At 42.5% G+C, this 128,006-nt stretch overlaps 3 protein-coding genes across 4 annotated transcripts in view; 1 reads left to right on the top strand and 2 right to left on the bottom strand.

Annotated features, from left to right (window-relative positions):
- The first annotated feature begins 10,989 nt into the window (after positions 1–10,989).
- On the top strand, positions 10,990–68,432 carry LOC132780585 (pleckstrin homology-like domain family B member 3). The gene is made up of 16 exons (XM_067462097.1): positions 10,990–11,196; positions 31,417–31,683; positions 36,543–36,683; positions 37,052–37,189; positions 40,454–40,582; positions 42,382–42,537; positions 46,169–46,279; positions 49,144–49,230; positions 49,850–49,948; positions 54,177–54,270; positions 54,371–54,527; positions 55,568–55,655; positions 59,580–59,636; positions 62,107–62,326; positions 64,144–64,229; positions 67,228–68,432. The coding sequence occupies exons 2-16, from the start codon at positions 31,444–31,446 to the stop codon at positions 67,360–67,362; spliced, it is 1,938 nt and encodes a 645-aa protein (XP_067318198.1). The 5' UTR covers positions 10,990–11,196; positions 31,417–31,443; the 3' UTR covers positions 67,363–68,432.
- Positions 68,433–76,355: 7,923 nt separating this feature from the next.
- On the bottom strand, positions 76,356–92,388 carry LOC132780165 (chemerin-like receptor 1). Of its 2 annotated transcripts, none has more exons than XM_060783725.2 (3): positions 92,244–92,388; positions 86,613–86,848; positions 76,356–78,917 (listed from the first exon to the last, which is right to left on the bottom strand). In XM_060783725.2, the coding sequence occupies exon 3, from the start codon at positions 78,907–78,909 to the stop codon at positions 77,869–77,871; it is 1,041 nt and encodes a 346-aa protein (XP_060639708.2). In that variant the 5' UTR covers positions 78,910–78,917; positions 86,613–86,848; positions 92,244–92,388; the 3' UTR covers positions 76,356–77,868. The 2 variants fall into 2 exon arrangements, with proteins under 2 accessions (XP_060639708.2, XP_060639709.2); XM_060783726.2 differs by having other exon boundaries at positions 86,613–86,792.
- A 14,263-nt stretch (positions 92,389–106,651) lies between these two features.
- The window catches only part of LOC137095481 (ly6/PLAUR domain-containing protein 3-like), a 22,929-nt gene continuing 1,574 nt past the window's right edge, over positions 106,652–128,006 (bottom strand). The window contains exons 2-5 of the mRNA XM_067462205.1: positions 115,256–115,387; positions 113,788–113,958; positions 110,640–110,780; positions 106,652–109,378 (exon numbers count right to left, since the gene is read on the bottom strand). Coding sequence (XP_067318306.1) covers positions 108,855–109,378; positions 110,640–110,780; positions 113,788–113,958; positions 115,256–115,387 — 968 coding nt within the window. The 3' untranslated portion in view covers positions 106,652–108,854. The remainder of the gene's footprint in view (positions 109,379–110,639; positions 110,781–113,787; positions 113,959–115,255; positions 115,388–128,006) is intronic.

The following is a 128,006-nucleotide window of genomic DNA, read 5'->3' as shown; positions in this document are numbered from 1 at the left end:
CTCTCCAAACACTAGAATTAGAGGTCATCCAAGAAATTGGTTAGCGTACGTTCCAGACAGACAAAAGGAACTTCTTGGATGAACACATTGAACCACCTTGTTTTGAGTCCGCTTTTGTTACATTAAGCCCATTCTTCCTAAACCAGTTATCTGAGATCTTTTCATAACTGAAGATGTTTTACAGCAGTGGTGCTTAACCTTCCTAATGCCGCGACCCCTTAATACAGTTCCTCATGTTGTGGTGACCCCCAACCATACAAATTATTTTCATTGCTACTTCAAAACTATAATTTTGCTACTGTTATGAATTGTCATGTAAATATCTGCTGTGCAGGATGTATTTTCATTCATTGGACCACAACTGACACAAATACCCAATAAGCCCAAATTTGAGTACTGGAGGGGTGGGGACTCATTTTGTCATTTGGGAGTTGTAGTTGCTGGGATTTATAGTTAACCTACAATCAAAGAGCATTCTGAACTCCACCAACGATGCAATTGAACCAAACTTGGCACACAGAATTTCCATGACCAATAGAAAATACTGGAAGGGTTTGGTGGGCATTGACCTTGAGTTTTGGAGTTGTAGTTCACCAACGCTGTGGACTCAAACAATGATGGATCTGGACCAAATACTTGGAACAAATACTCAATATGCTCAAATGTGAACACTGGTGGAGTTTTGAGAAAATAGACCTTGATATTTGGGAGTTATAGTTGATAGGATTTATAATTCACCTGGAATAAAAAAGCACTCTGAACCCAGCCCACAATGGATCTGCATAAAACATTGAATAGTGGTGCTGTTGGGATGGGGGATGTTTTTGAATTCTGGGAGTTGTAGTTCACCAACACCAGAAAAGAAGAGAAGGACAGGCGGAGAGATCTTCAGCGTTCTCTGTCAAAAGGGTTCCTAAGACCATCAGAAATATGTGTTTTCTGATGGTCTTTGGTGACCCCTCTGACACCCCCCTCGTGACCTCCTCAGGGGTCCCAATCCCCAGGTTGAGAAACACTGTTTTACAGTCAAGAATGAAACCATGAGAACTCACAAATGTATCATTAAGCTGCACCCTTTCTTCTTCTTGTAGCAAGGAACTCTAATAATAATAATAATAATAATAAGAAGAAGAAGAAGAAGAAGAAGAGGAAGAAAGTCTGGATTATTGATGTCGCCATACCAGGTGGCAGTCGCATTAGGGAAAAACAACAGGAAAAACTCAGCTGCTATCAAGACCTCAAAATCGAACTGCAACGCCTCTGGCATAAACCAGTACAGGTGGTCCCAGTGGTCATTGGCGCACTGGGTGCTGTGCCAAAAGATCTCAGCCAGCATTTGGAAACAATAAACATTGACAAAATCACGATCTGTCAACTGAAAAAGGCCACCTTACTTGGATCTGCGCGCATCATTCGAAAATACATCACACAGTCCTAGATGCTTGGGAAGTGTTTGACTTGTGATTTTGTGATACGAAATCCAGCATAGAGATCTCGTTTGCTGTGACATACTGTGCTTTTGTGTCAATAATATAGCCAGAATTTTCTATCTTGCAACTTCATGCAACTTAACATATAACTAGCTGCATAACAGAGAGCCAAAGGGCCCTTCCACACAGCCATATAACCCAGAATACCAAGGGAGATAATCCACAATAACTGAACTGGATTATCTGAGTCCACGCTACCACATAATCTGGTTCAATGTGGATTTTATTACAGCTGTGTGGACGGGGCCTAAGAAACCCTGTTAGTGAATTGCAAAGATGCACATTGGTCTATCTCCATGCCCATTGGTGCCCTGATGCACACCAGGATGCGCTCCCACATCTCACAGATGAAAATCAGAACGCATGTGGACAAGCAATGTCAGATTGTGATCAATATGGCAAAAAATTATTCACATGGAAGAACATAGAAGCCAGAGAAGCTTGAATAGTTTGCTTTTGTCTGAGTCTACTGAGGAAGGAAAGATTTGACTCTCTCCTTCCCCTTCTGCTGAGCTGAATGCAAATGGTTTGCAGCAATTGAGGAAAGCAACGGGCAAAAGTGGGAGAAGAGAGAAATTGGGACATTTTAAAAACAGTTGAAAAGTGGGATGACAGAGGATTAATCTGATCTGTTCCTTTCAAATGGGATAGTTGGAGGGTTTGCTCAATTACACAACTTCCTTGCCAATGTCTGTGTTGTTTGGGAATGGAACCTCCAGCTTCGGTAGCAGGATATCCCTGAATGTCTCATGATGATGACAGATAACAGAAGATGGCTTAGTAGTCAGTTTTATGCCCTTGGTGAACTTCCCTGGCTGAAGATATTTGCGTGCAAGCAAGTATCGAGTGTGGTATTGATAACAGGTTTATCCACCTGCACGAACAGCTCTAGGCTCGACAAGCTTTGGGCCAACCATGTTGCCATAGGCATAAATGGAATGAACCTTGACATGGTGTTCCTGATTGATGTGTTTTTACTCATTGACCTCAAGGCAGAGACATTGTTTGGAATTTAATGTGGGGCTTATATTTACATAAGTGGACTTAAGTCTGCAGGAAACAGAATTGAGCAGTTTTACAATATCCACATTCAGCAATTGCTGTGACCTGACTATGTTGGGGAGCCCACAGAGTGACTGTTGTGCACTGGGGAACAATGCAACAATGTGCAAATCAATCACAAGTCTGAGGAATGCATGCACATGAAGACATAAACAATTGGATTAAAAGGGTGGAACAATTTTTTTGCTTGGCTTTGGGCAAATGCTGACCACTGACTCTGTTGGGATGGCAGTTTCAAAGTCCTGAAAATATTGCAATGAGACAGGAAACGGTGGCATGGAGATAATTTTTAAAAAGCCACTGGCTCTGGCATGGAAATGAGAAGGAAGCCACTTCCTGTATGTATCTGCCAAACGTTCCAGATATCTTATGCTTTGGATGTGATATGGCAAAAAGTTAAAAATATAACAGGACACGCATTGGTGCTTAATGTCATACCAACTATCCTTTTATTTATTTTTATTGAAAACAAAATAACATATTTGAACAGATGATAAATGTCTATTGTAGGTTTACATTATGATAACATATTTCTATATTATCCATTCACATTCTTTACAGATTCGTTCATATAACATTTTTCTCTCCCCCCTCCACCCACCACCCTTCCCTACCCCTCCCACCACTTTTCTCTCAATATCTTTATTTTTAACCATGAACACAACCTTTTAAATCTTTGTACAATATCAGTGTTGGCTTCCCCTTCGTCTACCCATTTCATATAAGTTGCCCATTTCTCTTTAATTTCTTCTGTTCCTCTTGTGAACCTTCTTGGGTTTGTTGTTCATTCGTTCAGTCGTTTCCGACTCTTTGTGACTTCATAGACCAGCCCACGCCAGAGCTCCCTCTTGGTCATCACCACCCCCAGCTCCTTCAAGGTCAATCCAGTCACTTCAAGGATGTCATCCATCCATCTTGCCCTTGGTCGGCCCCTCTTCCTTTTTCCTTCCATTTTCCCCAGCATAATTGTCTTCTCTAAGCTTTCCTTTCTTCTCATGATGTGGCCAAAGTACTTCATCTTGGCCTCTACTATTCTTCCCTCCTATGAGCAGTCAGGCTTTATTTCTTGAAGTATGGACTGGTTGGATCTTCTCGCTGTCCAGGGCACTCTCAGAACTTTCCTCCAGCACCACAGTTCAAAAGCATCTCTCTTCCTTTGCTCAGCCTTCCCTAAGGTCCAGCTCTCTCATCCATAGGTGACTATGGGGAATACCATTGCTTTAACTATGTGGATCTTTGTTGCCAGTGTGATGTCTCTACTCTTCACTGTTTTATCAAGATTGGTCATTGCTCTCCTCCCAAGAAGTAAGCGTCTCCTGATTTCCTGGCTGCAGTCTGCGTCTACAGTCATCTTTGCACCTAGAAATACAAAGTCTGTCAGTGCCTCCACGTTTTCTCCCTCTATTTCCCAGTTATCAATCATTCTTGTTGCCACAATCTTGGTTTTTTTGATGTTTAACTGCAACCCAGATTTTGTGCTTTCTTCTTTTACCTTGATTAGAAGGCTCCTCAGCTCCTCCTTGCTTTTGGGCCATCAAAGTGGTGTCATCTGCATATCTAAGGTTATTAATGTTTCTTCCAGCAATTTTCACCCCAGCCTTCCATTCCTCAAGCCCCGCACATCGCATGATGTGTTCTGCATGCAAGTTGAATAGGTTGGGGGAGAGTATACAACCCTGCCGTATGCCTTTCCCAATCTTGAACCAGTCTGTTGTTCCGTGGTCAGTTCTTACTGTTGCTACTTGGTCCTTATACAGATTCCTCAGGAGGGAGACAAGGTGATTTGGTTTGCACATACCACCAAGAACTTGCCACAATTTATTCTGATCCACACAGTCAAAGGCTTTAGAATAGTCAATAAAACAGAAGTAGATGTTTTTCTGAAACTCCCTGCCTTTCTCCATTATCCAGCGGATATTGGCAATTTTGTCTCTTGTTCCTCTGCCTTTTCAAATAAATAGTTATTCCAATTTTCCATATTCCATTTTTTTCATCACTTGGGAAGTGTCCGACGTGTGATCCAATACAACGGCCAGCAGAGTGTCGGCTGTGGACTCATATTGTTGTGTTTCAAATAATAATAATGACAATGATAACTTTATTCTTATAACCCAGAGCCCAGGTGGTGCAATGGGTTAAACCCTTGTGCTGGCAGGATTGAAGACAGACAAGTCGGCGGTTTGAATCCAGGGAGAGTGGTTTGAGCTCCCTTTGTCAGCTCCAGCTCCCCATGCAGAGACATGAGAGAAGCCTCTCACAAGGATGGTAAAACATCAAAACATCTGGGCATCCCCTGGGCAATGTCTTTGTAGATGACTAATTCTCTCACACCAGAAGCAACTTGCAGTATCTCAAGTCGTTCCTGACATGAAAACAGAAAATTCTTATAACCCACCATCATCCGAAGGGACTTAGGGCTGCTTACATATGAGTCAAAATGGCCACAAGACGTAAGTTCAAGGCAACTGTGACAGTTCCAATCTTCTTGCTTCATGGGTGTGCCACCTGACATTCCACCTGTGTAGCTCACTGGTCTCTGTCTGCAAACTCAGCCAACTTGTTTTGTCAGCAGTGCAATGAGTGTGTTGTGACAGCAGGGAGTGGCTGTTGTTCCGTTGTTGTTTTTGGGGTGGTGGCAGACAAGGCAGGGTGTCCTGTTCTCTTGCTCCCTTCCTTTTGTTACCTCTAACCCACAGAACATCTGTCTGCAACATCAGGGCAACACACACTTTCCCGTGTCCAGCTACGCAATAAAAGGAGCAAGAAGGGCCGGGCCTGCTCAGGCTGAACCTCTGGATCTGCTTTCGCTTTTATGATTTTGCTCCCGGCCCTATAGAGAGACGTAAGTTAATTAAACATGAAAGTGCCAGAGATTAACACACTGATCCCAACAAGTTTGCATATATAAGAAGAAGCCAAACTGTTTATGATGATCTTCCAGCAAACAACTTTCTTGTTGCCTGCTACATGTCCTCAACATTTCACAGATCCTCTTGAGTGGATAAAGAAGGCCAAACTTATTAATGGGGAAACTAGTAAAGGCTGCAGCATTTTGCCTTTGCCAGAGCCTGCTGGGAAGGGCAAGGTTCTGTGACAAAATGAAAATCATCAAATCCCAGAATCCTCTCTTGCAGTAGGCTTTATTTTAAAAAAATGTTATGGTTAAAACATAAAATCATTCTAAAAAATCAGTAGATTGGTGAATTGTTTTGAAACTTGGCAGGCCTGTGGTTATAAATTTGAGGGATTTGAGATCGTCGGAGGAGGCCCTGCTCTCGATCCCACCTGCTTCATAAGCACGTCTGGCGGGGATGAGAGACAGGGCCTTCTCTGTGGTGGCCCCTCAGCTGTGGAACTCCCTGCCCAGGGATATCAGATCAGTACCCTCCCTCCTAAGCTTTTTTAAAAAACTGAAAACTTGGCTCTTTGAGCAAGCTTTTGGAGCCTCAGCTTAATCAGATAAACCTGAATTGGAAAACGACCTAGGAACAGCTAAGACGACGGAACAGATGAGGACTGAATATGATGACATAGTTTAAAACTTTTTATTGTTCACTGGTTTGATGTTTTTAGATATAGTGTAATGTGATGTTTTGTTTTTATTGATGGCATCGAATTGTGCCGATTGTTCGCTGCCCTGAGTTGCCTTTGGGCTGATATGGGCGGGGTAAAAATGATATAAATAAATAAATAGGGGCTGCAACTGAGATAGGTTTCATACAGATAGGTCTTAAAATAACTGAGGATTGAGCCTTTAAAGTTTCCCATTGTAGCCAATGGGCCGAATCTCTGCTGAATGAAACGGCATCATCCCCTCCCCTTTCGGATAACTTTCCGGTAAACAAAATTGTGACATAATGAAAATCACGCAAAGTTCATGTTTGGTCAGCCCACACACTGCCCTGCCAGAGAAAGAAAATATGCCATTCAGATGATCAATAAAGAACAAGTAGTTTACTCTTCGTAATACGGAACAACATATATACAATCATATAATCAGTTACACCGACTCACATAATGTCCTTTTAGAGAGATTCAAAGAGACACTCGCTGGAACACCTCAGCAAGCGAGAGTCCAAAAGTGGCAGGCACAAACCCAGAACCTCAATCAATGGCTGATACCAAATGAGAGATTCCCCCCTGGGCACACACAAAACTGGGCGACTTGGAAGGCGCTGAACAGACTGTGCTCTGGCACCACGAGATGCAGAGCCAACCTCAAGAAATGGGGCTACAAAGTGGAGTCCACGACATACGAGTGTGGAGAAGAGCAAACTACAGACCACCTGCTGCAATGCAATCTTAGTCCTGCCACATGCACAATGGAGGACCTTCTTGCAGCTACACCAGAGGCACTCCAAGTGGCCAGATACTGGTCAAAGGACATTTAATCAACTACCAAGCTTGCAAACTTTGTGTTTTGTCTGTTTGTTTTGTTAAAAATGTAATACAAATGTCTGGTTGCGCCTGACACAATAAATAAATAAAAAGCAAGTACCTGAAAAATGTGACGGTGTCCAAAAGGCCCAGGCTAAGCTAGCTCCCCAGGCATAGCCCAAACAATCAGTTTCATGCATCTTATTTTACAGTTGACACACACACACTGATTTCTTACATGCTCCAGCAGGTTCAACTCCTTTCTTTTTGTCCCTATAGAGTTGGGTTCAAATTACTTCTGTACATTGAACTTCATTTGCAGCAGTTAAAGTCAACAGAGAGCAAAAGGATGAAAATGGAAGGAGAAAACAAAAACTGGGATATCCTAAAAGCAGCTGAAAAAATTTGGAAGCACCTTGGGCAGTGGCAACAGCAGGGGTGTGCAAATTGTACTGAGGCCCCTTCTATGCTGCCATATAATCCAGATTAAGGTAAAGGTAAAGGTTGTCCCCTGACATTAAGTCCAGTCATATCTGACTCTGGGGTGGGGTGCTCATCTCCATTTCTAAACTGAAGAGCCGGCGTTGCCCATAGACACCTCCAAGGTCATGTGGCTGGCATGACTGCATGGAGCGCCGTTACCTTCCTGACGGAGTGGTACCTATTGATCTATTCACATTTGCATGTTTTCGAACTGCTAGGTTGGCAGAAGCTAGTGCTGACAGCGGAAGCTCACGCTGCTCCCCGAAATCGAACTTGCGACCTTTCGGTCAACAAGCTCAGAAGCTCAGCAGTTTAACCCACTGTGCCACCAGGGGCACCTCCATAATCCAGATTATCAAAGCAAATAATCTACATTATCTGCTTAGAACTAGATTATATGAATCTACATTGCCATACAATCCAGTTCAAAGCAGAAAATCTGAATTTTATATGGCGGTGTAGAAGGCGCCTGGGTGACACTATCAGTCAGAGAAGATGACACCAAAACAACTATCTATTAAACCATTGTATTTCAGCAGAAATTCATTCCTTTACTTAGCTATACTTACCTATAACCAAAAAAAAAAACATTTTTTTTCATTAGCTCTACAAGAGCATTTCAGTGCTATATCAGCATGCAAGACTAAAATTACACGCTACTTTACTTTCTGAACTTTCTAATGTGCAGACACACTGATCATTATTATCCAGTTGCAATGACGTTTGGCATCACATGTGTTTGTCTGCACACGCTACAAGCATGAGCTGTTGTGTTTGATGTGGCTGGCTTTTTATAGTCTGATTTTGTTAAATTTTCTAGTATTTTAGCTCCAATAACTTGGTCTGCTCTGGGGAGAAGATCCACGGGGTGACGCCATGAGTTAGTGCGCTGGGTAGTGCCAACCCAAGTGATGGCACAGAGGCAAAACTCTCTCAACTAGAGCTGTGTTGTCGATCTCAATTCTCCCTTTCGTCGTCCTTGCTGCATGCTGATTTGTGTCTCTTTTAAGTTGGAGAGCTCAAGCTGACAGCCTTGCTTCCTGCATTCTCCCATCTCCAGGCTGTTGTAACCAGTATAACCCATTTCCCACTCCTGTAGCTGGCTGGTATAACTCCAGGAATGAACGTCTTCACCCTCCTAAGATCTCAGCCCACACGTGTCCCTTCCCCAGTGCCAGATCTATGAGGAACAAATATTATTTCAGGCTTTTTTGCTCCTGGCAAAAGTGAGTTATATAATGAAAAAGAGGCTGTGTGCATGCATAAAGGAGTGGTAGACATGTATGGCTCTGCGCTTTAATAGATAGGAATCCGACAGATATCAACAACAAAAGGAAAAGGGCCATCTTTCCTGACAGACAGACAATATCAGGATTGTTGAAGGCTTTCATGGCCAGAATGACTGGGTTGCTGTGAGTTTTCCCGACTGTATGGCTATGTTCCTGAAGCGTTCTCTCCTGACGTTTTGTCCACATCTCTGGCAGGCATCCTCAGAGGTTACGAGGGTTGAATGAAAAGTAATGCCTCCACCTTCGTAACTCCTCAACAGATGGCAGTACTGGTGTACAGCAGGTACTGGCTTGTTCAGTAGAATCTCCTCTACTGTTACGTTTTGGTGGGAAGCCTTAGCATTTAATGGTTGCGTTGTTAAAGTGCAAAGTATGGAACCCTGCGCAGACGGTCAGTCAATGTGATTTAAGCAACATATGCGGCAGGTACTGGCTTGTTCAGTAGACTCTCCTCTACAGTTCCGTTTGGGTGGGAAGCCTTAGCATTGAATGGTTGTGTTGTTAAAGTGCAAAGTATGGAACCCTGTGCAGACAATCGGTAAATGCGACTTAAGCAATGTGCAGTTGTTGAAGGTGTCACCCCAAAGGAGATTTATCAGAGAATGCAAGCTGTTTATGGTGATTGTGTTGATGTGAGTACTGTGCGTCGTTGGGTGAGTAAGTTTAAAGATGTTGAGGTGGGAACATCTGACTTGCATGACAAACAAAGAGTTGGACATCCTGTGACAGCAACCACCGAGTTTCACAAGCAAAAGGTTGATACGTTGATTCAGGACAATCGTCGTATCACTCAGAGAGAAATTTCAAGCATAATTGGCATTTCACAAGAACGTGTGGGTCACATTATTGCTCTGCTTGGCTATCAGAAGATCTGTGCACAATGGGTACCCAGGATGAGAGAACTGTGAGACGCTGGTTGCGGAAACAGTGTCGACTTCTTCTGTGATGGCTTCAGAAAACTTGTTCATTGTTGGCAGAGATGTATCCAATTGTCTGGTAATTATGTGGAAAAGTGAATAGTGGTAGTTAAAGAGCACATTCTAAGGATTATTTATGCATTTGATTTATTAAAATATTGCCATTCAAACCTAAATAACGAAGGTGGAGGCATTACTTTTCATTCAACCCTCATATATAGCTGACAATAATGCTAATTGTTCTAATCAATGTTTTATCTATTGTTTTGAATTGTTGTTATATTGTTGTATTTGTTTATGTTATTTATTTATTTACCTTACTTATATACCGCTGTTCTCAGCCCGAAGGCGACTCACAGCAGTTCACAACAAATATGAACAGCAAAAATTCAGTGCTACAGTATAGAAACAGTTAACAACCTAATACATTACACAATTAATAAACAGTTACTACAATACCCATTCACTGTCGTCTCGTCATCAAAAACATGTTCCAGATTCGTCATCCATTGTTCCATTTCAGTGTTCATTAACCAATCATTGCACTAATTATTCGAACGCCTGCTCAAACAGCCAGGTCTTCACTTTTTTGCGGAATACCATTACAGATGGTGCTAGTCTAATGTCTGTAGGAAGGGCGTTCCACAGCCGAGGAGCCACCACCGAGAAGGCCCTATCTCTCGTCCCCGCCAGCCAAGCTTGAGAAGCAGGTGGGATCGAGAGCAGGGTCTCCCCGGAAGATCTCAAAGTCCTGGTGGGTTCATAGGCAGAGATGCGGTCGGATAGGTAGCTTGGGCCGGAACCGTTTAGGGATTTAAAGGCCAACGCCAGCACTTTGAATTCAGCCCGGTAGCAGATCGGTAGCCAGTGGTGTTGGCGCAACAGGGGGGTTGTATGCTCCCTGCGCTCCGCTCCTGTTAAAATCATGGCTGCCGAGCGTTGGATGAGTTGGAGCTTCCGAGCTGTCTTCAAAGGCAACCCCATGTAGAGAGCGTTGCAGTAGTCTAAACGGGATGTAACCAGAGTGTGGACTACCATGACCAAGTAAGACTTCCCAAGGTATCAAACTGTTGCCAAGACATAAGCCCTTGAGTCCTCCTATGGGGGTTGCTAGAAATAAATAAATAAAAAATAAATAAATCAGAGGTTGTGAGGTCTGTTGGAAATTAGTCAAGTGAGGTCTATATATTTGTGGAAGGTCCAAGGCGGGAGAAAATGCCTCTGGAACATGGTCACAGCAACCCAGAAATAGAGAACTTCCCAGTTTTTTTCCTGCTCCAACGCTAGAAAACTGCAGTAGAGAGATTATAGTCAGGATTCCCATTTGGTTTCACTCTTCCACTCCTTGTTGACTATTGGTGCAGTTAGTTCCTTTGCAGGAGGCTGGCTTGGTTTCACTCTCTCTCTCCCTCCATCCATCCCTTGCTGTTTTTTTCCAAGCTCTGATGTCACAAGTTTTGTTTGGTTTCTTTCTTTTTTTCCCCTTCAAGCAAAGGGTTGTAAAACTTGTTTGAACACCAGGAGGGCAGGAGCGGAACCTTTGGAAGCTGACATTGCAAGCGAAGGCAGCGGGAGAAGGTAGGAACAGGGCAACAACAACAACCCAATCCAAATGTGTGTCTTTGACTGGTTTTTGGTGGTGGTGGGGGATACTGGTCCCTTCTTACGACCTTCGGGAGGGATATTTCACCATGTGATTGGCAGCTGTCGATCCCAAAGGATCAGACTCCCAAAGTGTTCCTGCCTAAGTTGCTGTGAGTTTTCTAAGCTTTATGTCCATGTTCCGGAAGCATTCTCTCCTGACGTTTCGACTGCATCTGTGGCAGGCATTCTCAGAAGTTGTGAGGACTGTTGGGAGCTAGGAAAATGGGGTTTATATATCCAGGGTGGGAGAAAGAACTCTTGTCTGTTTGAGGCAGTTGTGAATGTTGCAATTGGCCACTTTGAATAGCATTGAATGGTCTTGAAGCTTCAAAGCCTGGCTGGTTGCTGCCTGGGGGAGTCCTTTGTTGAGAGGTGTTACGGTGTCCAGGGTGGTAGAAAGAACTCTTGTCTGTTTGAGGCAGTTGTGAATGTTGCAATTGGCCACTTTGAATAGCATTGAATGGTCTTGAAGCTTCAAAGCCTGGCTAGTTGCTGCCCGGGGGAGTCCTTTGTTGAGAGGTCTTAGGGTGTCCAGGATGGGAGAAAGAACTCTTGCCTGTTGGAGGCAAGTGTGAGTGTTGCAATTGGCCACCTTGATTAGCATTAAATGGCATTGCAGCTTCAAAGCCTGTCTGCTTCCTGCCTCCCAACAAAGCATTTCCCCCAGGCAGGAATCATTCAGGCTTTGAAGCTCCAAAGACATTTAATGCTAATTAAAGTGACATTATTAGATATATAAATCCTTAGAGGTAGCGAAAAACTTACAGCAAACCAGTGATTCAGGCCATGAAAGCCTTCGAAGATACATTGTTCCAGGCTAGCTTGAGAAAATGCTCTTTTTTGGGGGGGGGGGGGGGGAGGCTACAGTGCCTATCATCCAGAGATACCCAGGGATTCTGAGAGTCAAAGTCCAGAGGCACCTTCCAAACCAACCTATTTAATTCAGCAGCATACATTTCAGAGAGAAGTAACTGCTTGAGTTTATTTTCCGTGTCAAAATAAGAAACTTCTAAGCCAGGCATGTGCCAATTTGAGCCCTTCAGGTGTCTTGGACTCCAACTCCCACCATTCCTAACAGCCTCAGGCCCCTTGGACTCCAACTCCCACCATTCCTAACAGCCTCAGGCCCCTTGGACTCCAACTCCCACCATTCCTAACAGCCTCAGACCCCTTGGACTACAACTCCCACTATTCCTAACAGCCTCAGATCCCTTGGACTCTAACTCCCACCATTCTTAACAGCCTCAGGCCCCTTGGACTCCAACTCCCACCATTCTTAACAGCCTCAGGCCCTTTGGACTCCAACTCCCACCATTCTTAACAGCCTCAGATCCCTTGGACTCTAACTCCCGCCATTCCTAACAGCCTCAGGCCCCTTGGACTCCAACTCCCACCATTCTTAACAGCCTCAGGCCCTTTGGACTCCAACTCCCACCATTCCTAACAGCCTCAGGCCCCTTGGATTCCAACTCCCACCATTCCTAACAGCCTCAGGCTCCTTGGACTCCAACTCCCACCATTCCTAACAGCCTCAGGCCCCTTGGACTCCAACTCCCACCATTCCTAACAACCTCAGCTTAAGCGGCTGAGGGGGAAAAGGAAGGGACCTGAGGCTGTTAGGAATGGTGGGAGTTGGAGTCCAAAACACCTGGCAGGCCCAAGTTGGGCCATAACTGCTCTAAGTTCTTCCTCTTCCTCAATTATTGATCATCCCACCTTTTTATTAGAGTCCAGATTTAGAGAGAAGTTTTTGCTTAATTCCAACAACTTGGGCTACTTCAGAGAACATTGGGATTTGCAGTCCACAAAGAAAGACCTTCATGGTTAGGGATTCTGGGAGCTGTAGTCCAACATCAAAGGAAATTCTGGCTGGGGAGGAAGTGTGGGGGATGATGCAAAAGAGGGAGGAGAGGAGGAGGGACACCTTGGAAAACCAGGAAGGGCAAGGATAGAAAAACTGGGAAAGGTGTTATTGGCACCATCATCCACCAACTGAGGTCCTAAGGAAGAGGCTGGGAGACAGGAAAGGATTGCTATTCCCGTCTTGGTGTGAAGTCAGGATTGATTGAAGCCTTGGCTTCGGAGACTCACACACGCCCCTTTCTAACCTTATCTAAGGACTAAAGGAATTGTTTCAGAAGGTAAGTGTGTGTCAAAAAAGGATGACCTTGGAAAGATAAGGGGCTCCCAATGAGCATCTGTCTTCCTTAATAGTAAATAATAAGAGTTTGAGTCAGTTTTTTCCAGCTTGTCTGTTTTCTTTGCTGATTTAGAGATTGAGTTAGAAGTCATTGTGATTTTTGGGGAGTGAGGAGATTTTTGGGGATCCACACTGCCCTATATCCCAGGATCTGATCCCAGATTATCTGCTTTGAACTGGATTATATGAGTCTACACTGCCAGATACTACACTGGAATACTGTGTACAATTCTGGGCATCACAATAGAAGGGAGATGTTGACAAGCTGGAATGTGTCCAGAGGAGGGCGACTAAAAGAATCAAGGGTTTGGAGAACAAGCGCTATGAGGAGCGGCTTAAAGACCTTGGCATGTTTAGCCTGAAGAAGAAAAGGCTGAGAGGAGACATGATGAAAGCCATGTATAAATATGTAAGGGGGAACTCATTAAATGCACTTTCCCCCATCCTAAATTGAAGACCTAACCATATTGTTCGTCTTCTCAAATACAGTTTTTCTACTCCTACCTCATCCAGGGTTTTATCATTTTATTTTGTCCATTTGGCCTGCCCATTTTGTTCGATTTTCTATTATGCTATTTTGCTTTGTTTATTTTATTTTGCCACTGTATGTACGTACTTTATTGTGATGTAATTTTTGTTGTTGTATTTTGCACTTTATTTTGCTGTATTGTATCTTTGGGCTTGGCCTCATGTTAGCAGCCCCGAGTCCCCTTTGGGGAGATTGTGGCGGGGTATAAATAAAGTTTATTATTATATATTGTTGAGGGCTTTCATGGCCGGAATCACTGGGTTGTTGAAGGTTTTTCGGGCTGTATGGCCACATTCTAGAGGCATTCTCTCCTGACGTTTTGCCTGCATCTATGGCAAGCATCCTCAGAGGTAGTGAGGTCTGTTGGAACTAGGAAAATTGGATTTATATATCTGTGGAAAGACCAGGGTGGGACAAAGCACTCTTGTCTGTTGGAGGTAGGTGTGAGAGTTTATTTTTATAAACTAGCTGTCCCCTGCCACACGTTGCTGTGGCCCAGTCTGGTGATCTGGAAAATAAAGTAATGGTATCTAATATATGTAATCCCTTTATGCTTGTGGGTAAGCAGTATTCTTTGTTGTTTCTAAGTCAATGTTGATGTGGAGATTGTCTGGTTTGCCTACTCTGGAACATGCAACATATAATTGTCCTTCTTTAGGGGTCCCTTTCAAATTGATGATACTATATCTCTGTGTGTGAATCATATCTATCTATCTATATCTATGGCTGGATGGCTCTTTGTCAGGAGGGCTTTGATTACATTTTCTTGCCCTGGTGAAGGGAGTTGGATTGTATTGCCTTAAGTATTTTTTCTTGGTCATGAGGGTTCTGTGTGGGAAGATTACTCCAATTCTGTCATTCAGAATGCTCCTTGATTTTAGGTGAACTATAAATCCCAGTAACTACAACTCTCAAATGTAAAGGTCTATTTCCACCTAACTCCATCTGTGTGCCTAGTTGGGCGTATTGAATATTCGTGCCAAGTTTGGTCCGGATCCATCATTGTTAGAGTCCACAGTGCTCTCTGGATGTAGGTGAACTACAGCTCCAAAACTCAAGGTCAATGCCCACCAAACCCTTGTAGTATTTTCTGTTGGTCATGGGAGTTCAGTGTCCCAAGATTGGTTCAATTCCATTATTGGCGGAGTTCAGAGTGCTCTTTGATTGTAGGTGTACTATAAATCCCAGCAACTACAACTCCCAAATGACAAAATCAATTTTTTGAGTGAAGGACATACATTGGGTTGTTAGGTGCATCGTGTCCAAATTTGGTGTCAATTCTCCCAGGGGTTTTTGAGTTCTGTTAATCCCACAAATCAACATTACATTTTTATTTATATAGATAAAGTTTATTATAGGGAAGATGGAGAAAGCTTGTTTTCTGCTGCCCTGGACACGTAACAATGGCTTCAAACTACAGGAAAGGAGATTCCACCTGAACATTAGGAAGAACTTCCTAACAGTGAGAGCTGTTCAGCAGTGGAACTCTCTGTTCTTTGAGTGTGTTGGAGGCTTTTAAACAGAGGCTGGACAAACAGTTGTCATGGGTTCTTTGAATGCAATTTTCCTGCTTCTTGACCAAATGGGGTTGGACTGGATGGCCTATGAAGTCTCTTCCAACTCTATGATTATATGAAATGATTAAATCAGCAACTTCGGAAAACTTAACACTTTCCAACCACAGTTCTTAGCTGGTTGGGGATTATGAGAGCCTAAGTTGGCAAAAATAATTTCCCCCAGCTCTGGGAAAAAAAGAAATGATGAACATTTGATTCTCTTCTTAAGAACCCATTTTTCCCCTGACCAAAAAGAGGAATTAAATGCTAGGTTTCAGATTGCGGTGCGGTCTGGAAAGCCCAGAAAAGAGGGCTGGATTTGTGGTGCTTCAGAAAGTCAGGTCCTGGGAGAATAGAAAGGGGTTGTTTTAAGGAAAGTAAGGGACTTTTTTCTTTTAATCCTGAGAGTTCCTGGAAATGCTAACTTCTGTGTCTATATATGTGTGTGTGTAGGGGGAAGGGTAGTTTGCAAAGGTGAAAGAACAAGGAGTGTTGGCTGGTGCAGGGAGAGAAAGAGGTCAATGGTGTTTCGCCATAAGGAAGTGAAGCTGGAATGGAGCCAGGCTCAGGTCTTTCCAAGTTGTTTTTGTACCAGGTCACTGCAGCCACACTTTTGTACCTCGCTCTCTCTCTTTCTTGTTTGACTGGTTTTGGAAAACAGCCGAGCAAAGTCGTTTCTTCCACTGCAGCTTTGCGGATAAGCCGTAATTATCCAACTTGGACATTACGCATAGCGGCCGAGAAGTATTTCTTTATCTGACAGTTCCTGTCTTTCTCTCGGCAGCAAGGACACGAAGCTACTCATGCTAGGATTCAAAAGAACAACCCAAATTTGTACACACACACACACACTAGCTGTCCCCTGCCACGCTTTGCTGTGGCCCAGTATGTGTATATGTGTTTTGTGTGTGTATGCATGTGTCTATGTGTATATATGTGGTTTTGTGCATGTGCTGTAATGTAATTTTTATTTTTTTGGCTTTTTAAATCTCTTCCACTGTGTTTTCATGAGTGACGGTCACTCGTTGGCCCGATAGGTGTCTTGTGTCCAAATTTGGTGTCAATTCGTCCAGTGGTTTTTGAGTTATGTTAATCCCACAAACAAACATTACATTTTTATTTATGTAGATACTAGCCGTCCCCTGCCACGCGTTGCTGTGGCCCACATGGGGGTTCTGTGTGGGAGGTTTGGCCCAATTCTATTGTTGGTGGGGTTCAGAATGCTTGTAGGTGAACTGTAAATCCCAGCAACTATAACTCCCAAATGACAAAATCAATTTTTTTGAGTGAAGGACATACATTGGGTTGTTAGGTGTCTTGTGTCCAAATTTGGTGTCAATTTGTCCAGTGGTTTTTGAGTTATGTTAATCCATCAAACACAGCAACAGCAACACGTGGCACAGCAACACGTGGCAGGGGATGGCATGCCATATATATATATATATATATATATATATATATATATATATATATATATATATGCCATCCCCTGCCACGTGTTGCTGTGGCCCAGTCTGGTGATCTGGAAAATAAAGTAAAGAGAACGTGTTGGTTTCTAATATATGTAATTTATTTATGCCTGTAGGTAATCAGTGTTTCTTGTTTCTTTGTCAGTGTTGATGTGGAGATTGTTTGGTTTGCCTACTCTGGAACATGCAACATATAACTGTCCATCTTCAGGGGTCCCTTTCAAATCTATGATACTGTATCTCTCTGTGTGTGAATCATATATATTTATCTATATCTATGGCTGGATGGCTCTTTTCAGAAGGGCTTTGATTACGTTTTCTTACCCTGATGATAGGAGTTGGATTGGATGGCCTTGAGTATTTTCTGTTGGTTGTGGGTGTTCTGTGTGGGAAGTTTGCCCCAATTCCGTTGTTCATGGGTTTCAGAATGCTCTTTGATTGTTGGTGAACTATAAATCCCAGTAACTAAAACTCTCAAATGTCAAGATCTGTTTCCCCCAAACTCTGTCTGTGTTTATATTTGGGCATATGGAATATTCATGCCAAGTTTGGGCCAGATCCATCATTGTTTGAGTCCACAGTGCTCTCTGAATGTAGGTGTACTACAACTCCCAAACTCAAGGTCAATGCCCACCAAACCCTTCTAGTATTTTTTGTTGGTCACGAGGGTCTTGTGTGCCACGTTTGGTTCAATTCCATTGTTGGTGGAGTTCAGAATGCTCTTTGATTGTAGGTGAACTATAAATCCCAACAACTACAACTCCCAAATGACAAAATCATTTTTTAAGTGATGGTCACTCCTTGGGTTAGTTGATATCTTGCGTCCCAATTTGGTGTCAATTCGTCCAGTGGTTTTTGAGTTATGTTAATCCCACAATTGAACATTACATTTTTATTTATATAGATTTGGGCTTAAAATGGTGGGCTTAAAAGCAGTTTGAACAAATCTCATTGAACATTGCTTCGACATCAGTCCGTCAATAAGCTGCATACACACACACCTACATGTACACACAATTAATTTCCAATTCATTTAAAAATATTGTGTACTTTCACGACTTAGATGTAGGTTTTTTTATTTTTGGAAAAACAGTTAATTATATATTCTGATAAAAATAAATAAATAAGATGCACCCCCAGTATCTTGATCCAACACCCAAGCCACTGTGTCACACTGGCCCTCCTTACCTTCCATTGTACTGGGCATTATTGTGTGTTCCAATTGAAAGGGTTGCATTCTGTCTTGAGTATGACAACATGTATTTTGCCCAGGAAAGGGCAGCCCAAGAAATCTGCTGGGGTCGGGGACTATATCAATATTCAGGGGGCCACATGCAGCCGCGGAGTAGGATGTGTCCATCCCTAAAGTTTTCATATTTCTTTTTAGCCCATCTTAAAATATCGGAGCCTCCAATGGCGCAGTGGGTTAAACCACTGAGGTGTTGGACTTGTTAACTGAAAGGTTGCAGGTTCGAATCTGGGGAGCTGAGTGAGCTCCCGCTGTCAGCCCCAGCTTCTGCCAACCTAGCAGTTCGAAAACATGCAAAATGTGAGTAGATCAATAGGTGGAAACGGTAATGGTGCTTCATGCAATCATGCTGGCCACATGACCTTGGAGGTGTCTACGAACAATGCTGGCTCTTTGGCTTAGAAAGGGAGATGCTTCTTGGCAGGGGGTTGGACTGGATGGCCCATGAGGTCTCTTCCAACTCTTTGATTCTATGATTCTATGAGCACCAACCCCCAGAGTCGGACACGACTGGACTTAATGCCAGGGGAAAACCTTAAATACTTGTGTGTTATTGTCTATATGTGAGTTATATTAATTGTATTGTTTATTTGGCTTATTGCTTGTTGTTTTTATTGATGTGTTGTTGGGCTGGGCCTCATGTGAGCCGCTCCGAGTCTCTTGGGGAGATGGTGGCGGGGTATAAATAAAATTTTATTAGTTTTATTATTATTTACCTTTAATTTTTTGTTGAATTAAAGCATACTCATAGCACAGTCTCTTGACAGATTCTATGAGGTTAGAGGCAACGGCTTGTAGAAGGATGTCTATTCGGGTGTTTCTGAATATAAGAACTTGAACTTGCATCTCCCTTGGCCAAAATGGAGGAGTTCATCGTTGACCCCATTCTTGATGGGTAGAAACAGTGCCGTACCTTTCTGTTTAGGTGTGCTTAAGAACAGGGCCCTGTTGGCCAGGGGGGCACATCTTCCTGGCAAGAAAATTAAAATTACGACGGATTTTGCTTATGTGGTGCAATTCTAAATTGGAAGGTGATCTGTTTCGAAGTGAATCCAGACATAATGATAGAGTTGATAGCCCATAGGAGTGTGTCACAAAGCAGGTCAACCTTCTTCTGTGCCCAAGGAAGGGACATCACAACTAGCTCAGGGCCTCATTGGTCATAAATCCAGCACTGGGAAGAAAGATGGGATTGCAATACTGAGATGGATAGTCAGTTACATCCAATGCTCTGAAATGCATTCGTGATTTAATTGGGCAGAGCCCAAGCTGTTAATTATCGTTAATATATATGTGACAAGCATTGAGCCACAGTCACTTCCAGGAAAGGCACAGGATTTGAAAGATGGACAAGTTTGGCTGGTCAAATGTGTCCCTTTGAGGTGGTTTTGGATTTATTGTCTCATCAGTGGTCATTGTTGACTCTGTTAACTACGCCTGGTGCAAATGATAGGTCAAAATTATAGGTTGCTTATATTAGGAACAATTTAGATGGAGTTGTAGAGGAGTCATTTTTTTTAGCGTAACACATTGAAGTTGATTTTAAAAGAAAGCGGTCAAGAATGTAATATTGACTGTGTGTGTTAGAATTTTGTCTAATTAGGGCAGTTGTATTAGAATTAGAAAAAGTTAATACCGTATTTATTTGAGTCTATTGTGCAATTGAATCTAATGTTCACCTCCATTTTCAAAAACCTGAAACCCAAAATAAGAAAGGAGATTCCATCTGAACATGAGGAAGAACTTCCTGACTGTGAGAGCCATTCAGCAATGGAACTCTCTGCCCCGGAGTGTGATGAAGGCTCCTTCTTTGGAAGCCTTTAAACAGAGGCTGGATGGCCATCTGTCAGGGGTGCTTTGAATGCAATATTTCTGCTTCTTGGCAGGGGGTTGGACTGGATGGCCCATGAAGTCTCTTCCAACTCTATGATTCTATGATTCTAAGTATTTACCATATTGCGCAAATCTAATGCACACCCTCATTTCTTTGGTGTGTGTCAGGAGCACCTTGATTTTTAACTCCAGCCTTATTTTCCATTTTGGCTTTCCAATAATTTTTCTTGCAGGTTTCATTTGTTATATCCCAAGTTCTTGTGTTACAATAACTGCTGTGTTGTATGCAAGCTGGTTGGTTTCTTCCATTGTTGTTATCTCATCAGTTGCAAGTACAGCATTCACATCATTCATTAGACTCTGGCACAAACCAGTCAAGGTGGTCTCAGTAGTGATCGGCACACTGGGTGCAGTGCCTAAAGACCTTGGCCTGCACTTAAACACAGGCGGCACTGACAAAATTACCATCTTCCAGCTGCAGAAGCCCACCTTACTGGGATCTGCACGCATTATTCGCTGATACATCGCACAGTCCTAGACACTTGGGAAATGTCCGACGTGTGATCCAATTCAACAGCCAGCAGAGTGTCTCCTGTGGACTCATCTAGTTGTGTTTCAAATAATAATAATAATAATAATAATAATAATAATAATAATAACTTTATGTTTATACCCTGCCTCCATCTCCCCAAAGGGACTCAGGGTGCCTTATAAAGGGACATGCCCAACAAAACAGGTTAAAATAAGCATCGAAAAACAAGCAATATCAAACATAAAATCAGACAACATTATAAAACAATTAAAAGCAACATAATGACTAAGCAAATAAAGGGCTGGGTTCGGTTCATAATTACTAAATGTAATTAATCCTAGTTAGTAATATTGAAGAATATTTTAATATTTTATTGTTGCAGCAAAATTATTATATACTTAGTGTGACAGCTGGTAGTTTTCACTTTTAATTGAGTACGTACCTTTTCAAAATGTTTCTGTCAAACTAATGCTGGGGTGTTGTGTGGTTTCCGGACTGTATGGCTGTGTTCTAGCAGTATTTTCTCCTGATGTTTCTCTTGCATCTGTGGCTGGCATCTTCAGAGGATCCTCGTCTGAATGCTGCTAGAACATGGCCAGACAACCCAGAAACCACACAATACACCAGTGATTCCGGCCGTGAAAGCCTTCAATAAACTGATGTTGTTTTGGTTGTCATAAGCTGCATTGGTGAAACTTTGGAAATGTTACAAAAATAATAACTGTGCTATTAGTACATATGAAATACTAATTCAGACACATCACCTCTTTTTATTTCTTTCAACCAAGATGTCTAAGGGCCGGACTTAACACAGCAGGCTAAGCTGCTGTACTGCAGACAAATCCTGCCGATCGGAAGGTCAGCAGTTCGAGGCCAGGATGGGGTGAGCACTCACAGTTAGCCCCAGCTTACTTGTTCACCTAGCAGGACGAAAGCAGAAATGCGAGTAGATATAATAGGCACCACTTTTAGCAGGAAAGTACTTACTTACTTACTTACTTACTTACTTAGGCGATCCCTCGTAGTCCGAGGATGATGGTTCTCTAAGTGTAGTATCCTGGCAGTGGGTCCGTAGGTGTCTGTGGACCCCTGTTCTTGATCTGCATCTTCTCCCACACATCGGTTTCCAGGTGGAAAGCGATCCCGGTTGGGGTTGGCTTGATGCGCCTTCCTCTTGGCACGTTTCTGGAGCACTCAAGGGCCAGGGCTTCCCAGTTCTCAGTGTCTATGCCAGAGTTTTAAGTGTTGGCTTTAAGCCCATCATTAAATCTCTTTTCCTGTCCTCCAACATTTCATTTTCTGTTCTTGAGTTCGGAGTAGAGCAACTGCTTTGGGAGACGGTGGTCGGGCATCCGGACAATATGGCCAGTCCAGCGGAGGACCATTGCTTCAATGCTGGTGGTCTTTGCTTCTTCCAGCATGCTGACATTTGTCCACTTGTCTTCCCAAGAGATTTGCAGGATTTTCCGGAGGCAACGCTGATGGAACTGTTCCAGGGGTTGCATATGACGGCTGTAGATAGTCCACGTCTATCGGCGTATAGCAGGGTTGGGAGGACAATAGCTTTATAAACAAGCACCTTGGTATCCCTACGGATGTCCCGGTCCTCAAACACTCTGTGCTTCAGTCGGAAAAATGCAGCACTCGCAGAGCTCAGGCGGTGTTGAATTTCAGTGTCAATGTTGACTTTTATGGAGAGGTGGCTGCCAAGGTAGCGGAAATGGTCAACATTTTCTAATTTTACACCATTAAGCTTTATTTCTGGCATTGGAGAGGGATTGGCCGGTGACTGCTGGAAGACTTTGGTTTTCTCGATGAGGGGCTTGTAGGTCTTCTTCTGAATGTGCACAGACGACGTTGTCATCAGCACCAGTGGGAAGTTTCCCATTAACAAGATGAAGTATCATAGCGATGAAGATGGAAAATAAGGTTGGGGCAATAACCCATCCCTGTTTGACACCTGATTCCACCTTAAATGGGTCACTTTGGGCAACATTGTGTACTTTCAAGCTGCACAATGGCCATTTTGAATACATCCCTCCCATTTAATCCTGATCAGTCGCTATACATCTGGACCTCTCTCTGCTTACCAACTTCAGTTTAGGTACCTGCTACATCATAGAGACAGGGCTGTAGGTTTTTGTCTATAAGGAGAAAGTAGTTCATGATAACTACTTCTGCTTAATGTTTCTAGTTAATTATGATGGCAACCAAAAAAGTTCATGGATGGCTCAAGGGAAAAGGGCCGGCTACTAAAACAGCCAAGCGTCCTGCGCCAAAGGAGACAATCCAGTCCAGTTCAGATTCGGACTTGGACAGCAAAGAGAAGCCGAATGGGCCTTCATCTTAGTAACGGGCCCGCCTACGCATCACAATGCCCAATGCAAGCCCTTAAGGCGCCTTGGCTAGCCCTGGTTTCATTGTGGAGAGCAAGGAGGGGTTGGAGAGGCATGGGAGTGAGTTATAGAGAAAGACTATTTATTTATTTTTATTTCCTATATTTTTACCCCGCCCTTCTCACCCCCGAGGGGGGACTCAGGGTGGCCTAGAATTAGAGTTGTAGTTAGGTGTTGTTGTAGTTGTTATTATTATTGTTATTACTTAGTAGAGAGGAGTTGCTGTTAGTTATTATTATTGTTACTATTATTATTACTTAGTACAGAGCACTTGCAATTAGTAATTATTATTGTTGTTATTATTACTTAGTAGAGAGGAGTTGCAGTTAGTAATTATTATTGTTATTACTTAGTAGAGAGGACTTGATGTTAGTTATTATTATATATTATTACTTAGTACAGAGCACTTGCAATTAGTAATTATTATTGTTATTATTACTTAGTAGAGAGGAGTTGCTGTTAGTTATTATTATTACATATTATTATTACTTAGTACAGAGCACTTGCAATTAGTAATTATTATTTTTGTTGTTATTATTACTTAGTAGACAGGAATTGCTGTTAGTTATTATTATTACATATTATAATTACTTAGAGAGCAGTTGCAATTAGTAATTACTATTATTGTTATTACTTAGTAGAGAGGAGTTGCTGTTAGTTATTATTATTACATATTATTACTTAGTACAGAGCAGTTGCAATTAGTAATTATTATTATTGTTATTATTTAGTAGAGAGGAGTTGCTATTAGTTATTATTATTACTTAGAGAGGAGTTGTAGTTAGTTATTGTTGTTGTTGTTTTAATCTTTTTAGGGTTTTAATTTTAAACAGTCCCAAAAATATTACAAAAGCGGTGGTTTCCCCTCCTATCTTCTCAAATTTGAATGAATCCATTGAGATTAGTCTCGATATGCCGTGTCCTTCAAGATGTGACCAGTTGTCACAGTGCATTTCAAAGAACTTGAGTCAAGATTATGTTTTCCAGAATAAAGGATTCTGAGTCAGTCGTCTTTGGAAATTCTCGTACTATTTCAGGACTACGTTTGCAGGAATGAAAGCTTCAGATGGGTTGGGTACCATTTGGGCTTGAGTGACAGTAAAGGATGAAGCGAAGTTATAAAGATTGTCTAGCATCTTTTGAGTAGACTCTGTGAATGAATTGACCGATGATACAGCGGCACTTGCTACAGGAGTTTGCTGAGCTAACAGTTCCAGCAGCTCCAGGGAAATCCCAATCTGGGCATTTGGGGGATGTTCATGTCTCCGAAAGTATGTTGGCTGCCCTTCCCGGTTTTCAGGCCGGAAATTTTGGAAGGAGCAAGTGTGGCAAAACCTCAGCCCTTCTCTGACTGAGTTGGGCCCTCTTTAGTTATTTATTCTGTTAGTTATTGTTGTTATTAGTTAAAAGATAAGATTTGGGCTTTGTTGTTATTTTTACATAGAGAACAGTTGCAGTAAGTTATTATCATTATTAATTAGAGGAGGGGTTGTAGTTAGATAGTTATTGTTATTAGTTAAAAGATAAGATTTGGGCTTTGTTGTTATTTTTACATAGAGAACAGAGAATCAACTCAGCAGAGCAGATATCCAGCTGCTTGAGACCACTTTAGCAGTAGAAGAGCTGAAGACCGATGTCCTCTCCAAGTTTCCTCATTTAAAGGCTTTTAAAACAAGAATGAGCAACATTCCTAACATTAAGAAATTTCTTCAGCCTGGTAGTCCAAGAAAACCACCTGTGGATGAGAAAATGGTTGCAGAAGCAATCAAAGTTTTCTACTGAGTTGTTCTGCTGAAGACGGCGGCCAGTCTATTATTGTAACTTTTAGAAAGTGCAGAAATTCCAATTTCAAATTATTCTGAAGGGGTGCAATCATAAGATCTTGTAAATCCACATAACTGAGAAACTGTTATAATACTGTGTGCTATTACGCCAAATTGAGACGGGCCACTGTTTTCAAATCATTCAAAGGGGCTGCAGTCATACATAGGTCTGGGTAAATTCTCATAATTGCATTAGGAAACTAAATTAATAGTAAAACTGCAAAACCAACTAAGGAGAAACTACCATCATAGTGTATATCTGTTGAGGCGCTAATGATTGTTATATTGATGTTTAATTGTTTATGTTACAATTGTTTTTAACTGCTATATACTTGTCTTGTGATGTTTTGCACTGATGTTGTTAACCGCTTTGAGTCGCCTGAGGGCTGAGAAAAGTGGTATATAAATAAAGTAAATAAATAAATAAATAACAGTTGCAGTAAGTTATTATCATTATTAATTGGAGGAGGAGTTGTAGTTAGTTAGTTATTGTTATTAGTTAAAAGATACGATTTGGGCTTTGTTGTTATTTTTTCATATAGAACAGTTGCAGTAAGTTATTATCATTATTAATTAGAGTAGAAAGCAGTTGGATATAGGTAGTGAAAATAAGTTGGCATTTGTGCAGGGAGGAATGAGAAAGCATACCAAAAAAGGAAAAAAAAATGTCTGGGTCTTGACTGAAGACCTGCTGAAGGTGTCCTCGATCCTGGGTGAAGACCTAGCTGCTGAGGCTGCACCCCCCCCCCCCCCAATGCTGACCAGGAAGACTATGTTGGAAGTACTGCCTCCAATACCAAGGAAGAGGAAATGACGTCCTCTGTGGGATTCTGGGGCCCCAAAAAGCTGAAGAGGCCCGATAACTCAGAGCCAATATTGAAGCCCACCACGCAGAACAGCAAGCCAAGAAGGAGATGCAGACCTTGGAAAAGCAATGGTGGGACCTGCATCTATTGGATTACTGGCAGCAGCGGGAGTGGCGGGAGCAGGGGGCCCGGGAGCAGCACCAAGAACAGAAGAGGGACCTTTCCTGGGAGATAGAGTTGGTGGCAGTGGCTCTCTTTAAGTGGAAAGGGATCTGTCTGCTTTACACAGGATCCACCTGGATTGAGGAGCCCTGTATAAGCAGCGACCTCTTCCTAGCTGCATCCAGCCCAGCTCCGAGCAAGGTCGACAGCCCTTCTCCCTCCAGGCTCTGGAGAACCAGCTGAACAAAACCTGTGCTGGCATGGCAGTGCCAGGAGATTTGAACCTCTTTTTCTTGCACTGCTAGTTTGTATGAGTTTATTTAAGCCATGCTTTTTGCAATCAGGTAGCTTACCCAGGTTGCAGCCATAGGGCCAGCAACCTGGCAATCATCGTTAGAGTCTTTAGACTAGCCCCTTTTCCCAGGGTTTTGGAGGCAAAGGAGGACCTTTGTTCAGTCTCACTGTTTGAAGCCTAACAGCAGGACGTGTGGGATTCTCTTTCCCACCTGCACAAAAGCTTCACTTCTCACAGCTCTGCTGGGGGGGAAAGGAAAGGTTCCACAGCTTTTGCTGGGGCTTAAAGAAATAGATCCACAGCTCTGCTGGGGAGTAAAGCAATAGTTCCTACAGCCTTCGTGGAGAAACTAAAGGAACCTTTCAGCTTGGGAGATCTACAGGAACCTTGCCTGGTAAGGGACCACTCGGGCTATCAATAAAGCAGCTTGGAGCCGGGAGCAGGGGCCTCACACCAGCAAGGTAAAGAGAGATTGCCCAGGGAGGGGTCAAAGGATTTCCCTAAGGAAGAAAGGAACAGTTTACCACCAGTTGCCTGCCCCTTGTTGGCAGATTGAGGAAACTACCGGTTTTCCAAGGTTGTAAAGTGTTTAATTCATTTGTTTGAAGATTTAAGCCCAAATAAAGAACTTTGTTGAACTTATCCTGAGCCTCAATAGAACTTGTGTTGGGAAATCTAAAGGGCCCTTCAGCTGAGGCACCCTGGCTTCCCGTTGGGCATACAGAGAGCATGTCCTGTAAACACAGACATTATTTCAGGCGCAGCGTTTGACAGCACAGCGAGTGTGGGACTTCTAGATTAGTTTTTATTGTTCTTTGTGTGGGATGTGTTTAGTAGGGTTGTGCGGGGTGATAGTGGTTAGAATAATTGTTTTAGATCGAGTTTCTTAGTTACCTTAGAGTTGTGTTTATGTATCTTAAGAATATTTAAGAAAATTGCAAGTACCAGTCCAAACTACGAATGTTAAGATATTCATTATGCTGTGAAAATCCCCTCATTTCCCTTTTCTGGTTTGCCTTTGATGGCTGCAGATTTCCCAGCTTCAGGCTTGGCCATTTCCCTCTTAGATCTACAAAGCACGTAAACCGCAACACCTCTCCTTGTTTTGTGTATAGTATCCAAAACACATAAGCATGCATATTACTGTCTCAGCAAATCTCCTGGGTTTTTTTTTTCTTCCTCGGTTACTTTGCTGGCATTTTCCCCAGTTCTGTGGAAAACTTCGACCTTGGCGTTATTTTTGTCCGGCGTGAAAGCATCTCAAGTGGAGAGAAAAGGGAGGCATGCAGAGATAAAGAGTCACAACTATGTGGGTTGCCAAAGTGGAGGATTGTCGATCCTTATCAGAGAGTTGAAGGGACTTTGCTGCCATTATTAGGTTAGCAATTGTGTAAGAACCTCGGCATTTCACATCACAAGATTGTCTTAGCTGTTTCATATTCTTTCACACTGCACAGTTATAGCACTATGATTTCACTTTAACTGCTATGATTTTGTCCTGTGGAGGCCTGGAATTTGTAGTTTGGAAGGGCATCCTGGCCAAAAATCCTAAATGTCCCTCCCTTAACTACAAATGTGTGCCAAATGTAAACTTAGATTAGAGAAAGAAGGAGTAAAAAGTGGATGACGGAATATTTACATTTTAAGATACACACGTGACACTATTCTACTAGGAAGAAATATCAAGGGCTTGGAAGGATTAATGATTAAAGTATAAAGGTGAGGCTCACATTGTTAAGAAAACAAGAATAATGACCACAACCAATATATGTAACTTTAAAATAGATGATTAAGACATTGATGTATTTTATTTATTTGTAGGCAACAAACAAATAAAATACTTATTTATTTATATCCCGCTTTTCTCTGCCCCATGGGGAACCCAAGGCAAACATACCCTATTTACTCAAGTATATAGACTGAAAAAGCCCACCTTGGCTTATACTCGAGTCATTTATTATTTTACTCTGTTATTATTATTATTTCTATTACATTTATTATTTTACTCTATTTATTATTATTATTACGTGTACATTATTTTACTCTATTATTATTATTCTCAATTTATTATTTTTATTGTTACATTTATTATTTTACTCTATTATTGTTATTTTTTTATTTTTCTCTATTTATTATTTTTATTATACATTTATTATTTTACTCTTCTAGCCATCCCCTGCCGTTCGTTGCCGTGGCCCAGTCTGTGTATATGTGTTTTTTTGTGTGTGTATGAGTGTGTGTATGTTTGTGTATATGTGTGTTTGTGTATATATGTGGTTTGCGCATGCGTTGTAATGTAATTTTTGTTTTTTGGCTTCTTAAGTCCCTTCTGCTGTGTTTTTCAGTGTTTTTATGAGTGATGGTCACTCATTGGCATGATAGGTGTATTGTGTCCAAATTTGGTGTCAATTCGTCCAGTGGTTTTTGAGTTATGTTAATCCCACAAACAAACATTACATTTTTATTTATATAGATTGTTATTTTTATTATTTTCTCTATTTATTATTTTTATTTTTACATTTATTATTTTACTCTATTATTATTTTACTCTTTATTGTTATTATTATTACATTTGTTGCTTTACTCTATTATTATTATTAAATTTATTTTTTTCTATTGTTATTATTACATTTATTATTTTACTCTATTTATTATTGTCATCACTACATTTATTATTTTACTCTCCTTGTAACTATTGGAAGGATACGTAAGCACATTTACATTGAAGAAGGTTAGAATAATGGTTTAATCAGAGTTGGACAGTCTTTATCTTAATTACAGTTTTATGTAAATATACAAAACATTTAACCTACTGATGCCTCAATTAATGTAATTTTATTGGTATCTATTTTATTTTGAAATTTACAAGTAGCTGCTGCATTTCCCACCCTTGGCTTATACTCGAGTCAATACGTTTTCCCAGTTTTTTGTGGTAAAATTAGGTGCCTCGGCTTATATTTGGGTTGGCTTATACTTGAGCATATATGGTAGTTAAAGGCTTTCCTTTTCTCATTCATTCATCAGAATGGGGATTGCATCCAAGAAATCAGAAGAAGACTTGGGTTGCATCTATGCTATACAATTAATGCAGTTTGATATCCTTTTAATTGCTATGCTATGGAATCGTTGGAGTTGTAGTTTGGTGGCACAAGCATTATTTGGCAGAGAAGCCTAAAAATCTTATAAAAATGGGTTTTCAATCATGCAGACCTAAACTTATCACGAAGTTGGACAATTCTATCGGCCTTCTGCCCAGCCCCATCTCTGTCTCTAAAGATACAGACAGATTTCTCAAAAACACCTAAGAAATCCTGCTTTTGCAGGCATCTTACCTGATGGGAGAAGTGTATCTGCCAACCCTTGTAGCCTCCAGCTTCAGATCACACCCTACAACTGGGAGGATGTGTTCTCAGTTTAGTAGTGCAATTTGTGTGTCTGGTTCCTGCCCCCCACCCCAAGGTGTTCCCATGTTCAAAGGGTGTTTCCACTCAGGAGGCTTGACTCCAAAGAGTGATGGAACCGGTTCTGGGTCTTAAACTACACAGAGAACTTGGGGTCCCACATTGTGTGGATCTGTGGCATTCAACACACAAGCGTAGGATGAGGATTCCAGCATAGAAACTATGCGTTGTTGGGCTTGGCCTCATGTAAGCCGCTCCGAGTCCCTTAGGAAGATGGTGGCGGGGTATAAATAAATTATATTATTATTATTATTATTATTATTATTATTATTATGGAAAAAATTGAAAACCTGGTTATTTGAACAGGCGTTCGAATAGACAGTGCAATTAGTGTAATGAACATAGGAATGGAACAATGGATGACGAATCTGGACCATGTTTTTAGTTATGAGACGCCAGTGAATGGTTATTGTTGTTAACTGTTTAATGTGTTTATGATGTTAATTGTTTTTATATACCGTGTTGTTGTAGCATTGATTTTTTTGCTGTTCTTGTTGTTAACCGCTGTGAGTCGCCTAAGGGCTGAGAACAGCGGTATACAAATAAATAAATAAATAAATTATTATTGTGGAAGGCTAGACCTTTGTTTGATAGTGAGTTGCCATGAATAGGGCTGCTCCCCTAACTAGGTATAATATAAAGTAAATAAAACATCTCTCTTACATACTTTCTGTGTACATATATGTCAAAGGATGTATTTATGTTTGTCTGCCTGTTGGTATCACAATGGCCGTTGCAAGGTGAAGTGGCTTTCTGAGACACTACTGGATTGGTTGTTGGTAGGTGAAGTAGCCCTCTGTAATGCCTCTGGGAACGAAAGATGACATGAATATGAAGGGAAGGGAGAAAGTAGACAGGCAGCCAGGTATATACTTACTTATTTACTTACTTACTTAGCTGATCCCTCTAGCTTGAGGATGATGGTCCTCTTGGTGGTGGGTCTGTAGGTGGCTGTGGATCCCTATTCTTGATCCACATGTTCTCCCGCAGTGAGGACATCATTTTCCAGGTGGATGGTGGTCCCAGACAGGGTTGGTTTGATTCACCTTCCTCTTGGCACGTTTCTCCCTTTCACCCTCCATTCGTGCCTCTTTGAATTCTGCAGCACTGCTGGTCACAGCTGACTCACCCCAGTTAATAATCTGGTTGCCGCTCTTTCCACTAGCTGCATTTTCCGAGTCGTCTTCAAAGGCAGCATTACAACAGTCCATTCTGGATGTAACTAAGGCGTGGACCCTCGTGACCAAGAACAATACAATATTTAAAATGAAGAAACAATTTTACCCAACAGTATTTCAATGGAAGATTCCATGGGCCATCCAGTCCACCCCCCTCCCCCATGCAGGAAAAAGACAATCAAAGCTTTTGAAGGCAAGGGAGGATCAGGAAAGAGGAGGGAAAGCTTAGAGGGAGAGGACGGGAGGGAGAGGAAAGCACAGAGCCCCTCAATATGCTTTGCGGAGCCCCAAGTCCTCCATGGAGCACACTTTGAGAACCGCTGCCTTTAGATATTCACCCTTTTGTCTTCTCATAATTAAACTGAACTGTAGTTTGTTCATAGTTTGCATGACTTTATGATTAGGGTTTAATGAGATGTTTTGGGTCTTGGAGACTGGAAGGTGCCAAAAAGGGTGTCACATGCAAATTGTATGCAGATTGATTTCCTCTTATCTGATGATGGATTTCCTCCTTTTGGCTGTTAAATATCTGGCTTCCCTGCTTCTTAGCATCTTAACAAGCTCGTGAAAAAAAATTGCAGGCCAACAACTTTTGTGGCGTTGTTTGCAAGGCTGGAGCCAGAAGGACAGCGCAAGAAATTAAACTTTCTCATTCACACCTGCAGAACACAGGGATCATGTCCTGCTGAGCAATGGTGCTTCGGAACACAGAAGCCATGGGAGTCCTGAGCCAGTCGGAGCTGTGCCCTTCGCCAGCCGCCTTGGAAAAGGATCATCTCGAGGAGGCCCAGATCCTAGAAAAGGAGACATCTCCAACCCAGAGCAGTACAGAAGGCGACTCCCTTTCTTCAGAAAATGGATCCAGTCCCAGAGGCAGCTCTGGCAACTGTACAGATGATGAAGCCAGTAGCACTGAGAGTGCCAAGAATGGGGTGAGTGGCCTTTGGGAAATCCCTCTTATTTTATTTCTTACTAGCTTGGGGACCCAGCGCTGCCCGGGTTATTAGAGAAAGGCATTGTGTGACAAAGATCTTCTTTATCAGTTATCAGATAGTGAAGGTACTGCGAATCCCATCGTGCATGGTTCATCCTCCTCCAAACTGCACCAGGATGGAGAGTGGGTCATGGGAGCTCTGTGTGCCGAGTTTGGACTTGATCAGTCATTGGATGAGGGTCACAGTGGTCTCAGAAAGTGAGTTAAGGTACTGCAAGTCCCATCATCCATAGTCTGTTCTCCTCCAAACCTCACCAGAATGTTGAGTTGGCCATGGGGGCTCCCTGTGCCAAGTTGGGTCTTTATTGGTATTTGGATGAGGGTCGCTGTGGTTTCAGGAAGTGAGTGAAGGTACTGCAAGTCCCATCATCCATCCTCCTCCAAACACCACCGGGATGTAGAGTGGCTCATGGGGGCTCTGTGTACCAAGTTTGATCTTGATTGGTCATTAGATGAGGTTTGTAGCAGGCTTGGGAAGTGAATGGAGGTACTTAAAGTCCCATCATCCATGGTCTGTCCTCCTTGAAAGTGCACCAGGATGTAGAGTGGGTCATGGGGGCTCTGTGTGCCAAGTTTGGTCTTGATCAGTCATTGGCGAGGGTCTCAGTGGTCTCAGGAAGCGAGTGAAGTTACTGCAAGTCCCATAATCTCATTTCTTATTGTATGTATTTCTTACATACCTTAGCATGCATACACGATTTCCATCAATCTCCATATCTTATTATTTATTTATTTATTATTTACCATACTTGTATCCTACCTTTCTCAACCCTGAAGGGTACTCAAGGTGGCCTCACAAAGGCAACAATTCAATGCTGCATGTACACTAATGAATAAACATTAATGAATAAACACAAACATTAAAACCAACCAATTGAAACATAACATTGAAACAGCCACATAATCCAGGTCATATCCAGGTCTTTTATTATTGTTGTTGTTGTTGCTGTAATGTTGTTATTGCTGTTGTTGTTGTTGTTGTTGTTGTTATTATTATTATTATTATTATTATTATTATTATTATTATTATTTGAAACACAAGATGTGTCCATAGCAGACACACTGCTGGTTGTTGTATTGGATCACACATCGGACATTTCCCAAATTCTAGGACTGTGTGATGTATCGGCGAATAATGTGTGCAGTTCCCAGTAGGGTGGCTTTTTGCCGCTGGCAGATGGTATTTTTGTCAACGCCGAATGTGTTTAAGTGCAGGCCAAGGTCTTTAGGCACTGCACCCAGTGTGCCAATCACCACTTGGACCACCTTTATTGGTTTGTGCCAGAGTCTTTGCAGCTTGATTTTTAAATCTTCATATCGTGCCAGCTGTTTCTCTGCAATCCTGCTGTCACCTGGGATTGCGACATCGACGAACCATACTTTGTTTTTAACACAATTGTGAGGTCAGGAGTATTATGCTCCAAAACTCTGTCTGAATCCAGAAGTCCCAGAAGAGTTTGGCGTGTTCATTCTCAGTAACTTTTTCCGGCTTGTGATCCCACCAGTTAGTTGTCGCAGGCAGGTATTATTATTGTTATTATTATTATTATTATTATTATTATTATTATTATTTGATAAATAACAAGAGTAGTACACAGCAAACAAGATCACTATGCTGGCTTTTGTATTCGATCACATGTTCGACACTTCCCAAGAGTCTAGGAATTTGTGATGTATTGTCAACTAAGGCGTGCAGATCCGAGTAGGATAGTCTTTTGCAGCTGACAGGTGGTAATTTTGTCAGCGCCAATTCTTTTTAAGTGCAGGCCAAGGTTTTTAGGCACTGCACCCAGTGTGCCAATCACCACTGGAACCACCTTTACTCTATCTAATATCTTCCTTCCTTCCTTCCTTCCTTCCTTCCTTCCTTCCTTCCTTCCTTCCCTACCTACTCTTCCTCCTCTGCCATCTTCTTAGCAATACTACAGTAAATCCTCCTGAAATGAATGAAGTAGAAACATATCATGGAATCACAATGGAAATCTTAGAAAATGCTGAGAGACAACATCTCTCTAGCCTTTCTAGGCATGACTTATAGATCATGCTGGAGAGCCTACAAAATGCCTTGAGATAATTTTTTGGGGGTGGTATAAATACAGAGGCCATATTATAATACCATCACCATCCTACCTTTTCCCAAAGATTTATTCAAGACAGCTTACAAAAGTTGAAACAGATACAGCTAGAAAACTACATCACACAAAAATTGAAAATGAGATGAAAGCATGTTCAAACCAATAAACATTGCAACATATTTTGAAAAGCCCTTTCTTACCTGAGCAGTCAGTCTTCAGTGGCTTGCTAAAGGCACAAAAAGCTTATTCTCTAGGAATCTACAGGTCAGTATCTACCATTAGTTGGACTTAGAATCACACTGGAGGACCTAGTGATTCATCAGGAAAACAGAAAAATCAGATTCCCGAATAATCAAATCCACCAAAGTTAAACCCACAAATGTGGAGGGTTGCCTGTTGTTACTTTTAGTCCTGTCCAGCATTATTTAGGGGTCTGAGTGCTGAACAAAAACCAGGGTTGACATTCCTATTTAAGCAATTGAAAGAAAACCACTGGATTTATCTATTTATTCATTTACTATACTTGTATACTGCCGAGGCACCTAATTTGACCACAAAAAACTGGGGAAAAGTATTCACTTTAGTATAAGCTAAGGGTGAGAAATGGAAGTCGCTACAGGTCAATTTAAAAAAATCGATACCAATAAAATTACATTAATTGTAGTTTAAGTGTTTTTTTGAATATTTACATAAAACTGTAATTTAAGATAAGACTGCCCAACTCTGATTAAACCATTATTCTAAGCTTCTTCAATGTAAATGTGCTTACTTATCCTTCCAATAATAATAGAGTAAAATAATACATGTAATAATAATAATAATAATAAAGCAAAATAATGGAAATGTAATAACAACATTAATAATAGAATAAAATAATAAATGCAATAATAGCAAAAATAATAAAGTAAAATAATAAATGTAATAATAGAGCAAAATAATGGAAATGTAATAGTAACAGTAATAATAATAAATGTAATAATTACTATAATAAATAGAGTAAAATAGTAATAATAACAACAATAATAAAGTAAAATAATAAATGTAATAATAATATTTATTTATTTATTTATTTATCGTGTCAGGAGCAACCAGACAGTTGTATTACATTTTTAACAAAACAAACAAACAAAGAAACAAAACAAAACACAAAGTTTGCAAGCTTGGCAGTTGATTAAATGTCCTTTGACCAGTATCTGGCCACTTGGAGTGGCTCTGGTGTTGTCGCAAGAAGGTCCTCCATTGTGCATGTGGCAGGGCTCAGGTTGCATTGCAGCAGGTGGTCAGTGGTTTGCTCTTCTCTACACTCGCATGTTGTGGATTCCACTTTGTGACCCCATTTCTTAAGGTTGGCTCTGCATCTTGTGGTGCCAGAGCGCAGTCTGTTCAGCGCCTTCCAAGTTGCCCAGTTTTCTGTGTGCCCAGGGGGGAGTCTCATTTGGTATCAGCCATTGATTGAGGTTCTGGGTTTGAGCCTGCTACTTTTGGACTCTCGCTTGCTGGGGTGTTCCAGCGAGTGTCTCTGTAGATCTTAGAAAACTATTTCTTGATTTAAGTTGTTGACGTGCTGGCTGATACCCAAACAAGGGGTGAGCTGGAGATGTCACTGCCTTGGTCCTTTCACTATTGGCTGCTACTTCCCGGCAGATGTCAGGTGGTGCAATACCGGTTAGACAGTGTAATTTATCCAGTGGTGTAGACACCCCATGATAATGCGGCATGTCTCATTAAGAGCCACATCCACTGTTTTAGCGTGGTGAGATGTGTTCCACACTGGACATGCATACTCAGCAGCAGAGTAGCATAGCGCAAGGGCAGATGTCTTCACTGTGTCAGGTTGTGATCCCCTGGTTGTGCCAGTCAGCTTTCGTATGATATTGTTTCTAGCACCCACTTTTTGCTTGATATTCAGGCAGTGCTTCTTGTAGGTCAGGGCACGGTCCAGAGTGTCTCCCAGGTATTTGGGTGCGCTGCAATGCTCCAGTGGGATTCCTTCCCAGGTGATCTTCAGAGCTCGGGGTGCTTGTCTGTTCTTAAGGTGAAACGCACATGTCTGTGTTTTAGATGGGTTTTATTAGATGTGTTTATTTATTAGATGGGTTTTATTTTAGATGTGTTTAATAATAATAATAATAATAATAATAATAATATCAGAGTAAAATAATAAATAACCTTGACTCGAGTATAAGTTGAGGGAGACTTTTTCAGCCTAAAAATAGGGCTGAAAAACTAGGCTTATACTCGAGTATATATAGTAAACATTAAAAACAATATAAAAACCACAACAGAAACAATTAAACCAACATCATTAGCATTTCCTAAAGAACATTGTCCAATTCCATTGTCAAATGATTCTAATCCCTATGTCAGTTACTCTGCATTTGTAAACACTTGCTCTAACAACCATGTCTTAACATGTCTTCAAAACGTTAAGAGTGAGGGAGCCGATCTAATCTCCTTAGGGAGGGATGACCTTGAAAATAAACACAACTTCAGTAGGGTTTAAATCTGGACTTCAAAGGATCTACCCAAGGTTTTAGACCCTGTTACCCAAAAGACCTTGAACTTCTTGAAGCAAAATGCAAACCAAGGTTGCTGCCACTGAAGAGTTTGCAACATGATTCTTAAGATGGAATGACCACCAATGGTGGACACCCGATTTCATTTTGAGAATGCACCCCGTGTCTAGTTGTAGCTCCTAATCATGCCATCTTTCTCTTCCCAGAATGGGAGTCCATGTGCAGCAAGGAATGGGGGCCACTTGAAAGGGGAAGCTGCAACTGAGCAGTGTGGTCAGAACAAGATTGTGGCTCTGGAAAATCGGATCAAGGACCTGCATCACCGAAACAAGGAGCTCAATACTGAGGTAGACTTTCTTTGGCCTCCTTCGTATCTCTCCTTGAGTCACAGGGAAGAGGCTGCCTGTTGGAGAACAGTCGGCACCTGTCAAACCGGTATTGTGGAAGCACCACTCCCAGGCAGGCAGGGAAGGGTGACACCAAACAGGGAACACAGGGTGCTCTTTCCAGCATGGGGAGTTTTCAGGAATGATCTGATTGGGCATCTCTGGAAGCCACACCAGATTCTTGGGATCTTCTGTTTTCCCCTTTCTATTTACTTGTGTTTACCCCTCTGCCCCCTGGTGGTTGATTTGGGAGCTGTCAGTCATCACAACCATGTTCTTCCTGGGATGTTCTGGTTGAGTTCATCTCACATGGCTTTCCTCCATGGTAGATGGACCTGGAAGATGCTTTGGTGGAAGGAGAACTGAATGATGAGAAGCAAGAGCTGAGATGGGAAGAGGAACGGCTACTGGAGTTGCAGAGGCGACTTGCTGAGACTGAACGCAGGTGCCACACCGAGCGGGAAAAGGTGAGTGGCTCTGCTGCACTGCTATGTATGTATATATGTATGTTAACTTTCCCAGGATGAGGTTCATGCTTGGAGTTTGTGCTCAGATTTCTCTGGATGCCATTGCAATTGCAATGCATGCACTGTGCCCTTGTTTTTATATTTATTTATTTATACTTGTACCCTGCCCTTCTCACCCCCGAGGGGGGACTCAGGGCGGCCTCACAGCAAACAGTGTTTGGTGCCATCATATTGATAAGAACAATCAACAAATTCATTAAAACAAAACATTAAATAAACAGTAGTTAAAACACGGCAATTAAAAAATCTGTCTCCGGGTCAATTCATTGAAATTGCTTATGTCTTATTCATACAACCCGCTGTTCAATGGTCAAATGCAAGGTCCCACAGCCAAGTCTTGAGTTTCCTTCTAAAGGACAGGAAGGAGGTTGCCAGTCTGATGTCTTTGGGGAGGGAATTCCACAGATGGGGAGCCACTGTTTAGAAGGCCCTTTCTCTCGTCTCCACCAATTGCGTTTGCGATGGCGGTGGGATCAAAAGGAGGGCCTCTCCAGATGATCTTAAACTTTGTGATGATTCATAGTAGGAGATATGTTTGGACATGTAGTCTGGGCCAGAACCATTTAGAGCTTAAAAAGTTAAAACCAGCACTTTGAATTGTGCTCGAAAGCAGATCGGCAACAAGTGGAGCTGGCTTAACAGAGAAGTTGTATGCTCCCTGTACGTTGCTCTGGTGAGCAACCTGGCTGCTGACTGTCGGACTAATTGAAGCTTCCGGGCAGTCTTCAAAGGCAGCCCCACATAGAGCGCATTGCAGTAGTCTAATTGGGATGAAACAAGAACGTGGATCACTGTGGTCAAGTCAGACTTCCCAAGGGACAGGTGCACATATTGACTTCTCCCAGCTAGTTTCAGATGCCATGTTTTGCCTTCTCCTGTACCTCCAAATGCATGTATTTAAATCTGTTTAACCAAGTGCAACCCTTTTATCTTTTTCCAGACATTGCTGTACTATGTTTGATCCTCTGAGCATGTTTTATATAATTTAGTTAGCATACATTTTTTACTAAATGGAGAATTCAAAGAGTGAGGAGAGAGTTAGACCAAAACATGAACTCACCAGCAAAAAAAAGAAAAGAAATTTTCCTCTTGAATGCTTATAATGCCATCATATTGTTTAGTCACTAGGTGGAACTAGAGTTCTTTGCATCTAACCAAACTTTCTCCGTGTGAGTTTAAAATACATTTAATATTTATTTATTAAAATATTTTCATCCTGTCTTTCCTTTCTGAGATCTCAGGACAGCTAACATAAAACAATGTGAACAATTTAGAGAATTAAAATTAGTAAATAATGTTTAAGTAAACATGACAAAAACATAATTAAATAATCCAAAGAAGTTAAAACAGGTTTAAAAGACTAGAAAAGTATCTATCTATCTATCTATCTATCTACCTATCTACCTACCCATATCCACAAGGGGGATACATTCCCAGCCAGACTGCAATTACCTAAAAATATGGATATGACTGAATGCCATTAGATTATCCAACTTTGTATGGGATTGCTCTGGAGCTGTATTTCTGACCAGGGACCATGTTGACCAGGGACCACTCTCCAACATTAGTATCAAAAGGGTTACAAATAAGTTTTTGGTCAACTTTAGATTTGGTTTGGTTATTTGGGGCACTGATTCAGAAAACTGCCTTGGATAGACCACATCAGTTCTAGTTTCTGATACAGAACATATGCCATTCAGTAGTCACCATCTTCTCACCCACAGAAAAACATATTTAATAAGTCTTGGAACTATAAGAGGATTTTGTGAGACCAGTTGCTCTTGTTGCAACAATGTAGTAACAGTGAGGCTGCGGACCATATTTTAGTTCTTGCGGACCACTGGTGGTCCACAGACCATCGGTTGGAAACCACTGCTCTGGTTTCCCACTCTAAAGTTATGCTAGATCCTCCACTGTCATTCTATGGTCACCACGGAATGTGCTGGAGGACCTAATACATTCCTAGACCAGGCATCCTCAAACTCAAGTCCTCCAGCTGTTTGGACCTCCAACTTCCAGAATTCCTGACTATGGAACAAGCTAGCCAGGGCTTCTGGGAGTTGGAGACCTGAGCAACTGGAGGGCTGGAGTTTGAGGATCCCTGTTCCAGAGAGACTACTTTCCTCAGTTGTGGATAAATGAAACTGGCTATAGTCTCTGCAGTTACAGGGATCTTAAAGTAAAGGGATGGAGCAGCAGATTAAACTGCTTAGCTGCCTAACTGAAAGGTTGGTGGTTCGAATCTGGGTAGCGGGGTGAGCTCTTGCTGTTATGCCCGACTTTTGCCAACCTAGGAGTTTGAAAACATGCAAATGTGAGTCGATCAATAGGTACTGCTCCGGCAGGATGGTAACGGCACTCCAAGCAGTCATGCTGGCCACATGACCTTGGAGATGTTTATGGACAATGCCAGCTTGTCGTCTTAGAAATCGAGCTGAGCACCACACCCCAGAGTTGGACACAACTAGACTTAATGTCAGGGGAAGTAAATTACACCTAGAAGTAAATTAGATCCAGAAGCTTAATTACCAAACTGCACCCTGCGTAGCCTGAATGGTAAATTGTCTCTTCTAGCCCTTGTGTTGGTTTGGACATTTTTTTTAAAGACTACCATGTGAACATCATTGACTTTGTAAAGAAGGATGATCAAGACTTGTAAAGGTTCATCCAGTCCAGTAAATAAGCCACACAACTTACTAGGGTGTAATGTATTTTTATTCACTGAGCTCCCTTTCAGCATGAAAATGCAGACTGCTGGCCTCCTTGTAGGCCAATTAAATCTAATTAAAACCCAACCAACCAGTGGAGGAGAAGGGGGCGTGCGTTCATTCACTTTGCTAACTCACCTGAGTGAATATTCTGGTCATGTGTCACCAGGCTGTAGAAAAAGTTACTTTTTGGGCCACTGCTCTCAGAATGCCCTAGCCAGAATTGGCCAGCGCTGGCTTGGGAGAGTCTGGGAGCTCTTGTCCCCACATTCACGGTCTCACTTCTGCCTAAGGCCGCCAACTAATTTGTTAAATCCAAGGTGGGAATTACCACATTAGTGAAAACTAAACCGCACAGGTTGTGTTATCGCCTGCGCTGATCAAAGGTGTGCCCTTATCCAAGAACTTGGGAGGTGAGAATGGAATGAGTGGTTGGATATATTTATTGCCGATGGGAATGTAGTGACGCTACCCTGCCCTCTTTATTTTTTGCCAGGAGAAGACGCGGCTGCAACAGGAGCGTCGCAAGGTAGAAGAGTTGCAACGGCAACACGCCGAATCGCAGATTCACCTTGACAGCCAACCCGAATCAATGCGGGAGCGGATGCAGAGCCAGCTGCAGGAGGTGAGCGAGGAGCAGGGACTTACGCAAGTTACTCTGGGGGGATCTTGGAGCATCTGGTGAAAAACTTGGAAGAAAATGGTGGACCTCTTGGGAGACTGGGAAATATGGTGGATCTTGAGAGGAATTGGAGTATTTGGTGAAACATTTAAGAGGTTGGAGCATTTGACAGAAATATTTTGAGATGTGAATATGTTGGGAAACTTGAGAGAATGGAGCATTAGGAGAAATGCTTGATGATTGTAGCATTTGATTTAGGATGTTGGAGTACTTGGGGAAACTCTTGGGAGACTGGAGCATTTGATGAAATACTTGGGAGATTGGAGCATTTGGGGAAACTCTTGGGAGACAAGAGCATTTTGTGAAGCTATTGGAGATTGGAGCATGTGGTAGAAGTCTTGGGAGATTGGTGCATACAGTTTGATTCATGGGAGCATGGAGAGCATGCTAAAACCTCAAAGGATCCTCCAGTTTTATTTTGCCGGTCTGTGAGAGAAGCTTTCCTTTTTGGAAAGGTGCACATAATGTGGCAGAGTACGTTGAATGTTGGGCTACAATTCAGGGGACCAGGGTTCAAATTTCCACTCTGACGTTGGGTGACTCTCATCAAATCACACATTGTTAGCCCCAGAAAGCCTATTAATCTGTTTGCCCTAGAGCAGTGGTTCTAAGTCTTCCTAATGCCACGACCCCTTAATATAGTTCCTCATGTTGTGATGACCCCCGACCATAAAATTATTTCCATTGCTACTTCATAACTGTAATTTTGGTACTGTAATGAATCATAATGTAAATATCTGATATGTAGGATGTATTCTCATTCACTGGATCAAATTTGGCACAAATACCAAATATGCCCAAATTTGAATACTGGTGGGGTTGAGGGGGGTTGATTTTGTCATTTGAGAGCTGTAATGGCTGGGATTTATAGTTCACCTACAATCAAAGAGTATTCTGAACTTTACCAACAATGCAATTGAACCAAACTTAGCACACGGAACTCCCATGATGAAGAGAAAATGCTGGAAGGTTTTGGTGGGCATTGACCTTGAGTTTTGGAGTTGTAGTTCACCTATATCCAGATAGAACTGTGGAATCAAACAATGCTGGATCTGCACCAAACTTGGCATAAATGCTCAGTATGTTCAAATGTGAACACTAATGGGTTTTGGAGAAAATAGACCTTGACATTTGGGAGTTGTAGTTGTTGGGCTTTATAGCTCACCTACAATCAAAGAGCATTCTGAACCCCATCAATGATAGAATTGGGCCGAAATTCCCACACAGAACTCCCATGACCAACAGAAAGTACTGTGTTTTCTGATGGTCTTGGGCGATCCCTCTTGCGACCCCCCCCCCCCAGGGGTCCTGACCCCCAGGTTGAGAAATGCTTCCCTAGAGTTACCATGAGTTAGTAAAATGACTCAAAAGCACTCAATAAGAACAACACATGGAAAGAGATGCATTTGGAGAAGAAATAGAACCACAGAGAAGGGTTCTAGTCCTTCCTATTTTTCCAAGCCCTAGATTTTTATTATGAAGCTCTGGGTTTGTTTTTTTTTACAAGAGCAGCAGTAGTGGAAATAAGTTATTTTGTGTCTACCAATCCTCTGAAATGGTACTTTCGCAAACCGGTTCTAACCCATAATTGGCTGTACAGAAGGTCTCTGCAAAGAGGCTTCTACGTTTTTGCAAGTTGTGGAGACGCAAGCAGAGCTATCTATCCTCCAGATCCCTTGGAGTCACAGCCCTAAGTCACAGACTCTAGAAACTCAGTGTTGATATTGATTCTCTCTTCTCAGACATCTGAAATGCTGGAAGGAGCCCTGAGATGCTACGAAGACCTAGAATTCCAGCAGCTCGAGAGAGAGAGCCGGTTGGAAGAGGAGAAGGAGGCCGCCTGCCAGGCACTGGCTGAAGAAATCACTCAGTTACAGAACAGCATCAATAAGAGGAAGGCAAGAGATCCAGTTGTAGTAGATGTTTGGCTTTGTTCTCACTCCAGTGGTTTTCCATTCCTATGCCTTTTTAATCTATGCAGCAGCCTATGCATGTAAAACTTTTTTTCCAAAAATAACATTGATGTTGTTTGTGAATACATGTCATGACCTGCTGTGCAAAAAGGCATGAGATACAGGTCTAGTTACTTTTCTTTTGAATGCAAACATACATTTAGGGAGATTCACCAACTGAAAGTTTCATTGGCTGGTTGGCAGGGGAGGCAGTTTTAAATTAACTCAGCCAGCTTTTCATAGGTGGGATCAAGCATTAATGTCACACCAGCTCATTTTGGATGACTTTATACTATTGACTCCTTAGGGTAAGGAGCCAATGAGTTGTAGTGGTTTGAGGATTCATTCTACATTATAGAATTAATTCAAGTTGACACCGCTTTAATTTCCATGGCCCAGTGCCATGGAAATCTGGGAGCTATAGTTTTACAAGACCCTTTAACTTTTCTGCCAAATGTGTTGGTGCCAAACTACAAATCCCTGTCACTGAGCCATGGCAGGTAAAGTGGTATGAATTTGCATTACCGTAAATACTTGAGTATCAGCTGAGTTTTTCAACCCTTTTTTTAGGCTGAAAAGGCCCTCCTCGGCTTATCCTCAAATCAAGGTTTTTTATTGGGTTGTTGTAGGTTTTTTCGGGCTATATGGCCATGTTCTAGAGGCATTCTCTCCTGACGTTTCGCCTGCATCCATGGCAAGCATCCTCAAAGGTAGTGAAGATGCTTGCCATAGATGCAGGCGAAACGTCAGGAGAAAATGCCTCTAGAACATGGCCATATAGCCCGAAAAAACCTACAACAATCCAGTGATTCCGGCCATGAAAGCCTTCGACAATACAAGGTTTTTTAAAATTATTTTAATCTGTTATTATTTTAATCTGTTTTTATTATTATTTATTATTATTATCATTATTATTATTAGATTTATTATTTTACTCTATTTATTATTGTTATTATTACATTTATTATTTTACTCTATTATTATTATTATTATTATTACATTTATTATTTTACGCTATTATTATTATTATTATTATTATTACATGTATTATTTTACTCTATTATTATTGAAAGGATACGTAAGCACATTTACATTGCAGAAGGTTGGAATAATGCTTTAATCAGAGTTGGACTGTCTTATCTTAAATTACAGTTTTATGTAATTATTCAAAAACATTTCACCTACTCATAGAATCATAGAGTTGGAAGAGACCTCATGGGCCATCCAGTCCAACCCCCTGCCAAGAAGCAGGAATATTGCATTCAAAGCACCTCTGGCCATCCAGTCTCTGTTTAAAAGCCTCCAAAGAAAGAGCCTCCACCACACTCCGAGGCAGAGAGTTCCACTGCTGAATGGCTCTCACAGTCAGGAAGTTCTTCCTAATGTTCAGATGGAATCTCCTTTCTTGTAGTTGATGCCTCAATTAATGTAATTTTATTGGTATCTATTTTTATTTTGAAATTTACAAGTAGCTGCTGCATTTCCCACCCTTGGCTTATACTTGAATCAATACGTTTTCCCAGTTTTTTTGTGGTAAAATTAGGAGCCTTGGCTTCTTTTTGGGTCAGCTCATACTCGAGTATATATGGTAATTCTACAGAATCGACTCAGCCTCTGGCTCTGGATACTAGAGTCTCTGCTCAATCATAAGACACACTTGGTGATCTTGGGCAAATTGCATTTTTTCAGCCTCTGAGGAAAGCAATGGTAAACCACTTTTTGAACAAACCCTTCCAGGAAAATTCTGTGATAGGTTTGCTTTAGGGTTGCCATTGGTCAGAAACAACTTAAAGGTGCACATCAAGAAGAAGTTACATTTTAAATGTGCCCATATCTTTTAGGAAAGGAGTATCAAACTGCAGGTCAATTCCCTTTTGGTTCATCATCTTTTGCTTTTCAAAATTTGCATTTTGCTATATGGCAATATTCACATCTAGAAGTTGAATCTACATAATGGGAGGTGATTCAGCAATTAATGATTCTTTAGTTAGTTCCCAAGACTAGGGTTGTTTTTCTCGGTTTGATTTCCAACTGATCTGTGCTGAAACAGTAACAACTGAGGGTTCTCATGCCAGTGGGGTGGTGAATCCGGCTCACATTTTAGTTTTAACTTTTGAAGAATTCTCCAAGGTGTTGAACCCATGCCTGAAATAGATTCAGTGCCTTGGAAAGTTCCTATAACTCTGGACAGAAACCTGCAGCAAAGGCATTGCTCCACTGACATGGGAGATACCACCTTCCATATATATAAGAGGGACAAAATAATTATTTTTCAAAATAATTTATCACTGTTATTTGTAATGATCTTTCCAAATGTAGTTTTTTTTTTTGTGCTAATTATTGCATTGCTGGGATAAATAACATCCCCAGTTGCATTGCTTGCCAAGGTGCCCATAGTCTGAGTCAATACTGTAGAATTACCCTATATACTTGAGTATGAGCTGACCCAAATATAAGCCAAGGCACCTAATTTTACCACAAAAAACTGGGAAAACGTGTTGATTCAAGTATAAGCCAAGGGTGGGAAATGCAGCAGCTACTAGTAAATTTCAAAATAAAAATAGATACCAATAAAATTACATTAATTGAGGCATCAACTACGAGAAAGGAGATGCCATCTGAACATTAGGAAGAACTTCCTGACAGTGAGAGCTGTTCAGCAGTTACATTTATATAGGAGTCATGGTGGTGCAATAGGTTAAACCCTTGTGCCGACTGAACGAATCTGCAAGATGAGATGAGCTCCCACCTGTCAGCTCCAGCTTCTCATGCAGGGCATGAGCGAAGCGTCTCACAGGATGGAAACACACCCGGGCCTACCCTGGGCAACGTCCTTGCAGATGGCCTATTCCCTCACACCAGAAGCGACTTGCAGTTTCTCAAGTTGCCTCTGACGCAAAATATATACATTTATTTTGGGTTTTTTTTAAATAAAGATTATTATTAAAGATTCCTTACAAAATAAGTAGAAAAGTTCCTGTTGACAATGCATCTCACACAAACCTAAAACGTCCTTCATAAGACATTCTAACAACTAACTAGAAATATATAACTCATCCCACCAGTTAAGTAGCTTTGTTCCCATTTGTGATGCTAAGTTTGGAATGCAACTTATTATGTTTTTTTGGCTTCCTTATTGTGGCATCCTCCCAAAGACAGTTAATTCCAGGTTCCAATCTCAACCAGTAAAGTCCTTGCAAACATTCATCTGGTCTTGTAAATGAGCTGCAAACGTGATTAGCCTGCAACATGTTTTTATTAGTGGTATGGAGATCTTTCTTTCCTCCTGAATATGCAGATGAATGGCCTTTTTGGTAAGCTAATTAAACCTAATTAAAACCAAGGCGGAGGACAGAGTGATCTATCTGGCCTTCACGTTGTTAACTACCCTGAATGCATTACTGATCACAGATGGTCAACATCTGGAAAAGTTACGTTTTTGGACTACAATTCCCAAAGCCAACTTTGGCCAACTGAACCACATTACTTGTGACATATTGTTTGAGAATGAGGGAACTCTTGTCTTGCTGTGAAATCATTGGGTTTTGACACACCTGCTTTCTCTCCGCCCTTCCAGAGAATGGTGCAGAGGCTGGAGGGCCAGGCCCGCTTGACGCAGGAGCAGATGGTGGATGAGTGCCAACGATTTGCACAGGAGACGGGAGAGGCTGTAAGGAATCTCAATGCGGTAAGGAATACTCTTTCTCCTGAAAGTAGCCAGGAAAGTTCCCACAATCCTGACTTTTCTCTCTTTGCATTCCAACCTGATATTTCTCTATAGTAGGGCCAGTTGTAGGCGATTTTCTAGCAATAGCAGTCATACCAGCTTCTAGTCTGTTTCCTGGCTTAAGCTAAGCTTACTGAGGTCTATAAGGCCTTAAGTCAGTGGTTCTCAACCTGTGGGTCTCTAGATGTTTTGGCCTTCAACTCTCAGAAATCCTAACAGCTGGTAAACTGGCTGAGATTTCTGGGAGTTGTAGGCCCAAAACACCTGGGAACCCAAAGGATGAGAACCACTGCCTTAAGTGGTTGAAGATCAGCTTATCTAAAGGCTAAAGATTTATCATATGAACTTGTCTAAGCATTGAGAGCTTCTAGAGCAGTGAAGGCTGGTGTCTCCAACAGCAGCAGAGCAGTGAATCCTCTCTGGGTTTAAGTCTAAAGTTAATGCTGAACCTATTTCAGGAACACACACTTTAAAAGAAATCTTTGGAGGGAGAACCTTATATGAGGGTTGAATAAAAAGTAATGCCTCCACCTTTGTAACTCAACAGATGACAATACTGGTATGCGGCAGGTACTGGCTTGTTCAGTAGACTTTCCTCTACAGTTCCATTTTGGCAGGAAGCCTTAGCATTGAACGGTTGTGTTGTTAAAGTGCAAAGCATGGATCCCTGTGCTGATGGTCGGTCAATGCGACTTAAGCAACGTGCAGTCAATGAATTCTTGACAGAAGAAGGTGTCGCTTCAACATCTTTAAACTTACTCACCCAACGACGCATAGCACTCACATCAACACAATCACCATAAACAGCTTGCATTCTCTGATGAATCTCCTTTGGGGTGACACCTTCTGCTGTCAAGAATTCAATTACTGCATGTTGCTTAAGTAATAATAACACTTTATTTATATTCTGCTCTATCTCCCCGTGGGATCAAAGAGCGGATTACAACATACACAGATCAGCAAACATTAAATGCCTTTAATACAGTGGAATAACAATGACATACAAATACACAGAACAAAGTTAAAGGCTTTCCCTTTCATCTCCAGCATCTGGAGGCAGTACTCAACTCTGGCCATGGGGAGGTGTTGTGTTCCATGTCCAAGCCAAGGAGCCTGTTTTCCATAGACTCCTCTTGGTTATCTTGACATTATGACTGCCTTTATTACTTTCCCGTGGAAGTAGTACCTATTTATCTACTCACATTTGCATGTTTTTGAACTACTAGGTTGGCAGGAGCTAGAGCTAACAGTGGGAGCTCCTCCCATCTGTGGCTTCGAACTGCCAACCTTTAGGTCAGCAAATTCAACAGTACAACGGTTTAACTCATTGCACCACCACAGAAAAAACTGAGGATTTTTTATGTATTTATTTATTTTTGCTCTCTCTGTAAGAACTAGGACTTCATCCTACGGGATAAGTAAAGCATTTTGTTTTTTCCTTAAGCTTCAGAATGCCCCATTTTGAAATTAAATGGATGATTTTCCTCCCTCCGTCACACAGCTTCCCTCTTTCTTTTCTATTCATTTGCCTTCATATCACACAAGAGACATATTTCTCCTTCCACTGACTCCTCCTCTTTCTTTGGATTTTACAATTTGAAACCACAGATAGCCCTCAATTCAAAAAGTTAAGTCTATATATTTGTAAAAAGAGATATAAATTACCGTTCCTTCCTCCTCGGTCCCAAAATGTTAATGGTGGAAGAAAGGAATCAATACTGCCCATCTCGGCTTATCCCTCTATGATGACGTCATCATTATGTTTACAAGTGGGCAAGGGGGGATAGCCATCACATTTAAATTTTTACATGCCTCTATATGGGAAATAATAATAATAATAATAATAATAATAATAATAATAATAATCTTTATTTTTACCCTGCCACCATCTTCCCAAAGGGGACTGGGAGCAGCTTACATGAGGCCAAACCCAGTGATACATTCCAGCAACATAAAATATAAACAACAAAATAACATCACAATAAACAGTATAAAATAACAGAATGGAAAATAAACACAGTGGGTGGGCCAAATGCACGACATAAATTGATAAAACACTGGATGAGAAAGCAATGAAAAGGTATGAAAAGAAGTTGATTTCAAATCGACTTTGGAAGTGTAGGGAAAAAACACACTTTAGAAATATCTGGAACCCACTGTACAAAATTGTGTCATGTGATGGGCTTCGTTGGTAGCTGTTTCTTAAATTGTAGAAACACTGATTTTATTGCATGTGATTTTTTTTCATGTCGAGAGCGATTTGAGAAACTGCCAGTCGCTTTTGATGTGAGAGAGTTGGCCGCCTGCAAGGATGTTGCCCAGGGGATGCCCAGATGTTTTACCATTCTGTGGGAGGCTTCTCTCATGTCTCCGCATAGGAAGCTAGTGCTGATAGACAGGAGCTCATCCCGCTTCCTGGATTCAAACCACCGGCTGACCTTTCAGTTAGTAAACACTACCCAGGGGATGACTGGATGTGTTATCATCCCGTAGGAGGCTTCTCTCATGTCCCCACATGAGAAGCTGGAGCTGACAGATGGGAGCTCACCCTACTCCCCAGATTCGAACCACCGATCTTTCGCTCAGCAGTCCTGCAGGCACAAGGGTTTAACCCATTGTGCCAGTGGGGACTCCATTGCATGTGATGAAGTCCTTAGAATCGATGAAAATGTCATTGTGTGGAAGGTCATCATATTCTTCATCTCAGTTTTCTGGGTGGGTGGAAACAGGCAAAGGAGGTGAGCTGGATCAAGATATGCATGAGTCAAAATGTAAGAAAGATGTTATGTGTCTAAAAAGCTGACTTGTGGTCTGTCGGTGTCTAGGAAAAAAACCGCCTAATGAACATGGGCCAAGGGCATTTGAAGGAGCGTGATGAAGACTCCCCAGAAGAGAGGCAGGGTGTTACTCAGGTATGTTCAATGGCTTTCTTCTCCATCTCCCCCACAGACCTATCTGCCAAAATGGTTGGTCCTTTCACATCATACAGTTATAGTACTATGGTCCTACTTGCACTACATTTGCTCATCCTGTGGAATCTTGGGATTTGCAACTTGTTCAGTTGTTCGCTTCTGGTGTGAGAGAATTGGCCGTCTGCAAGGACGTTGCCCAGGGGACGCCCGGATGTTTTACCATCCTGTGGGAGGGTTGTCTCATGTCCCCGCAGGAGAAGCTGGAGCTGACAGATGGGAGCTCAACCCAAGCAGTTTCTCAAGTAGCTCCTGACACAAAAAAAGTTGTTCCTCTTAGACAACGCCTCTAGATTGTTGTGAGGATAACATAGTGTATTACTGGGGGAAAGGGAGAGGGAGAGACTTATGTATGTTGTCATCTATATTTTCCCAAATCCACAAGTGCCAAAACCTTCAGTAATTGCTCTTAACCTCATTTCTGTCTTTCCCCTTGATTGATTTCAGTGATTGACACAATGGAGGATGGCTTTAGTGTTTAAGAAATGGAGAAAAAGCCTCTCCTCTGCTTTCATGCTTTCTGCTATGCTCCCATGTTGATGTGCCTGTGTCTCTCCTGCAGCTCACTTTCACCCAAAAGACGGATCGGAAACTCATTGTCTTGGGCTCGGACCAATCTGATTCATCTTCCTGTGTCTTCTCCGTCCACAGTTCTGTCAAGGTCTGTCTTGTCCTGTTGGTCTGTCTTGATTGTCAGTGTCTCTGTCTCTTCCTTGTACATGTGTGGATGTTATCCTCCTGCTCTACAGCCGTATTGTTCATCAAGAGGAGACAAATCCGCAAGATGATCTGCTCCTTTTCAAGAAGGCACAGGTTGAAGGCCAGTGACAAATCCGGCAATACCGGAGCACCTACCTTGAAGGCGGGGTCCTTCTTATCCCCTAAGGGCCTAATTCACTTCCAGATAATTTTTCAGACCGGATTCCAGTGCTAGGTGGTGCTCCAAGCAACAGGGTGGAACCCAAAATACCAAACACAAGGGAGGCTGGCAAACCATAAATGTTAAAAGAGGGCCTCCCAAGGTGACAGAACTGCAAAATGTAAAAGAAGATAATCCAAATTGAGCACGTAAAAAATTATGAGAGATTGTATTTATTTATGTATTTATTTATTTACCATATTTATATCCCACCCTTCCTAACCCTGAAGGTAGCTTTACACATAGGCAACGATTCGATGCCTTAAAATAATGTACAACTGAAATAAACATTGTAAGATAGAATTAAAACACATTTAAACATATAAAAACATTACATTCACTCTTAACCACGCTGTCCACAATGGTAATCTGGGCCATTCCAGTGGTCAATGCACATAATTCCATATCCATCTATTTCACTACAATTGTTCTCTAAAGGCTTAATCCCAAAGCCACGTTTTCACTCTCTTTCAGAAGGTCAGGAGAAGGGGGTTGAACTAATATCCCTAGAGAGGGAATTCCACAGCCAAGGGGCCACCAATGAAAGGGCCCTGTTTGTCGTCCCCACCAACAGCACGTGTGAAGGAGGCGAGATCGAGAGCAGGGCCTCCCCAGATTGTCTTAAATTCCAAGAGAGTTCATAGGGAGATATATATTTAGACAGGTATGCTGGGCCAGAACCATTTGGGCTTTATAGGCTAAAGCCAGCACTTTCAATTGTGCTCAGTAGCAGACTGGCAGCCAGTGGAACTGACATAACAGGGGAGTTGTATGCTCGCTGTACACCGATCCAGTGAGTAATCTGGCTACTGCCCGTTGGACCATTTGAAGCTTCCAAACAGTCTTCAAAGGAAACCTCACATAGAGTGCTTTGCACTAGTCTATTTGGGATGTAACCAGAATGTGGACTACACTGGCCAAGTCTGACTTCCCAAAGTATGGGCACAGCTGGCGGACAAGTTTTAATTGTAGGTGTTGTCATCAAATTACATAGGTACAAACATACAACTCTTAATAACCTAGATCCTACTTTGGGTTTCTGAAGCTGGACACTCTTCATGTTTAGTTTAGTGTCTCGCACAAGCATTTCAAACTCTTGCTGTTTATCGGCGGGGATGGAATGCAGTACAGGAATTGGAGAGGCAGCTGATCTCAGTCTGGATAAGAAAAGAAGTGAGTGTGTGCTCCATCTCTTTTTCCTTCCTCTCAAAAGCTAGATCAGCTATATCTTTCTTATCTGGGTTGCCTCCCTCTTCCATCCCCTATCCACTGTTAAGCATCAGCAGTGACCCTATCCAGGAGCTTAACAGCTCTTGGGGAATGGAAGGGATTTTGGATAACTCCCTGTATCATATCCCAAATTAAAAAGTACAGAGAAGCAAACTGGATCTTCATTTGGCTACTGTAATATGTGATGATGATGATGATAAATTATTATTATTATTATTATTATTATTATTATTATTATTATTGCAAAGACTCTGGCACAAGCCAGTCAAGGTGGTCCCAGTGGTGATTGGCACACTGGGTGCAGTGCCTAAAGACCTTGGCCTGCACTTAAACACAATCAGCACTGACAAAATTACCATCTGCCAGCTGCAGAAGGCCACCTTACTGGGACCTGCACACATTATTCGCCGATATATCACATAGCCCTAGACACTTGGGAAATGTTCGACGTGTGATCCACTACAACAGTCAGCAGAGTGTCTGCTGTGGACTCATCTTGTTGTGTTTCAAAGAATAATAATCAAGACCTCAAAATCGAACTGCAAAAGCTCTGACATAAACCAGTACAGGTGGTCCCAGTGGTACTCGGCACATTGGGTGCCGTGCCAACAGATCTTAGCTGGCATTTGGAAACAATAAACATTGCCAAAATCACAATCTGTCAACTGCAAAAGGCCACCTTACTTGATCTGCACGCATCATTAGAAAATATATCACACAGTCCCAAACACTTGAGAAGTATTCGACTTGTGATTTGGTGATACGAAATCCAGTATCTATGTCTTGTTTGCTGTATCATACTTTGTTTTTGTGTCAATAATAATGATGATGATGATAATAATAATAATAATAATAAACCTTTATTTCTAGACAACCGTCTCTCCCCAGAAGGACTCAGAATGGTTTACACATAAAAAGGCAAACATTCAATGCCTCAAAGTAGATAAGAGACAAAATAATGTAGAGTAACAGCAGAAAACTTACAACAAAAGAATTAAGTATCAAAATAAAATAAAAACAAGAACAATCCATTAAGACATAAAAACTAATACATAAATAAACATTACAATGCACACCCTAAAAACAAATTATGAGATAGTATGTTTAAATGGCTGACATCGTTGTTTCATTTATGATGTATCATAACTGTAGATTAGCCAGCAGACCTAATCCTCCTCCTCTCCATATGCTAAAGTGCATAGGTGCATTTTTACCAGTTTCTTAAAGGAGAAGAGGGTGTATTTCTTTAGGGAAGGAGTTCCAGAGACATAGAGCGATCACAGAGAAGGCCCCCACTCTCGATTCCACCAACTGAGCTTCTGGCATGTGTGGGACTGAGAGGAGGGTCTCCTCTGTAGACCGCAGTGCACCTGATAGTTTATATAGGGAGATGCTATTAGAGAAACAGCCTATAGTTATTCAGAAAAGCTTGTCATGTTGTGCCATTCATTTTACTGGGGATGTGTGATAGGTTTCAGAAAGACCTTGAGGTCCTGTAATCACAAGTATGAACCGGTGGCAACCTTATGTAAGATCCTGCAGTACAACACAAGCAGTGTTCTAACTTCACTTGTGATCCTTCATATGCTTGTGGGAAGAACTGGCCATGGTAGTTTGGAGATATGGAGAGCTGTGGTTAAAAAAAAGAACTCTTAGAATCATAGAATCAAAGAGTTGGAAGAGACCTCATGGGCCATCCAGTCCAACCCCCTGCCAAGAAGCAGGAATATTGCATTCAAATCACCCCTGACAAATGGCCATCCAGCCTCTGCTTAAAAGCTTCCAAAGAAGGAGCCTCCACCACACTCCGGGGCAGAGAGTTCCACTGCTGAACGGCTCTCACAGTCAGGAAGTTCTTCCTCATGTTCAGATGGAATCTCCTCTCTTGTAGTTGAAGCCATTGTTCCGCGTCCTAGTCTCCAAGGAAGCAGAAAACAAGCTTGCTCCCTCCTCCCTGTGGCTTCCTCTCATAAAGTCTGATTAGAGCGGACATTGTAAAGCTAAGTGGGCCGATAATGTAATCTAGAGTAAGGGAAATTGCCTATACACTGAAAACAACATTGTCTATGGAACTCATCCCAGAAGTTTTGGGGGGGGGGGGGGAATAATCTTCTGAGGCATTCAATGGCCTTCCATTTTCAAAGGAAATGAAAAATTCAACAATAGTCCTCATCCCACTTTAAAATCCAACAGTTCCATCCCACCTTAAATAACTATTCAGCCATTTCGATGTGCAGAGAGAACAGTGGAGTTGATTCCTCCCCAGCTTCACAAGTCTCATTTCTATTCACTTGAAAGACAGAATCCATTGGAAGCAGTCCGGTGTCATTTGATGGGCTTCATAGGAAGCCCATCAAATTTAAAGTGAATAGAAATGATAAAGTGTATACAAATGATCAAAAGATGACTCCCATTGCTTTCCTCACCTTGTGGGATGAAGTTGTGAGTCTCTGTACTGTATTTGTATTAGCAATGCTAATTTGTGGCTTCTAAGTCAGTGGGGCAATGGGTCTTCCTTGGATTTTAACTCAAACTTTAAAAGAGATATCTAGGGTTCTGAAACCTATCAGCAAATAAATTCAGCACCTTAGACACCTCTCTTAAAGTTTGAGTGAAAAACCAGAAGAGGCTTCATCAACTGCCACTGTGTATTAGATATAATTTCCTTTAAAGTAGGAATGATCTTTATAAAGGACGAGGTGTGGGTTCTGATCCTCACCCTATTGCTTCCTCTATCCAGGGTTCCTTTGGACTACAGCGAACAGCGAGTCTCCCTCGTAGACGTGGGGATCGCCTCCCACCTAGGAGTGCCCAGCGCCCCCTCTCGCTGCATGGTATGGAGTGGTGCCAGATGGCTTGTTGCTTGTAGCATTTGCACAGAAGGTAATGACCCATCACCATCATCCCCATTCAACATTGTCCCATCTCTTCTAGGTGCTTTGGACCCCAGCATACTTGCAGCACAGCTCTCTGGCAGAAACCTGGGCAGTCCAAACCTACAATTCTCACGCCTCAACAACCCCCTTTATCAGCTGCTTGGCGCCCAAGGGGCTGTAGGGCAGCTGGGAGGAACCACCCAAGAAACCTACAGGTGAGCTCACATTGTTTACTGTCATGCTTTTCCCATTTTCATCTCAACTTCTCCCACCAAAATGCATTAGTCTGTCCCATCAATTGCTTCTATACCTATCCTTTCCAGCCAGGTAACTATGTATTCCTTCTCTCTGCAAATAGTGTAAAGGCACCAGATCCTGTCTGACTTTGGAAGTTAAACAGGACCAGCCCTGGTTGTACTTAGATGGGAAATGGCAAAGGAATGCCTTTGAGTTTTCCTTTGCTAAGAAAGCCCTTTGAAATTCATGGGTTGCATTAAGGCACGTACACATACACTATCCCCAAATATCACCACCATCATCATCATCACCATCATCATCATCATCATCATCAATAATACCTTGCCCCATCTCTCAAAAAGGGACTCGAATACCGTTCCACGAATGTTTTACAAAGTTGTTATTGTTGTGTGTCGTCATGTCATTTCTGACTCACAGTGACCCTAAGGTAACCCTTGGATTGCATGGCAAAACTGGTTCAGAGAAGGTTTCCCATTGTCTTTCTCTGAAGCTGAGTGTGACTTCTACTGGTTTCCATGAGTCCCAGTCCAGCATTCAAACTCTATACCATGCTGGCTGTGTTTATTAGTAACTTTGCCTATTATTTTTGAGTGTTGCACAGCCTTGAAGCAAAATGCCCATTCTTGAATTGCCACCAGAACTTCAGAATTATTCCTGGGAAGGAAATACTTCATCCTGAAAATTGTTATCTGTGTAGGAACTGTTATTCCCAGTCCCAAACTCCCAGCTTTAAAAGGAATACAATGACAAATCTCATTTCAATAAATCCCACCAAAAAAGCCATTTGAAAAGGGTTGTTGTAATTTGGAGACAACTGAAGGAACACAGCAGCAACAAAAGCAAAGTTTCCTTTTAACCCCCCCCCCCCCCCCCCCAATTGTGGTCTTATGGATAGCAGTTCTCTTACACAGGGGTACTTTCATCTCATGTTGCACCACTGTCTGTCCATAAGGCATCTCCATCAGCACTGACACTAACCAGATATGTTTCCTGACAGCCTTGGGACCTGCGTCAGCAAGTTGGCTGAGATGGAGCGAAGGGTGCGGGAAGCCATGGCTGAGAGAGAGCGGCTGCTGCAGGAAAGGGTGAGTAGCTAACACATTGGACTCCTAGACTTGGGCAAAGCTCCCTATCAATCTCCCATAGACCCTGCATTAAAAAAAAACAATGCCACTTTCAAACATTTGTGGCCATAAACCATTTAGAACTCCTACTCCTCTAACAGGTGAAACTATGCAAAAGTAATTCAGAATTGCATATTCTCCTTTCTCGTTCAAAACGGGGACTGGAAGTGACACAACCACACTTCTGATCACTATTTTGAGAAGGACTGTAGAAGAAAATGAAGGCTTATTGTATAGATATGTATGGGGAGAGAGCAAAACACAAAGAGTGGTAGGGGGCAATTCTCTGAGCTACACTGTCCATACAGCATCCATTCCAGTTTTGGATGGTAAGATTTTCATTGTTTTCAGAATAATCCAAAGTAAGTTCTGTACTCAGGGCTGGGTATATATGTATAATCTGTGTTTGCTTTCTAAAGTGTAAAACAACAACAACAACAACCACAACAACAACTGCACTTAAACACAATCGGCGCTGACAAAATTACCATCTGCCAGCTGCAGAAGGCCACCTTACTGGGATCTGCATGCATTATTCTTGTCTGCTGTGGACTCATCTTGTTGTGTTTCAAATAATAACAATAATAATAATAATAATAATAAGAAGAAGAAGACAGGAAAACTGATGACAATCCACTACTCATTACACCCACGTAGTGATGTCAACAGACTTTACCTGCCCAGAAAATCAGGAGGCAGAGGGCTTCTGCAAGTGAAACAAAACAGTAGAAGAGAAACATGCACTGCAGATTATGTGAAAGGCAGTCAAGAACCAACATTGATGGAAGTCAATAGTAGAAAGCTGCTTAAAGTGCAAAACAAAGAGCAAAAGAGAAAACTGGCCAAAGAAGGCTCTCCATAGACAATTCCTGAGAGTAGACAAGGAAAAACATAGATGTGGCTCACAAGTGGAACTTCCAAAAAGGAGATGGGGCGCCTGATTCTTGCAGCCCAAGAACAAGCCATTAGAACAAATGCCATCAAAGCCAGAATTGAAAAGTCAACGAAAGATCCCAAGTGTAGACTCTGCAAGGAAGCAGATGAAACGATGGATCACATACTCAACTGCTGCAAAAAGATCGCGCAGACAGACTACAAGCAGAGTCATAACACCGTTGCTCAGATGATTCATTGGAACTTGTGCCACAAATACCATCTGCCCGCAACAAAGAACTGGTAGGATCACAAGCCTGAAAATGCTATACAAAATGAATCCGTCAAACTACTCTGGGACTTCCGAATCCAGACTGACAGAGTTTTGGAGCACAATACTCCTGATCTCACGATCATGGGAAAAAAGTATGGTCAATGTTGCAATCCCAGGCGATAGCAGAATTGACGAGAAGCAACTGTCAAAGCTGACACGATACGAGGATTTAAAGATTGGACTGCAAAGACTTGGCACAAGCCAGTAAAGCTGGTATCAGTGGAGATTGGCACACTGGGTGCAATGCCTAAAGACTTTGGCCTGCAATTAAAAACAATCAACACTGACAAAATTACCAATTACCAATTACCTACTCGGATCTGCACGCATTATTTGCGGATACATCACACAGTCCTAGACACTTGGGAAGTGTCTGACGTGTGATCGAATACAAAAGCCAGCACAGGGATCTTGTTTGCTGTGTACTACTCTAGTTGTGTATCTAATAATAATAATAACAATAATAATTTTATTTATACCCTACCCCATCTCCCCAAAAGGCTTATAACATAAATAAATACAATTAATAATATATGCAAGTAAAAATAAACCAGATGATAACAGATAATAAATATTTTCCCATTGTCAACCCTACTCCTGGAGTTGCTATTTGCTCTTTGGGTATGGTCTAGTGCTGCAATGAAATTGTGATCAAGCCAAATGTCATATGTTTTAGGCCCAGAAATGAAAACAATGTAAGGGGTCACTCTGCTGTCCTCCCTCACTTCCTGTTGTCCCTTGAAACAATTCTGTATCTGCTAATAGTAAGAAAACCCAGACATCTCTTAGACAGCTTTTTGCATGCAGCCCCACTTCCTCCCCCGAGAGAGAACATTGTGACTTCCTGAACCAATGTGTTTGGTCAGTGAAAAAAGAAGCATATTTGATCAGACCAAATGACTATCTAGTGAAGCATTATTTTTACATTGTGATCAGACCAAAGGCTGATCAAATCTAGTATTTTTTCCATATAGTGAAAAGAAACCCCTATGTCAACCAGTTGGCTATGGGAAGCACACAAATAGGATGCAAATGAAGTAACACTTTCCCATTTGGGTCAATGAAGTAATACGAGGGTTGAATGAAAAGTAATGCCTCCACCTTCCTAACTCCTCAACAGATGGCAGTACTGGTATGTGACAGGTACTGGCTTGATCAGTAGACTCTCCTCTACAGTTCCATTTTGGCGGGAAGACTTAGCATTGAATGGTTGTGTTGTTAAAGTGTGATGTATGGAACCCTGCGAAGACGGTTGGTCAATTCAACTTAAGCAATGTGCAGTCATTGAATTTTTAACAGCAGAAGGTGTCACCTCAAAGGAGATTCATCAGAGAACGCAAGCTATTTATGGTGATTGTGTTGATGTGAATATTGTGCATTGCTGGGCGAGAAAGTTCAAAGATGTTGAGGTGGGAACATCTGACTTGCATGACAAACAAAGAGTTGGACGTCCTGTGACAGCAACCACCGAGTTTCATAAGCAAAAGGTTGACAGATTGATTCAGGATGATCGTCGTATCACTCAGAGAGAAATTTCAAGCATAATTGGCATTTCACAAGAACATGTGGGTCACATTATTGCTTTGCTTGGCTACCAGAAGATCTGTGCACAATGGGTACCCAGGATGAGAGAACTGTGCGAAGCTGGTTGCAGAAACAGAATGTCGACTTATTCCGTGATGGCTTCAGAAAACTTGTTCATCATTGGCAGAAATGTATGCAATTGTCTGGTGATTATGTGGAAAAATGAATAGTGGTAGTTAAAGAGCACATTCTAAGGATTATTTCTGCATTTGATTTATTGAAATATTCCCATACAAACTCAAGTAATGAAGGTGGAGGCATTACTTTTCATTCAAGCCTTGTACTTTCCTGCTGGTATTTAGTGACTTATTCCCTGCCCACTGATAGCTTCATGTCAGTAGGGTGGTGAATCTGCTCCGTGTTTTAATCTGGAGCTATCCAAAGTCCTGAATCCAAGTTCAGCATCTTGAATAATTCATTCAGAATCTGGGCTAAGATATGGAATAGACAGACAGAGAAGGTAGCAAAAGCTCATGATTTATTTTTTTTGTGTGAGAAACTGCAAGTTGCTTCTGGTGTGAGAGAATTGGCCGTTTGCAAGGACGTTGCTCAGGAGATGCCCGGATGTTTCTGATGTTTTACCATCCTTATGGGAGACTTCTCTCCTGTCCCCTCATGGGGAGCTGGAGCTGACAGAGGGAGCTCATCCACACTCGTCCCAGATTCGAACCTCCAACCTGTTAGTCTTCAATTCTGCCACCAAAAGGGTTTAACCTATTGCGCCACCGGCACTCATGATGCTGCTACTAGTTCTGCGCAAAATACGCATCCATTCTAATTAGCAGCTTTTAATCACTTTACCCCTTGCAAAAAAACCGACTCCCAGCTCTGGGCTGTGCTGTCAGCCGGAGTAAGCCTCTTTTGCAACCACTTGTCACGAGTTTCCTTGAACAAGGAAGTTGCTAGTTTCACTTTGTCAGCTGCCTGCATTCATGCAGAATGCATGAAGGAGAGATTTGGAGACATAGGTGGAAGTTGTGAATCTCGCTTGTGTCTCTCTGTGTGCTCAGGTATGTCTGGGACTGTAGGGAGCTTGCTTTTTTTACATTCCATGCTTTCCAAACCTGATTGCTTTCAAACTCGTTCTTTTGCAGGAGGTTAAGAAAGCAGCCAAGGGGGCAAAACCCATGGAGCGGCCCCCATCAACTAAGGTAAGAGAACTTCCTAAATGTGTCAGCAAACAAAAGACAGCCCAAGCAACCAGAGGCGAAGGATGAGACAAGGATACGTTTTTTAATTTCTAGGGAAACTCAGGTTCCTTAATCCTGATGTGAAGCTTGTTTAGATGATCTTTTCATTCTTTTCAGCAGCCTTCTAATATTAGGACTGGAATTTGATTAGCTCTCTGTATCCACAGAATCTGCATCCATGCAATCAACCATCCATGGGTTGAAAAATATTTTGGAAATGTCCAAAAAGAAAATCTTTATTTTGTCTGTTAATAGTTTTTGCCCGTTTTTACCAAATTCTGCTTTTGTTTGACCATTTTATTTAAGGGATGCCATTTTAAACACTACGTTTAATGGGGCCTCTGGTGGCGCAGCGGGTTAAACCACTGAGCTGCTGAGCTTGCTGACTGTGAGATCGGCGGTTCAAATCCTGGGAGCGAGGTGAGCTCCCGCTGTTAACCCCAGCTTCTGCCAACCAAATAATAATAATTATAATATAATAAATAAATAATAATAATAATAATAATAATAATGAGCTGTTGAGCTTGTTGACCGAAAGGTCGCAGGCTCGAAACATGCAAATGTGAGTAGATCAATAGGTACCTCTCCGGCAGGAAGGTAATGGTGTTCCATGCAGTCATGCTGGCCACATGAACTTGGAGGTGTCTCTGGACAACGCCGGCTCTTCGGCTTAGAAATGGAGTATCAACCCCCAGAGTCGGACATGACTGGACTTAATGTCAGGGGAAAACCTTTACCTTTACCTAAAAGCAACATAAAACCAAAAGCATTCAGAAATCCACATTTTGCTTTGAGCAACAAATAGCTTTTTATGTTAAATGGGAGAGAAAGGCTTACTAAACTATTTTACAAGTGAAGTGCTGCTTCTTAAAGTTCCCAGTACAGGAAATTCACTTTTATTTGCAACCAGAAAAGGGTGTGTCTGGGATGCATTGAAGGTTATTACAAATTCTGCAATTGTAAAACTATCTCTTCAATGCCTCTATTGGAGGGGAAACTTTCCCTTCCCAAGTGGATCAATTTTGGGATCCCATTGCAGGAAAATCATGTAATCTATATATAAAAAGGTAAAGGTTTTTCCTTGACATTAAGTCTAGTTGTGTCCGACTCTGGGGGGTGGTGCTTATCTCCATTTCTAAGCCAAAGAGCCAGCGTTGTCCATAAACATCCCCAAGGACATGTGGCCAGCATGGAGCACCGTTACCTTCCCGAAGAAGCGGTACCTATTGATCTACTCACATTTGCATGTTTTCAAACTGCTAGGTTGGCAGAAGCTGGGCCTAACAGTGGGAGCTCACCCTGCTCCGTGGATTAAAACTTCCAACCTTTCAGTCAGCAAGTTCAGCAGCTCAATGGTTTAATCCACTGTGCCACCAGGGGGCCCTGTCCATCCATCCATCCATCCATCCATCCATCTATCTATATATTAGGACAACATTGTTCAAAATCCTGTAAGAAGTATGGTCTATGGCTATATTGGTCAGGAACATTTTGAGAACTTTCACAAAAAAGTAACTTTTTTGGCATCTGGACTAGGACTGTAAGAGTTCATAGACTATGCTTGTCTTCAGATGTCCACACCAACTGTTGCATGATTCCAGCATGCCCAGTGGCTTCTAGTGCCTGGAAATACAGACATACATACATACACACACACACACACACACACACACACACACACATATATACATATACATGCATACATACATACACACACATATACACATACACACACACTAGCTGTACCCGCCACGCGTTGCTGTGGCCAACCTTCCTTCCCTCTTTCTCTCCTTCTTTCTTTCTTTCTTTCTTTCTTTCTCTCCTTCCGTCCCTCCCCCTTTCCTTCCTTCCCTCTTTTTCTTTCCCTTCTTCTTTCTTCCTTTTCTACCTGTTTCTTTTCTCACTTCCTTTGCTCTTTGGTTCCATTCTTCCTTGTCTCTTTCTTTCCTTCTTCCCCTCCCTCTTTCGAGCCTTCTCTCCTTCCTTCTCTACCTTTCTTTCTTTCTCTCCTTCCCTCCTTCTTTTCCTCTTTCTCTCCTTCCTTCCTTCCTTCCTTCTTTCCCCCTTTCTGTGTATGTGTTTTGTGTGTATATATAGATATATGTGTGTATATATATGTGTTTGTGTATATATATGTGGTTTTGCGCATGCGTTGTAATGTATTTTTTGGGGTTTTTTTGGCTTTTTAAGTCCCTTCTGTTGTGTTTTTCAGTATTTTTATGAGTGATGGTCACTTGTTGGCCTGATAGGTGTTTTATGTCCAAATTTGGTGTAAATTCGTCCAGTAGTGTTTGAGTTATGGTAATCCTACAAATGAACATTACATTTTTATTTATATAGATTAAAAGTGGTAACTCCCAGAACAGCAATTCTTCTCTCTATCCACAAACCCAGTTCCAATTCTGTTCTTACCCAATGGCTTCTCCTACAGATTCCCCGTCCGGTGGAGATCCGAGAGCCCAAACAAATTGCACTTGACTTGCGAAAACACCTGGAGGCATCAGGACACAGTGTGGACACCTGTCCGCATGTGCGAGTGACCAGCAAGTCTTGCAAAGGGTATCTGGTCAAGATGGGAGGTAGAATCAAGACCTGGAAGAAACGCTGGTTCACCTTTGATCGCCAGAAACGTGTCTTGGCATACTACGTAGGTAAGGAAAAAGGGAGAAGAAGAAAGAGGAAATTCACACAGAGAGAGAATAACAAAGAGATACACAAAAACAGAGATCAAGGCCATTGTGTTGTCAAAGGCTTTCATGGCTTGAATCACTAGATTGCTGTGAGTTTTCCAGGCTGTATGGCCACATTCCAGAAGCATTCCCTCCTGATGTTTTGCCCCCATCTATAGCAGCATCCTCAGAGGTTGTGAGGTATGTTGTAAACAAAGGAAGTGGAGTTTATACTGTATATCTGTGGAATAATGTCCAGGGTGTGAGAAAGAACTCTTGTCTGCTTAAGGCAAGTGTGAATGCTGCAATTGATCACCTTGATTAACATTGAATAGCCTTGTAGCTTCAAGGCTTGGCTGCTTCCTGCCTGGGGGAATCCTTTCATAGAATCATAGAGTTGGAAGACACTTCTTGGGCCATCCAGTCCAACCCCCTGCCAAGAAGCAGGAATATTGCATTCAAAGCACCCCTGACAAGATGGTCATCCAGCCTCTGTTTAAAAGCTTCCAAAGAAGGAGCCTCCACCTCACTCCAGGGCAGAGAGTTCCACTGCTGAACAGCTCTCACAATCAGGAAGTTCTTCCTCATGTTCAGATGGAATCTCCTTTCTTGTAGTTTGAGAGGTGATTAGCTGGCCCTGATTTTTTCTTTTCTGGAAACCATGTAAATGAACAAAATCTGGCTATTAATATTTTAAAAACTCTAAAATCAGAACAGTAAAGAAAGAACAACACTCATGAACAGGGGAACCCCAGACAAGAAACCACCAGGGCCAGCTAATCACCTCTCAACAAAAGATTCCCCCAGGCAGGAATCAGCCAAGCTTTGAAGCTGCAGGGCTATTCACTGGTAATCAAGGTAGCCAGTTAAACATTCACACCTACCTCCAACAGACAAGAGTTCTTTCTCCCACCCTGGACATTATTCCACAGATATAGAAACCTCACTTGCCTAGTTTCCAACAGTAATCACAACCTCTGAAGAGGCCTGCCATAGATGTGGGTGAAACATCAGGAGAGAGTGCTTCAGGAACATTACCATACAGCCTGGAAAACTCAAGGCCATTTGTTCACAAGTGTGCTGTAAAGTTTGCTCTTGTTTTCTGATGCAATGGCCCTCTAAAAATGTCTTGCCAAGTAATCCCAGTGATAAGTTTATCTTAGTGTTGCCATAAATTGAAAAAAAATGACTTGAAGGAACACAAGACCAACACTGCTGCCCTTTGAGTATGTATGTGTATATGTGTTTGTGTTGGATGTGTGCCGGTGTTATAAAAGGATTTCCAAAGAAACATTCCCAAGAAGCTTCTGTTTTAGCTATGAATTTCACAATCACATTTTAGGTTTATAGTGTTTTAACATTTGCTTCACGTATTTAAATATGTGTATGTTTTCATTGTGCTTTTATGGATGTGTTTTAACTCTGCTGTGCCCTGCCTCGAGCTGTTAGGAGAGGTGGATAATAAATATATTACTGGGTTATTGTAGGTTTTTTCAGGCTATATGGCCATGTTCTAGAGGCATTCTCTCCTGACGTTTCGCCTGCATCTATGGCAAGCATCCTCAGAGATTGTGAGATCTCTCACAAATGTCAGGAGATAATGCCTCTAGAACATGGTCATATAGCCCGAAAAAACCCTACAACAACCCAGTGATTCCAGCCATGAAAGCCTTCGACAATACATTAAATATATTATTGTTGTCATTGTTATTATTTTTATACATCTATCATTTGTGTATGCCTTTGGGACACTCTTTGCTCAACCTATTCCAAGTTCTTCTCTACCTTTTTCATTTCAGATAAAGAAGAAACCAAGCTTAAGGGCGTGATTTACTTCCAGGCCATTGAAGAGGTTTACTATGACCATCTCCGCAGTGCATTCAAGGTACGCCAAGCCCTTACATCTCTACTTTCAATTTTTTTCTCATGTCAGGAGTGACTTGAGAAACTGCAAGTTGCTTCTGGTGTGAGAGAACTGGACATCTTCAAGGACATTGCCCAGGAGATGTCTGGATGTTTCTGATGTTTTACCATCCTTGTGGGAGGCTTCTCTCATGTCTTCACATGGAGAGCTGGAGCTGACAGAGGGAGCTCATCCGTGCTTTCCCCAGACATGGTGGTTGTTAGAGTGGTCCAGCATTTCTGTGTTCTCAAATAATATGCTGTGTTCCTTAAAATTGGTTCACCAAGCACTCTGCTATTTATTTATTATTTATTTACTATATTTGTATACCGCCCTTCTCAACCCTTAGGCGACTCAGGGCAGTTTACAATGGCAACGATTCGATGCCCAAAAACACCATAAAACATTTAAAAACATTAACACATAATATAAAACCATAACAAGAATACTAAAAGCATACATCATTTGCGTCTCCTAATGAAAACATTGTCCCATCTCGTCATCCAGACGTTCCAATTCCTATGTCTTTTACCTTGCATTTTCAAACGCTTGCTCAAACAACCAAGTCTTGACTCTCTTCTGAAATGTTAAGAGGGAGGGGGCCGATCTAATGTCCCCAGGAAGAATGTTCCATAGCCAAGGGGCCACCATTGAGAAGGTCCTGTCTCTCGTCCCCACCAAACGTGTTTGTGACGCAGGCTTGATCTGGCTACTAGTATTCAAAAACTCTAAAATCAGGACAGTAAATAAAGAGGTACACTAAAAAAACAGGGGAATTCTAGATGTGAAACAATTAGGGCCAGCTAACACCTCCTTCCCCAGGCAGCAATCAGCCAGGCCTTGAAACTGCAGTGCTTTCTAATTACAATCAAGGTGATTTATTGCAACATTTACACTTGCCCTCAACAGTCAAGAGTTTTTCTCCCACCCTGGACATTCCACAGATATATAAACCTCACTTGCCTAGTTTCCAACAGACCTCACAACCTCTGAGGATACCTGCCATAAATGTGGGTGAAACGTCAGGAGAGAATGCTTCTGGAACATGGCCATACAGCCAGGAAAACTCACAGCCACCTATTGTTATTATTGTGTCCTGTGCTATTCTAATAATATAATATAATATAATATAATATAATATAATATAATATATTGTAGATACAGATAATATTTATAATATTATAATGTGATGCAATATAATAATACTACTACTAATAATATGATATTATAATTATATATTTATATTACATGTAATATTACTAACAATATTACAATATAATGGTATAGTACAATGTAGTAATATTTAATACTGATATTTTACTATGCTAATAATATAATATATATCTATGCTAATAATATAATATATATCTTGTAAGCCGCTCTGAGTCCCCTTCGAGGTGAGAAGGGCAGCATATAAATGTCGTAAAATAAATAAAGAAATAAATATATCATTATTATAGGAAGAACAGATTTACTTTTTGTCAAAGAAGCAACTTTGTGCCTTCTGAAATTAGACTATGTAACAACATTTCATTTTTTTTCTTGTTCCTGGTATGAAAGTGTTATTTCTGTATAATTGGGTGGTGCTTAAATTTGAAAGTCGTTGTTATACCCCAGAACCGTTGTCTTTGTGGCTGCCACAAACTATGCTTAATTGATTGAGACTCAGTGAGATATTCATTGACAAAGTATAGCATAATGTGCTGCAGGATGTCCCGTAAAAACAAAGTTTTTGCACTTTAATACCAGAACGTACTTAGTCCTAATCTTTTTTTTATACTGGTTTTAAACCACTTCATTGGATGTGTTGCAATAGCAGATTCCCAGATGAGTTTATTTTATTTTTCTGGTTATTTAATATTTAACATTTCTTTTACTTAAGTGATATTTGTCTTTACTGTTCTAATATAGCACAAAATACTATGTAAAATTATACTATGTATTTTTGACATTAATATTGAAATAATAATAATAACACTTTATTTGTACCCCGCTACCATCTCCCCAAGGGACTCGATGTGGCTTACATGAGGCCGAGCGCAAACACAACAATACAAGCAATAATAACAACAATACAAGCAATTAAAAACACATAGACAATAAGATAAACAACATTATCAATAAAACAACACATCATTAAAAACAGTGGGAAGGCCAAATGTTAAGTTAAAATTGGAAGTAATGCTGGGACATGAACGAAAGGTGATACTGGTGTTTGTGGAAGGGCAGATGAGCAGACTTAAAGAAATGTAAAGTGCTTTGGAGGACAAAGTGCTATGGGGTGATTATTCTGGGAAGGAACACTGGAACAGCCACGTCTTCAAGTTCCTCCTGAAGACTGCCAAAGTTGGAGCCTGTCTGATGTCTTTAGGGAGTGAGTTCCAGAGTTGAGGGGCCACCACCGAAAAGGCCCTCTCTCTCGTCCCCACCAATCGCGCCTGTGATGCTGGTGGGATTGAGAGCAGGGCCTCTCCGGATGATCGAAGGGATCATGTGGGTTTGTATACAGAGATGCGGTCACGCAGTTAGGCGGGTCCCAAACTGTTCAGGGCTTTGTAGGAAAGAACCTGCACCTTGAATTGGGTCCGGTAGATGAATGGCAGCCAGTGGAGCTCCTTGAACAGGAGGGATGACCTCTCTCTGTAAGTAGCCCCAGTTAACAACCTGGCTGTCGCCCGTTGGATCATCTGAAATTTCCGGGCCATTTTCAAGGGCAGCCCCACGTAGAGTGCATTGCAGTAATCCAGTCTAGAGGTGACTAAGGCGTGGAAATCTATACAGAAAGTCTTTAATAAACTGCAAAAGAACCAATTAGGAAATGGCATTTATAACCCAGGATCAAAAGTTGTGTCACATAGTGTTATGTGTTATAGTGTTATATAACACTATATGTGTTATAGTGATAACACATAGTGTTATCAACCAATGTGTTGTTACAGTCTTTCTCCATTCTATTGACTGTTTTGCTCTTCTTTGGCAGAGCCCCAGCCCCAAAATGACCTTCTGCGTCAAGACCTATGACCGCCTCTTCTGTATGGTGGCACCTACCTCGGAGGCGATGCGCATTTGGATGGACGCTATTGTTACAGCAGCAGAAGAGAATGTTCGCTACTGATGAGCATGCCATACCATAGACTCTACAATTCATGCTCAACTATGAACCTAGTGCTTCTCCTCATGGAGCATCCATTGCTAAACTATATCTTGGCAGCATGATAGACAATGGGAGAGGCTTGACTATGTTTCTGTTTGGTCAGAATGCTGTTTGGTCCACCAATATTTGCACAGACAGGGTGGGATTCTAAGTAAGAAGTGGGGTCTGTCCATATATAGAATTGTTGGCAGTGGCTGCTCATAACAGTTGCCAAAGTCTTCACATCCGAAAAGACCAACGTGTTGGCAGATGGAACATCGATAGTGTGTTTTCCAGCTACTTTTGTAAAGTATGATTTCAGTTCCAAGGAATCTGAACCAGAAGTTGTGTTTCTTGGACAGCATCTTTGAGAGCAAGCAATGCATCCTAGGAAAAGGGAGAAAGTTCTGTGAATTTTAACTCCTTTAAGTCGTCCAGGGTTTGATTGTTGGATTACGACTCTGAAAGACTGTTGTTTGAACCATAGCCATGGAAACCCATTGGGTGACTTTGGGCAAATCATATTATCTCGGCCTCAAAATAAAGCAATGGCCAACCTGCTTTGCCAATAAATTTTGCTATGAAAACTTTAGGAGAGGATCACCATGAATGGGAGTTGACTTGAAGGCATGGAAGAATAAAGTGGAACTTGACCTAGATAAATGAAGCTTGGTCTTCCTGTCAGGAACCATTGGAAGTCAACACAACATTGTTTATATTTTTGCCACCACTTGCAACTTTTCCCATCATGTTTTGGCACAGTACTTGTCTGGCCAATGGAAGACTATTGGAAGATGTATTCTTTGTGCTGGTCGTGGACCGTAATAAAGTTTTGTTGTTGTTGTTGGAAGATGTGGGAGAAACTTCCCACTGGGACTCCAACTTTTCACTAAGTACACTGACCAGATAGTGGCCATACTGTGTAGCTCTTCTTGTATTTATTATGTATTTGGGGCTCTCTTTTTTGTGACTACCTTGGAATACTGTTTTAAAATAAGCACTCGGGTATAAAATGGTAGGCTATTTATTGTATAAAGCTCTCTAGGAAAACAGATATGAGTGTCATGCCATTCATTCCTATTTGCCATTCATTCCTATTGATGTCTCAGGTCTCTGTTTACACTTACCCTTTATACACATGTTTACGTCCAGAAATTTTAGTCAAAAAATCCACCCAATCTGCATATATTGAAACAGGATATATTCTTAAATCTTTGGGATAGTTCCTCTTGTGTATTTAACTGAACCATGTCTTTCTTTTTTGTCAGCAATTCTCTATATACAGGCCACGTTGTCCATCCCAAAAATCTTCTCTGGCTGGCTTCTAGAGGTAATAGCCATAATGGAGTTTTGGAATAGAAAGACAGAAGATTAAAAAAAAAACCTAGGATTTAGTGAGAATGAAGAATTCTGGAACAAACCGATTCAAAAAAGATAGTAACAAAGATTTACAATAAATTATTAAGTTGGGGTACAGAAACAGAGGAGATAAAAATTATATGAAAAAAATGGGCAATAAACATTGGAAGACCAATTAAACTGAAACTGATTGGGAATTGGTTTGGACTAAAAAATTGAAATACACCTATGCGTCAGATCTGAAAGAAAATTGGTTAAAAATGTTACATTGATGGTATATAACCCCCTCAAACTTAGGCGTAATGTACAAAAATTTAGATAATAGATGCTGGAAATGCAAGTCACAAGTAGGATCATACTACCATATGTGGTGGACTTGTGACAAAGTGAATAATTATTGGAAAATGATACACGGTGAATGTTGTAAGATACTGAAAATAGAATACCTAATAAAACCAGAGTTTTGTTTACTAGGAATGATGGATACAGACACAATTGCTGACTTAAATAAAGATAAACTTTTTATATATTTCACAACAGCAGCAAGGATAACTTTCGCAAAGCTTTGGAAAACAAAGGCTTTACCAACAAAGGAGCAATGGCTAGATAAAGGTCTGGAATAAAAGATATAGACAGATTGATTTATTTTTTTTGTTAAAGAAAAATATGGGCAGACCCTTGAAAATGACAGATTGGCCGAGCTTTGAAGAATACATAAAGGTTGAATATAGTAAGAAGTAAAATGGAAGTTACAAGCAAGGGAAAGAGAGATTGGACCAAGACTGACTGAAAAAAGAAACTGAATGAGAGGAAGAAGAATGGAAGTCAACATTTACCCCCACCTTCCCTTTTTGGGTCACATCAAAATCCACAATTTTGGCCCCCAAACCTGCCTTCAACTTGTACATGAGGTCAGCTTATTCTGGGGTGTATATATATGGTAGTACTTCTCAGTCCAAACAAGGTGCTCTCTATCCCATCCCTGTTAATATATTTCATTCTGACCTCTGGATGACTTTTAATTTCTTATACTGCACCTCCACCTTCATCTGCTCTTCAAAATCTTTCACTGTGGAATCTTATTTGTCTGCATCTGTTTGGAATTATGCCAGACACTGGCTGGAGAAATGTGGAGCCCATGAAATTTAATTTCTCGTTGTTCCCATGGCTACACTTCTATCCAGGTCAAAACTCAGAGTCAAGGGACAGTCTCATTAGCAACTTATGGAGCCACAGTGACCAATGACTCATGTCAGGGGAGTAGTAAATATGATGTGGAGCACAGTCTGAAATTTGAAGGACTCCTTCAAGATGCTGATTCTTGATAACCGAAGTAGGCAATTCATAATAAGTTTGAAAACTGAATGCAGGGCTTTGTACCATTTGTCAAATTGAAACCAACCCATGTGGTGTAGTGTTTTGAATGCAAGATCTCAAAGTGACAAGTCCTTGGATCTCTGCTTAACCATGGAAATCCACTGGTGACCTCAGGTTAATTACACTTGGACTAAAAGGAAGGCAGTGGCACACCTGGTCTGAAGAGATTTTGATGAGAAAATTCCAGGCTAGGGTCACCAAGGAATCACCAAAATTATGTGATCTCTTGTGGTTGAGTATGATTGTCTTCCATAGAATTGGAAGTCTACCATAGAATTGCCTAGAAAATGTCTAGAGAAGAGAAACTTTGTCAAACCAAACCAAATCAAACCAAGGATACAAGTGGATACAGGGCTCATAATGTAATGAAGTGGTTCTCAACCTTCCTAATGCCACAACCCCTTAAGACAATTCGCCATGTTAATTATTTTCGTTGCTACTTCATAACTGTAATTTTGTTACTGTTATGAATCATAACGGGGGTAGAATCTTGGTGGTGGGTCCAAAAGTGACTGTAGAGAGCTGGATCTGCATGGTCTTCCAGAGTGAGGACATACATTTCCATTTGGAAAGGCAGTCCTAACAAGGGTTCTCTTGAAGCACCTTTCTCGTGGCACCTTTCTCCTTTTTGACCTCTATTTGTGCCTTCTCAAACTCCATAGCACAGTTGGTAATAGCTGACCTCCAGTTTTAGTGCCCAAGTGAGAGGGCTTCTCAATTCTTGGTGTTTATTCCACACAATTATATTTTTTATGGTTTGCTTTGAGCCCATTTTTAAAACTCTTTTTACTTTCCACCGACATTCCATTTCTGATTCTTGAGCTGAGAGTAAAGCAACTGCTTTGGGAGACAGTGTTTGGGCATCATGACAACATGGCCAGTCTAGTGAAGTTGGTGGCAGAGAATCATTGCTTCTATACTGATGATCTTTGCTTCTTCCAGAACACCGATGTTTATCTGCCTGTCTTCTCAAGAGATTTGTAGGATTGTTTTAAAACAATGCTGGTGGGAATCGTTCCAGAAGTCAAGAGTAATGTTTGTAGACTGTCCATTCTTTGCAGGTGTCCAACAGAGTTGGGAGGACAATAGCTTTCTAAACAAACACCATGGTATCCCTACCAATGTCCCGATCCACAAATCCCTACAAATAACCCATATCCTAGAGCAGTGGTTCTCCACCTTCCTAATGCCACAACTCCTTAATACAGTTCCTTATGTTGTGGTGATCCCCAACCATAAATTACTTTTGTTCCCACTTCACAACTGTAATTTTCCTACTGTTATGGATTGTGATGTAAATACCTGATATGTAGGATGTATTTTCATTCACTGTACCAAATTTGGCACAAATATCCGATACACCCAAGTTTGATATACAAAACTGTGTGTAACAGCAAACCTGTTTGAACAAGTGATATCACTTGTAACCACACCATAAAACTGTGCTTGAAGACATAGAAAATGTTTAGAGATGATACCTCTCTAGACATGTCTAGGTCCTCCAGTATAACTCTGTGGACAACTTCTGGTGGAAGTCTACCATAGAATTGCCTAGAAAATGTCTAGAGAAGAGACACTTTGTCAAACCAAACCAAATCAAACCAAGGATACAAGTGGATACACGGCTCATACAGTAATGCAGTAGTTCTCAATCTTCCTAATGCCACACAACCCCTCAAGACAGTTCGTCACGTTAATTATTTTCATTGCTACAACTGTAATTTTGTTACTGTTATGAATCATAATGTAAATATCTGATATGCAGGATGTATTTTGATTCACTGGACCAAATTTGGCAGAAATACCCAATACTCCCAAATTTGAATACTGCTGGGGTGGGGGGATTGATTTTGTCATTTGGGAGTTGTGGTTTTTGGGATTTATAGTTAGCCTACAATCAAAGAGCATTCTGAACTCCACCTACAATGGAATTGAATCAAACTTGGCACACAGATCTCCCATGACCAACAGAAAATATTGGAAGGATTTGGTGGGCATTGACCTTGAGTTTTGGATATGTAGTTCACCTATATCCAGAGAGCACTGTGGACTCAAACAATGATGGATCTGGACCAAACTTGGCACGAATACCCAATATGCCCAAATGTGAACACTGGTGGAGTTTGGGGAAGATAGACTTTGACATTTGGGAATTGTAGTTGCTGGGTTTTATAGTTCGCCTACAACCAAAGAGCATTTTGAATTCACCAATGATAGAATTGGGCCAAACTTCCCACCCAGAACCCCCATGGACAACAGAAAATACTATGTTTTCTGATGGTCTTTGGTGACCCCTCTGACACCCCTTGGCAACCCCCCAGGGATCTTGACCCCCAGGTTGAGAAACACTGTCACAAAGTCAGCAATGAATACCAGGTGTTGGAGGCTACATTTATTTATTATTTGTATTTCACCTTTTCTCTCTTAAAGTGACTCAAAATGTCAAAAAGACATTTCAGAGGAAGGAACTGGCAAAGCCATCTCTGAGTATGCCTTACCTATAAACATGTTATGAAGTTCATAGGATGGCCATAAATTGACAAGTATCTTGAAGGCACATACATGCACACAGTCATACATCCTCCAACTATTCTGATTTGGCTCCACAATTCAGCACTTTGGATAGCTTTTTTAAAAAAAGGATCAAACAAAAATCCAGAATTTGAGACTGCAATGACTTGGGAAGCCACAAGCTGTCACTGCAGTGTTAGAATAAGACTGGGACGGGAGAGCTGAGTTCAAATTCTGGTCAATCTCTGAAGCTCATTGGGAGACTTTGGGCTTACCACTGCTTCTCAGTGTAACCTACCTCACACGGGGGTGAGGATAAAATGGACACCATGCACATTGTTCCTCAGCATTGTTCCTCAACTTAACCTATCACACAAGGTTGTGGGGAGGACAAAATGAATATCATGCACATATACTCTGGTTCATAGACAAAGGATATATACAATGTATCACCATTTTTATTGTTTGCGGAAAAACTCTCTTCCCCTTTTCCTGATATCTGGTGCGAGGACAATGTGCAATTGTCTCAGGCCATGAGCAAGCGCCGCCTACAACAAAACAGCTCACAAACCGAGCTATTTGGATTTATGACGAAGGGTGTCTGTCTCCTGTTTAGGCTGCAAAGCTGGATGAATAACTTGTTTTGAATTTTTGGAAACATTGAGAAAGACCGTGATTTAATCCTCTGCAGAGGTGTGTCCCTTTTGTGTCTCGTTTAACCATCGTGGGATTAGGAGGACTATTTTATGACTATAATTTAGTTAATGAATTTTATTTTGCAACCACTTTAGAACCATTTTTTGAAAGAAACAATAATTAAAAACCTTCCTTGCAATGGTTATTTAAGGCTGCTTTACCATCACAACAGGCAGAACTAGGAGGGAAGTACCAAGAAGTTGTGAAGCAATCTATGATGTGTCTAAAAAGCTGACATATCAAAGGAGAGTTAAAGGAGAAAAGAGAAGAACTCTTGACAACACCCCAAGTTCAGATCACACCTGGGGCTCTTTCACACTAAACAGATATAGCAATACAATTGCACCTTAATTTCCATGGTTTCATCCCATAGGTAAAGCTAAAGGTTTTCCCTGACATTAAGTCTACTCATGTCCGATTCTGGGTGATGGTGCTCATCTCCATTTCTAAGCCAAAGAGCCAGCGTTGTTCGTAGACACCTCCAAGGTCATAAGGCCAGCATGGCTGCATGGAGTGCCGTTACCTTCCCACAGTGGTACCTATTTCTCTATTCACACTTGCATGTTTTCGAACTGCTAGGTTGGCAGAAGCTGGGGCTAACAGCGGGAGCCCACCCTACTTCCTGGATTCGAACCGCCAATCTTTCGGTCAGCAAGTTCAGCAGCTCAGCAGTTTAACCTGCTGCACCACTAGGGGACCCTTCATCTCATAGAATCCTGGTATTTAAAGTTTCAGGAGGAATATTGAGAATTTTCAGCCAGAGAAATCTAGTATCTCCCCAAATGACAAAACTCGCGATTCCATAGGATTCTGCCATGACCATTAAAATGGAATGATAGCACTATAATTGTGTAATGTGAATGGACTCCCTGGAGCAGCTCCAATACCTATATGTAGCTTTTTTTAGTTTAATACATAATGTGTTACTGACAATGAAGTAGAATTTATGAGTGATACACAGATACACAAATAAATTAAAATATACATGTCAATAGGACATACCCAAGACTTGACACACCATTGGAGCGAGTGAAGCAATTGCCTCAGTCAACTGAAGCTGAGGAAGATAGCTGCAGTATACCCCCATCGACTCCCTCTTGAGCTCCCTATGTGTTCTCTCTTGCTAGAAAAAAGATTTAAAAATCCTGACCTGCTTGATGGCAGATCCTCTCCCTTTGCAAAGTTGAAGTAAGGTACATGGAATATGGGGTGGAGGTACTCTCCCTCTCTGTGTACATGACTCTTTCTCCTTAGCTATTGTTTTCAGAGGGCTACATAGTAGACATGAGCTGAAATCACTGTTAATGAAAAAATTTGAACTTTTTGAAGGGTCATTTTAGTTTAATTTCCAAAAATAGAAAGGGGAAACGAGAAATGAAATGGCCAGCAAAATGGATTCAGAGAGCCGAATTTTTTGGAAAGTGTTAAGTCCACAAAATACCTGAGGCAAGGGGATCCATGGCATCTTTTTCTATCCCCGGCAAAAGAAGCCTTCTCCATTTTTTTCTTGGAAATTTATCTCCTTCTCCCAAAAGGCCCTGGGAAATGGCTTTCTTAGTTGCATTAGCATAGGGTGGCCATTGAAAAGTTTCTCTCCGAGCACGATGGGAGCTGATGTTTTTCTTCCTCTCTGTGTCTCAGTCAATAAAAAGTCTGGTGGTGTCCATACTCTGATGGGCTGAAAATTGACCCAGTCCGCAGCTACAATTACCAGCATCCTTGTGGTATGTCTTATTTTTTTTAAAATGTTATGGTTAAAACTTAAAGTACTGTTAAAAATCAGTAGATTGGTGAATTTTGAAACTTGGCAGATCTGAAGTTGTAAATGGGGTCTACAATTGACATAGGTTTCATGCAGATAGGCCTTAAAATGGCTGAGGGTTTAAAGTTTCTCATTGTAGCCAATGGGCTGAATCTCTGCCAAATGAAACAGAAACAATCCTTCCCCTTTTGGGTAACTTTCTAGTAATTTTTTTTATCATGCCAGGAGCGACTTGAGAAACTGGAAGTCACTTTTGGTGTGAGAGAATTGGCCATCGACAAGGATGTTGCCCAGGGGATGCTCAGATGTTATGATGTTTTCTCATCCTTGTGGGAGGTTTCTCTCACGTCCCCACGTGAGGAGCTGGAGCTGATAGAGGGAGCTCATCCGCGCTCTCCCTGGATTTGAACCTGTGACATGCCAGTCTTCAGTCCTGCTGGCACAGGGGTTTAACCCACTGCACCTCAGGGGGCTCCTAGCTTTCCAATAAATGAAATGAGGGGCAGACAAAAACAGACCCAAAAATGGCATGCTTTTTGGTCTGAATGCACATGCCTACTACATAGCACACCATGAATTAGCAAAAGAGGGAGTCAGGATTTAATTCACTGAATAGGAGTAATATTCTGAAGGCAACAGGGCCCATCTGATCCAGAGAGCTAAGCAGGATCAGCCTTGCTTGATACTGAGATGGGAGTGTGGCAAAGAATATCAAATGCTATACGCTATATTTCAGAGCACCTGAGTACTCCTTGTCTGAAAAAATTCATGAAATTCATAGGATTGCCTAAATTCAACAGGCAACCTGAAGGACTTTGAAACAGAGTAGAGATAGGAAGAATGCTGTCATTTGTCTCCTAGTCAGGAAATGGGTTTCCACACAATTAGAAAAACCAATCAAGAAGAATAATGCAAGAATTTTGCATAGTGTTATTCTAGTATTCAAACAGCTTGAAATGTCCAGTAGGAGATTCTTTTGCAAAGACGAATTTGTGTGCTTATCTATGCAAACTGTGTGTGTAGACAACGTGTTTAACTCCTGTTTTCTGCACAGAAAAACTGTTTTAAGTGCTCAAAATATTTTATGCAGAAAAAACACACATACCGGTATATTTCTATGGCAAACAGTCTCCTTGGAATATTTTGGGATGCGAAAATATTGTGTTACCACCATGAAATAAACACATCACCACTTACACCAGTAAATCTGTAAATACTAAACTGGACTACTTTAGGAGATGATTTAAAATAATTTTAAGGAAGTGGCCAGTGAAAGCTAGGGAGGGTGACTGGAAGGTATGTGTGTGTTTGTTTCTCTGTGTGAGGGAGGAAGCGAGAATGATGTTTACCTTCCAATTATGTTCTGCCTATATATTTGTAAATTAAGCATATATTACAAAAACACTTTCTGTCACTGGTCCAATTAGCCAAAGGCAACCAAACCCAGATAAATCCCAGTCCTGGAATGTCTCACAGATCAAGGGAACAGGAGAATGGGGCAATCCAAGAACATTCCCATATGGATTTCAACAGTCTTGGCTTTCCAGTTTTGGGAAGATGAACTTGGGAAACTCCTTCCTCTTTGTTCTCAATGCATTCCCCAAGCTGTATTCTATAGTCTCCTCACCTTTTCATTCACTGTTAGAGCAGGTGACAGGAAGAGGTATATCCTGCCCAACTTTCCTTGTCCCCATCCTAAGATTACACAATGCAACAAAATTTGGGGAAAAAATTCTGTTTCTTGTTTGAAAGTGTTATTTTCTGTTTAATTGTGCGGTACTTACTTTGAAAGTAGTTGTTATACTTCAGAAACTTTGCCTTTGTGGCTGCCACAAACTATGTTGAATTGATTGAGACTCATTGAGATGTTAATTGAAAGGTAAAGATAAAGGTTTCCCCTTACATTATGTCTAGTCGTGTCCGACTCTGGGAGTGGTGCTCATTTCTAAGCTGAAGAGCTGGCATTGTCCAGAGACACCTCCAAGGTCATGTGGCTGGCATGTCTGCATGGAGTGCCATTACCTTCCCGCTGGAGCGGTACCTTTTCATCTACCCACATTTGCATGTTTTTGAACCGTTAGGTTGGCAGTAGCTGGGGCTAACAGCAGGAGCTCACCCCAATTCCCAGATTTGAAACAATGACCTTTCAGTCAGCAAGTTCAGCAGCTCAGCGGTTTAACCTGCTGCATCACCGGGGGTTCCACATTAATTGAAAACTATAGCGAAATGTGCTGCAGGATGTCCTGCAAAAACAAAGTTTTTGCAATTTAATAAACTTTTTTGATGTTTTATGATAGACCCAATTTAGAATGCAGGAACAAAAATCATGTTGCATACTGTTATTTATATATTTACAACCAGTCCTTCAGTTGCCAGGGCAGTTTCTAAATCATTAGTTTGATAGTTCCTTGCCCTCAGACTTGTGAAACAAAAGGAAAGAGGGTGGCATTTTGGAAAGGGGTGAAGTCCAGCAAATGTTGGTTGTGTTTTTTCTCTCAAAGGCCAAAACAATGTTAGTTGGGTTAGGAGGGAAAACATCTCACCAGTCATTGGGACCAAAGCATGATAGGACTGCGCCTGGCTGGTACTAGCATTAGCTTTAACCATTATCCGTGGTTCAAAAATGTCCCCATTGTGGATCAAATGCAATGTCCCTTCAGATTTAGGAATGGGAGAAAAGCACAGCCCAAAATGTCATGGGTCAGGAAAGGATTGTGTTGGTTAAAACACCATTTCAGTCACAATTGCACATGCACAAAAGGCCTCTATGACCTTGGGATTCTTCAGACCACATTATGGATCACTGTGGAGTCCTCCAGCTCATCAATAGAAGAAGCACCTTCTTTTGTAAATTTGCTGGGCTTCCTAGTGGAATATGTACTGTCTTCGAGTAAGGCTCTCCTGAAGGCCCCTGGTAGGTTAAAACACTTCCTGTGGAAATCCAGGCCCATGAAGAAATAAAGAATGGGATTAGCACAGCTATTGAGGTAAGCCAGACAAGAAGTGAGAGGAAGCCCGATGGAAACTGCCTGGCTCTTCACTCCTCCCAGTTTGAGGAGAAGGAAGAGATGGTATGGTGCCCAGCAGAGGAAGAAGGTAACCACAATGGCCAGGATGACCTTGAAGGGCTTCTTGGAGCGGAAGGTGGCTTGCCGTCGCCTCAGTTGCACAGCAATGGCCCCATAGCAAACCACAATGATGACAAAAGGAGCCAGGAACCCACACACAAACCTCAGCAGATAAGGAACCAGTTTTTCTGCTTCTCCATCTCCCAACGTGAGGGAGCATTTGGTCTTGTTGCTCTTGTCAATCACAACCTTTCGATAAAGGTAGAATGGGAGGCTGGTGGTCACAGCAATGAACCAGGCACAGATGGCAGCCAACCATGCCAAGCGTGGCCCGCGGCGGTTTCTGGACCAAACCGGGTAGACCACAGAAGCTGCCCGGTCCAAACTGATAGCAGCCAAGAGGAAGACGCTGCAGAACATATTAAGGTACTTGATGAAACTGGTTGCTCGACACAAGAAGTTTCCAAAGGGCCATCCTTCATAGAAAGCATTCTTGAGCAGTGGCACGATGCGGGTCACTGAGAACAGGAAGTCAGCCAAGGCCAAGTTGAAGTACCAGACACAATTGACGGTGCGTGAGACCTGGCGAAAGGTGATCCACATCACAACTCCATTGCCGAAGGAACCAAGTAGGAAAACCAATCCATAGAGGAAGACTTGGATCATGTCCACGATGTTGCTCACATTTGTTTTGGGTTTAGAAGAAAGCAACAAAGGTGCATTGCTGGACCACAAGGTAGTGGTGTTAAACTCCATGATTGTACCTTAAAAATGGAGAGAAAGTAGATGTCAGTTAGAAGAAAGAGAACACAAAGTGTGCTGTCACACGCTGGGCCTGTGCATAAGACTGTAGACAGGACATAAATTCTGTGTGCCCAATGGGACGCCGGGGCTGCCTCAGATTAAAGGCCTTTGGATTTCCTTAAAACAGAGTCTTTAGATTGCTTAAAGGTTCAACAAAGTTCTTTATTATTGAAAACAAACAAGTACTTTAAGGCTTTCTTAATAGTCTATTGGCTCTCTCTCTCAATCTTGTCCACAGGGAACAGGCACTATCTTCATAACTGTAACTAATGGGGAAATCCTTAACTTCTAATCTGGGCAGTCTGTCTTTGCCTCTGTTGGCGTAGAGCCCCTGCACCCGATACCAACTGCTTCTGGCTTCCGCGTGTGACCCTTACCAAGCAGAGCTTTGTAGACTTCCAGGGGAAAAAAGAATTCAGGTTTCCATGATGGCTGACTGAAGTCCTTCAGTAAAGGAGCTGTAGGGCTGTATAACCCCAGCCAAGTTGTGGGCTGTATACCTCCCCGGCCAAGCCGTAGAAGACAAAGCTTTCTACAGGAGCTCTTGGTATTATGTCCTGCATGAACGGCTTCTCTGTGTGGACTGAACCCAAACTGGCTCCTATTCCCTCCAAAACCCAAAGCGGGCGGGACCAGGGAACCTAACTATAATTGACAGGTGGCTTGCCCTATGATTGCAGCAAAAGAAGCCACCTATCTGCAGAGTCCCTGAAACTTAGGACTACAACAAAAATTCAATGCAAAGCAAACAAAATTGGAGCTCCTGGTATAGTTGTACCTGCACACAAAGCTTCATTTTTCTATCCTGTTGTCCTTATACCCACTAGCCCTCAAGCTAGAATAATGGCACCCTGGTTTAGGGCCAGCTTACTTGTACGAATGTATCTCCCTTTATGTCCTGCCTTGGAGTTTAAGATCATCCGGGGAGGATCTGCTCTCAATCCCTCCTTCTTCGAGAATGCATTTGGCAGGGATGAGAGACGAGGCCTTCTCGGTAGTGACCCCCTGTCTGTGGAACACGCTCCCCTGTGAAATTAGGTCAGCTCCATCCCCATTTTCCTTTAGGAAAAAGCTCAAAACATGGTTTTGGGACCAAGCATTTGGGTAACAGACTTGACAGCAATCACAATGTTTTAGAACAGACTATGGACAGGCTTTGGACTGGGTCATTGGTCACTGAATTGGACACAGATATGGCAATATGGTTGATAATAATGTTTTAAATGGATTTTAACCTAATGTTTTAATCTACTCTGTTATGTCATATTGTATTGTGCTTTTGTATGTGTTGGTGTCCAATTATTGCCATTGTAAGGTGCCCTGAGTCCCCCCTTGGGGGTTGAGAAGGACGGGGTACAAATGTTTGAAATAAATAAATAATAAATGAATATAGCCTTATGCATATGATTCTTCAACATCCTGAGTAATGGAGCCTCTGGTGGTACAAGGGTTAAGCCCTTGTGCCAGCAGGACTGCTGACCAATAGGCCTGTGGTTTGAATTTAGGGAAAGTGGGTTGAGCTCCATCTGTCAGCTCCAGCTTCCCATGCGGGGACATGAGAGAAGCCTCTCACAGGATGGCAAGACATCTGGGCATCGTCTGGGCACCAATGGGGGCTCCTGGTTTATATCCCATGTTAAGTGAAGCGCTATATTTTCACTTTATCCTCAGAGCTACTTAATGCATAATGCAACAAAATCAGTATGTTGAGACTGAGATCCTTCATCATCCAATAGAGATGCAACAGAGAGGATGCATCTAGTCTGTGGGAAGAATCAGGAAAAAGTTGGATCTTGAAGAGCTTTGGAATGGCAGGAATTAAATTAAATTGATTATTTTTATTCAACTGAAGTTTTTAGACAATTGTTTAAAAGACTGGGGATCTTTTTCACAATGTATTAAGAAAAGGGTAGGGAAAATAACTCTTGTGGTTTTGGAATATTGTTGGTTTTTTTCCCTTTATGGTAGAAGTATAACTTTTACAAAGAGAATAGAGGAAGTGGATGATATAATGACATTGTTGTCATTGCCTGGAACAGTGGGAAGTGAACTTTTGAAAACTATTTTGTTGTGGGCTGCTTAGTGATTTGTAGTAGAAAGCCAATAGGGGATGTTGCTTATTTTGTGTTATTGTTTTTTCTATGGTAGTTTTAATGTGTTTCCCCTTCTTTTGTGTAATGATTGTACTACAGTCAACTCCTCATACCCACACATTTATTGTGTCAGAAGTGAATTGAGGGTACAGTTGTAATGTATTTAAAAACACAAGCAAAGTTAAAAACTTGGCATTATACTAAATGTCCTTTGACCAGAAGCTGGCCACTTGAATTACTCTGGCATTGCTGTAAGGAGGTCCTCCATTGTGCATGTGGTAGGATTCAGATTGCATTGTAGTAGGTGGTCTTCTCAACACTCGCATGTCATGGACTCCACTTCATAGCTCCATTTCTTAAGACTGGATTTGCATCTCGTGGTGCCAGAGCGCAGACTGTTCAGCGCCTTCCAAGTCGCCCAATCTTCTGTGTGCCCAGAAGGGAGTCTCTCCTTTGATATCATTTGATATATTTTAATCATCTGAAATATTAGTTATAATTGATATGTATATGTCTTTATAGTTTTATAATATTTGTTTACTGTTATTGCTCTTGTTTGAATCTGGCATTGAATTATTGCCATAGTTTGCAAGCCGCCCTGAGTCCCCCTTTGGGGATGAGAAGGATGGGGTATAAGTACATTAAATAGATAGATAAATAAATAAATAAATAAATATCAGCCATGGAGTGAGGTTCCGGGTTTAGCCTGTCACTTTTGGACTCTCACTTGCTAAAGTGTTCCTGCGAGTATCTTATATTTAAGGCCTCTCTGTAGGATTGTAACATATTTAGGCGTCCCCTGGGCACTGTCTTTGTAAATGGCTGATTCTCTCACACCAGAAGTGATTTGAAGCATGCAACCGACTTCCACACACTGAAAATATTAAAAACAATTTTCAAAAAACAACCATTTGATGCAAGAGACACCATTTGTAAATAAGGGAACCTGAGTATCAATGGGGCTCCTGGAATAAAATTCCAATGAATCTCAATGGATATGTACTATCCCCCCCCCCCCCCCCCCCAATGTATTTCATAATACAAAAGTATCCAAACTTTCATACTCTGGTGTTTTGGACTTCAACTTCCACAATTCTAGATTGTAGGATCAAAGTTTGGAAACCACCTTTCACCGTGCACTTTATGAGACTGATATTGATCGCAGTTTGTCTTATATTCTGCAGCCATTGTTGCATTTTACTGATATTACTCAGGGTGGGGGTGGGATGGGGTGGTTATGATGTTCATGTTTGTTGTTATTGTTGTTGCTATTATTATTATTATTATTATTATTATTATTATTATTATTATTATTATTGGCACAATATCAGCCCAGGTGACAAGAGAAGGAAAGGATGAAGGATACATCTATGCTGTAAAATTAATGCAGTTTGACACTACTTTGCCAGCTTTAGTACAGTAGGTTAATCACCAGTTGTAGCTGCAATAAATCTTGCCGACCGAAAGATTGACAGTTTGAAGCCGGGTCAGGATGAGCTCCTGACCTTCAGCCCAGCTCCCCCGTCCACCAAGCGGATCAAAAACAGAAATGTGAGTAGATGAATAGGAACCGCATTAAGTGGGGAGGCATTTTAGGAACGGTATTTCGGAGGAAAGTTTACGAACAAAGAAAGCTCTTCAGCCAGGAGATGGAATGACAGAACTCCCCTGTGGCTGGAACCAAACACAGCCTCCAAAAGCTGCTGAATGATGAGAAAAAGGTGTATATAATACCTCTATCTGTTGTCTGTCTTGTCATTGTATAATCATCATTGAATGTTTGCTGTATATGTGTTCTGTGATCCACCCTGGGTGAGAGGGGCGAAATATAAGTACTGTAAATAAATAAATATCATGGAATCGTGGGAATTATTGTTTTGCAAGGCACTCTTGACCAACGAGTCCTGATGCCCCACCAAGCTGTATTAATTCTCCAGTGTAGTCAGAGAAGAATGTGTAGTTTGCAACACTAAGCTTATATTTGAGAAGAGCTTACAAGATTTCCGTAGCAGTGTTGGCAGTGCCATGTACATGAAGGGAAAGGGCAGCGGGTGACCATAAGGTCAAAGTGAGGTAGAAGGAAAAACATCTCCAACAAGGAAAAAAAAGCTGTTGTTAAATTCTTAGGAAGATCAAGGAAAAGCAGATTAGCATTTGCAGAGCACTCCTACCCTGCCATTCTCTTACAGGCACTTTCTAGTAGTAATAATTTGAAAATGAAAGAAAATGAAAGAAATTGTTTTCATTCAGTGCTTGCTTGGTAATTTTCCATTACAGCTTAATGACTGTTGTTGAAAGATTGGCTAATATGTGTCCCAAACCTTCCTATGATCAGCTTCATTCTGCTCCGTGAAACATTCCAGATGCCAAACCAACCAAACAATTCACCTCTGGACAGGTGTACTGTTAAATGAACTACTGCCTTCATTTTATTTATGTCTTCATTCCTGAACCCTAAAAAGGGGTAGTTTTCCTTTACATGTCTGGGAAAGGTGTAAAGTCTTTGCTATCTATATATATACAGAGAGATGCCTTGATAGATATAAAGGAATATAGATATATAGGGCTTGCAAATGTTGCAGGATGAATTGCACACACATATATAGAGGATTTGTAAATATTTCAAGGGCAAATGCATATGTAAAATTAGTATATACATAATTAGTATATATATAATTATCGATCTATATCTAGCTCGGCATTGTTTATATAGGCATTGAATGTTTGCCTGTTACTATGTTGGAAGCCAGCCTGAGTCTCCATGGGGGAGACAGAGTGGAAATAATAATAATAATAATAATAATAATAATAATAATAATATGTTACTGTTGATACCGTATTCTTTTTGTTGACCCTACTTTTCCACTTACAGAGGTAGTTTACCATTTTTCTTTGAAATACGGTAAATATTCAAAAACATTTAACCTACTGATACTCCAATTAATGTAATTTTATTGGTATCTACTTTTATTTTGAAATTTACCAGTAGCTGCTGCATTTCACATCCTTGGCTTATAGTAAAGGTAAAGGTTTTCCTCTGACATTAAGTCCAGTCATGTCCAACTCTAGGGGGTGGTGCTCATCTCCATTTCTAAGCCAAAGAACCGGCGTTGTCCGTAGACACCTCTAAGCTCATGTGACTGGCATAACTGCATGGAGTGCTGTTACCCTCCCGCAGAAGTAGTACCTATTGATCCATTCACATTTGCATGTTTTTGAACTGTTAGCTTACAGAAGCTGGGGCTACCAGTGGGAGCTCACCCTGCTCCCTGGATTCGTAGCAGCACCTTTTAGTCAGCAAATTCAGAAGCTCAACGGTTTAACCCGCTGCACCACCAAGTCATTAAGTCAATAAGTTTTCCCTCCACTGAGTCAAGTCAATAAGTAAAATTAGGTGCCTTATATTCAGGTTGGCTTATACTCGGATATATACGGTAAGTGTAATACAACTAAATACAACACTATCTGAGCTCTGTGAGTGCAGCATTTTCCCGAATGAAGCAGAGAGTGTTTGAGAACCAGAACATCCATAGGGATACCAAGGTGCTTGTTTATAAAGCCATTGTCCTACCAACCCTGCTATACGCCTGTGAAACGTGGATTGTCTGCAGATGTCATATGCAACTCCTGGAACGAATCCATCAGCACTGCCTCCGAAAAATCCTGCAAATCTCTTGGGAAGACAGGCAGACAAATGTCAGCATGCTGGAAGAAGCAAAGACCACCAGTACTGAAGTGATGGTCCTCCACCATCAACTCCGCTGGACTGGCTACATTATCCGAATGCCCAATCACCATCTCCCAAAGTAGCTACTCTACTCTGAACTCAAGAATGGGAAATGGAATGTTGGTGGACAGGAAAAGAGATTTAAAGATGGTCTTAAAGCCAACCTGAAAAACTACGGCATAGACACCGAGAACTGGGAAGCCTTGGCCCTTGAGTGCTGTAACTAGAGGTCAGCTGTGACCAGCAGTGCTGCGGAATTCAAAGAGGCACGAACGGAGGGTGAAAGAGAAAAACATGGCAAGAGGAAGGCACATCAAGGCCAACCCTGAATGGGACTGCCTTCCGTCTGGAAACCGATGCCCTCACTGCAGGAGAAGATGCGGATCAAGAATAGGGCTCCACAGCCACCTACGGACCCACTGCCAAGACACCACATCTGGAAGACAATCATTCTCGAGCTACAAGAAGTAAATACAGCTAAAGTATATAAATGTCCACAGTGTCCTCTAAAACCTTTTTTTTAAAAAACCATGTAATCCCAACAACAAACTTTCCTGATTCTCCAACCTCTTTCCTGGAGATTATTCTTAATTCACACCTCACAACCTCTGAGGATGCTTGCCATAGATGCATGCGAAACGTCAGGCGAGAACATGGCCATATAGCCTGAAAAAACCTACAACAACCCATTCTTAATTTTTCCACCTGAGGTTCTTTTAGCAAAATGCAGAAAAGCCAAGGATGAAGCAAGGGTCTTTTCACACTATCTGAGCTCTTTGAGTGCAGCATTTTCCCGAATGAAGCAGAGAGTGTTTGAGAACCAGAACATCTATAGGGAAACCAAGGTGCTTGTTTATAAAGCCATTGTCCTACCAACCCTGCTATACGCCTGTGAAACATGGATTGTCTGCAGATGACATATGCAACTCCTGGAACGAATCCATCAGCGCTGCCTCCGAAAAATCCTGTAAATCTCTTGGGAAGACAGGCAGACAAATGTCAACGTGCTGGAAGAAGCAAAGACCACAAGCACTGAAGCGATGCTCCTCCGCCATCAACTCCGCTGGACTAGCCACGCTATCCCAAAGTAGCTACTCTACTCCGAACTCAAGAACGGGAAACGGAATGTTGACAGACAGGAAAAGAGATTTAAAGATGGTCTTAAAGCCAACCTGAAAAACTATGGCATAGACACAGAGAACTGGGAAGCCCTGGCTCTTGAGTGCTCTAACTGGAGGTCAGCTGTGACCAGCAGTGCTGTGGAATTTAAATATTATGTAGTGATGTGTTTTAATGCTGCTAAATGTTTATACTGTTTTATATATACTGTTTTATATATGACAGGCATCGAATTTGTGCCTTTGTTTGTAAGCCGCCCTGAGTCCCCCCTCGGGGGTGAGAAGGGCGGGGTATAAGTAACTGCAATAATAATAAATAAATGTGTGGCTCATGTACTTCACCATTAAATTTGGCCAGAGATATGCTCAAGGGAGGAGCCATGCTCAGTAAAAACAAGACATATTCTGAGATCTCAAACCCTCACATCAAAATCACGCTAGGACCTATCACGCACAAGTCCAGACACAGCAGTGACACATGGCTGCACTGTTAACCACAAGAGTGCCATTGTTAGCACCACAAACCACAGCCGAGAGACGAAACCTGTCCTGAGAAACTCCGGCGAGCTTCAGTCTCATGAAACAAACACACTTGTCTCCTTTGGTAAATTGAAAACAAACAGGAAAAATGCAGAAGCCAAATGATCATTGGGGTCTCATGGGCATAACATTGAAATAGAGAGGATAAAGAGTGTGCCATGCGAGTTTGAAAGTTACCTGCCAGACGCAACCCAAGGAGCAAACTCTCTCGTGTCTTTCACCAGTGTCCTTTCCTGGGAAACTGAAAGATGTCTCGGTTGCTTCTTGCCGCTTTTACCCAGATGAGATCTTGGTTTCTGTCCAAAGGAAGATTAGCTCCCGACAAAAAGAGGAACTTGGTGAGATGGTTATTCGATTCTGTGTGGCAGATGGGAGAAATGCAGAAGATCATGCCGAGGTTAAGGAAGCTTTGCCTAAAAATGGGAGGACAAAACCAGTTGAGGCATGCGGTCATTTAACCCAGGATTCCAAAGAAAAAAAGAGGGAGATTTATTATTATTATAATTATAAAATATCACTCCTCTCTTGGAGTAGGGTCAGTGACTCATGGGACACAAAGCCTTTGCCAGATGCATGTCTTCATGAGAATTGCCTTCCCTCGAAAGCAAGCTTCTTTTAATTTTATTTATTTATTAGCCATCCCCTGCCATGCGTTGCTGTGGCCCAGTCTGTGTATATGTGCTTTGTGTGTGTATATGTGTGTGTATATGTGTAGATATGTTTGCATATGCATTGTAATGTATTTTTTATTTTTGTCTTTTTAAGTCTCTTCTGCTATGTTTTTCAGTGTTTTTATGTGTGGTGGTCACTCGTTGCCCTGATAGATGAATTGTGTCCAAATTTGGTGTCAATTCGTCCAGTGGTTCTTGAGTTATGTTAATCCCACAAACAAACATTAAATTTTTATTTATATAGATTAGCCATCCCTTGCCAGGTGTTGCTGTAGCCCAGTCTGTATAAATGTTCCTTGTATATGTGTGTGTATGTGTGTTTGCGTATATATATGTGGTCTTGCACATGCGTTGTAATGTATTTTTTATTTTATTGGCTTTTAAAGTCTCTTCTGCTTTGTTTTTCAGTGTTTTTATGAGTGATGGTCACTCGTTGGCCTAATAGGTGTATTGTGTCCAAATTTTGTGTCAATTCGTCCAGTGGTTTTTGAGTTATGTTAATCCCACAAACAAACATTACATTTTTATTTAGATAGACTAGGTGTACCCACTATGCGTTGCTGTGGCCAATCTTCCCTCCCTTTTTCTCTCCTTCTTTCCTTCCTTCCTTTGCTCCCTCTTTCCTTCTTTCCTTCCCTTTTTTCTTTCCTTCTCTCCTTCCTTACTTCTCCACCTCTTTCCTTCCTTTTCTCCTTCTTTCTTTCCCTCTCTCTTTCTCTCTCTCTTTCTTTCTTTCTTTCTTTCTTTCTTTCTTTCTTTCTTTCTTGCTCTCCTTCCTTCCCTCCCTCTTTACTTCCTTCCCTCTTTCTGTATAGTCATTTAGCTTTTCTTCATTTAGCTTTTCAGGGGTTTAAGTCCTTTCCGCTCTTTTCTTTGGGGGGGGGGGTGGTGGTGGTTATGAGTGATGGTCACTCGTTGGCCTGTTAGAGGTGTAGTGTCCAAATTTGGTGTCAATTCGCCCAGTGATTTTTGAGTTATGCTAATCCCACAAACGAACATTACATTTTTATTTATATAGATTTACCAAACTTATACTCCACCCTTCTCACCCTGAAAGGGACTCAAGAAGGCCTTATTTTTCATAGAATCATAGAGTTGGAAGAGACCTCATGGGCCATCCAGTCCAACTCTCTGCCAAGAAGCAGGAAAATCGCATTCAAAGCACCCCTGACAGATAGCCATCCAGCCTCTGTTTCTAAGCCTCTAAAGAAGGAGCCTTCATCACATTCTGGGGCAAAGAGTTCCACTGCTGAACAGCTCTCACAGTAGGAAGTTCTTCCTCATGTTCAAGTGGAATCTCCTTTCCTGTCGTTTGAAGCATTGTTCCACATCCTAATCTCCAGGGTACTCAAACAATGATGGATCTGGACCAAACTTGGCACAAAGACGCAATATGCCAAAACTCTCTTCACCTGGGCAAGAAAATGTAATCAAAGCCCTCCTGACAAAGAGCCACCTAGCCATAGATATAGATTAGATATATATGATTCACACACACAGGTATAGTATGATAGATTTGAAAGGAACTCTTAAAGAAGGACAATTATATGTTGCATGCTCTAGAATAGGCAAACCAGACACTCTCCACATCAACACTGACAAATAAACAGCAAGAAATACTGTTTACCCACAAGCATAAAGAAATTACATATATTAGAAACCAACACTTTCTTATTACTTTATTTTCCGATCACCAGACTAGGCCACAGCAACATGTGGCAGGAGATGGCTAGTTGATATATAAATGCCCCAAATCAGGATACAAAGAGGAACTGATTTGCTACCGAGCACAATGTAAAGTGCTGGCTTTAGCCTATATAGCCCTGAACGGTTCTGGCCCAGCTTACCTGTCTGAACGTATCTCTCCCTATGAACCATCTAGGAGTTTAAGATCATTTGGGGAAGCCCTGCTCTCAGTCCCGCCTTCTTCGCAGGCGCAACTGGCGGGGACAAGAGACAGGGCCTTCTCAGTGGTGGCCCCTTGGCTGTGGAACTCCCTCCCTAGGGATATTAGATCAGCCTCTTCCCTCCTGACCTTCTGCAGAAAAGTGAAAACATGGCTTTTGGGGAACCTAGTGCAATAAATAAACATGTAACTATGTGAAGTCAAATACTGGAACGGCTTAGACAATTTTTTGGATGATGAGGATAATAGTGAAGGTAGTGGTTTTATATGTTTTTAAAGGTTTTAATGTATGTAACTTATAATTCTGTTTTAAATGTTTGTTGTAATTTTACATTTTTTAAATGGCATCGAATAGCTGCCTATGTTGTAAAGCCACCTTGAGTCACCTTCGGGTTCGAGAAAGTCGGGGTAGAAATATCATAAATAATTAAATAAATAAGGCCATCTGCTTGCTGTGTGTCAGCAAGTCCATTGTGGGAAGCTATGCTAGATATAGAAATGGAGACATCTGACCACAGCCCTGATGTGGTTCATTCAAAAAAGAAAACACTATGTTGCTTCCATGCAAGCGGCCAAAAGTTCACTGAGAATGTGATCTGAAAATGCAGATGTTAAAAATCCCACTGCTTGTTCTACCCTTCTACAAGTGGGAACATATTTTAACTCTGAGAAGGTGCTGAAATGAAATACCTAGGTGTCAGAAACAATAACTGAATCTTTACATGTGATAATACAGCAGCGTTTCTCAACCTGGGGGTTGGGACCCCTGGAGTAGGTCGCAAACAAGTGTCAAATGGGTCATCAAAGACCATCAGAAAATAGTATTTTCTGTTGATCATGGGGGTTCTGTGTAGCAAGTTTGGCCCAGTTCCATTATTGGTGGGGTTCAGAATGCTCTTTGATTGTAGGTGAACTATAAATCCCAGCAACTACAACTCCCAAAGGTCAAGGTCTATTTTCCCCAAACTCCACCAGTGTTCACATTTGAGCATATTGAGTATATTTGTGCCAAGTTTGGTCCAGATCCATCACTGTTTGAGTCCACAGTGCTCTCTGCATGTAAGTAAACTACAACTCCAAAACTCAAGGTAGATGCCCACCAAACCCTTCAAGTATTTCTGTTGATCATGGGAGTTCTATGTGCCAAGTTTAGTTCAATTGCATTGTTGGTGGAGTTCAGAATGCTCTTTGATTGTAGGTGAACTATAAATCCCAGCAGCTACAACTCCCAAATGACAAAATCAATACATTCCCCAACCCCACCAGTATTCAAATTTGGGCATATCGGGTATTTATGCCAAATTTGCTCCAGTGAATGAAAATATAATCCTGCACATCAGATATTACATTATGATTAATAACAGTAGCAAAATTACAGTTCTGAAGTGGCAGCGAAAATAATTTTATGGTTGGGGGTCACCACAACATGAGGAACTTTATTTAGAAGTCACGGCATTAGAAAAGTTGGGAACCATTGCAATAGAGGAAGTGGTATTGATAACATTTATTTATCTCTCACTCCAAGCCTCACAGCTTGGAGCACATAACCTTCGCTCTACAATGTGTTCTGTATTGCATTTTTTTTTACACTAACCCCTCATGCACAGGCTTTCTAAACAAGATGTTTGAAAACTTATTAATAGTCGTTGTTTCTTTTTCATTCTGCAAGAATGTTTCATGCAATGCTTACACTTCAGTATTAATACTTAAGAGCATTATATTTTAGCATTAGCCTCATCATAATGAGAAACATGTTGTCGTAGGCTTTCATGCCAGAATCACTGGGTTGTTATAGGTTTTTCAGGCTGTATGGCCATGTTCAGGCTGTATAGCCATGTTCTAGAAGCATTCTCTCCTGACGTTTCACCTGCATCTATGGTAGGCATCCTCAGAGGCTGTGAGGTCCTCACAACCTCTGAGGATGCCTTCCATAGATGCAGGCGAAATGTCAGGAGAGAATGCTTATAGAACATGGCCATACAGCCTCAAAAACCTACAACAACCCAATCATGAGAAACTATTGATTGGCATATGAATCCATTCATGTGTATGCACAGAAATGTACCTCTTTGTCCCTCAACTGCTAGTCACCAACAATATAAACATGATGGTAACAATAATGGCACTCCAATTGCATCATTGGTGGAGTTCAGAATGCGCTTTGATTGTAGGTGAACTATAAACCCCAGTAACTACAACTCCCAAATGTCAAGGTCTATTTACCCCACACTCCATCTGTGTTCATATTTGGGCATATGGAATATTCATACCAAGATTGGTCCAGATCCATCATTGTTTGAATCCACAGTGCTCTCTGGATGTAGGTGAACTACAACACCCAAACTCAAGGACAATGCCCACCAAACCCTTCTAGTTTTTTCTGTTGGTCATGGGAGTCCTGTGTGCTATGTTTGGTTGATTCCATCATTGGTGGACTTCAGAATGCTCTTTGATTGTAGGTTAACTACAAATCCCAGCAACTACAACTCCCAAATGACAAAATCAATTTTTTTTTAGTTATGGCCACTCCTTGGGTTAGTAGGTGTCTTGTGTCCAAATTTGATGGCAATTCGTCCAGTGGTTTTTTTTTTCAATTATATTAATCCCACTATTGACCATTACATTTTTATTTATCTAGAAGATGTAGGCCAACTCAAAGGTATCTTAGTGCCAGCATCGTGGTCCAAGGTTACCAGGTAAGGACTATCCTCTATCCTGAGATTTCTGCATCAAAACCTGAGAATTGGAAAGATCTCTTATGATGGCAATGATGCCATTAAGCACGATGCATTAAAAAAAACAATCACAGTTGCACACAGTATGGTAGTTAAATAGAAAATACCAACTCTTAACAGACGAAGTAAATGCAGTCAGGTCTTTTTGAAGAATAAAGAAGAAGGATCAGGCTCCAAAAGTCAGGGTTCGAACCAGAAATCTGGGAACCTTCTAAGCTTGAAAAAACACTTGAAAGTCCATGTAAGTAAAGATGTGGAGGTCCAAGTTTATAAAGGTTTCAGTACCCAAGTTTGTAATTGAGATCCCAACAGTCAACCTCTAAGTTCAAGCCTAGAGGTCTCTAAGACATACACAGATTTGTTTATGAGATACTTCCCACAATATGGCTGCCTCATGAATCCTATTTTTAAACCATTGTGCATGTCAGCAACTATTTCATGCAACAAGCTGCTGGTAGGCTGCGTGGTTTTCTCTCCACCATGCTCATTCACTGACCTTTTAAGGAGGCATTTCCAGTCATGTGCACAAATTCTGCCCAGTGGAACCACAGCGATGTTCACGAGTCACCAGGGAGCTGTGCTCAGTTGGAGAAGACATTCTCACTCTGAATGAACAAATAGTGTAACTTGGCATACAAGAGTTCCACATGATGTAGAAAGATGAAAGTAGCCAAGCTCTTGAAAATTTCCCTGATATATTCATCAGCTCAATAAGAGATTATGCTAGAGTACTGCTGGGTTCTTAATGTCTTTGTAAGTAGACTTACAGTTCTGGGAATTAGAATTAGTTAGTTTCATAATGTCCATATTCAGTACAGAGCTGCTGTTATGTTCCTATGTAACAAAGCCAGCAACATGCTCAGTGTACACTGTCCATTAATGTGCATTGCACTGGACACTAATGCACACCATACACCAATGTACATTGCATCAAATGCACACTTTTGCCAGTGTCCTGATACACACTTTCACAATTCAATAATTTACGTGGCCATATAATGTAGTTTAACTGCATTGATCTGCATTGTATGAATATACACTATATAATGCAACGTTCAATGCAGTTAAACTCTGCTACTCTGCCCAGTGTGGAATACATCTCACCACGTTGCGTGTGGTTTTTGTATGCGTTATAACTGTTTTCTCAATTTGCTTCTGGCACGATAAATAAATTAATAAATAAAATTATATGGCAGTGCATATGGGGTCAGAGTTTCTTAGTACCACTGCTACTTAGCTAAATAAAAGTTAAGTTACTTTCAGGAAAAAGTAATATACATATAATTCTGGCAAATGAGCCATTAACAAGAAGCAAGTGTCTGTCTCAATTTGTCTCCAGTCAGTATCTTTCTTAGCAGTACCTACCTACAGGTTGTCAAAGAAGAGGAAATGCATCAATGAAAATGAAAGGACAACAGTATACAAAAAAGGTCATTTAAAAAAATATTTGTGTAGAATAGGGGTACCAAACTAAGGCCTGTGGGCCAGATGCGACCTCCCAACGTCATTTACCCAGCTCCCGCCCTAAACTTTAGACTTAGGGTTGCCCTTAGTCTGAAACAAATAACAAAGACACAAATAACAATAATCAAAATTAGCTTGACTATCTCATCAGCCAAAAGCAAGCCCATACTTCCCATTGAAATGCTAGTTTATGCTGATTAAAATTGTTCTTCATTTTAAGTATTGTATTGGACTTTCATTCTTTTGCACTACAAATAAGATATGTGCAGTGTGTATAGGAATTAGTTTGCGTTTTTTTCAAACTGTAGTCTGGCTCCCAACAGTCTGGAGCAGGCATGGGCAAACTTCGGCCATCCACGTATTTTGGACTCCAACTCCCACAATTCCTAACAGCCTCAGGCCCTTTCCTTTGCCCTCTCAGCAGCTGAAGCGGCTGGTCTGGAGGGACCCTGAGTTGGCCCTCTACTTAAAAAGTTTGAGGACTCCGACGTAGAAGAATGATTAATAACAATTTCTTTCAGTTAAAATGGAATTGCTGTCCTATAATTGAGAAGCATCATAACCATCCAAGTATATTCTGATCATAGAAATGGTCTCTCATGGTCCTCATTCAACTGTAAAGAAGAACTTCATCGGTGTCGCTGATGGACGATGAAAAGCAGCAGCTCCCCTGGCGGCCAGAAAAAAGTTAAATAGCCTTGGTGTATTTGTGTGTTAAACGTTGTTTGTCAAAACTGGCATTGAATGTTTGCCATATATGTGTTGACTGTAATCCGCCCTGAGTCCCCTGCGGGGTGAGAAGGGCGGAATATAAGAACTGTAAATAAATAAATAAAATAACGATTAAACTCTTGGCACAATGAGATCCTCCCAAAGAATTCACAGAAGATATTTTTCTACCCAAATCCGTTGGGAGGCAGTACATATTCCCAACATATTTTGTTTGTATCAGCTTTCATAGGCAGAGGAATGAGGGGACAATATACCCCTTCCTCATACTTTCAGCAACAACATTCTTCTCCCTGTGGTTCCCCTAACTTTCCAGGTGAAAGGAAAGGAAGTTGATTGCTCCATCTCAGTCTCACTCTGAGTAACCTTCACTCTCCAGGAAACAACAACATGCCCACTTCCCCTTTCATGTCCTTAGCTAAAAGGTCCTTGTTTCTTCTAGAGAGGCTTCACAAAGGGATGTTGCGGACTCAAGTCAGCAAAACACCTGCCCTGGCAGGACATACCCAAAATAGCAAGGAGAACTTTGGGGAGGGAATGGTGGGGAGAGATAGAATAATAGAATCTGAGATTTGGAAGAGTCTTATTAAACATCAAGTTGAACTCCCTCCTCAGTTGAGGATCTCCAACAAAAGCATCTGTTCTACCTCTTTTTGGAGACCTCAAAAGAAGGCGAACTCATCACTCCTCTGGGCAATTGGTTCCATCACTAAATTGCTTTGACTGTCAATAATTGTCTTTTAATTTTCAAATGAAATCTACTCTCTAGTAACCATTAGGCTCAATCATAACCTCATAGGCAACAAAGAAAGATGGAGTGCGAAAGAGATGGCGAGAGAGAAGGTGTGGTTGGGGGATACGGACCTCCCCAAAAATATTGGCCCTCCAAGGGAAAGTATCCTTCAGTCTCTAAATTTCTAGCATTGCAGTAACTTAAAATCTCAATCAAGCAATACAGTTTATAAAATTCAGTTAAGGCAGTAGTTCCCAGCCTTTTTTTTTGACTGGGGACCACTTGACCAGGGACTACTTTGACCAAGAACCACTCTCCAACATTAGTACCAAAAACGGTTATGAATCAGTTTTTGATCAACTTTAGATTCAGTTTAGATTTGGACTGTGGTGCTGGAGGAAATTTCTGAGAGTGCATTGGACCATAGGAAGATCAAACTAGTCCATACTCCAGAAAATAAAGCTTGACTGCTCACTGGGGGAAGGATATTAGAGGCAAAGATGAAGTACTTTGGCCACATAATGAGAAGTCAGGAAAGCTTGGAGAAGACAATTATGCTGGGGAAAATGGAAGGAAAAAGGAAGGCTAACCAAGGGCAAGATGGATGGATGGTATCCTTGAAGTGACTAGCTTGACCTTGAAGGAGTGGGGGATGGGGGTGGCAATGGCCTACAGGGAGCGCTGGCATGGGCTGATCCATGAAATCAAAAAGTGTTGGAAGCAACTGAACAAATAAATAACAGATTCAGTTTGGCTATTTGGGGGTGCTGATTCAAAAAATTGCATTGGATAGACCACATCAGCTCTTGTTTTGGATACAGAACATATGCCATTCAGTAGTCGTCATCTGCTCACCCACAGAAATCCATATTTAATATTCTAGAGCTGATGTGGTCTATCCAATGCAATTTTCTGAATCAGCACCCCAAATAACTCCAGGAACAGTTCTAAAAATGAAGGCACCAAGGCACCCCTGCTTCCAGGCACCACATAGAATGACTCCACTCAGGGGGAGGGAGGAGGAGGAGAACCAGCAGTCAGGAGGTTTGCTGTTGTGCCTTTTGTGAGTAGTCAGCCTCTCCTCTCTCAATATCTACATTGCCTAGGCACTGTAAGAGAGTTTCGCGAGACCAGTCACTCTAGTTTCAATGTTGTAGTAATGGTGAGACCGCAGACCATATTTTAGTTCTTGCAAACCACTGGTGGTCCACGGACCACAGGTTAGGAACCATTGAGTTAAGGCATACAAAGACAAGAAACCCTTTGGCCAAAGAGATATGAACACAGCAAATAAAAATGTTCTAGGTGTCTCACACTCTGGAGTGAAAGAGAATTGGAGAGTGAGGGAAAATCTCTTTGGAAAGGAAGAATTCTTATGATGTGGGCAATAATATATCATCTCCATCACTGAGAAACAAAGACCCATTGTTCTAATTGAATACACTGCCTACTCTCCCCCTTCTTTTTCTTTTCTTTTTCACAGAATCAACTTTCTGGAACAGGAAACGAATGGACATGAATACAATGAACATGTGTCCCACTGTTCAGAAAATATTTAGTTTGAATAGCTGCCTCAGGAGAATCCTCTATTTATAGATCTGTTCTCTTTGAAGGGCTGCCTGTGCCAAATCTGGATTGGGAACCATTAAGAAAGGATGGGTCTTGACATGTTCCATCATTCACAGTTGGCATCTGAACACCTCCTGAAGAGTAGACCTAGAGTACGTCTACACCGCACAATCAGTGCAGCCCGACACTACTTTAATTGCCATGTCTCAATGCTGTGGAATCATGAGAATCGTAGTTTGGTGGCACTAGCACTATTTGAAAGAGAAGGCTAAAGACCTTGGAAAACCACAGCTCTTGGGATTCCATAACAATGAGACATAGCCATTAAAGTGGTGTTGCACTCATTAATATTTGCTGTGTTCACCTTCCCTTCATCGCCTTTGCCCACCTCTTTTCTTTGGAGGCTCGGACTCTCTTTCTAAATGTCCAACTGAAGAATGAAATTACTGCAATGCTAGAAATTTGGGCACTGACAAAATTTCATGGTGGGGGAGCAGAACTTTGTATGGGGACAGTGGCCTCTTCTCCCACCCATGGGTGAATCCCAGGTTTGAGACTGTCTCAGTGTGTTAGACTGAGACATGAGAGGATGGGACTTCACATGATTGCCATGTGTAACTGGAGGCTGACACAACAACAGCTAACCACATACATTCCTATAAATAGGAGAAGCGCTTTTGGATCAGGCTGGGCTGGATTGTAATGTCTTTGTCTTGTTTGGTTTCAGAACCTCTTACTCTGCTTGTTCCTCAATTCCTACTCCCACACATGAAGAACTGTAGCTAAGGCATCGAAGCCAGATTATGGACACCCTCAATTAGGAGGTTAAAAAGTCAAAAGATTAAAACATAATATATTGACTTGGAGAGAACTCACATGGATTTTTGGCAGTCAAGAATGTTGGAACATGCAAGGAATCAACCAGTGTGTGAGAGTCAACTGTAAAATAAGGTGCATGAAGCTGATTGGTCAGGCAATGCTGAGCCTGGGACTTTGGAATACTGTTACATTTTTGTTCAGACTTGAGCTATGCAAGTGCACAGTTTGAAGACAGAAGCAGAGAGACAAAGTTTGGAGTGTGCCCTCACTTCTTGAGCTGCTGAAGGAGTTATCTACATGGACAGAAAAAACCCCATTTAAACATGTCATAAAACAGGGGTCCTCAAACTTTTTAAACAGAGGGCCAGGTCACAGTCCTTCAAACTGTTGGTGGGCCGGGTTATAATTTGAAAAAATATATGAAAGAATTCCTATGCACACTGCACACATCTTATTTGTAGTGCAAAAAACACCTAAAAACAGTACAATAATTAAAATGAAGAACAATTTTAACAAATATAAATTTATTAGTATTTCAATTGGAAATGTGGGCCTGATTTTGGCTGGTGAGATAGGATTGTTGTTGTTGTTGTGTGCTTTCAAGTCATTTCAGACTTAGGTTGACCCTGAGCGAGGGCCGGGTAAATGAACTTGGAGGGCCGTATCCGGCCCCTGGGCCTTAGTTTGAGGACCCCTGTCATAAAAGGATATTAAATGCTATTCAAGGTGGTCAATTGAAACATTCCCACCTGCCTCCAGCAGACATGAGTTATTTCTCCCACCCTGAACATTCCACATATATATAAACCTCGCTTGCCTAGTTTTAACAGACCCCCTCAACCTCTAAGGATGCTTGCCATAGATGTGGGTGAAATGTTATTATGCTTCAACAACTGATTTTGCAGGTGAGGAATATGGAGGAAATCCCCCCGGGGCAGGTGGTTCTGCGGGTGGGGGGGCTGCCATAAGGGTGGTGACGGGTAGGGGGAGATACGGGAAAGGGAGAACAAATTACCCAATTCGACCCAAAATTTATAACAACAATTTGGTAAACTCAAAATGTAGTAAGGACTTGAGACAAAGACAAATTCGGCCCAAAATTTACAATAGAACATTGGCAATTCCAAAAATTACTCATTCTACAACCATACAAACGATTCGGCCAGAAAATAATAGGAATGTATTGGCAACTACAAAAAATTCTCCCGACAAGATACAGCTGAGATGTCAGGATGGTGGCCCCTCTGGGCTAAGGGTGGTGCTGTTTAATGCCAGGTCGGTAAATGGAAAAACCTCCATTATTCGAGACCTAATTCAGGAGGAACAAGCCGACCTGGCATGCATAACGGAGACCTGGTTGGACGAGGGGGGAGGGGTGAATCTCTCCCAACTCTGCCCACCAGGTTACTCCGTGCAGCACCAGCCAAGACCCGGAGGGCGGGGAGGAGGAGTGGCAGTGGTCTATAAGGTGTGTATCCCCCTGATCAGGTGCCCCATCCCACATTCATCGTCATTCGAGTGTGCCGGCTTCAGGTTAGGTGACCGGGACAGGATAGGGATTCTGTTAGCGTACCGACCACCCCGCTGCACGACAGTCTCCCTACCTGAGCTAGCGGGAGTGGTCTCGGACATGGCATTGAGCTCCCAGCGGCTTCTGGTCCTGGGGGATTTCAATGTTCATGCCGAGACTTCTCTTTCAGGAGCGGCTCAGGACTTTATGGCCGCCATGACAACCATGGGCCTGTCCCAATTAGTATCTGGTCCCACCCATACTGCCGGGCACACACTGGATTTGGTCTTCACTCAGGGATGGGGTGATAGTGTCGGGGCGGAGGAGCTGACCATCGCTCCATTGTCATGGACCGATCACTACCTGATCAGGTTTAGACTCACTGTACCTCCTAACCTCCGCAGGGGTGGTGGACCCATTAGGATGGTCCGCCCCAGGAGGCTTATGGATCCAAATGGCTTCCTGACGGCTCTTGGGGAATTTCCCACCTCCTTGACTGGCGACCCTGTCGATGCCTTGGTCTCTCATTGGAACATCGAGATGACTAGGGCAATCGACACAATCGCTCCGGAACGCCCCCTTTCAAGTAACCGAGCTAACCCGGCCTCTTGGTTTACTGAGGAGCTGGCAGCAATGAAGCGAAAGAAAAGGTGGCTAGAGCGCGTGTGGCGAAGGAATCCGACTAAATCAGCCCAAACACATCTGAATGCCTTTCTAAGGTCCTACGATGTGGCAATAGCGGCAGCACAAAAAACATCTTTTGCTGCCAACATTGCATCCGCGAAAAATCGTCCAGCCGAGCTCTTTCGAGTTGTCAGGGGTCTGTTAAACCCGCCGAAAAGCGAGATTCCTGACAGCTCTGGAGCTCGCTGTGAAGCGTTTGCTCGATTCTTCGCGGATAAAATTGTGCGGATTCGGTCGGATTTCGATGCCACTTTACCTGCAGTCTCTGAGAATGTGACGAGAGCATCTGCTTGTCAGGTTTTATTGGATTCATTTCAATTGGTTCAGCTTGAGGATGTGGACAGGATCCTTGGAGAGGTGCGACCCACCACATGCATCCTAGACCCCTGTCCATCCTGGCTGATAAAGGAAGCCAGAGGGGGTTTGGCGGAGTGGGTGAAGGTGGTGGTTAACGCCTCCTTACAGGAGGGCATAATTCCAGCGAGCTTAAAGCAAGCTATTATCAAACCGCTGTTGAAGAAACCATCACTGGACCCCACTCAATTAGACAACTATCGGCCAGTTTCCAATCTCCCCTATTTGGGCAAAGTCCTGGAACGTGTGGTGGCAACTCAACTCCAGGGATTCCTGGTAGACACTGATTATCTTGATCCAGCACAGTCTGGCTTTAGGCCGGGACATGGGACGGAAACAGCCTTGGTCGCCTTGGTAGATGATCTGCGCAGGGAACTGGACAGGGGGAGTGTGTCCCTGTTAGTTCTGCTGGACCTCTCAGCGGCCTTCGATACCGTCGATCACGGTATCCTTCTGGGACGCCTCATGGACATGGGTCTTGGGGGTACTGCCTTGCAGTGGCTCCAGTCATTTCTTGAGGGACGGTCCCAGAAGGTGTTACTGGGTGACACCTGTTCGGCCCCACAACCGTTGTCGTGTGGAGTCCCACAGGGTTCGATTCTGTCCCCAATGTTGTTTAACATCTACATGAAGCCGCTGGGAGAGATCATTCGGAGTTTCGGACTGAGATGTTATCTCTACGCAGATGATGTCCAGATCTGTCACTCCTTCTCACCTGTCACCAAGGAGGCTGTCCAGACCTTGAACCGGTGTCTAGCTGCTGTGTCGGACTGGATGAGAGCTAACAAATTGAAATTGAATCCAGACAAGACAGAGGTCCTACTGGTCAGTCGGAAGGCCGAACAGGGTATAGGGTTACAGCCTGTGTTGGATGGGGTTACACTCCCCCTGAAGACGCAGGTTCGCAGCTTGGGAGTGATCCTGGACTCACCGCTGAGCCTGGAACCCCAGGTCTCGGCGGTGGCCGGGAGAGCTTTTGCGCAATTAAAACTTGTGCACCAGTTGCGCCCGTACCTTGGGAAGTCTGATCTGGCCACAGTGGTCCACGCTCTTGTCACATCCCGAATAGACTACTGCAACGCGCTCTACGTGGGGTTGCCCTTGAAGACGGTTCGGAAACTTCAACTAGTCCAGCGAGCGGCAGCCAGATTGCTCACCGGAGCGACATACAGGGAGCACACCACCCCCCTGTTGTGCCAGCTCCACTGGCTGCCGGTGCAGTTCCGAGCTCAATTCAAGGTGCTGGTTTTGACCTATAAATCCCTGTACGGTTCCGGTCCAGTGTATCTGTCCGAACGTATCTCCCTTTACGTCCCACCCCGGAGTTTGAGATCAGCTGGGGAGGCACTGCTCTCGACCCCACCACTGTCACAAGTGAGGCTGGTGGGGACGAGGAGCAGGGCTTTCTCAGTGGTGGCCCCTCGCCTGTGGAACTCACTCCCGGGGGAAATCAGGACATCATCATCCCTCCTCTCCTTCAGGAGGAGGGTGAAGACGTGGCTTTGGGACCAGGCCTTCGGGCAATCTGGCAATTAAATCAGATGAATACGACCAGCAGGATGGAAGAAGTGGAATTGAGAATGAGAGCTATGAGTCAGTGAACGCTGACCATGTGGGGGGATGAATTGGGTTTGTATGGGGTTTTTTACTGTTTTTATTGATTTTATTGGTATTATGTATGAATTGTTAACTATGAATTGTAATAATTTTGTATGGATTGTTTTGTGACGCGGGCATCAAATGGTGCCTCGCTTTTGTAAGCCGCCCTGAGTCCCCCCCGGGGTGAGAAGGGCGGGGTATAAGAACCTGTAATAAATAAATAAATAAATGCTTCTGGAACATGGCCATACAGCCTGGAAAACTCACAGCAGCCCATGGGAAAATTTATTTATTTATTTATTTATTTCGAGGTTTTATATACCGACCCTCTCACCTTCAAAGAGGGATTCGGACCAGTTCACAACATGTGTTAACATACAAAAAATATACAATAACAACACAATGCCACTTCATTACGCGATTAAAATATCAGCACCATACACATTAAAATATTAACATCCTAGTTAAAAGAGCCAAATCGTCCAACACCATCACAATCACATTCATCATCCTCCTTTCATGTGGGCAAAGAATTAAATCAGTTGTCAAATGCCACATTCCACAACCAGGTCTTTGTTAGTTTCCTGAACGTCATGAGGGAGGGGGCAGTTCTAATCTCTAATGGCAGGGAGTTCCAAAGTCGAGGGGCCACCATCGAGAAGGCCCTGTCCCTCGTCCCCACCAGCCGTGCTTGTGCAGGCGGAGGGACCGAGAGCAGGGCCCCTCCAGACGATCTTAGTGGTCTTGATGGTTCGTAGGGGAGAATACGTTCGGAGAGGTAAACAGGGCCGGAGTCGTTTAGGGCTTTATAGGTTAACACCAGCACTTTGAATTGTGCTCGGAAGCTAATCGGCAGCCAGTGGAGTTCGAGTAACAGCGGAGTGGTGTGCTCCCTGTATCCCGCACCCGTTAGTAATCTGGCTGCCGCGCGTTGTACTTGCTGCAGCTTCCGGGCAGTCTTCAGAGGCAACCCCACGTAGAGAGCGTTGCAGTAATCTAAGCGGGATGTAACCAAAGCGTGTACTACCGTGGCCAAGTCAGCCCTCCCAAGGTACGGACGCAGCTGGCGCACAAGTTTTAATTGTGCGAATGCTCCCCTGACCACCGCTGAAACCTGGGGTTCCAGGCTCAGCGATGAATCCAGGAGAACTCCCAGACTGCGTACCTGTGCTTTTAGGGGGAGTGTGACCCCGTCCAACACAGGCTGTAACCCCGTACCCTGTTCGGTCTTACGACTGACCAGGAGTACCTCTGTCTTGTCTGGATTTAGTTTCAATCTGTTGTCCCTCATCCAGTCCGTGACAGCGGCCAAGCACCGGTTCATGACCTGAACAGCCTCCTTAGTGGCAGGTGGAAATGAGTGATAGAGTTGGACATCATCTGCGTACAGATGACATCGCACCCCAAAACTCCGGATGATCTCTCCCAACGGCTTCATGTATATGTTAAACAACATAGGGGACAGTATTGAGCCCTGCGGGACTCCACAGTACAATGGCCGAGGAGTCGAGCAGGAGTCCCCTAGTGACACCTTCTGGGAGCGACCCTCGAGAAAGGACCGGAGCCACTGCAAGGCAGTACCCCCGAGACCCATTCCTGCGAGGCGTCCCAGTAGGATACCGTGGTCGACGGTATCGAAGGCCGAAGAGAGGTCCAGCAGAACTAACAGGGACACACTCCCCCTGTCCAGTTCCCGGCGCAGATCATCAACTAAGGCGACCAAGGCTGTCTCAGTACCATGTCCCGGCCTAAAGCCAGACTGTGACGGATCTAGATAGTCCGTGTCCACCAGGAATTCCTGGAGTTGCGAGGCCACCACACGTTCCAGGACTTTGCCCAAGTAGGGGAGATTGGAGACTGGCCGAAAGTTGACGAATTGAGTGGGGTCTAGTGATGGTTTTTTCAACAGCGGTTTGATGACAGCTTGTTTTAAGCTGGCTGGAATCTTGCCTTCCCGAAGGGAGGCATTAACCACCACCTTTACCCACTCTGCCAAACCCCCTCTGGCTTCTTTTACCAGCCAGGAAGGGCAGGGGTCTAGGATGCATGTGGTGGGCCTCGCCTCTCCCAGAACCCTGATGACCTCGTCGAGTTGAACAGATCGAAACGAATCCAACAAAACTGGACAAGCAGATGCTTGAGTTACATCCTCAGAGACTGCAGTTAATGTGGTGTCAAAGCCCACGCGGATCAAAGCGACTTTGTCCGCAAAGTACTGAGCAAATGCTTCACAGCGCGCTGTCGAGTCGTCAGGGGACCCACTCAAGGTGGGATTCAACAACCCTCTGACTACTTGGAACAGCTCTGCCGGACGGTTCCTTGCGGACGCAATATTGGCCGAGTAGAAAGCATTTTGCGCGGCCTCTATTGCCGCGCCATACGCCCTTAGATAGAGGCGTAGGCGTGTTCGGTTTGACTCGCTGGGCTGTTTCCTCCACACGCTCTCTAGCCACCTCTTTGTTCGCTTTAGCTCCACCAGCTCCTCGTTGAACCAAGGGGCCGGTTTCGCTCGGCGACTTAAGAGGGGGCGCTCCGGAGCAATCGTGTCTATTGCCCTAGTCAACTCCCTATTCCAGTGAGTGACCAGGGCATCGACAGAATCACCATCCAAGGCAGTGGAAACATCCCCAAGAGCCATCAGGAGTCCTTCTGGATCCATAAGCCTCCTGGGGCGGACCATCTTAATGGGTCCACCACCCCTGCGGAGGTTAGAAGTTGCAGCAAGTCTAAACTTGATCAGGTGGTGGTCAGTCCATGGCAAAGGGGAGATTGATAACTCCTCCACACCGCCACCTTCTTCCCAGCCCTGACAGAAGACCAAGTCAAGTGTGTGTCCAGCACAGTGGGTAGGGCCAGATATTAATTGGGACAGCCCCATAGTTGCCATGGAAGCCATGAAGTCCTGAGCCGCTCCTGAAAGAGTGGTCTCTGCATGGACATTGAAGTCCCCCAGCACTACAAGCCGCCGGGACTCCAATGCCAGGCCCGAGACCAACTCTGCAAGCTCAGGTAGGGCGGCCGTGGTGCAGCGGGGTGGTCGGTACACCAACAACAGCCCTATTCTGTCCCGGTCCCCTAGCCTCAGGTGGACACATTCAAACAAGGTCGACTGTAAGGCTGGGCCTCTGATCAAGGAGATGGAATCTTTATAGACTATTGCAACTCCGCCTCCCCGCCCCCCGGATCTCGGTTGGTGCTGCACAGCGTAACCTGGTGGGCAAAGCTGGGTGAGATTCACCCCTCCAGCCTCGTCCAACCAGGTCTCCGTGATGCACGCCAGATCTGCCTTTTCCTCCAGTATCAAATCCTGGATGATTGATGTTTTCCCATTGACAGATCTGGCGTTCAACAGCACCACCTTCAATCCCGGAGGACCATCTACCTTGGAACCCACGTTTACCAAGTCAGGAGCACATTTTGGAATTTTCCTCAGCATTTGTTCACGAATTGGCCGAATTAGTTTTTTATCTCTCCCTTTCCCGTATCTCCCCCTCCCCATCATAACTTCTATGGGGGCCCCCCGAGAACTGGAACTCTCCCCCTCCCCACCTCCCCCTTTCTCTACATCATGACACTCTAGAATTGCACTGTTATATAGCATATCATTAACCCGTCCCGATGGCAAACTATCAATTTCATCGTTCCTATAGTTCCACTCCTCTGATTCATAGAACCATCTCCAATTTTCCCCAGCCATTTGACCGTTACTGGAGAAAATTATAAAGTGCGTGATGTAAAGTGTGAATGCAAGCTTAACACGACGGTCCACATATAACATTGCAATTAGCAGTCCACAGGAATTCCTCCGTTAATTAAAGTGCTAGTCCGTTGTCCGTCGCCGAAACATGAGGAGGAGTAGGATTACAAAGGCCTTCACTTACAGTGCAATAACATTGGCAAGAGTTCGGCAATTAACAGTATTGAGTCTGCAACCAAAAGGGTAAGGGCAGGGGAGGTGCAAATTGTAAAAACAAAGTAGTTTGGGAGGTACTAGCCACTACTAATGGCCTTCAGACAGCCTGTAGCTGTTGGTAATCTTCCAGTAGTTAGATGAATCAGAACCGCCCCAGTCTACAATTACACTACACCCTATTAAATCCACTACCAATTTAAAAACGCAGAGATAATGCTGAAAAACAATAAGAGAGTCAGATAGATCTAATTCCCTAGCAGCAGAGGTTTCCTATTGGATGGAGGAAGGATGACTGACCATTGGCAAGCCGAGGATGTATGGTGTCAGCTGATGGCTGACGGTTGGATACAGCTATTAACAGATATTAACAAAGATTAAGGCGCAGCTTCACAGTTAGGGGTCGCTTCACAAATGGGTATCAATAGACAGCTTCACAGACTAGAAAAGCAGCTTCACAGATAGAAATCAAGCAGGCTGCTCCGAGCCTAAAGGAGTAGCTCTACACAGTGTGTTCATAAAAAGCAGCTACACAATAGTTCTCCAGGGTGCAACAACATAGGCCAAAGGGCGACTTCACAGCCACACAACAGGAGCAGCAATACAACTTGGAGCAGCAACACAACGCTGGAGCCAGGAGCAGTAGCAGCACCAGATGAAATGCTGGAGTCGGATCAGCCACCCAACAGGAGCAGCAACACAACCCTCTTTCTCCTGTTCTTGCAGGCAAAGATGTTAAGCAAAGAGCAGCTGGGAGACAGCAGTTTTAAAGCCTCCTTCTCTGACCTGCTTCTCTCACTGGTGTAGGAGTGAGCAGCCAAGACACCTTCTTTCTCCTGTTCTTGTAGGCAAAGATGTTAAGCAAAGAGCAGCTGGGAGACAGCAGTTTTAAAGCCTCCTTCTCTGACTTGCTTCTCTCACTGGTGTAGGAGTGAGTGGCCAAGACACCCTCTTTCTCCTGTTCTTGCAGGCAAAGATGTTAAGCAGAGAGTAGCTGGGAGACAGCAGTTTTAAAGCCTCCTTCTCTGACTGCTTCTCTCACTGGTGTAGTAGTGAGTAGCCAAGACACCCTCTTTCTCCTGTTCTTGCAGGCAAAGATGTTAAACAAAGAGTAGCTGGGAGACAGCAGTTTTAAAGCCTCCTTCTCTGACCTGCTTCTCTCACTGGTGTAGGAGTGAGTAGCCAAGACACCCTCTTTCTCCTGTTCTTGCAGGCAAAGATGTTAAAATTGCCCCTCACTTCATCTTGCAAGTCTTTTGGTTCAGATCTAAAGTGGATCCCAGTTGTTTACATCCTGGATTACAGCCATACTTTGAAATGCACCATTTCAAAAATGCTTTGATTGAGCCAAATCATTGGGTCCCAGATAGCAGTATATTTTTTGGACCTCATTGCCTTCATTCTTTGGATTTCAGTGCCTTTCTAACTTTATTTATTTTCTTTAAAAATGCATCTTGTCTCTGACTGTTATCAAATATTAGAAAGTTGACATGTCTAAACATTAAAGCTGTTATTGGAAGAAAGGAAACAGTGTCAGTGGCTCTTGGGTCTTTATTATTTTTCTATGACAAATTATTTCCATAGAAGAAGTAGTATGCTAATTGCTTAGCAAAAAGCATGAGGATGACCATCTTGTACAGAATCATATGCCAAGCAGAAACTTGACATCAAACTACTCTCAATGTCAAGTGCAAACTCAACTGATAAACAATGTCTTTCTCAGCCTTTGGCCCTCCAGATGGGGTACATACAAAATGCTGGTCGTTACCTATAAAACCCTAAATAGTCCAGGTCCAGGCTATATGTCTAACCACATCTCCCTACATCAGTGGTTCTCAAACTGTGGGTCTCCAGGTGTTTTGGCCTACACCTCCCAGAAATCATAGAATCATAGAGTTGGAAGAAACCTCATAGGCCATCCAGTCCAATCCCCTGCCTAGAAGCAGGAATATGCATTCAAAACACCCCTGACAGATGGCTATCCAGCCTCTGTTTAAAAGCTTCCAAAGAAGGACCCTCCACCACACTCCGGGGCAGAGAGTTCCACTGCTGAACAGTTCTCACAGTCAGGAAGTTCTTCCTAATGTTCATATGGAATCTCCAGTTTACCAGCTGTTTGGGAGTTTAAGGCCAAAACATCTGGGGACCCACAGGTTGAGAACCACTGCCCTTGTGCACTGTGGTCAGCGGAGGCCCTGCTCTCAGTCACAAGTGCGGTTGGTGGGAACAAGAGAGGGTTCCCTTCTCCATGATCACTCCCCGTTTCTGGAACTCTCTCCATAAAGAAATAAAAATGGCCCTCACTCTCCTCTCCTCCAAAAAAATGCTGAAAACGCACATCTGCACTTTGAGGAGGAGGAGGACTAGGACACTCTAGACTAATCTTTTTGGAATGCTGGCTGACCTACTTGTACCCTGTAGCCACTATGATACATTTTAAATAACAACTATAACTGCTACTATTACATCCATTTTAATTGTTTTTATAATGATAGTTAAAAAAATCATGATAGATAGGAACCCCTGGTGGTGCAATGAGTTAAGCCAGGACTGAAGACCGACAGGTTGGAGGTTCGAATCTGGGGAGAGCACGGATGAGCTCCCTCTGTTAGCTCCAGGTCCCCATGCGGGGACATGAGAGAAGCCTCCCACAAGGATGGTAAAACATCAAAAACATCTGGCATCTCTTGGGCAACGTCCTTGCAGACAGCCAATTCTCTCACACCAGAAGCGACTCCAGTTTCTCAAGTTTCTCTTGACATGAAAAAAATCCTGATAGATGTTTTAGCATTGACTATGTTATTCGTGTAATTTGTTTTACCTGATGATTTGTATCCTATTTTTCATTTGATGTTAATTCCTTTATGTGATAAGCGCACTGTTGTTATTATTTAGTATTACGTAGTACTACTGTAATGTATTTGTATTTGTTTGGGTATTGAATGTTTGCCTTTTTGTGTGTGTGTAAACCATCCTGAGTGCCCTGAGGGAGAGCGGACAGTCTATAAATAAAGTTTAATAATTACTTTTAGGAGCCCCCGGTGGTGCAGTGGGTTAAACCCTTGTGCCGACAGGACTGAAGAACAAAAGGTTGTAGGTTTGAATCTGGAGAGAACGTGGATGAGCTCCCTGTGTCAGTTCCAGCTCTCCATACGGAGACATGAGAGAAGCCTCTCACAATGATGGTAAAACATGAAAAACATCCGAGTGTCCTCTGAGCAATGTCCTTGCAGACGGTCAATTCTCTCACACCAGAAGTGATTTGCAGTTTCTCAAGTCGCTCCTGACACAATTTTTTTTGTACTGCTTTAGAATTCTGGAAGTCTAGAACATCTGAAGAGCCAAAGGCTGAGAACAACTGATAGGGTGCACAATGGAAGAGTTTGTACCAAGCATGCTCAAGTTACATAATGAAGACACAGTAAGTCTCACGCACAGAAGAAAAATGGTTTCATAAGAGCAGAACAGATTTTTGAGACATATAAACATAGCAACAACATAATACAAATCTTTGCCCTGTAGGATGCTGGCTCATTCTAGACAGTCTTTGTCATGTTCTACAACATGGCTGCAGGAAATCAAGGCATAGAGAAGTGCACAAGTGAGAACAGCCTTCTGCTATGCAAAAGGTACGAGCGTTCATGTGATCAGTGAAAGGGCATTTATCATTGATAGGATCAAATACATCATGTTCGGTTCAAAACAAGATGCCAAAGATAGGTAGGCCAAGGCCTCTTCATATGAACAAGCCAACCAACAACAAGACCATCAAGACTGATCCCCCCAAACCCACTGCACCCCCTTTCGCACCCCCTTTTGTGCCCTGATCTTGTTGGTTGTGGCTTTCTTCAACTTTCACAGCCGTGGCAATGTCTCCGTTTCTCACTGAGGTGAATTCTTCATCACCATGATCATGCTCATGGTCGTGGTCGTGGTCATGGTCATGGTCATGGTCAGGATGGCTGGACAGTGATGGGCTCAAAGTAACAGATCGGGTTAGCTTGTTGATAGTGGAAGAGGCTGGTATGTTGGCATGAGTACTTGCAGAAGTGGTTGCATTAGCATTGGAGTCAGGCCCAGGAAGGAACTCTAGCCGTGGGATCTTGGCAGCAAAGTGTGTTTTGTTGGAGAGATCCACATTGCAGAGGCTTCCAGAACAACAGGAACCCACAAGAGTGATGGCATGGCTTCCTTTGGATACCTTAGTACAGTCCTCATCCTCCACACAGCCTTTGATAGGTTTGGTCAATGAGAAGTTTCCTGGAAGAGATTAAAAAGAAGATGAAATCTTAGGAGACACCTGAAGAGTACAGTGCAACCCCTATATCAGTGTTTCTCAACCTGGGGGTTGGGACTCCAAGGGGGAGGTTGCAAGGGGGTGTCAGGGGGGTCGCCAAAAACCATCAGAAACACAGTATTTTTTGTTGGTCATGGGATTTCTATGGGGAAGTTTGGTCCACTTCTATCATTGGTGGAGTTCAGAATGCTCTTTGATTGTAGGTTAACTACAAATCCCAGCAACTACAACTCCCAAATGTCAAGGTCAATTTCCCCCAAACTCCAACAGTGCCCAATATTTCGGCATATTGAGGATTCATGCCAAGTTTGGTCCAGACCCATCATTGTTTGAGTCCACAGTGCTCTTTGGATGTAGGTGAACTACAAGTCCAAAACTCAAGGTCAATGCTCACCAAACCTTTCCAGTATTTTCTGTTGGTCATGGGAGTTCTGTGTGCCAAGTTTGGTTCAATTCCATAATTGGTGGAGTTCAGAATGTTCTTTGACTGTAGACCTTGACATTTGGGAGTTATAGTTGCTGGGATTTATAGTTCACCTACAATCAAAGAGCATTCTGAAGCCCACCAACTATAGAATTGGGCCAAACTTCCCACACAGATGACCAACAGATAATACTGTGTTTTCTAATGGGTCTTTGGCAACTCCTCTGACACCCCCCTCGTGACTTCCCCCAAGGGTCCCAACCTCCAGGTTGAGAAATGCTGCTGTAATGGGTTTCATTTAGGAATCCTCACACTTTGTTCAGTTCAAAGAGTAAATCAGTTGAAATTGTGGACGTAGCCAGATGAGTTTCACTTTCTATTTCCCCATATTATTTCCATCCAAAATATGCAGAAAATGTGATGGGGGGGGGGGGGGGGGTTAAATACTATAACAATGTAAATCTCAGTTTCTCACTGTCCACATTTTGGTCATATCACTACTTAGCAGTAGACAAATATGAGCTTCGTTACCTAGTGCAGCCAGTCAATAATTTGTGTCAATTTGACCATGCCAGAAAACAGCCCTATTCCAGCTTTTTTTTGACTCCTCCAAACAAGGAACTACCACTCTGTTCTCCATCTTTTCAATATATCCCTAAAATAATCCAGTAAAATGCAATATGGGTAGAGTTTGGCTTGCAGGTAACAAACTTTTAGCATTTTCCCCTGCCATAATTCATTTCTAGGTCAACCATACTAGCCAAACTAAAAGGCAGCCTGGTCTTACACATTGCTTTTACCTGCTTTCATTGTGACATTGCCGTGGAAGCAACCCTGGTAAGAGTTGTAGCACTTGACTATAGTTGAATTGTTAATTGAGCAGTCATCGCCGAGGCAGCTGTAACACTCCACATCATTGGGAACTCTGGCAGTCACATTATCTGTCAACCAAGGAAAAGGCTGGTATTAGTGTTGATGGAGAGACACTCTTCACTCAGACTCTGATTTTTATGAATGTTGCAAAAGAAGCATTGTGTGCATGTAAACAGGGAATTCTTTATGCTCTTTGGTTTCTTAAAATAGAATCATGCAATTAGGTCTGAGGCCAAGAGCCATCGAGGTCAACTACTTGCCAATGGAGGAATTGCAGAGAAACTAAATTTAACCAAGGAAAGTTACACCTACGGTACCAAAAAACAGTGAATCAGATGTCATTACTAAGAAAAGCAATATGTCTAAAACATGTTGAGACTGAGTAGAGATAGAGATATAAGAAAGTATGAACAAGATAGGTTCTGCAGGTTTGTTCTTAAACTGAGTTTGTATGTAAGTCGGAACAGGTACATTTTAAAAGTGTAACTCCAGCCAAATATCTATCTGTCTGTCTGTCTCTCTTTTCCCCCTTCCCTCCCTCCCTCCCTCCATCTATCTATCTGGATAGCACAGGGAAGGGTTAAGATCCCTGTGGTTTTTGTTTTGTTGTCTGAGCTCCTGTTCAGAATATTTCACCTCACTTTCTGTCCTTGTGATAATTGGTTTTTGAAAATGTGGCTTGTTGTGGAAACAAGGATTGATGCTAAAGCTTCAATTGTGACATCTTTTCCCCATGATAATAACTCTTTCAGGAGTGAATTTCCTGTTGTAGATCAGTTTAACTGATGATTTAGAGAGGATTGTGGGCTTTCCTATGGCACTAAGTGATGGGCTCTCAAGTCTATGAAATTCAGGTATGGGAAATGATGTTTCTCTCTGTGAGAAAACTGGCTTGGAAATTGCAGGGCTTCAAGGCCAGTCCAAGGAGTCAGAAGTAGCAACAGCGGATAAGGAATCGAGTGAAGCGCTGAGTGATAATAAGGGATCTCAGGAGAAACCACCTAAAGCTACGGAGATCAACAAAACTCTTTGTTTACAAATCAGGGCTGAAAATAGATTATGCTGGCCTGAGAAATTATGTGGGAAAGTTGTGGAGAAAATTCATGGGAGATGTAATGCTTTCATGGGTGTCTATTAAACAACAAGTTGTTTACCTTAAGGGCAGTTCGGGCAATGCTATGTTAGAATGAGAAGCTAAGCCTGTGTTCTCTTGTTCCTGGTTGAAGTCAAACTTTGGTTTTGAATTTTAATATAATGGAAAATTTTCTATGTTCCTGTTCAGGTACTCTTGTTCAAGTTTTACTAGTTACACCTTCTTGCTTGTGGACTTATCCTGTACCTGTGATTTCTGGCTGTTTCTGGACTTTGTCACCTCTGGAACTTTATGAGATATTTGGATTATTGTTTGGTTATCATCTGTTGCTAAACCTTTTTGGATTACAAATGTTCCTTTCTTATTCCTGCTTTTTATGAGCTTTACAATAAACTGTTTACTTATATTCCTGGACACTTGCATGGTGCGGTGGTCATAGGTTTTTCCAGGCCTGGAGTGCAACATTTCCTTCTGAGAAGTTGATTTCTCTCACTTCCTGTTGTCTCACCTCTATTCTTAACTGTGAGTCATTTGTAAGTCGGATGTCTGCAACTCGGACTGCCTGTATATGGCAGTGTAGGTGGGCCTCAAACCACTGAAGTTCAATGGGGTATTGTCATTTGACTCTAAAACGCACATGGTAGTGGTGTGCCGTTGTGCTTGGGGGCTATTTTTCTTAACGAAGGAGGGATGGACGTGGCATCTTTCCCCCAAGGAATTGCTTCTTGCCCTCCTATAGGAAACTGGAACTCTCAAAAACCCAAAACGCTGTAAATAACTCAAAATAAGTTTTATTGGCCAAACCTTGCTATCCATATATCTTATCCCTAAAATAGGTTGGTTGGCATGAGGTACGTCCAGGGCATAGCTATGGTAGGGAGTGAAAACAAGGGCATTGCTCCCAAAATAAATAGCCTGCTTCCTGTTAAAATTTCCTTCAGTCCCCTAATTTCTAATATCACAGTAACTTAAAACTTTGGCCAAACATTTAGAAATATATAGTTGAAAATTCACACCATGCAGAAATTTAAAAAAGCAATCAAACTACACACACACACAAAACCAGTTTACATTTCAACTTCTAAAAGCAACAACCGCAAATAAAAGTCCATCAAATTATACACTTATATTTCCCCTAATTATTGTTTCCAAAACTATGCCACAATTTAAGAAATCACTTATGGAAAGATAGTAGGGAAGGGATTAATGTAAACTCTCTAAGAAAAGAGTTTTAGAGCTTGGAAACAGCCCTGGAAAAGGTCTTCTCCTATCTCCCCACTAGATGGAACTGTGTGGATGGTGGGGAAGGTTGTCTCCAGGAGATTTCAAACTTGGGCAGGTTTGTTTGAGCCAAGACTCGTACCTGTCCTCCCCCAAATCCCGTAGTTTTTGAGTTCTTTCACACAATGGGGGAAAATGTAAAAACATTATGGTTGTATATAAGAACAAAATTTACAAAGAATTACATCCCTCCATGCAGGGCCGTAGCCAGAGAAAAATTTCGGGAGGGGTTGAAATTTTGGGGGGGGGGGTTATAAATTTCGCTGGGGGGGGGGTTGAAACCTGCCTCCTAGCTCACGCTGAAGCAAAGAACATAGCAGGGGGCAGAGGAGCCTTCAATAGCCTGCAGCTCCGCCCCTGTCAACCACCTCCACCAAGTCTGGCCTCCTTAATGAGAGCATTCAACACACACACACACAACTTGGTTGCTTCACTACATCGGCTATTGCTGCAAGTAATGACAGTGTGAATACATTGTCAATATTTGCTTGAGATAGTGCTTACTGTTCTGGAGTGACTCTTAATTTTTTGCATCTCATAGACTTAGCATGGGGATTGGGTTGACCAGTTAAAATTCATGAGTAAACCAGTTTTTTTTAAAAAATCTGAAACATTTCGGGGGGGGGGGTTGAACCCCTAAACCCCCCCCCCCCTCGCTACAGGCCTGCCTCCATGTAAGCCTTCATCACTCATATTCTCACCCATGGGTTGCAGTTCCAGTTTTTTGATGTCCAGTTTGTTGTTGCAGCGGCTTTTGTTGCACTGGTGTAACTGGGAGAAGGCATAGATGCCATGGACGGCTACTGCTTTGTCGTTGGTGCCTGCCATGCCCAAGCCGCAGCCTTTCTCCCCAACTGAGAACTTCCCATGACCTGCAAAAAGGAAGGACAACGTATTTACGCGGGGAAATAAAGAGAAAGAGTTCACATCAACAGATACACTTCGATTTATTTATTTATCGTGTCAGAAGCGAATTGAGAATACACTTATAATGTATAAAAAAACCAACCACAAACAAAATGGCATTATACTAAATGTCCTTGACCAGTAGCTGGCCACTTGAAGTGCCTCTGGTGTCACTGTAAGAAGGTCCTCCATTGTGCATGTGGTCTCTGGTTTCCTCTTCTCCACATTCGCATGTTGTGGATTCCACTTTGTAGCCCCATTTCTTAAGGTTGGGTCTGCATCTCGTGGTGCCAGAGCACAGTCTGTTCAGTGCCTTCCATAATTGCCCAGTTTTATGCATGCTAAGGAGGGAGTTTTCCATTTGGTATCAAATCACTGATTGAGGTTCCGGGTTTTAATCTGCCACTTTGGGACTCTTGCTTGCTGAGGTGTCCCTGTGAATGTCTCTATAGATCTTAGAAAGCTATTTCTTGATTTAAGATGTTGGCATGCTGGTTGATATCCAAACAGACGATGAGCTAGAGACTAGGACACAGAACAATGGCTTCAAACTACAAGAAAGGAGATTCCATCTGAACATGAGGAAGAACTTCCTGATTGTGAGAGCCGTTCAGCAGTGGAACTCTCTGCCCCGGAGTGTGGTGGAGGCTCCTTCTTTGGAAGCTTTTAAACAAAGGCTGGATGGCCATCTGTCAGGGGTGCTTTGAATTCAATATTCCTGCTTCTTGGCAGGGGTTGGACTGGATGGCCCATGAGGTCTCTTCCAACTCTATGTTTCTATGATTCTATGATTTTAAACTCAGAATAGGAGCCCCCGGTGGCGCAATGGGTTAAACCCTTGTGCCAGCAGGATTGAAGACCGATAGGTCGCAGGTTCAAATCTGGGGAGAGTGCAGATGAGCTCCCTCTGTTAGCTCCAGCTCCCTATGCAGGGACCTATGCAGGGCCTTCCACAAAGATGGTAAAACATCAAAACATCTGGGCATCCCCTGGGCAATGTCCTTGCAGACAGCCAATTCTCTCACACCAGAAGCAACTTGCAGTTTCTCAAGTCGCTCCTGACATGGAAAAAAAAACTCAGAATAGGCTTTTAGTGCTAAAGCTAAAGGTGTAAAATATTGGATTTCTTCTGAGCATGTCCGAAGTATTTTCTCCTTACCACTGCCCAATCAAAACTGGCCCAGTACCTTTGAGCAAAAGAACTGCAGAACTGCTATGAGATTTATACATATAGAAAACAGATCAGGTCAATTGATAACTCACTCCACTCCACAGCTGCCACGGTTTCCACACAGACATGGGTGGACGATGGGCACTTCACTTTCTTTATGTTCTCTGTGCTGCAGCCTCCATCCCCTCGGTCCACACAACTGTAGCATTCTAGTGTCAGGGCACCTGTAGAGAAGAGGGCAAAGTAATGGGGAGGCGTCAAGAGAAAAATATGGATTTTATTAATCTTATTTAATGGAAGTTATTCTTTTCTTAGCACACATTATAAAAACAGCATACAATATATATCTGGTCCAAACAAAATATAAATATACAGACAAAGGAAGTTTTGTACAATATAATATGAAAGTACGTAGTTAAATGTTAACCATATATATCTCATCCTAGGTGTGGATCTCAAATGTCCTCATCCCATTTGCACTGTATATCAATCTGATCTATATTCTCTAATCTTCTTTTAGATGCTTTATGTAGGCTTTTTTGTGTGTGCCAGGAGTGACTTGAGAAACTGTAAGTCACTTTTGGTGTAAAAGAATTGGTCATCTGCAAAGACATTGCCCAGGAAACACCTGGATGTTTACTAACTTGAGCACACTTGGTATAAACTCTTCCATTGTGCACCCTACCAGTTGTTCTCAGCCTTTGGTTCTTCAGATGTTCTAGACTTCCAGAATTCCAGAGCAGCATAAATATTTGCTGGGACTTCTGGATGTTGAAGTACAATTTTTTTTTTTCGTGTCAAGAGCGACTTGAGAAACTGCAATTTGCTTCTGGTGTGAGAGAATTGGCCGTCTGCAAGGACGTTGCCCAGGGGACACCTGGATGTTTTGATGTTTTACCATCCTTGTGGGAGGCTTCTCTCATGTCCTTGCAATGGGGAGCTGGAGCTAACAGAGGGAGCTCATCCATGCATTCCCCAGATTTGAACCTCTGACCTGTCAGTCTTCAGTCCTGCTGGCACAAGGGTTTAACCCATTGCGCCACACGGAGCTCCACTTTATCTAAGTAAAGGGCAACTTTTGATATTAAGACCTGGTTAGAACTGGCTAATGAAAACGTGATTTTGGCCACTGGGTCCCAACTCGTTTTGTTGCAAGTTAAATGCCGTAAGTATTGATTCCTTTCTCTTTCGTACAGACAATTGTGTAATATGTGGTTCAAATTCTCGACTTTGGAGGTGCCAGAGATACATTGTCTTTCTTCAAGAGGGATATGATTAAATCTACCGTATCTCTCCATTTATTCAAATCTGGCCCTTGTGAAAGCAATTCTTAGGTGTCTTGGCATATCTATCTTTAGATAAAGCTCCTGCTGAAAGTTTTGTTTGTCTTAGCCTGGAAAATATCAAAGGCGAAGGAGAAAATACATTTCAAACACAATTACTGGTAAGAGAATGTGGAGAAATGGGTTTTGATAATCACTTATTTATGAAAAAAGTATTGTCCAAAATGTAATTAATGAAGCACTTAACACCAGAGCAAAAAGCAAGTAGAATGCTATTGCAATGGCTTTTGGCTGCCACTAACAGACATTCAAATATCCTCTTTTTTGTTATAGATCAGGCATGGGCAAACTTTGGCTCTCCAGGTGTTTGGACTTCAACTCCCACAACTCCTAACAGCCTCGGGCCCTTTCCTTTTCCCCTAAGCCATATTCCAGAAGCATTCTCTTCTGACATTTCACCCACATCTATGGCAGGCATCCTCAGAGGTTGTGAGATCTGTTGGAAACTAGGCAAGTGGGATTTATATTTCTGTGGAATGTCCAGGGTGAGAGAAAGAACTCTTGCCTGTTGGAGAAAAGCGTGAATGTTGCAATTGGCCACCTTGATTAGCATTCAATGGCCTGGCAGCTTCAAAGCCTGGCTGCTTTCTACCTGGGAATATCCTTTGTTGGGAGGTGTTAGCTGCCCCGATTCTTTCCTGTCTAGATTTTCCCTGTTTTTTGAGTGTTGTTCTTCATTTACCTCCGTGGATGCCTGCTATAGATGTGGGCGAAACATCAGGAGAAAATGCTTCTGGAACATGGCCATACAGCCATACTCACAGCAATCCGGTGATTCTGGCCACTTTTTTTTTCATGTCAGGAGTGACTTGAGAAACTGCAAGTCGCTTCCGGTGTGAGAGAATTGGCCATCTGCTAGGACATTGCCCAGAGGACGCCTGGATGCTTTTAAAAATGTTTTTACCATCTGTGTGGGAAGCTTCTCTCATTTCCCCGCATGTGGAGCTGAAGCTGATAGAGTGAGCTCATCCGCACTCTCTCCGGATTCGAACCTGCAACTGGTCAGTTTTCAATCCTGCTGGCACAGGGGTTTAATCCATGAAAGCCTTCAACAACACTGTGAAATGTTCATTTATATGCTCAACCATAGAATCATAGAATCATAGAATCAAAGAGTTGGAAGAGACCTCATGGGCCATCCAGTCCAACCCCCTGCCAAGAAGCAGGAATATTGCATTCAAATCACCAAAGGAGGTGTAGAAAACTAAACTATGCTCACTGGTAAGTAATGTGTGATTTAGGTAACTTTATAAACTAACATTAGTGTTGGGAACGAATTTCACGCAGGATTAAATAAAACAATGAAGCCTCTGATGGGATTTAAGAAGTGCGGGCCATTCATTATTCTGAGGCTGGGTGCCACATTCTTTAGTTTTCCTGTGAATCCACCTTCCCAAATATACACTGCAAAACCACAATTATTTTCATTGTGGCAGAGTTGACATAAGGACATGTTTCCTGATTCAATATTTATGTTGAGAAACCTCTGAATTTCAGTTTGTTGAACCATGGTCGGTATGTGCTTAATATCTCCTTCAGGTTTTCTAATCCTTCCAGGTAAAGTTAAAGGTTTTCCCCTGACATGAAGTCCAGTCATGTCCGACTCTGGGGTGTGGTGCTCATCTCCATTTCTAAGCCGCAGAGCCGGCATTGTCCATAGACACCTCCAAGGTCATGTGGTTGGCATGACTACATGGAGTGCCGTTACCTTCCCTAGTGATCTACTCACAGTTGTATGTTTTCGACCTGCTAGGTTGGCAGAAGCTGGGGCTGACAGTGGGAGCTCACGCTGCTCCCCAAATTCGAACCTGCAACCTTTTAGTCAACAAGTTCAACAGCTCAGTGGTTTAACCCACTGCGCTTTCAACTTTATATTAAATAGTTAAAAAGCAAAACTGGGCCATAACTTTGTTCAAGTCTCCCCAAGATATGTTGTCGCCTGAGGGAAAAGGTCAAAATGGCAGAGTTTCCTATGGATGGACTGGAAATTGAAACTGAAAACCAACAACAGGACAGGATGGAGAAATTGCTAGGACATTGCCACATACGCATTCTCATTCTATGATAGAGATAGAGAGAGCCCTGAATATACAGCTTCAAAACCTAGAGGTGCAACCAAATGTAATCTTCTTGAAATATATTACCATTTCACTGTGTTTAAGATGGACTTGTATAGAATGCCTTCACTCTGCTTTAAGATGGCTATTTAGTGTTATCACCCTGCTTGAAAGTGAATCTCATCCTGATCCTTTTCTTTGTTTTTAATTTTTTCCCCATATTTCTTCATCTAAATCCATTGCATCATCTCTGGTCTTGAAGGCCCTGGTGCCACAATGGGTGAAACCCTTGTACCGGCAGGACTGTTAACCAAAAAGTCAGTGGTTTGAATTTGGAGATTGGGTAAGTTCCCTTCTGTCCGCTCCAGCTTCTCATGCAGGGTCATGAGAGAAGCCTCCCACAGGATGGTAAAACATCTGAGTGTCCCCTTGGTAGTGTTGATTAACTGAAAGGTCAGTGGTTTGATTCTGGGGAATGGGGTGAGCTCCTGTCTGTCAGCTCTAGCTTCCTATGCGGGGACATGAGAGAAGCCTCCCACAGGATGGTAAAACATCTGAGTGTTTACTAATGTCTACTAACTGAAAGGTCAGCGGTTTGAATCCAGGGAGCAAGGTGAGCTCCCATCTGTCAGCTCCGGCTTCCCATGCGGGGACCAACAGGATGGTAACACATCCGGGCATCCCCTGGGCAATGTCTTTACAGACAGCCAATTCTCACACCAGAAGCAACTTGTAGTTTCTCAAGCCGCTCCTGAGACACACACACACAAATACTAGTCCTTTTTGATTGCTGCTTTTGTCTTCTTTCAAGTCACTGCATTGGATATAACCAATGGGACTTTCAAAATTTTCCCCTTGATTTTAATGGTAACGAAGCTTGACTGATTTATGTCAGGATAATTGCAGTTATTTTATATATGTTTTTCAATGTGTTAATAATGTAATTCAAGATGGTTTCAGTCATGTTCATTTTTGTTCATTCATGTAGTAGATTATTATTGTTATGGGGCTAGAGAGTTAAGACCTTGGCTAAAGTTAGATAAGACTTTTTCGTGAGAAGAAAAGGGAGTTAACCGGCAAGAAGACAGATAAGAAAGGAAGGGCAGGATTTTCTTTGTCTCTGTGTTTAGTCCTGTACTTTGTCAGTCGCCATTTTCAGCCTCAAGATGTAGTCGCCTGTATATAGATGCTTTCAGTAAAGCTTATTATTTTGAAACCAAAGAAGAATGCTGTGTGGTAATTGGAGTCTGTGTGTTTGGAAACCTCAAGTCCGCTGTGCCAGACCGGAGGGTCTCACTCTGACAATTTATTGTACATCCAACGCATCGTATGGATAAAGGTGGTTTAACTCCTCCTGCTGTTTGTGTGTGACATTGGCTGCCATACAGAGACATACTATCCATATGTAAGGAGTGGAAATATATATAGTAACTTGTAGTTCCCTGTGTATACTGCCTCTTCCATCATGATTGGATTCCCGGGGGAAGAGAGATGACTAAGATGGATTTAAAAAAAAAAAACACTAAGGGTTTTCAGAAGCTTTATTAGCACAGAGCACCACTTAAGAAGGAATCCATGGCTTGCAAATCATGGGTGGTACCCGAGGGCATACGGTACAAGTGCATGTTCAGGCCTGTAGGGAGTTTCAATGGGATGCTTTTGCTTAGCACTCCCCAAGCAAAACCCGAGTTATTTTAACCTAACTTTCACTCTGTGCCTCGTCTTCATTTTTGACCTCTGCAACTTTTCTGAAATGCAGATTAGCATCTTTCCTGCCCTTTTCCACCCTGACCTTGGCTGATTCATACATTCCAGAGTCCCAGGAAACCCCTCGGCCTGAGGATTGCCAAAAGTCGGAAATGACTCAAAGGCACAAAAGAACAGTAAATCTGCAGATTTCCTCACACCCACCCACTACATTATGGTGTCCTTTTTCCTGTCTTCTTTCCTGTCTCATCATCTCCTCCTCCTCCTCCTCCTCCACCACCACCACCACGACCACCACCACCTCCTCCTCCACCACCACCACCACCACCACACCACTTCCCCCTCCTCTTCCTCCTCTTCCTCCTCTTCCTCCACCACCTCCACCTCCTCCTCCTCCTCCACCACCACCACCACTTCCCCCTCCTCTTCCTCTTTCTCCTCCTCCTCCTCCTCCTCCTCCTCCTCCTCCTCTTCCTCCTCCTCCTCCTCCTCCTCCTCCTCCTCCTCCTCTTCTTCTTCTCCTTCTTCTCCTTCTTCTCCTTCTTCTCCTTCTTCTTCTTCTTCTTCTTCTTCTTCTTCTTCTTCTTCTTCTTCTTCTTCTTCCTTGTTCTCCTCACCACATTTAGGGCTGACCCCACCTTAGGGTGAGGCCAATATTAAGAGAGAGACACTCCCAACTGTGAGAGCACCTCTGGGCATAGTTTGCCTCTGCAGAAGCTGCCCTTTCTCTCCCAGGTATCTGGAGCTGCTTTTCTGAAACTCCCATTTTTATGAATGCAGGAATAGGTTACACACTTAGGTAATCCCTTATTGTCTGAGTATGGTGGACTTCCAAGTGTAGTGTTTTGGGGGTGTATGCGTTCGTGACTGTGGAGCCCTATTCTTGATCCGCAAGTTCTTCCACAGTGACAGCATTGGTTTCCAGGTGGAAGGCGGTCCCGGTCAGGGTGGGCTTGATGTGCCTTCCTCTTGGCACGTTTCACCCCCTCGTCCTCCATTTGTGCCTCTTTGAATTCTGCAGCACTGCTGGTCACAGCTGACCTCCACTTAATGTGCTCAAGGGTCAGGGCTTTCCAGTTCTCGGTGTCTATGCCACAGTTTTTAAAGTTAGCTTTAAGCCCACCTTTAAATCTCTTTTCCTGTCCACCAACATTCTGTTTTCCATTCTTGAGTTGGGAGTATAGTAGTTGCTTTGAGAGATGCATAGAGAGCCAAAGCAGATGTTAGGTAACATACAGAACTCTAACCTCCTCCAGATGAGGCAAATGTATTTGGTGATTGGGCTATTGCTTGCCATTCTTGTTTCTTAATAATCCAAATGACTTTTTTCTGTTATTCTAGGTTAGTTTTTAGTGAGTCCCCAAATCAGCTGCAATATTGTATGCTGACCCTTGAGGGGCTTACTTCTGATGTTTGAGACATATTGGAATGAAAATGTTTAAGTCTCTTCTACCCTAGTCTTTCTTTTTTACTTTTTTATTAGAGTTAAAAGACTATGGTGTCTCAGAGAAATGGCACTTCTGGACTCTAATACTGTTCCTGGCTTTGCCCCCTCCCCCCCAAATGTTTGATGGGAAGTTGCTGATAACTGTGAGAGAAATAAGGTTGAACACCGTGAAAGCCACCTACTGCATGGCATAGAGAGCCAACCTCCCCCCAGTAGACTCAAATCAAGGAAAAGCTTCATGAGGACCACCATTACTCTTAAAGTTCCCCCAGCAACAGCAAGGGTATTCCTGTGGGGAGCTGCACCCCAAATGGATCCCCCCCCCCCATGAAGGTCTTCTTCCAGGGGCAACTTGGAAGTCCCTAAACAGACTCGGAAGTGGAGTGGGCAGATCGAAAGACAACCTGGCAAACTGGCACTACCTAGATGAATCCTCCACCTTGTGCGACTGTGGAGCAGAACAAACAACTCAGTACCTGTATGCTTGCCCACAATGCCCTGCCTCATGCACAGAGGAAGAATTGTTTAAAGCTACAGACAATGCGGCCACTATTGCCTGTTTTTGGTCTAAAATTCTTTACCCACTTGAGCTCCCTCTATTTTATCAGTTTTACAGTGTTCCCTATTTTGCGGTTCGCTTACTGCAGACTCGCTGTTTCATGGTTTTCCCCAAAAAAAGCTGCGGGGGGGGGGGGGGGAGCTGCAGGGGGGAGGGAGGAGGAGGAAGAGGAGGAAGGGAGGGGGAGCCAGGCACTGGGCCTTACCCTGGGGCAGTGGTTCTCAACCTGGGGTCCCCAGATGTTTTTGGCCTACAACTCCCAGAAATCCCAATCAGTGTACCAGCTGTTAGGATTACTGGGAGTTGAAGGCCAAAAACATCTGGGGACCCCAGGTTGAGAATCACTGCCCTGGGGCTTGTCTCCAGGCTCATCAGTGGCGGTCTCCTCCTCCTCCTCTTCGCCGCCTCTGCTACTCCCTGTTCCTTCCTTGGAGGCGTCAGCCCAGCATGGCAGCGCCATCAATGGCACCCAAGGGGCCTCCGAGGCCGGGAACAGCAGAGGCGGCGAGGAGGAGGAAGCCGCTGCCGATTGGGCAGAGCATCACTACTTCCTGGATTTTCACTTATTGTGAGTGGTCCTGGAATGGAACTCCCGCGATACGTGAAGGAACACTGTATACTTATTTATGTAATGATTTTGGCACAAAATAAATAAATACTTTAAAAAGTTTTTTTTTTTACATCACAAAGGAGAAAATGTTTCCATTCAATCACAGGATTACCCCAGCAAACCATGTGCATCTCTGAACTGTAGAATTAATGCAATTTGATGCCACTTGCCATGGCTCAATGTTGTGGAATCCTGGAAGCTGAAATTTGTTGAGGCACCGGCACTCTGTGGCAGAGAAGGCTAAAGACCTTGTAAAATTACAACCCCCATGATTCCTTAGCATTGAGCCATGGCAGTTGAAGTGGCATCAAATTACAATGTGATTTTCCTGCTTCTTGGCAAGGGGTTGGACTGGATGGCCCACAAGGTCTCTTCCAACTCTATGATTTTGTGATTCAACGTTAATTCTGCAGTATAGATGCACCACATGCCATGGTTTTTACTTTGTTAAACAACATTTGGGAAAAGCCCTAGTAAATCAATAAAAGTAGCATCACCATGAATGGAATGGGTAACACAGTGGTGACAACAACAGGCAAATCTAGCAAATCCCAAGAAACTATAATGTGAGGACTAGCTCCGTCTAGTAGGGCCCTAAGTGCACTTTCCCTGTAATATAAGGGGTAACTGTCTGGAGACTGTGTCAATAGAGATGAACCATAGAGTAGAGGAAGAGTTTAGAGTTCAACTCTTCTAACATTCCATACAAGCAAGCTGTGCCAATGCAATGCTAATCAAGGTGGCCCATTGCAACATTCACACTTGCCTCAAGCAGACGAAAGTTCTTTCTCTCATCCTGGGCATTCCAGAGATATATAAACCTCACTTGCCTAGTTTTCAACAGACTTCACAACCTCTGAGGATGCTTGTCATAGATGTCGGTGAAACATCAGGAGAGAATGCTTCTGGAATATGGCCAGACAGCCCGGAAAACTCACAGCAACCCAAGCTGTGTTTTAGTTTTGTGAGAACACAAACAAACACTTAATTTTGCTATGATGTATGCAGTTACAGGTGGTGCTGAACTGCTGAACTTGCTGACCGAAAGGTCAGTGGTTTGAACTTGGGGAGTGGAGTGAGCTCCCACTGTTAGCCCCAGCTTCTGCCAACTTAGCATTTCTAAAACATGTAAATGTGAGTAGTTCAACAGGTATGCTTCAGCGGGAAGGTAACAGTGCTCCATGCAGTCATGCCGGCCACATGGCCTTGGAGGTGTCTACAAATGTGAGTAGATAGAATCATAGAATCATAGAATCAAAGAGTTGGAAGAGACCTCATGGGCCATCCAGTCCAACCCCCTGCCAAGAAGCAGGGATATTGCATTCAAATCACCCCTGACAGATGGCCTTCCAGCCTCTGTTTAAAAGCTTCCAAAGAAGGAGCCTCCACCACACTCCGGGGCAGAGAGTTCCACTGCTGAACCACTCTCACAGTCATGAAGTTCTTCCTCATGTTCAGATGGAATCTCCTCTCTTGTAGTTTGAAGCCATTGTTCCATGTCCTAGTCTCCAGGGAAGCAGATAACAAGCTTGCTCCCTCCTCCCTGTGGCTTCCTCTCACATATTTATACATGGCTATCATATCCCCTCTCAGCCTTCTCTTCTTCGGGCTAAACATGCCCAGCTCCTTAAGCCGCTCCTCATAGGGTTTGTTCTCCAGACCTTTTATCATTTTAGTCGCTCTCCTCTGAACACATTCCAGCTTGTCAATATCTCTCTTGAATTGTGGTGCCCAGAATTGGACACAATATTCCAGGTGTGGTCTAACCAAAGCAGAATAGAGGGGTAGCATGACTTCCCTAGATCTAGACACTATGCTCCTATTGATGCAGGCCAAAATCCCATTGGCTTTTTTTGCCGCCACATCACATTGTTGGCTCATGTTTAACTTGTTGTCCATGAGGACTCCAAGATCTTTTTCACACGTACTGCTCTCGAGCCAGGCATTGTCCCCCATTCTGTATCTTTAGGTACTGCTCCAGCGGGAAGGTAACAGTCACGTTGGCCACATGATCTTGGAGGTGTCTACGGACAATGTCGGCTCTTCGGCTTAGAAATGGAGATAAGCACCAGTCCTCAGAGTTGGACACAACTGGACTTAATGTCAGGGGAAAACCTTTACCTTTACTTATGCAGTTAACAGTGAAAGTTTTTGTATCCCTTGGCTCAGACATTACTCTGAATGGAGACTGGAGTCAGGAAATCAGAAGAAGGCTAATTAGAGAAGATCTTGAAGAGTTAGAACATTAAATACTAAAGTTAGGATAGCTCATGCCATCATATTCCTCATTTCCATGTTGTGGAAGATGGACAGTGAAGAAAGCTGATAGGAAGAAAATCAGCTCATTTGACACGTGCACTGACTTCTAGGGGTACCATTGTCACCCAAAAGACAAATCAAGTCTGAACTCTCCCTTGAAGGCAAGGTAATTAAACAGAAGCTGTTATGCTTTGGCTACATTAAAAGAAGACATGATTCATTGCAAGAGACAATGATGCCTGATAATGAGAATACAATAGGAAAAGAGGAATATCACATTCCAAATGGAAAGACTCAATCAAAGCTGGGTTTGCATGACCTGAGCAGAGGATGTGGTTCTTTCATTCATCGTAAGGCTATTAGTCAAAGCTGGCATGATGTAAGTTGAAAACAACAAACAATGCTATTAATTTAAATGCCTCTTGAAACAATGTTCACTCAAATGGTATTTCCACTTTCCCGCTGTCCATCCAGAAGGATTATCTATTTTTCTGGGTTGCTGTGAGTTTTCCAGGCTTATGGCCATGTTACAGAAGCATTCTCTCCTGACATTTTGCCCACTTTTTGAATTATTTTCATATTTTCCTCTGAAATGCATGGTTACGCTGTGCTCTTCCTCTTATAGTTCCCACACCTTTCCAAAGGTTGTTGTGAAAATAAAAGGAATGATATGCAATTTTTGCAATGGGATAAAAGTATATAAATATACTTCACTGTAGTGTCTTCAATCAAAATGTACGTAAATTGCTGCCCTTCTGTTGTTCCCTTAAATTCAAAGTGCTGGTGTTGACCTATAAAGCCCTAAACGATTCCGGCCCAGTTTACCTGTCTGAATGGATTCTCCCCTATGAACCATCAAGGTTGTTAAGATCTTCTGGAGGGGCCCTGCTCTCAGTCCCACCACTTTCGCAATCCTTGTGGGGAGGAGAGACAGGGCCTTCTCGGTGGTGGCCCCTCGGCTGTGGAACTCTCTCCCGGTAGAGATTAGATCTGCCCCCTCCCTCCTGACTTTCAGAAAGATGGTAAAAACTTGGCTCTGGAACTTAGCATTCTCAGATTGATGATCGAATCAATAACTGTTGACCACAAGGCGGATGGTGGTGAATTTGTGATTTACCTTGACGAATTGGCTTTATGTAATTCTTGATCTGTATTTTAATGTGTTTTAATGTATTAATGTACTATGATGTTATTATGCTTTAGTTTGTTTGTATATTGATTCTCTGTTGTTAGCCGGCCTGAGGTCGAGAAGACCAGGTTATAAAAGCTCTAAATAAATAAATAAATAATAAATTAATTAAATTGCTTGAGTGAGGCTATTCTGCTGAGATCTGTTAGGTGAAGAAATTATGACTGTCTTGAGATCAGACAATGGATTTTATTGATGAAGAAAGATAGGAGCTCAGGCTTGCTGAGTCACATATGCAGAAGATGGAAATAATGTCTTCTTAATAATTCAGTTACAAACTCATACAGTATAATGAATCATGTTTTCTTTGTTGTCTTTGGTTTCCTTTTAAAGAGAGTCTTGCAACAGAAATTTATTACTCTTGGCAGTGCAATGGGTTAAACCTTGTGCTGGCAGGACTGCTGACCTAAAGATCGGCACTTTGAATCGAGGGAGCAGGGTGAGCTCCCATCTGTTGGCTCCAGCTTCTCATGTGGGGACATGAGAGATGCCTCCCACTGGATGGTAAAACATCCAGGTGTCCCCTGGGCAATGTCCTTGCAGATGGTCAGTTCTCTTATACCAGAAGCGACTTGATGTTTCTCAAGTCACTCCTGGAACCAACCCCCCCCCCCCAACGTTGTTTTGAAAAGCAATGAAAAAGCAATGAAGAATGGATGAGCAACGCAGAACATGTTACTTAACTGTGGCAATATTCACAGTAATACATTACTTTTAAAAACTTCAAAAAGTGTTCTAACTTCAAATGTTACACCACATGGGTTCCTTTCCAATTTGTTTTCTTGCCTTCCAGCCTCCAAAAATCAACAGAATGAGGATACAACCTCTCTTCTATATTACTACATTACAAATAATTAGATAAGTTTGAGGGGGAGAAAGGTAATATGAATTAATCATTCAGCAAGTGGTCATAAAAGATGAGAATTCCTTCTGAGAGAATGCTTGTGGCATGGTGTTGGTGCATTGGCTAAACAATGGCTCCTGGTCTGTATCCATCAAGATATTTTGGACATCTTCTTCCCGAAGTTCCAGAGCCAAAGATTAGGGATTCTAGGAACTGATGTCTAACATAAACTACAGGAAATGAGATTCCACCTGAGCATGAGAAAGAACTTCCTGACTGTGAGAGCTGTTCAGCAGTGGAACTCTCTGCCTCGGAGTGGTAGAGGCTCCTTCTTTGGAGGTTTTTATGCAGAGGCTGGATGGCCATCTGTCAGGGATGATTTGAATGCGATTTTTCTGCTTCTTGGCAGGAGAGTTGGAAAGAACGGCCCACAAGGTCTCTTCCAACTCTACGACTCTATGAGATCTGGAGGACTAACCTTCTGATCTAAAGCATGGGAGGGAAAAGTCCAGTCTGCCTGTCCAATACACCGCAAGTTGACCTATAGATATATCTCTAAAACCAAAGTATTCTATCTTCCCTTTCTTGAGAGCTATTGTTTTGCCTTTAACATCAATTGAACGGACTGAATCAATCACTTAAACTCCATACGAGATGTCTTTCCTTCTGAGGATCTATCTATCTCTCTGTTACCACATACAGTATACATTATAGCTAAGTATAGTCCTAAGCAATACATATTCAAATGTTTTTCAATTTACTTTCCCACAGTACAGAGATGCAACCTTTCCTTTTCTCATACCGGAAACATGATTGCCAAACTGAAGA

The sequence above is a fragment of the Anolis sagrei genome, chromosome Y (genome assembly GCF_037176765.1).
Source record: "Anolis sagrei isolate rAnoSag1 chromosome Y, rAnoSag1.mat, whole genome shotgun sequence".
In the NCBI taxonomy this organism is placed as follows: Eukaryota; Metazoa; Chordata; class Lepidosauria; order Squamata; family Dactyloidae; genus Anolis; species Anolis sagrei.
The sequence above is the reverse complement of the archived record's forward strand: the minus strand, read 5'-3'. Positions and strand labels throughout refer to the sequence as shown.

Bases quoted from the DNA above. Each gene is read 5' to 3' on its own strand.
- LOC132780165 (XM_060783725.2), bottom strand. From the start codon at position 78,909: ATGGAGTTTAACACCACTACCTTGTGGTCCAGCAATGCACCTTTGTTG.
- LOC132780585 (XM_067462097.1), top strand. From the start codon at position 31,444: ATGGTGCTTCGGAACACAGAAGCCATGGGAGTCCTGAGCCAGTCGGAG. The intron at 37,190-40,453 runs GTGAGTGGCTCT...ATTTTTTGCCAG, and splicing joins GCCACACCGAGCGGGAAAAG to GAGAAGACGCGGCTGCAACA. The intron at 62,327-64,143 runs GTAAGGAAAAAG...TTTTCATTTCAG, and splicing joins TGTCTTGGCATACTACGTAG to ATAAAGAAGAAACCAAGCTT.